This window comes from Cetorhinus maximus, chromosome 1, assembly GCF_964194155.1.
Source record: "Cetorhinus maximus chromosome 1, sCetMax3.hap1.1, whole genome shotgun sequence".
Lineage (NCBI taxonomy): Eukaryota > Metazoa > Chordata > Chondrichthyes > Lamniformes > Cetorhinidae > Cetorhinus > Cetorhinus maximus.
The window spans coordinates 245,066,988-245,211,166 of NC_135879.1; the positions used below are offsets into that span (position 1 = coordinate 245,066,988).

The window sequence follows — 144,179 nt, forward strand, 5'->3', positions numbered from 1 at the left end:
TTGCAGGGGCTGAGGCTCCTCGAACGCTACTCCCTAGGGTCCCCCATACCTGCCTCACCTGCAGTCACACCCTCCTGTCCCTGATCACAGACCAAAGTCGAATTATCTAATCTGAGGAGTGTGACCGCCTCCTGGGGCAAAGTGTCCAGGTAACTTTCCCCCTCCCTGATGTGGCACAATGTCTGCAGCTCAGACTCCACCTCCTTAACTCGGATCCAAAGTTCCTCGAGCTGCAAACACTTGGTACAGATGTGTCCGCCCCGGATCAACTTGGTGTCCAGCAGCTCCCACATGCAGCAGCAGCAACACATAACCCATCCTGCCATCACTCTCATATTTTATTTAAGTTATTAACTAATAACTCTAGTATTCCTGCTCTTTACACTTTATTGTAATTATTTTTTACACACCAGTATCGATCCTATACATAACAAGCTATTTTTAAGCAAATGAGGCAAAAAAGACTAGAGACCTTGGGCAGAATTTCCACAAGTGTGGACAGCTGATTGGGAGAGACCGCAAAGATCACCCACTGAGCCCTGGAAGGATCCAGAGGCATAGAAGTTGAGGGCAGCTGTGACCTTTAGAGCCACTGGCATGGGGTGTCCACCCACACAGTTAGTGGAGATCTCAGGGCCTATCATCTGACAGATATAGTTGACTGTTTCCCTTAAGAGACGGAGCCTCCTTCGGCACTGCACCTCAGACATATTGAGGTAGCTGCTTCACTGCCTGTTTACCCTGGCAGCAGGATAGTGACGTCTTCTACAGCCCCTTCCACCTTGGACAACCTCTTGGCCCTGCCTGCGTCTCTCCTCCCAAAGGTGGCTCCCCTGGAGGCTGAATGTGGACTCCAGGGGTAGAATTTTCTGTCTGTTGGGTGCACGGGCCCGACCCAATCTCTGGTGGGTGGGGAGCCAATCCCTGCCGGAGAAGCGGGCCCTGCCGCCATTTTAAGTGGGCGGGCCAATTAAGGCCCACCCAGCGTGATGTCCGGCAGGAAGCGCTATGCACTCCCTGTGCAGTTGGGGGGGATTCCCCAAAATCGAGAGTGCGCTCTTTCGCACATGCGCACGATAGAGCGCACATCCCCCTGAGGCTAAGTGCAGCCTCAGGGAGATCGCTGACACTTTGAAAAATATTAAAAATAGAGAAAAAAAAATTCCCCAACATGTCCCCCTCATGTGATGAGATGGGACATGTTCATAATTAGCAGAAAAACTTTATTAAAATTTTTAAAACCCTGCATGAAACCTCATCCCGCCCGTGGAGGAGGTTTATACAAATGTGTCCTACCCACCTGCCCGTTGTGCCCGTGCGCCAACCTGAAAAATCGCTGTCGATTGGTGCCTCAAGGGCCTTAAGCGGCCCGTTAATTAATGGCGGGCACGCATCGGAGATCATCCAGCTGCCCAATAAAATATCACGATAGCGCACGTCAATTTACACATCGGCGAGCAGGCCCCACCCCCCCACACGTCAATGGGAAAATTATGCCCTTAAACACACTAAAGACTAGAAATACTCACCAATCGGTCGCTTGCCCTGCACTCCTGTCTCGTTGTGGTTCGTGAGGTCACTCCACTGCTGATCTCACATGAAAATCTCCACTCCTTTTGAAATGAAGTCTCACCGCTCTTTTTAAAATGACATCTCCTCGCTCCCCCTGTCTTTTTAAATAAGTCTCCCCGCTCTCTCCGCAATCTTTTTAAAATGAAGTCTCCACACTCTCTCAGCTCTTTTTTAAATGAAGCCTCGTTGCTCTCCACACTTTTTAGATGATGTTTCCCCGCTCTCTTCCCTCTTTATAAAATGAAGACTCCCCGCTCTACATTATTTTTTCAGTGAAGCCTCTGCCTGCTGCTCTTTTTTGAAATGAACTCTCCCCACTCTCCTGCTGACTGACCCTCCGACAGTGCGGCACTCCCTCAGTACTGGCCCTCTGACAGTGCAGCGCTCCCTCAGTACTGACCCTCCGACAGTGCGGCACTCCCTCAGTACTGACCCACCGACAGTGCAGCGCTCCCTCAGTACTGGCCCTCTGACAGTGCAGCACTCCCTCAGTACTGAGCCACCGACAGCGCAGCGCTCCCTCAGTACTGACCCTCCGACAGTGCGGCACTCCCTCAGTACTGACCCTCCGACAGTGCGGCACTCCCTCAGTACTGGCCCTCTGACAGTGCAGCGCTCCCTCAGTACTGACCCTCCGACAGTGCGGCACTCCCTCAGTACTGACCCTCTGACAGTGCAGCGCTCCCTCAGTACTGACCCTCCGACAGTGCAGCACTCCCTCAGTACTGACCCACCGACAGTGCAGCACTCCCTCAGTACTGACCCTCCGACAGTGCAGCACTCCCTCAGTACTGACCCTCCGACAGTGGAGCAATCCCTCAGTACTGACCCTCCGACAGTGCAGCACTCCCTCAGTACTGACCCTCTGACAGTGGAGCAATCCCTCAGTACTGACCCTCCGACAGTGGAGCAATCCCTCAGTACTGACCCTCCGACAGTGCAGCACTCCCTCAGTACTGACCCCACAACAGTGCAGCACTCCCTCAGTACTGACCCCACAACAGTGCAGCACTCCCTCAGTACTGACCCTCCGACAGTGCAGCACTCCCTCAGTACTGACCCTCCAACAGTGCAGCACTCCCTCAGTACTGACCCTCCGACAGTGCAGCACTCCCTCAGTACTGACCCTCCGACAGTGCAGCACTCCCTCAGTACTGACCCTCCGACAGTGCAGCGCTCCCTCAGTACTGACCCTCTGACAGTGCAACAGTCCCTCAGTACTGACCCTCCGACAGTGCAGCACTCCCTCAGTACTGACCCTCCGATAGTGCAGCACTCCCTCAGTACTGACCCTCTGACAGTGCAGCACTCCCTCAGTACTGACCCTCTGACAGTGCAGCACTCCCTCAGTACTGACCCTCCGACAGTGCAGCACTCCCTCATTACTGACCCTCCGACAGTGCAGCACTCCCTCGGTGCTGACCCTCCGACAGTGCAGCATTCCCTCAGTACTGACTCTCTGACAGTGCAGCACTCCCTCAGTACTGACCCTCTGACAGTGCAGCACTCCCTCAGTACTGACCCTCTGACAGTGCAGCACTCCCTCAGTACTGACCCTCCGACAGTGCAGCACTCCCTCATTACTGACCCTCCGACAGTGCAGCACTCCCTCGGTGCTGACCCTCCGACAGTGCAGCATTCCCTCAGTACTGACTCTCTGACAGTGCAGCACTCCCTCAGTACTGACCCTCTGACAGTGCAGCACTCCCTCAGTACTGACCCTCCGACAGTGTGGCACTCCCTCAGCACTGACCCTCCGACAGAGCGGCACTCCCTCAGTACTGACCCTCCGACAGTGCGGCACTCCCTCAGTACTGACCCTCCGACAGTGCGGCACTCCCTCAGTACTGACCCTCCGACAGTGCAGCACTCCCTCAGTACTGACCCTCCGACTGTGCGGCACTCCCTCAGTACTCACCCTCCAATAGTGCAGCGCTCCCTCAGTACTGACCCTCCGATAGTGCAGCACTCCCTCAGTACTGACTCCCAGACAGTGCGGCACTCCCTCAGTACTGACCCTCCGATAGTGCAGCACTCCCTCAGTACTGACCCTCCGATAGTGCAGCACTCCCTCAGTACTGACCCTCCGATAGTGCAGCACTCCCTCAGCACTGACCCTCCGATAGTGCGGCACTCCCTCAGTGCTGACCCTCCGACAGTGCAGCACTCCCTCAGTACTGACCCTCCAACAGTGCGGCGCTCCCTCAGTACTGACCCTCCGACAGTGCGGCACTCCCTCAGTACTGATCCTCCGACAGTGCAGCACTCCCTCAGCACTGACCCTCCGATAGTGCAGCACTCCCTCAGTACTGACCAGTTCAGCACTCCCTCAGCACTGACCCTCCGACAGTGCGGCACTCCCTCAGTACTGACCCTCCGACAGTGCGGCACTCCCTCAGTACTGACCCTCCAACAGTGCAGCACTCCCTCAGTACTGACCAGTGCAGCACTCCCTCAGTACTGACCCTCCGACAGTGCGGCACTTCCTCAGCACTGACCCTCCGACAGTGCGGCACTCCCTCAGTACTGACCCTCCGACTGTGCGGCACTCCCTCAGTACTGACCCTCCGACAGTGCAGTACTCCCTCAGTACTGACCCTCTGATAGTGCAGCACTCCCTCAGCACTGACCCTCTGATAGTGCAGCACTCCCTCAGCACTGACCCTCCGATAGTGCGGTACTCCCTCAGTGCTGACCATCCGACAGTGCAGCACTCCCTCAGCACTGACCCTCCGACAGTGCGGCGCTCCCTCAGTACTGACCCTCCGACAGTGCGGCACTCCCTCAGTACTGACCCTCCGACAGTGCAGCACTCCCTCAGCACTGACCCTCCGATAGTGCACCACTCCCTCAGTACTGACCAGTGCAGCACTCCCTCAGTACTGACCCTCCGACAGTGCGGCACTCCCTCAGCACTGACCCTCCGACAGTGCAGCACTCCCTCAGTACTGACCAGTGCAGCACTCCCTCAGTACTGACCCTCCGACAGTGCGGCACTCCCTCAGTACTGACCCTCCGACAGTGCAGCACTCCCTCAGTACTGACCCTCCGACTGTGCGGCACTCCCTCAGTACTGACCCTCCGATAGTGCAGCGCTCCCTCAGTACTGACCCTCCGATAGTGCAGCACTCCCTCAGTACTGACCCTCCGATAGTGCAGCACTCCCTCAGCACTGACCCTCCGATAGTGCAGCACTCCCTCAGTGCTGACCCTCCAACAGTGCAGCACTCCCTCAGTACTGACCCTCCGACAGTGCGGCGCTCCCTCAGTACTGACCCTCCGACAGTGCGGCACTCCCTCAGTACTGACCCTCCTAGAGTGCAGCACTCCCTCAGCACTGACCCTCCGATAGTGCAGCACTCCCTCAGTACTGACCAGTGCAGCACTCCCTCAGTACTGACCCTCGGACAGTGCGGCACTCCCTCAGCACTGACCCTCCGACAGTGCGGCACTCCCTCAGCACTGACCCTCCGACAGTGCGGCACTCCCTCAGTACTGACCCTCCGACAGTGCAGCACTCCCTCAGTACTGACCCTCCAATAGTGCGGCACTCCCTCAGTACTGACCCTCCGATAGTGCAGCGCTCCCTCAGTACTGACCCTCCGATACTGCAGCACTCCCTCAGTACTGACCCTCTGACAGTGCCACACTCCCTCAGTACTGACCCTCCGACAGTGCCACACTCCCTCAGTACTTACCCTCTGACAGTGCCACACTCCCTCAGTACTGACCCTCCGACAGTGCCACACTCCCTCAGTACTGACCCTCCGTCGGTGCCACACTCCCTCAGTACTGACCCTCCGACAGTGCCACACTCCCTTAGTACTGACCGTCCGACAGTGCCACACTCCCTCAGTACTGACCCTCCGACAGTGCCACACTCCCTCAGTACTGACCCTCCGACAGTGCCACACTCCCTTAGTACTGACCCTCCGACAGTGCGGCGCTCCCTCAGTTCTGCAGAGAAAACGATCTCAGCGCTCCCATTGTGTGTTTGGATGCCGGATGTGTTCTATCACTGCTCTGTCCAGCTAATGAACGGCCTATTCTGGACAATGTCCAACAGTTTTCTACAAGATGAGGGCAATTAGGTCCGTGCAGTAAATGCTGGCTAGCCAGTGACACCCACATCCCTGGGAAGAAGAAATAAAATATAATTTGGACTTTGGCCATGAAGTGTTGAGCAGAGGTTAACAGGCGGCTCCCTGTACAGCGAGACATAATAAGAAAGCTTGGGTATTTCCCTCAGGATACGTTGTCAGGGAAATGAAAATATCGGACTTCCTGAGTCCAGAGGTGGGGTCACGAAATATTTCTCCCACGCAGCCGATTCCCCAGGCACAGCATGTCAACACACAGCACGTCAACACACAGCACGTCAACACACAGCACGTCAACACACAGCACGTCAACACACAGCACGTCAACACACAGCACGTCAACACACAGCACGTCAACACACATCACTGCCCCACACAGCACGTCAACACACAGCATGTCAACACACAGCACTGCCCCACACAGCACGTCAACACACAGCACGTCAACACACAGAACGTCAACACACAGCATGTCAACACACAGCACGTCAACACACAGCACGTCAACACACAGCACGTCAACACACAGCACGTCAACACACAGCATGTCAACACACAGCACGTCAACACACAGCACGTCAACACACAGCACGTCAACACACAGCACGTCAACACACAGCACGTCAACACACAGCACGTCAACACACATCACTGCCCCACACAGCACGTCAACACACAGCGCGTCAACACACAGCGCGTCAACACACAGCACGTCAACACACAGCACGTCAACACACAGCACGTCAACACACAGCACGTCAACACACAGCACGTCAACACACAGCACGTCAACACACAGCGCGTCAACACACAGCGCGTCAACACACAGCACGTCAACACACAGCACGTCAACACACAGCACGTCAACACACATCACTGCCCCACACAGCACGTCAACACACAGCGCGTCAACACACAGCGCGTCAACACACAGCACGTCAACACACAGCACGTCAACACACACTGCGTCAACACACAGCACGTCAACACACAGCACGTCAACACACAGCACGTCAACACACAGCACGTCAACACACAGCACGTCAACACACAGCACGTCAACACACAGCACTGCCCCACACAGCGCGTCAACACACAGCACGTCAACACACAGCACTGCCCCACACAGCACGTCAACACACAGCACGTCAACACACAGCACGTCAACACACAGCACTGCCCCACACAGCACGTCAACACACAGCACGTCAACACACAGCACGTCAACACACAGCACGACAACACACAGCACGTCAACACACAGCGCGTCAGCACACAGCACTGCCCCACACAGCACGTCAACACACAGCACGTCAACACACAGCACGTCAGCACACAGCACGTCAACACACAGCACTGCCCCACACAGCACGTCAACACACAGCACGTCAACACACAGCACGTCAACACACAGCACGTCAACATACACCACTGCCCCACACAGCACGTCAACACACAGCACGTCAACACACAGCGCGTCAACACACAGCACGTCAACACACAGCACGTCAACACACAGAACGTCAACACACAGCACGTCAACACACAGCACGTCAACACACATCACTGCCCCACACAGCACGTCAACACACAGCGCGTCAACACACAGCACATCAACACACATCACTGCCCCACAAAGCACGTCAACACACAGCACGTCAACACACAGCACGTCAACACACAGCACGTCAACACACAGCGCGTCAACACACATCACTGCCCCACACAGCACGTCAACACACAGCACGTCAACACACAGCACGTCAACACACAGCGCGTCAACACACAGCACGTCAACACACAGCACTGCCCCACACAGCACGTCAACACACAGCACGTCAACACACAGCACGTCAACACACAGCACTGCCCCACACAGCACGTCAACACACAGCACTGTCCCACACAGCACGTCAACACACAGCATGTCAACACACAGCACTGCCCCACACAGCACGTCAACACACAGCACGTCAACACACAGCACTGCCCCACACAGCACGTCAACACACAGCACGTCAACACACAGCACGTCAACACACAGCGCGTCAACACACAGCACGTCAACACACAGCACGTCAACACACAGCACGTCAACACACAGCACTGCCCCACACAGCACGTCAACACACAGCGCGTTAACACACAGCACGTCAACACACAGCACTGCCCCACACAGCACGTCAACACACAGCACTGCCCCACACAGCACGTCAACACACAGCACGTCAACACACAGCACTGCCCCACACAGCACGTCAACACACAGCACGTCAACACACAGCACGTCAACACACAGCACGTCAACACACAGCACTGCCCCACACAGCACGTCAACACACAGCGCGTCAACACACAGCACGTCAACACACAGCACTGCCCCACACAGCACGTCAACACACAGCACGTCAACACACAGCACGTCAACACACAGCACTGCCCCACACAGCACGTCAACACACAGCACGTCAACACACAGCACTGCCCCACACAGCATGTCAACACACATCACGTCAACACACAGCACGTCAACACACAGCACGTCAACACACATCACTGCCCCACACATCCCTCACTGAATCCATAACTGGAGCAGAGGCTGAACAACTCCATCAGGAATATATCCCTCACTTCCTTCCATAAACACATCCCACTCTCCCCCCTTCACTATATCCCTCACTCCCTTCCATAAACACATCCCTCTCTCCCCCCTTCCCTATATCCTCAAAACATTCTCACTGCCCACACAATACACCCCTCAATTCATCTCCCCGTATCCCCCAATACACCAAGCCTTACAGCTCAAACCTGCTGTCTCCCTTTCTCACTTCCACCCGCACACATTCTCACCATCTCCTCAACTGAGACAGTGTAGAGGGAGCTTTACTCTGTATCTAACCCTGTGCTATACCTGTCCTGGGAGTGTTTGATGGGAACAGTGTAGAGGGAGCTTTACTCTGTATCTAACCCCGTGCTATACCTGTCCTGGGAGTGTTTGATGGGGACAGTGTAGAGGGAGCTTTACTCTGTATCTAACCCCGTGCTATACCTGTCCTGGGAGTGTTTGATGGGGACAGTGTAGAGGGAGCTTTACTCTGTATCTAACCCCGTGCTATACCTGTCCTGGGAGTGTTTGATGGGGACAGTGTAGAGGGAGCTTTACTCTGTATCTAACCCCGTGCTGTATCTGTCCTGGGGGTTTTTTTTGGGGACAGTGTAGAGGGAGCTTTACCCTGTATCTAACCCCGTGCTGTACCTGTCCTGAGAGTGATGGGGACAGTGTAGAGGGAGCTTTACTCTGTATCTAACCCCGTGCTGTACCTGTCCTGGGAGTGTTTGATGGGACAGTGTAGAGGGAGTTTTACTCTGTATTTAACCCCGTGCTGTACCTGTCCTGGGAGTGTTTGGTGGGGACAGTGTAGAGGGAGCTTTACTCTGTATCTAACCCCGTGCTGTACCTGTCCTGGAAGTGTTTGATGGGGACAGTGTAGAGGGAGCTTTACTCTGTATCTAACCCTGTGCTGTACCTCTCCTGGGAGTGTTTGATGGGGACAGTGTAGAGGGAGCTTTACTCTGTATCTAACCCTGTGCTGTACCTGCCCTGGGAGTGTTTGATGGGGACAGTGTAGAGGGAGCTTTACTCTGTATCTAACCCCGTGCTGTACCTGTCCTGGGAGTGTTTGATGGGGACAGTATAGAGAGAGCTTTACTCTGTATCTAACCCCAGTGCACAGGGAGTTATTTCTCCTTCTGCTTCAGTAATACTGCCTGTCCCGATTCCCAGTGTTTTGCTGTCTCACAGATGTTTGATTGATTCCCTGACTTTTCCAGCTCGGGAGCAGCTCCGACGATTGAGGCAGAGTCGAACGTTCCAGATGGAGAGCGGAGTTGGCGATCTGTGGGCTGAAATGGAGACAGGTACTGACCAACCTCCCTCACCTTCCTCCTGTGCTGTGCTGTGATCACTACTAACGGCCTGCTCTCTGACGCTGTCCAACACTCAGAGAGTTGCTGCAGGATCCTGACCAACAGAGTTTGCTGTTTGCTGATTCACTGAGCCAGTGATGGACCCTCGCTGCCTGCAGACTTAGGGGACACCCACCCTACAGAGAGTGCGAGAGAGAGGTGGGCGTGGGATATAATACCATTAACGGGACACTCAGTGCTGGGCTTATACCCACTGGGGGGGTAACAAATGATAATGCAGTTTACCGTCTCTTATACCCCATCTCTCTCTCTCTCTCTCTCAACCTGTAGCGCACTGTCTCAATCTTTCTCTTTCTTTGTTCCTGTATCCCATACTCTCTCTCCTGTATCCTGTGTCTTGTATCCCGTTCTCTCTCTCTTTCTCTCTCTCATCCTGTATCCTGTTCACTCTCTCTCTCTAGTCTTGTATCTCTTTGCGTCTCTTTTGTCCTCTATCCCAGTCTCTCTCTCTTTCTCTCGCTCTCTCAGTATCACAGAATCGTTACAGTGCAGAAGGAGGCCATTCGGCCCATCATGTTTGTACTGGTTCTCCAAAGGAGCATTATGACCTGGTGCCATTGCCCTGCCTTTTCCCTGTACCCCTGCACATTGTTTCTATTTAAATAATCCTCTAATACCCTCTTGAATGCCTCGATTGAACCTGCCTCCACCACACTTCCAGGCAGCGCATTCCAGACCCAAACCACTCGCTGTGTGGAAAAGTTTTTTCTCACCTCACACTTGCTTCTTCTGCAAATCACCTTAAATCTGTGCCCCCTCGTTCTTGATCCTTTTACGAGTGGGAACAGCTTCTCCCTATCTACTCTGTCCAGCCCCCTCATGATCTTGAACATCTCTATCAAATCTCCTCTCATCCTGTATCCCGTTCTCTCTGTCTTTCTCTTGTCCTGTGTCGGTTCTCTCACGCTCTCTCTCATCCTGTACGCCATTGTCTCTCTCTCTCTCTTGTCCAGCACCCCATTCCCTTTCTCTCTCGCTGTACCTGACTAGCCTCTCTCGGTTTAATGGATTGGCTGATGTACATGAGTGTTGGCCTGACTTTCTCTCTCTCTCTCCCTTTCCAGGTGACTGTTACATCGTGGCTGACTGTGGTGGGGGCACTGTTGATCTCACGGTTCACCAGATTGAGCAGCCTCAGGGGACCCTGAAGGAACTCTACAAAGCCTCAGGTGAAGTCCCTGAAACTGGTGCGGTGACTAGGCTGAGTGCGAGGCAGAGAGACTCTTTCCCAGAGCAGCTCCTGGGCCAGCACCTTCCTCCCTGCTTCCTGGACAATTCACCTCCAATCCCTCTTTATCTATCAATGATTTTGATCATGAAATAACAGCTGGAAAGAAAGAACTTGCATTTCTATAGCGCCTTTCACAACCTCAGGATGTCCTGCTCACAGTCAATGAAGTAATTTTATAAAGTGTAGTCACTGTAATAATATAGGTGACAGAGGCATGTTGGAGCCAGGGGAATGGGGTACAGAGAGAGGTGTGGGACCGGGTGGGGGCTGGAATAACATGGCAGCAAATTTCTACATAGCAAGATCCCACAAACGGCAATGCAGTCATAGGCAGATCATCAGTGATGTAGGTTGAGGGATAAATATTGAGCAGGGCACCAGGGATAATTCCCTCGTTCTTCTTCCAATGGGATCTTTTACATCCGCCCGTGAGGGCAGACAGGGCCTTGGTTTAAGGACGGCGCCTCCTACAGTACAGCTCCCCCTGCACCGGGACTGTCAGCCTGGACTATAGACTCAAGTCTCCCGAGTGGAACTCAAGTCATGACTTTCTGACCGAGAGGGGGAGAGGGCCACCCACTGGGCAACCAGTTTAGCTGACACAGTTTAGGAGATTGCTCGATGGACATTTAAACTGACCGTTGGATACTCCTCCTCCTTCTGAAGTACGATGTTGAAGGTTCCTCTACATCCCACCTCATGGGAAAAGCTCAGTGGCTACAGCTCCTTTATTAGTCAACAGCACATTTACTGCCCATTCCTTCTTAACCTGAGCACAGACTGGGCCCTTTTGGATATATTGCAGCAACTGTGTAGCTTGTTAAGCCATATATCAAAAAGGGTCTGGAGACACATATAGGCCAGGCCAGTTGGAGATGTTTCTGAAGGGCATTAGCAAACCAGTTGAGTTTACACGTCAAACAGCAGCGCTGGCTGTTAAATCATCACCAGGCTTAGTGAATCCAAACACGACTGGCCGGAGAACCAGAGGTGAGACATCTCTTTGAAAGAGAAACAGAAAATGCTGTCAAGACTCAGCAAGTCTGGCAGCATCTGTGGAGAGAGAAACAGGAGTTAACGTTTCGAGTCCTGTATGACTCTTCTTCCGGTCGGAGAGAAGAGCAGTACATCTTCAAGGTGGGCGTTCCTGGAAGAGAATTGGCAGTGAATTAAACACTGAAGAAGATTGAATAAACATTGAAGAAGAGTCAATAAGGACTCGAAACTTTAACTCTATTGTTTTTCTCTCTCCACAGAGTCTGCCAGACCTGCTAAGTTTTTCCCAGCATTTTCCGTCTTTGTTTCAGATTTCCAGCATCTGCAGTATTTTTGCTTTTACCTCTTTGAAAAGGGCCAGCAGGGGCACAATGGGCCGAATGGCCTCCTTCTGCGCCAGATGACGCGATGAATGGCCATCGTGGGATTTGAACTCCTGACCTCGACGTCGCTAGGGCCGGTACCACATACCCTACCCTTCCTGATAGGATGTGAAAGACATTTGCATCAGAGAGAGAGAGAATTATCTTTAAAAACACAGGCAAAAAAAAAAAAAGACCTTGCAGGGTGTTTTTTTTTAATCTTAATGTTGCTGCGAGGCTGCAGGAATCTGGCACAGGCTCAATGACCGAAAACAAGGCCGAGCCTTCCTTCCTGTCGGGGCGTCGAGAGCAAGGAGCTTTGGCACCATCCAGTGGCTGTTTGATAACCTGACAGAGGCACTAAAATCCCGAGTTCACCGAATCACAGCACAGCCAGAAACCATAGAACCATAGAAAGGTTACAGCACAGAAGAAGGCCATTCGGCCCATCTTGTCCATGCTAGCCCCAGGACACCCAGGTGCCCTTTCTAATCCCACCTTCCTGCACCCGGCCCATAGCCCTGCAGCTTACAGCACCTTAGGTGCAGATCCAGGTACCTTTTTTAAAAAGAGTTTAAAGTTTCTGCCTCTACCACCAACTTGGGCATTTCAGACTGGGAGGCGTTTGCAGCCGTGTTTCCCAAGGGTCATTTTTGGGTCCATTACTCCTTTCAGTTCTTATCATTATTTTAATTCATTCACGGGATGTGGGCTTCGCTGGCTGGGCCCAGCGTTTATTGCCCATCCCTAATTGCCCCTTGAGAAGGTGGTGGTGAGCTGCCTTCTTGAGCCACTGCAGTCCATGTGGTGTAGGTACACCCACAGTGCTGTTAGGGAGGGTGTTCCAGGATTTTGACCCAGCAACAGTGAAGGAACGGCGATATATTTCCAAGTCAGGATGGTGAGTGGCTTGGAGGGGAACTTCCAGGTGGTGGTGTTCCCATCTATCTGCTGCCCTTGACCTTCTAGATGGTAATGGTCATGGGTTTGGAAGGTGCTGTTGAAGGAGCCTTGGTGAGTTCCTGCATTGATTCAGCAGAAAAAGGCAGATGAGACAAAGATTGGCAACAAGAAACTTGGAACATTCATCTGAAAAGTGGAGGAGGCTGATTCACAAATATGAGAGGGAGTTGGATAGGGACTTGAGGAAGAGAGAGGGATGTTCAAAGAACCAGCACAGACACGATGGGCTGAATGGCCTCCTTCTGTTTTGTAAGTTTCTATGATTCTATGATAGCCGTTCAAATTTCTCCTTTTCCATAATTTATCCAATTTCCTTTTTAAAGTTGCAGTTGAACCCAATCAGGTTTCTGTCCCCTGCCACAGGACTGAAACAGCTCTTATTAAAGTCACAGATGACATCCTATGTGATTGTGACAAAGGTAAACTTTCCCTCCTCATCCATCCCGACCTGTCTGCAGCCATTGACATGTTGACCACACCATCCTCTTCCAAACCCTCTCCACTGTCGTCCAGCTGCGTGGGACCTGCTCTCTCCTGGTCCCATTCTTACCTATCTACTCATAGTCAGAGAGTCACTTGTAATGTCCCCTCTCCCTGCTCCCGCACCATTACCTCTGGTGGACCTATCCTGCTATTTCTCATCTACATGCTGCCCCTTGGCAACATCTTCCCATTAATGAACCAGATGGGATTTTACAATAATCTGGAAAATTAGTCCAGGCGTTGAGATTACCAGTCCAGTAACTTTACCACGGGTCAGCTGAGATAATGTGCTCTGGAGTGGGATTTAACCCATAACATTCGGATTCCGAGGGAAGAGAGCGACCCACAACTGACATCTTATCTTCAATTACCTCCCCTCTCTATCTTCCTCAAATTTCACTGTCCCATCTCCCGCAGGAGGACCATACGGAGCAGTTGGAGTGGACCTTGCTTTCGAGAAGATGCTGTGCCAGATCTTTGGCACTGATTATGTTGAGCGGTTTAAGGTGAAGCGGCCGGCAGCCTGGGTGGATTTGATGATAGCCTTTGAGGCACGAAAAAGGACAGCTTCCCCCAAGAGAGTTAATCCCCTGAATATCTCCTTACCCTTCTCCTTCATCGACTATTACAGAAAGTATAAAGGACAGAGCGTGGAAACTGCACTGAAAAAGAACAGGTAACAAATATCACATATTATGTTGACCCCAAGCCAGTTTGCAAAGTATAAAACTAGACACAAACACTTCTCTTGACAATAGGGTTATTCACCGAATGCAGCATTGTCTATGTCTGCTTCCTACCCACTAACCCAGTGGCCCAGCATTCTCCCTCTATAAGTACTCGAGGTACTAATGCCTTTCATCTGTGTATCTTAACATAATTAACATGCCATTAAAGCACCCCCTTTCTTTAAACAAAAACTTTACTGCACACTTAAATCATCGCAGAACAAATCAGGGGAAAAAAAATGATTTCCCATATTTCTCATGACACAAGACATCCCTTTTCTAGGGCCCCCAATCATTTCTTGGAGCAAGCATTCCTTTCTGTAAAGCAATCGGACAATCGGCGACTCGTGTCTGCCCATTTTAACTCAGAGACCTCTGTTCTTTCTAACATTTGTTTTATATTCACAAGGTCGACCCTTAACCTTTTCTCAGTCACGCTCTTTGTTGAAGAGGTGGGCAGACAGGCCGTGGGCAGGCCACCTGCTGGGTTTGATGTGCCCCCAACCCCTGCCTTCAAATTCGGCAGTGCCGGGGGTGCCTAGCCAGCAAGCTGTCTTAATAATTTAACCCTTTTATCCCATCTATTGTTTTGAAGCTGGCTACACTACAGGAGGTTACTACATACTGCACCAGAACACCATGGGGCATTGGCCAACATCAGGGGGGCACTGGTGGAGAGCAGGGGGTGGTTGCACAATTATGGAAAGACTTGCATTTAGATAGCGCCTTTCGTGATCTCAGGATGCCCCCAAAGTGTTTTCCAGCCAATGATATCTTCCTTGAAGTGCACTGTAATGTTTGGAGTGGGACTTGAACCTATAACCTTCGGTCTCAGAAATGAGAGTGCTGCCCACTGAGCCATTGCTGACACAACATAGGGTTGAAGCAGCCATGGAAATGTTGATCATAGAATTATAGATAACTTACAGCACAGAAGGAGGCCATTCAGCCCATCATGTCCGGCCCAGTTGAAAGGAGTTATCCATCCTAATCCCAGTTTACAACCCTTGGCCCATAACTCTGTGGGTTGTGGAACTTCAGGTGCATATCGAAGTTCAGGTGTATATCCACATTCAGGTGCATATCCACGTTCAGGTGCATATCCACATTCAGGTGCATATCCACGTTCAGGTGCATATCCACATCCAGGTGCATATCCACGTTCAGGTGCATGTCCACGTTCAGGTGCATGTCCACGTCCAGGTGCATATCCACGTTCAGGTGCATATCCACATTCAGGTGCATGTCCACGTCCAGGTGCATATCCATGTTCAGGTGCATATCCACGTTCAGGTGCATATCCACATTCAGGTGCATATCCACATCCAGGTGCATATCCACGTTCAGGTGCATATCCACATTCAGGTGCATGTCCACGTCCAGGTGCATATCCACATTCAGGTGCATGTCCACGTCCAGGTGCATATCCACATTCAGGTGCATATCCACGTTCAGGTGCATATCCACGTTCAGGTGCATGTCCACGTCCAGGTGCATATCCACATTCAGGTGCATGTCCACGTCCAGGTGCATATCCATGTTCAGGTGCATATCCACGTCCAGGTGCATATCCACGTTCAGGTGCATATCCACATTCAGGTGCATGTCCACGTCCAGGTGCATATCCATGTTCAGGTGCATATCCACGTCCAGGTGCATATCCACGTCCAGGTGCATATCCACATCCAGGTGCATATCCACGTTCAGGTGCATATCCACGTTCAGGTGCATATCCAAGTGTGTTTTTCGATGACTGCTGCCACCTCTGGGTGAAAACAAATTCTCCACAACTCCCCACTAATTCTTCTACCAATAACTTTAAATCTATTTGCCTGGTTATTGACCTCTCTGCTAATGGAAATATATTCTTCTTATCCACCCTATCGAGGCCCCTCATAATTTTTATACAGCTCGATTAAATCTCCCCTCAGCCTCCTCTGTTCCAAAGAAAACAATCCCAGCCGACCCAGTCTTTCCTCAGAACTAAAATTCTCCATTCCCAGCTGGACTGGTTGATGGCTCCATGGACAATGTGGATGTTTTGTTCCCTTGGTAGATCCCTTGGAAGAATTATCTATGTCAGTCTAAATGCAGAATGAGGAGCAGATGGATTCCCTGGAGATGAGTGGCCATTTTCATATCCGTCCTTTTATCAGCGGCCTGTTTACAGAGGGCACTGCCAATCAGCAAGGCAGCTCAGGCAGTCAATCAGAGCACAGGAAAGAACCTTTACCTTAAGCATCAGCCGTTTGCTGACTTATTCCTCAGGGCAATGCCTTGACCAATCAGGATCAAGCTGCTCGGTTTAAAATTCCAACAATACTTGGCAGTTAACTGTCAGTCACCATTACTAGTGCATTCTCCATGGCAATGCCTCTACCACTCAGAGTCCACTTGCTAATCAATCAGCACTCTCTTCATATGCAGTATAAATTGTTGTCTGCCCCTTACATTGGTATTCTTGCGAAGAGTCCTGATGAGTGCAAGGTGAAACGCTTCAACATGTCTCTTTTTCCAGCAATAACCTTTACCTTGGCTCAGAGTCCCAATCGTAATGAGCTGTAAGCTGGACACTTCCTGCTGGGGCTTCTGGCTCCAGTCACAGCCTGGAGAAGCCATTGGCCTAAGGCCCACAGGCTTCTGGCACCCACCACTCTTCAGGACCCCTGAGCTCCCCACATGTTAGGCGCCGATGTGTTTGTGCAATGCTGTGACCCCTAATCTGAGAGGCTGTATCTCTCTTCATTTCCACAGCAATAAGCTGGTGAAGTGGTCCTCCCAGGGAATGCTGCGAATGACTCCAGAGGCCATCGCTGAGCTCTTCCAGCCAACCGTCAAACAGGTCGTGGTTCACATTGGTGAGTACACAGAATAACACCTCTCACTCCCACTCACATCAGTGTTTACACAGAATAACACCTCTCACTCCCACTCACATCAGTGTTTACACAGAGTCACACCCCTCACTCCCACTCTCATCAATGTTTACACAGAGTCACGCCTCTCACTCCCACTTACATCAATGTTTACACAGAGTCATGCCTCTCACTCCCACTCACATCAATGTTTACACAGAATCACGCCTCTCACTCCCACTTACATCGATGTTTACACAGAGTCACGCCTCTCACTCCCACTCACATCAATGTTTACACAGAGTCACACCTCTCACTCCCACTTACATCAATGTTTACACAGAATCACGCCTCTCACTCCCACTTACATCAATGTTTACACAGAGTCACGCCTCTCACTCCCACTCACATCAATGTTTACACAGAGTCACACCTCTCACTCCCACTTACATCAATGTTTACACAGAGTCACACCCCTCACTCCCACTCACATCAATGTTTACACAGAGTCACGCCCCTCACTCCCACTCACATCAATGTTTACACAAAGTCACGCCTCTCACTCCCACTCACATCAATGTTTACACAGAGTCACACCTCTCACTCCCACTCACATCAGTGTTTACACAGAGTCACACCCCTCACTCCCACTCACATCAATGTTTATATAGAGTAAGAACCTGTTTGGATATTGATTCATGGTTTAATTTATTGAGGAGCGAGAGACTGAAGCACTTGGAGAAATCCGATTGTCCTCTCTTTTGCAGAGAACTTGATGAACAAGCCGGAAGTGGCTGGAGTGAAGTTCCTCTTTTTGGTTGGTGGTTTTGCGGAGTCTCCCATTCTCCAGCAGGCCGTTCAGCAAGCCTTCAGCAACATCTGTCGGGTCATCATCCCCCAAGACGTGGGCCTCACCATCCTTAAAGGGGCCGTGCTGTTCGGCCTTGACCCTACCATCGTCCGGGTCAGGCGTTCCCCTTTGACTTATGGAGTGGGCGTCCTCAACAAGTTTGTGGAGGGGAAGCACCCGAGGGAGAAGCTCCTGGTCAAGGAGGGCACCCAGTGGTGCACTGACGTATTCGACAAGTTTGTCTCGGTTGACCAGTCGGTCGCCTTGGGCGAAGTGATACAGCGCAGCTACATGCCGGCCAGGCAAGGCCAGAGGAAGATCATCATCAACATCTACTGCAGCGGCCAAGAGAACGTCCTGTACATCAGTGACCCCGAGGTTCGCAAGTGTGGGACGGTCAGTCTGGAACTGTCCGACACAGACAAGCTCACCCCCAGGAAACCGCGGCGCGAGATCCGTGCCAGCATGGAGTTCGGAGACACCGAGATCCGGGTCACTGCCATGGACATGGCCACCTCCCAGTCCGTGAGAGCATCGATCGACTTCCTGTCCAATTAACCCAGGGGGGGTGGGGGGAGGGGGTTGGGGGGGGGTGGGGGGGTGGGGGTGGGGGGGTCCTTAGTGAGGGGGATGGTGGGGTGGGGGGGGTACGAGAAGCAGGAGATGGGCATTGGGCAAGGTGAAGGGAACAGTGATCATTTCGTGGGGTCTCCCATTGTGTCCAGTCAGGTTCAGTCACTGCGTACTCCGCGCACCCAGCCACCGAGTGACAACAGGCCCTGAGCGCCAACAACAACCTGCATTTATATGGCACCTCCATTGGAGTCAAACCTCCCAAACCGTCCTTCATCGGAGCGATTTCATACAAAGTATAAGACTGAGCTGCACAAGGAGCATCTTGCAGCAACAGAGAGAGCTAGAGAGATAGAGAGGTTTAGGGAGGGAATTCCAGAACTCCGGGCCCAGGCAGCTGAAGGCACGGCCGCCAATGGTGGAGCGATAGCAATTGGGGATTATCCTGGGTCAGAACTGGAGGAGCGCAGGGATCTCACAGGGCTGTTGGGCTTGGTAAAGGTGACAAGGATAAGGAGGGGAGAGGCCATGGAAGGACTGGAAAACAAGGATGAGAATTCAAAAGTCGGGGCCTTGCTTAACCGGGAGGTCAGTGAGCACGGGGCATCGGGAGATTGGTAGCAGAGCTTTGGATGAGTGGAGGTTTACGGGGATGGGTGGTGGGGGTGGGGGTGGGGGAGCAGTGGGCGGGTGGTTGGAGAGAGCTGTAATAGACTAGGCTCGAGAGGGAGTTAGTGCCAGGCAATGGGCCCTTTTCCATTTCAGGTTTGTGGTGAAGTTCAAGTGATTGAGCAATGGAGAATGGCCAGCTGGGTATGAGCAGGCAGTCTGTGCTACAAGTACAACACAAGTGTTTTGGCCTGGCTGCTGTTTAATCACCCTCTGCCTGTGCAAATCGCAGGTTGATCCCTAGCCTATCCCGACCCTAACTGGTTTGTGACTGACTGGGTGTAACGGTCAGTGAAGTCACATCCCATCAGCCCAACCAGGGTCCTTCACTGACTCCAGAAATCACAGTGGACATGGGTTTTATACACTGCAGTGAGGATCCAGAGAAAGAGGAGAATGCAACTGCACTATGGGTTCGATACAGAGTAAAGCTCCCTCTACACTGTCCCCATCAAACACTCCCAGGACAGGTACAGCACGGGGTTAGATACAGAGTAAAGCTCCCTCTACACTGTCCCCATCAAACACTCCCAGGACAGGCACAGCACGGGGTTAGATACAGAGTAAAGCTCCCTCTACACTGTCCTTATTGAATTGGTTTTGTGTTAGGCAGTGAGAGGAGGATAGGAATTGCCTGCAAGAGGACAGCCAATATGTTTCATTCTGTGATTCCGCCTGATGCACTGTCCAGTGTGAGACTGGACACTGCTGCTCAGGACAGGGGGAGTGTTAACCTGCGTTAATGGACAGGAACGAGCTGTGGTTGGTTGTGCAGCATTGAGTTGGAGAAGGGAGAATATTTTAAGGAGTGGAAATTGGCAAATGCGGTTTCCTTAAACAAACAGAATTTTGCCCTTGGTGGGCGTGTGGGCCCCACCGGCTCGGTGGCGGGCAGGCAGCTGATCGCCGCCGCCGATACAGGCCCCACCGCCATTTTAAGTGGGCGGGCCAATTAAGGCCCACCCAGCGTGACGCCCGACGGGAAGTGCCAAGCGCTTCCTGTGTGGGCGGGGCGGAGAATTCCCCAAATGCGAGAGTGCGCACATCCCCCTGAGGCTGAGTGCAGCCTCAGGGAGATCGCTGAAAGGCTGGCAAATATAGAAAATACAACGATAGAAAATTCTTTACCATGTCCCCCTCATGGGAAAATGTCACACGAGACGGGACGTGTTAATGAAATAAACAAAAACTTTATTAAACGTGTTTAAAACCGCTGTCAAACCTCCTCCCGCCACTGGGTGAGGTTTGTAAATAAATCACCTACCCGCCTGCCCATTGGGCCCATGCGCCGACCCGAATCTCGCACGGGCCCCTCAAAACCCTGGTCCGTTGAAGGGTTAAGGGCCTTAACAAGGCCTATAATTAATGGCGGGCGCGCGTCCCGCTGCAGAGCGTGCCCACCGACTAAAATATCGCGATGCCGCGCCCTGACATCGGGACACTCGGGCGACATTTTAAGCGTTGAGGTGCAGGTTCCACCACCCACACACCAGCCTGAAGATTCTGCTGTTGTTGTAACGTGTTCAATGGGAGGTTCAGAGGGTGGGTTAGCTGAGTGAGCCTCAATGAGAGGCTCAGAGGGTGGGTTAGCTGAGTGAGCCTCAATGAGAGGTTCAGAGGGTGGGTTAGCTGAGTGAGCCTCAATGGGAGGTTCAGAGGGTGGGTTAGCTGAGTGAGCCTCAATGAGAGGCACAGAGGGCAGGTTAGCTGAGTGAGCCTCAATGGGAGGTTCAGAGGGTGGGTTAGCTGAGTGAGCCTCAATGGGAGGTTCAGAGGGTGGGTTAGCTGAGTGAGTCTCAATGGGAGGCTCCGAGGGTGGGTTAGCTGAGTGAGCCTCAATGGGAGGTTCAGAGGGTGGGTTAGCTGAGTGAGTCTCAATGGGAGGCTCCGAGGGTGGGTTAGCTGAGTGAGCCTCAATGGGAGGTTCAGAGGGTGGGTTAGCTGAGTGAGTCTCAATGGGAGGCCCAGAGGGCAGGTTAGCTGAGTGAGTCTCAATGGGAGGTTCAGAGGGCGGGTTAGCTGAGTGAGTCTCAATGGGAGGTTCAGAGGGTGGGTTAGCTGAGTGAGTCTCAATGGGAGGCCCAGAGGGCAGGTTAGCTGAGTGAGTCTCAATGGGAGGTTCAGAGGGTGGGTTAGCTGAGTGAGCCTCAATGGGAGGTTCAGAGGGTGGGTTAGCTGAGTGAGTCTCAATGGGAGGTTCAGAGGGTGGGTTAGCTGAGTGAGCCTCAATGAGAGGTTCAGAGGGTGGGTTAGCTGAGTGAATCTCAATGAGAGGCTCAGAGGGTGGGTTAGCTGAGTGAGCCTCAATGGGAGGTTCAGAGGGCGGGTTAGCTGAGTGAGTCTCAATGGGAGGCTCCGAGGGTGGGTTAGCTGACTGAGTCTCAATGGGAGGTTCAGAGGGTGGGTTAGCTGAGTGAGTCTCAATGAGAGGTTCAGAGGGTGGGTTAGCTGAGTGAGTCTCAATGGGAGGTTCAGAGGGTGGGTTAGCTGAGTGAGCCTCAATGAGAGGTTCAGAGGGTGGGTTAGCTGAGTGAGTCTCAATGAGAGGTTCAGAGGGTGGGTTAGCTGAGTGAGTCTCAATGGGAGGTTCAGAGGGTGGGTTAGCTGAGTGAGTCTCAATGGGAGGTTCAGAGGGTGGGTTAGCTGAGTGAGCCTCAATGGGTGCAGTGACACACTCTCTGACCATTCCAGTAAATGCTGGGAACGAGAACTCGTTCACTCTCTCCCACTGAACTGGCTGCTCAGACTGAAAGAGGAAACATTCCTGGGGAATAAACTCTGCGTTTAAAGATATATTTTTCTAAAATGGTTTATTTTTATATATTTTAGCTAATTTGCGGACTACCCTGGGCACCGTCCAGACAGGTTCCGAACCCCGGGCACCGTCCAGACAGATACAAAACCCCAGGGACCGTCCAGACAGGTTCGGAACCCTTGGGACTGTCCAGAGTGAGGGAGGTGGTGGACAATGAGTGAGGGAATTGGTGAGGAGGGAATGAGGGAGTTGGTGAGGAGGGAATGAGGGAGATGGTAAGGAGGGAGTGAGGGAGGTGGTGAGGATAGTGGCCAGGGTTAGGCAGTAGTTGGGTGGGGTTGACTGTCGGGTATGGGGGGGTTGTGTTGGGTCCATCACTGTCCTTGTTTTCCCTCTGTCTTTCAGTTCATCGTCAGGATCTATATCTGAAACATTATTCTAACATCCTTTATGTTCATTGTGGATCTGTTGTAAGCTGCGATCTCACCAAACAATACAAATCACACCTGACTCGTGGCCAGTCAGGACTAGTAGATCCAGCCTGCCGTCCATGTGACCATAGAGGGCCTAACTCTGGGCCTGGTCCTCAGGCCACATTGGGCACTGAGTCTAACTGAAGATGGAAGATGGTCAAAGTGAACCCATCCCACAGTCAGACTGGATCGCTCACTCTCCCCAGCCACTCACTGGATTGAGGCAATTGTTCAATGGGGAGAGGTTGAGTAGACTAGGCCTTATATTCCCTGGAGTTTGGAAGAATGACAGTTGATATCATTGAAAAAATATAAAATTCTTAAAAGGCTTGAAGGATAGATGCTGAGAAAATGTTTCTCCTGTCACAAAGCTAAGTCGCCATCTCAGGATTAGGGGCCTGGCCATTGAGGACTGAGGTGAAGAGAAATTTCTCCTTTCAGTGGGTTGAGAATCTTGGTTACTCTATACCACAGAGAGAGCTGTGCGTCTTCAGCTGTTCAGTATATTCAAGACAGAGGTTGATGGATTTTTTTGGCACTGAGGCGAATCAGGGATATGGGGATAGTGCAGAAAGGTGGAGTTGTGTAGAGGATCAGCCATGATTTATTGCCTGGTACAGCAGGCTCGAGGGGCTGAATGGCCTGCTACTGCTCCCATTTCTTCGTTTCTATGTTCTAATATCCATTACACTCTCTCACCCTTACAAACCTAGCATAGGTCTCAGATGGGAGAATATCAGTGCAGCCCCATGTAAACTGTCCCCCCTCACAGACTCTACCCCCCCATTTAATCCCCTCTCACAGCCCCATGTAAACTCTCCCCCTCTCACAGACTCTACCCCCATTTAATCCCCGCTCACTACCCCATGTGAACTCTCCCCCCTCACAGACTCTACCCCCCATTTAATCCCCTCTCTCAGCCCCATGTAAACTCTCCCCCTCTCACAGACTCTACCCCCATTTAATCTCCTCTCACTGCCCCATGTAAACTCTCCCCCTCTCACAGACTCTACCCCCCATTTAATCCCCTCTCACAGCCCCATGTAAACTCTCCCCCCTCACAGACTCTACTCCCCATTTATTCCCCTCTCACAGCCCCATGTAAACTGTCCCCCCTCACAGACTCTACCCCCCATTTAACCCCCTCTCACTGCCCCATGTACACTCTCCCCTATCACAGACTCTACCCCCCATTTAATCCCCTCTATCAGCCCCATGTAAACTCTCCCCCTCTCACAGACTCTACCCCCCATTTAATCTCCTCTCACTGCCCCATGTAAACCCTCCCCCTCTCACAGACTCTACCCCCCATTTAATCCCCTCTCACTGCCCCATGTAAACTCTCCTCATCCATGGATTTTAGGCTGTTGATCATTGGCTGCTGACTGTTTAAATAAACAATGGGAGATACCAAGGAGTAGAACGAGAATTCCTCCCAGTGGATTGTAGGAATGTCTAACTCTCCAGCCCCAGGCTGTGTGCTTCTGTCTCTACATTTCTTCTGGGGCTCTGGGCAGCCCTGTCAAGGCCACATTTATTGCCCTTCCAAAGTTGTCTTGAGGGCATTTGTTGGCAACCACACGTGGTGAGACTGGAGTTACATAGAGGCCAGACTGATTCTTGGGACTGGAGTTACATAGAGGCCAGGCTGATTCTTGGGACTGGAGTTACATAGAGGCCAGACTGATTCTTGGGACTGGAGTTACATAGAGGCCAGGCTGATCCGTGGGACTGGAGTTACATAGAGGCCAGACTGATCCGTGGGACTGGAGTTACATAGAAGCCAGACTGATTCTTGGGACTGGAGTTACATAGAGGCCAGACTGATCCGTGGGACTGGAGTTACATAGAGGCCAGGCTGATTCTTGGGACTGGAGTTACATAGAGGCCAGACTGATCCGTGGGACTGGAGTTACATAGAAGCCAGACTGATTCTTGGGACTGGAGTTACATAGAAGCCAGACTGATTCTTGGGACTGGAGTTACATAGAGGCCAGACTGATCTGGAGAGTATGGATGCTTCCCAGGAAGGACTTCATTGAACCAGTTGTGTTTTTGCAACATTCCGGATAATGTCCATGGTCCCCGTCTATCGGGAATGAGTGGGTTTTGCTGAGCTCAGTTTCCCGGTTTCGTAAATGAGGCTCTGAGCGTTAGTCCAGTGCTCGGACCAGGGGCTGACCACAGCCCATTATCAGCTTGAGGCCTAGGAGGAACTTGTCTAACATGGAGGGTCCACCCCTCAGGACCAAGTTACAAACCTCCAGCAAGATTACAGCTGGGTAAGGATTCCGACCTTTAGGAATACAGGGAGCAGCAGGAGAATAGCCTGGAGGAGGAAGTTGGTTTGTGATCAGCTGTTGCCGTGATAAGGAGCTTGATCAACCACTTTGAGACTGGGATGAAGAGATTCCATTTCGGGAGCAGTTGGTTTCCTTGGTCATTACGGAAGAGAGAAGCCATATCAGCTGGAGAGGGAACCCGTGATTCAAGCAGTGAGGAGCGGACGATGGAAGGAGTGGGGTTGAGACAATGAAATGGCCTTTTACATAAAGTCATAAGAATTAGGAGCGGGTGGAGGCCATTCAGCCCCTCGAACCTGCTCCGCTGTTTGATAGGCTCATGGCTGATCTGTTTGCGGTCTCACCTCCATTTTCCTGTCTGTCCCCCATAACTGTTGACTCCCTTGTCGATCAAAAATCTGTCTAACTCCGCAAATGACCTTCTGAGAGAAGAAATTCCTCCTCACTCTGTTTTAAATGGGAGAGCCCTTATTTTGAAACTCCACCAACCCTCCCCCTCCAAGTTCTAGACTCCCCCATGACAGGAAACATCCTGTCAGAATCCACCCTGTCCAGTCCCCTCAGGATCCCAAACATTTCCCTCGCTGAAGGAACGATCCCTACGTGGGCGTGTGTTCAATGCGGGCACACTGATTGGTGCAACTGAATCCACCATTCTGCCAATCAACACAGCCGGGGCGGGGTGGGGGCGGGGCCTGGCCCAGCAGTGCCCCCTAGTGACCGGGCCTGGTGTCTACCTGCCCCATCCCAGCATGCAGCAGATGGTTGCAGAGGAAGGCTGGGGGAATGGTCTCATTATAACTAGTTGTTTGGTAATACAGAACGTGGGGGAATCGCTGACAAAGAGAGACTGGCTTTGTCGACGCCTTTTTTTGTTTTGAGTTCGTCAGGGCAAATTCGCAATATCAAATGTAGAGCGGACAATAATTTGGCACACGGAGGATTGTTTAACGGATGGCCGATCACAGAATCGCATCCGATTGTGTTGTGAGTTTAGCGAGCACGGGACGGGTTGCGAAAGCGGGAGGGAAGGGACATGCAGGAGCAACACCAAGTGGTATTCGCCACTAACAGGATGTTCTGCCTGTCACACCAACGAGCAACGTGGTGTATGAATTTCAGTGCCAGTGTGATGCCAGGTATGTAGGCCGTACCTCCCAGTGACTGGCGGGCCGTCCTACGCAACGGGCAAGGTACAGACCGGACCCAACCAGCCCGCGCTTGCTAAACTCAAAACACAATATCCAACATTAGATGTGATTCCGCGGTTAGACAGCATTTGCTACATAAACCCTCAGTGTGCTAAGAATTACGCTGACAGCCAATTTAAGATTGTCGGTCGAGCTGACAGTGTGGTGTATTTGTGTGTACTGGAAGCTACATATATTAATACACGGGGCCCTGTTCTTAACAGACAGAAAGAACACGCAAACACATTGCGCCTGTTTCAGCTTAACAAAATAAGTGACAGCCATTCACTGGTTCATTCCTCAGGGCAAGGACTTGAGCAATAAGGGTCAAACTGCCTGGTTTGAATTTCAAACAATTCTTGGCCGGTAACTGTCAGTCACCATCAATTGGTGCATTTGCATTCTTCATGTCAATGCCTCAAACAATCAGAGCCTACTTGCCAGCCAATCAGCACTGTCTTTCTCGTGCAGTATAAATTGTTGTTCCCTTTACGTTTGCGATTCTTGCCAATTGTCCTGATGAGTGCAAGACAAGAAGCTTTGACAAAAATGTCTCCATTTCAGCAATCTCATTGTACTTATTCTGACCCATCAATATTCATTATTTAAATTTTCTATGTAAGTTTGTATGAATAAAACTTTTTTTATTGAAATGCTATTTCCCTGGCACGAAGATTTTTTTTACATGTAAAATTTAACTTTGAGCTGCCTTCCTCTCGAGGCCCCTTCCTTCCTTCCTAAAGGTCACCATCCACCCAATTCAATTCATTCTGCATGATGTTCTGGTGCTGCGGAGACCCAGATAATATCTCAGCTGCCTCATGGGCTAGCCAAAGTCCTGTCAATCAGCCGAACTGTCCCAGTGCAGCTCTGACACTGGGATCTAACTAACAAATGTTTTGCCAGTTAATCAATCTATCAGATAAATCTAACCGTGGCGACTGCTGTCTACAAAGCCCCCACTCCGCCCATCAGTGAAGTGATGGGCTGAGTCAGCAAGTCACGCTCATAGCCATCAGCAATGCTCAACTCAGGTTCCAGGAAGAACACTCAGCTCCAGATCACATCGCAGCCTTGGTTCAGACATGAATGGAAGAGCGTAACTCCCGAGGTGAGGTGAGAGTGACTGCCCTTGACATCAAGGCTGCATTTGACCAAGTGCCCTAGCAAAACTGGGGTCAATGGGAATCAGGGGGAAAGCTCTCCATTGGTTGGAGTCATACCTAGCACAAAGGAAGAAGGTTGTGGTTGTTGGAGGTCAATCATCTCAGCTCCAGGACATCCTCAGGCTAGTATCCTAGGACCAACCGTCTTCAGCTGCTTCAATGACCTTCCTTCCATCATAAGGTGAGATGTGGGGATGTTCGCTGATGGTTGCACAATGTTCAGCACCATTTGTGACTCCTCAGATACTGAAGCAGTCCATGTCCAAATGCAGCAAGACCTGGACAACATTCAGTCTTGGGCTGATAATCATCAATGATATTCGCACTACACAAGTGCCAGGCAATGACCATCTCCAACAAGCCAGAATCCAGCCATCTCTCCTTGATATTCAATACTATCTACGAGATGCACTGCAGCAATTCACCAAGGCTCCTTCCAAACCCATGTCCACTACCACCTAGAAGGACAAGGGCAGCAGTTATATGGGAACACCACCACCTGGAAGTTCCCCTCCAAGTCACTCACCATCCTGCCTTGGAAATATATCACCGTTCCTTCACTGTCGCTGGGTCAAAATCCTGGGACTCACTCCCTAACAGCACTTTGGGTGTACCTACACCACAAGGACTGCAGCGGTTCAAGAAGGCAGCTCACCACCACCTTCTGAAGGGCAATTAGGGATGGGCAATAAATGCTGGCCCAGACAGAGATGCCCACGTCCCGTGAGCAAACATGAAATATTGCTCAGCATTCGCCTGTTGGGATTTGCATTGAGTGAACGCAAATACCGACCCCATCATCCCTCCCCAGCTCTGCAAAATGTCAGGAGTGTAGCATCACTGATACACTTTGGCAAGCCACACAGCATCACCTGGGAAAGGTTGTGAATGAGGAGGACACCAAGCTACCTTTCCATTCTGTGCAGAGTGGCTGATGCATTTGGATCTCCAGCTGCCTTTACCTTTTAACTGAGGGAGAGATGTTCAGGCTGAGGATGGACCCGGGAGTATTTTGAGTTCAGATCCTAATTGAGGTGTGGATGGTGCACGGGGTGGGAAGAAGATTTCTAGCACAGGCTTACCTAACTTTCAATGTTATTTGGTCAGTGGCCCTGAGACCTACCCTATTTACAGTAAACATTACATTCCCAGAAGGAGAGAGAGAGGAGGAGGGATTCAATGTTGGATAATAAACGGAAGCAGACTGGTCTAAAAAACCAACATTAAGCATTACAAATATTCACTGCCTCCACTACATTCGATTTGTATTAGAGATTATCAAACTGTTTAGTGACTACCTCATCAAATGAAATGGAGCATTAGATTTACTCTGGGTCTAAGCCCGTGCTGTACCTGTCCTGGGAGTGTTTGATGGGGACACTGCAGAGGGAGCTTTACTCTGTATCTAACCCCGTGCTGTACCTGTCCTGGGAGTGTTTGATGGGACAGTGTAGAGGGAGCTTTTCTCTGCATCTAACCCTGTGCTGTACCTACCCTGGGAGTGTTTGATGGGACAGTGTAAAGGGAGCTTTACTCTCTATCTAACCCTGTGCTGTACCTGTCCTGGGAGTGTTTGATGGGGACGGTGTAGAAAGAGCTTTACTCTGTATCTAATCCTGTGCTGTACCTCTCCTGGGAGTGTTTGTTGGGGACAGTGTAGATGGAGCTTTACTCTGTATCTAACCCCGTGCTGTACCTGCCCTGGGAATGTTTGATGGGACAATGTAGAGGGAGCTTTACTCTGTATCTAACCCTGTGCTCTACCTGCCCTGGGAGTGTTTGATGGGGACAGTGTAGAGGGAGCTTTACTCTGTATCTAACCCCATGCTGTACCTGTCCAGGGAGTGTTTGATGGGGACAGTGTAGAGGGAGCTTTACGCTGTATCTAACCCTGTGCTTTCCCTGTTCTGGGAGTGTTTGATGGGACAGTAGAGAGTGTAACGACCAGTCCCTGGATGAGGTCCCTCAAAATTGTTAACTACCCAAACGGACCCCAATTTGTTATGATCCCGGTTGAAGAGGAATGAACTGGCTCTCCTTCTTTATTAAATCCCCCCGGTTGGTCGTGATAAGGCTAGGTTAAAGGGGATCCCTTTCCTATGGACTGTTTTCCTAATTCTAATGTATTCATTTTATTTCAAATGAGCCAATTTTACCCAGCTTTCTTGGGTCAAAGAAAGAGTTAATTTATTAGTTCCAAAATCCCGAGGAAGATAATGAAAACACAACACACTTAAACACTGGTTGAAAATGAAAAGTTTATAGTCCAAATAAATTTTTTTTAAAAATATACAAATCTGTCTTTGGCTTATCTGTGAGACATAGATGGCAAAACGTTGTGTGATTCCTGTGGAACTGACTTTGACAGTTTTGTAGTTGGTTCTGTAGGGTAGCTGAAGAAGCTGTGCTATTTCCTTTCTGATTGTGGCTTCTGTTGACCCTTGCCTCCAGCAGCAGAGAGAGAGAGAGAGACTTGGCCTGCGTAGGGGGTGACTGGTTTTGTCTTCTTCTTGCTGTCACACACAGCACACTCACACTCTGCTGCAGCTACCTTTATAACCCATTTTTCTGTGTGTATTCCTGTAAAGAAAAAGAAACCCTTGCCTTGGGCCCAGAATCTGTTTTCTTTCATCGCCGACCATTTTACACATTCTGAGATATGAATCAACAGGAGGTGGATTTTTGATGTCTGCTGAGTCGTGGTCATCAAATCTGTGCGTTCGCAACCACAAGAGATTAAAGTTCAGTCTTTGGCATCTTCCCTATCTCCCTGTCGAGTGTCTCTGCTTGAAGAAGGTCATGGTACCTTCTCAGGTGGGACATCCCATTGTCTCTCAGGACAGAATAATCCACGTCGGACTTTTTTTCCAGAAAGTGGTCACTTTACATTTCCAGCCATCTGTGGCTCAGTGTCCTCGCTTGTATTTCTTTAAAAAACACACACGTCTTCCGTAAAAAGGTTGATTAACCCCGTTGCTAATCCTGACCCCAGGCTCCGAGTCTCAACACGTGGGTTCCTGGGTTCGGCAAAGAAAAAAGATACTTAAATGAATAATGCATTTTGTCCAGTTTGGTTAGCTCGGGACTGTCTGATTTCCTAAACAGCTGTGCCTGCGTTTCTTATCCACACGTCCCGACTTGCGGCTCTGCGCCGCTGAGTGAATTAAGCCAGAAGGCCAGCCGACTCTTGCAGGGTGGTGGACCCTTCTCCTTCAGGCAGACGCACACTGCCACCATTTTGGAAAGCCCGCCATAACTCAGCAAGGCAGAAAGACTCTTCGTTTGGCCGTGAACGGCGACACCATCTTGGGAGCCTATAATCTCTTAAAGTTGTACCCACACTTCTGAAAACCTTCAGAATCCCACCCCCCCCAGCTCCATCGGGATTCACCCCACGGCCCAGGCCACCCACAGGGTTGGAGTACCTGGAGGGAAATATTTTTTTGGGACACCATTGCTCCAGACTTCGGTAAAAATCCCGCAGGTCCGCAAGCGAGAGGCTATCTTACCCCCAGACAAGGCAACCCAGCCAGTTAAGACTGTCTGAGCTACATGGGCGACACTGGGACCACCCTAAGGGGAGACGACACAACCTGGGGGCAGAAACCAAGCCTCAGTCCACCATCTCGGGCCTCAGGAATGCAGGGACCACCCCGGTCCGGGTAAACAATTCCTGAACCGTCCGGCGGAGTGCCACCCCACAGCGGTGGGGAGCGCCGTGCCGGGAGCGAACCCTTCCCTGCAGGCGCAGCCCAATGTTCCCCCTGCAACAGGCGGGGACTCTTTGGTAAACTGTGCGAGTCAGAGCTCCGCACGGGGAGCCCAAAGGTCATCGACAAGGTGGAGTCCGGAGACCCCGATCGCTTCTTGGGTGGGATCGGAGAATGTGGTCCCTCGTTTTGGAACGCTGACGCCCTGGTAAATGGTCAGAGAATGAATTCTCGATTAGATTCAGGAGCCAGAGTGCCAGTCCTGTCAGGCAAGGAACCCTGGCTAAAAGATCCAAACTTCAAACAGCGGTCACTCTGCTACACACAGCAGGGGGACGCCGCACTCTGCAGCCCACACTGCAGCTCAAGAACAAAACCATCCAAGCAGCCCTCTTCGTGTCCACAGTCAGGGCGACTCTCTGTCAAGCAGAAAAGCCTGTATCGATACCGGCTAATTACAGGGGGTGGTGTATATCTGGGTAATTACAGGGGGTGGTGTATATCTGGGTAATTACAGGGGGTTGTGTATATCTGGGTAATTACAGGGGGTGGTGTATATCTGGGTAATTACAGGGGGTGGTGTATATCTGGGTAATTACAGGGGGTTGTGTATATCTGGGTAATTACAGGGGGTGGTGTATATCTGGGTATTTACAGGGGGCGGTGTATATCTGGGTAATTACAGGGGGTGGTGTATATCTGGGTAATTACAGGGGGTGGTGTATATCTGGGTAATTACAGGGGGTGGTGTATATCTGGGTAATTACAGGGGGTGGTGTATGTCTGGGTAATTACAGGGGGTTGTGTATATCTGGGTAATTACAGGGGGTGGTGTATATCTGGGTCATTACAGGGGGTGGTATATATCTGGGATATTACAGCGGGTGGTGTATATCTGGGTAATTACAGGAGGTGGTCTATATCTGGTTAATTACAGTGGGTGGTGTATATCTGTGTAATTAGATGGGGTGGTGTATATCTGGGTAATTACAGGGGGTTTGTATATCTGGGTGATTAATGGGGGTGGTGTATATCTGGGTAATTACAGGGGGTGGTGTATATCTGGGTAATTACAGGGGGTGGTGTATATCTGGGTAATTACAGGGGATGGTGTATATCTGGGAAATTACAGGGGGTGGTGTATATCTGGGTAATTACAGCGGGTGGTGTATATCTGGGTAAATACAGAGGGTGGTATATATCTGGGTAATTACAGTGGGTGGTGTATATCTGGGTAATTACAGAGGGGTGGTGTATATCTGGGTAATTACAGAGGGGTGGTGTATATCTGGGTAATTACAGAGGGGTGGTGTATATCTGGGTAATTACAGGAGGTGGTGTATATCTGGGTAATTACAGGGGGTGGTGTATATCTGGGTAATTACAGGGGGTGGTGTATATCTGGGTAATTACAGGGGTGGTGTATATCTATGTAATTACTGGGGGTGGTGTATATCTGGGTAATTACAGAGGGGTGGTGTATATCTGGGTAATTACAGGGGGTGGTATATATCTGGGTAATTACAGGGGGTGGTGTATATCTGGGTAATTACAGGAGGTGGTGTATATCTGGGTAATTACAGGGGGTGGTGTATATCTGGGTAATTACAGAGGGGTGGTGTATATCTGGGTAATTACAGGGGGTGGTGTATAACTGGGTAATTACAGGGGGTGGTGTATATCTGGGTAATTACAGGGGGTGGTGTATAACTGGGTAATTACAGGGGGTGGTGTATAACTGGGTAATTACAGGGGGTGGTGTATATCTGGGTAATTACAGGGGGTGGTATATATCTGGGTAATTACAGGGGGTTTGTATATCTGGGTGATTAATGGGGGTGGTGTATATCTGGGTAATTACAGGGGGTGGTGTATATCTGGGTAATTACAGGGGGTTGTGTATATCTGGGTAATTACAGGGGGTGGTGTATATCTGGGTAATTACAGGGGGTGGTGTATATCTGGGTCATTACAGGGGGTGGTATATATCTGGGATATTACAGCGGGTGGTGTATATCTGGGTAATTACAGGGGGTGGTCTATATCTGGTTAATTACAGTGGGTGGTGTATATCTGTGTAATTAGATGGGGTGGTGTATATCTGGGTAATTACAGGGGGTTTGTATATCTGGGTGATTAATGGGGGTGGTGTATATCTGGGTAATTACAGGGGGTGGTGTATATCTGGGTAATTACAGGGGATGGTGTATATCTGGGAAATTACAGGGGGTGGTGTATATCTGGGTAATTACAGCGGGTGGTGTATATCTGGGGAAATACAGAGGGTGGTATATATCTGGGTAATTACAGTGGGTGGTGTATATCTGGGTAATTACAGAGGGGTGGTGTATATCTGGGTAATTACAGAGGGGTGGTGTATATCTGGGTAATTACAGAGGGGTGGTGTATATCTGGGTAATTACAGGAGGTGGTGTATATCTGGGTAATTACAGGAGGTGGTGTATATCTGGGTAATTACAGGGGGTGGTGTATATCTGGGTAATTACAGGGGTGGTGTATATCTATGTAATTACAGGGGGTGGTGTATATCTGGGTAATTACAGGGGGTGGTGTATATCTGGGTAATTACAGGGGGTGGTATATATCTGGGTAATTACAGGGGGTGGTGTATATCTGGGTAATTACAGGGGGTGGTGTATATCTGGGTAATTACAGGGGGTGGTGTATATCTGGGTAATTACAGAGGGGTGGTGTATATCTGGGTAATTACAGGGGGTGGTGTATAACTGGGTAATTACAGGGGGTGGTGTATATCTGGGTAATTACAGGGGGTGGTGTATAACTGGGTAATTACAGGGGGTGGTGTATATCTGGGTAATTACAGGGGGTGGTATATATCTGGGTAATTACAGGGGGTTTGTATATCTGGGTGATTAATGGGGGTGGTGTATATCTGGGTAATTACAGGGGGTGGTGTATATCTGGGTAATTACAGGGGGTGGTGTATATCTGGGTAATTACAGGGGGTGGTGTATATCTGGGTAATTACAGGGGGTGGTGTATATCTGGGTAATTACAGGGGGTGGTGTATATCTGGGTAATTACAGGGGGTGGTGTATATCTGGGTAATTACAGGGGGTGGTGTATATCTGGGTAATTACAGGGGGTGGTGTATATCTGGGTAATTACAGGGGGTGGTGTATATCTGGGTAATTACAGGGGGTGGTGTATAACTGGGTAATTACAGGGGGTGGTGTATATCTGGGTAATTACAGGGGGTGGTGTATAACTGGGTAATTACAGGGGGTGGTGTATATCTGGGTAATTACAGGGGGTGGTGTATATCTGGGTAATTACAGGGGGTGGTGTATATCTGGGTAATTACAGGGGGTGGTGTATAACTGGGTAATTACAGGGGGTGGTGTATAACTGGGTAATTACAGGGGGTGGTGTATAACTGGGTAATTACAGGGGGTGGTGTATATCTGGGTAATTACAGGGGGTGGTGTATAACTGGGTAATTACAGGGGGTGGTGTATATCTGGGTAATTACAGGGGGTGGTGTATAACTGGGTAATTACAGGGGGTGGTGTATATCTGGGTAATTACAGGGGGTGGTGTATATCTGGGTAATTACAGGGGGTGGTGTATATCTGGGTAATTACAGGGGGTGGTGTATATCTGGGTAATTACAGGGGGTGGTGTATATCTGGGTAATTACAGGGGGTGGTGTATAACTGGGTAATTACAGGGGGTGGTGTATATCTGGGTAATTACAGGGGGTGGTGTATATCTGGGTAATTACAGGGGGTGGTGTATATCTGGGTAATTACAGGGGGTGGTGTATATCTGGGTAATTACAGGGGGTGGTGTATATCTGGGTAATTACAGGGGGTGGTGTATATCTGGGTAATTACAGGGGGTGGTGTATAACTGGGTAATTACAGGGGGTGGTGTATATCTGGGTAATTACAGGGTGTGGTGTATATCTGGGTAATTACAGGGTGGTGGTGTATATCTGGGTAATTACAGGGGCCGCTGCTCGCGTGGGGGTGGGGGGAGGGTGAACGGGGAAGTATAGGTGTGTGTGGGGGGGTGGGGAGTGAACACTGACAGCTCCCTCGATGCACAGATTTTAAAATGAAACACAAACATTTTACAAATAAGATAAACATTCCCCCACTCGTGTCTCAGTCACATGAAGTGGGACCTGTAAAAACTGATGTTAAAAATGAGTTATTGTTTTTTTAGTAACCGTGGGAAACCTCATCCCGCCCGAAGATGAGACTTTGTAAATAATGCACAGGCCGCCTGGTCTATTCGCCCACCCGCAAACCGACCGGTGGAGCTGCCAGCGAGAAACACAAATTTATTAATTGCTTAAGGGCCTTAATATTAGGTTAAAGGCTTCTTAACTGTTGGTGGGCACACTGTCACCTCTCACACGCACCCACTGGCCGGACGATGGCGAGAGTGCGCGGTGACACGGGGACGCTCTCCCGCTATCTCTGCGCTCTATTTCACTCCCGCTCGGATCAGGGGGTGTCGGTGTTTAAACTTCCCCCAGTAAACAGCAAGCAAAGCACTTGCGGCTCCAGACAGGCAGCAGTGTCGAAGGTCTCAGCTTTCACCCCTCAGACCCAGGCCGGCACTTCCCAAGGTGCCCGTCCCTCTGCACACGGGCACCTATCCTACCAGAGGAGCCAAGATTCCTCCCAGCCAAACGCTGACACATTTACTGAGGTTACGCAGTGTGAAAGATCCCTCGCAGGATGTAATCGGAGCTGAAAATGGAGGTGTGAATAGTCGAGGATTAGGTTGTAAAGATGGCAAAATGCCAAGTGATGAATCTAGCCCAGTGATCCTGACAACTCGTGTTCCAGAGGCTGAGAATTAGCTCAGCTGTGACAAGAGTGAAGGAATGAGAAAGTTGCTGTTCGGGGTCTGGCGCTGAGAACATTCTCATCATTGACGAGACCAGTCTGGGCAGACAGACATGGCGGGGCAGCACCTAGAGGAACCATTCCTATCTTCAACACACAACCTACACAATATTTAATAGGTTATCAGGCCCTCCATCACTTCCACCCCTCCTCCTCCTCCTCAACCTCCTTCTCCCCTCCCCCACCCCCTCCCTCTCCTCAACTCCTCTCCCTTTGCAACTCCCCCCCAATTCCCCCAACTCCCCCCCCTCAACTCCCTTCCCAACTCACACCCCCAGCTCCAGCTCGCCCCCCAATTACCCCAACTCCCCCCTCAAATACCCCCAACACTTCTCCCAACTGCCTCCTAACTAACCCCACAATTGTTCCCGAACTCCACCACTTTCACTCCACCATCACTCCACCAGTCACTCCACTATCACTCCACCATCACTCCACAGTGACTCCACAGTGACTCCACCTTTCACTCCACAGTGACTCCACCATCACTCCACCTTTCACTCCATAGTGACTCCACCTTTCACTCCACAATGACTCCACCATCACTCCACCTTTCACTCCACAGTCACTCCACTGTCACTCCACCTTTCACTCCACAGTGACTCCAACATTACTCCACCTTTCACTCCACAGTGACTCCACCGTCACTCCACCTTTCACTCCACGATGACTCCACCTTTCACTCCACGGTCACTCCACTGTCATCCACCTTTCACTCCACAGTAACTCCACCATCACTCCACCTTTCACTCCACAATGACACCACCATCACTCCATCATCACTCCACTGTTACTCCATAGTGACTCCACCATCACTCCACAGTCACTCCATTGTCACTCCACCTTTCACTGCACAGTGACTCCACCATCACTCCACAGTCACTCCACTGTCACTCCACCTTTCACTCCATCTTACACTCCTCGGTCACTCCACCGTCACTCAACTCTCATTTCACCATCACTCCACCATGACTCATCTTTCACTCACCTTTCCCCAACTATGTTGACTCTACCATCAGTCTTACTCCACACACTATTTGACCGAGTGTGACATCAAGGAGCCCTAGCAAAACTGGAGTCAATGGGAATCAGGGGGAAATTCTCCGCTGGTTGGAGTCATACCTAGCACAAAGGAAGATGGTTGTGGTTGTTGGAGGTCAGTCATCTCAGCTCCAGGACATCACTGCAGGAGTTCCTCAGGGTAGTGTCCTCGGCCCAACCATCTTCAGCTACCTTTTTTTTATTCATTTACGGGATGTGGGCTTCGCTGGCTGGGCCAGCATTTATTGCCCATTCCTAGTTGCTCTTGAGAAGGTGGTGGTGAGCTGCCTTCTTGAACCGCTGCAGTCCATGTGGTGTAGGTACACCCACAGTGCGGTTAGGGAGAGAGTTCCAGGATTTTGACCCAGTGACAGTGAAGGAACGGCGATATATTTCCAAGTCAGGATGGTGAGTGACTTGGAGGGGAACTTCCAGGTGGTGGTGTTCCCATTTATCTGCTGCCCTTGTCCTTCTAGATGGTAGTGGTCGTGGGTTTGGAAGGTGCTGTCGAAGGAGGTTTGATGAGCAGTTTGGGACTGATACAGGGATATGGGGACAGAGTGTGGCAGTGGGATTAGTTTGGGTTTGATACAGGGCTATTGGGAGAGAGTGGGGCAGTGGGATTATTTTGGGAATTGATACAGGGATATGGGGAGAGAGAGGGGCAGTGGGATTATTTTGGGAATTGATACAGGGATATGGGGAGAGAGTGGGGCAGTGGGATTATTTTGGGGATTGATACAGGGATATGGGGAGAGAGTGGGGCACTGGGATTAGTTTGGGATTAATACAGAGCTATGGGGAGGGAGTGGGGCAGTGGGATTAGTTTGGGATTGATACAGGGATATGGGGAGAGAGGGGGCAGTGGGGTTAGTTTGAGATTGATGCAGGGATATGGGGAGAGAGTGGGGCAGTGGGATTAGTTTGGGTTTGATACAGGGCTATTGGGAGAGAGTGGGGCAGTGGGATTATTTTGGGGATTGATACAGGGATATGTGGAGAGAGTGGGGCAGTGGGATTATTTTGGGGATTGATACAGGGATATGGGGAGAGAGTGGGGCACTGGGATTAGTTTGGGATTAATACAGTGCTATGGGGAGGGAGTGGGGCAGTGGGATTAGTTTGGGATTGATACAGGGCTATGGGGAGAGATTGGGGCAGTGAGTTTAGTTTGGTATCGACACAGGGATATGGGGAGAGAGTGGGGCAGTGGGATTAGTTTGAGATTGATACAGGGATATGGGGAGAGAGTGGGGCAGTGGGATTAGTTTGAGATTGATACAGGGATACGGGGAGAGAGCGGGGCAGTGGGATTAGTTTGGGACTGATACAGGGCTATGGGGAGAGAGCGGGGCAGTGGGATTAGTTTGGGGATTGATACAGGGCTATGGGGAGAGAGTGGGGCAGTGGGATTAGTTTGGGATTGATACAGGGCTATGGGGAGAGAGTGGGGCAGTGGGATTAGTTTGGGATTGATACAGGGCTATGGGGAGAGAGTGGGGCAGTGGGATTAATTTGGGATTGATACAGGGCTATGGGGAGAGAGTGGGGCAGTGGGATTAGTTTGGGATTGATACAGGGCTATGGGGAGAGAGTGGGGCAGTGGGATTAGTTTGGGATTGATACTGGGCTATGGGGAGAGAGTGGGGCAGTGGGATTAATTTGGGATTGATACAGGGATATGGGGAGAGAGGGGGCAGTGGGATTAGTTCGGGGATTGATACAGGGATATGGGGAGAGAGCGGGGTAGTGGGATTAGTTTGGGATTGATACAGGGCTATGGGGAGAGTGGGGCAGTGGGATTAGTTTGGGATTGATACAGGGATATGGGGAGAGAGTGGGGCAATGGGATTAATTTGGGATTGATACAGGGATATGGGGAGGGAGTGGGATACCGGGATTAGTTTGGGATTGATACAGGGCTATGGGGAGGGAGTGGGATTCCGGGATTAGTAAGTGATTGCTGTGGGAAAGAATCCTAAATGACGGGTCAATGGGCCGTAGCCAACTAATCCTGAGTCTCGGGGATTGTGTTTTCATTTCCAGTGTGATTGTCCTGCTGAAATCAGAGATATTTCAAATAGTCAACCAAATTTCAGGCGCTCTCTCTGTTAACCAAGACCAATGGCTGTGATACATTGGCAGTTTGAGGGTTAAATCTGTCGTGGCAGTTTGAGGGTTTAATCTGTTGTGGCAGTTTGAGGGTTAAATCTGTTGTGGCAGTTTGAGGGTTAAATCTGTTGTGGCAGTTTGAGGGTTAAATCTGTTGAGCCAGTCATTTCTGGGTTCGAAAAATAAATGTACAAAAAACCCAAAACAAAGCAGAGGGGCTCAGTGCAGAGGGTCAGGACTGGGAATCAGTGAGGTTATTTTCAATAGAAGCCGGGCTCGCACAGACTGTGAACAGTTCTGGTCTCCACGGGCAGAGTTTTGCCCTGGGCAGGTGGGCTGGATGAGGGTGGTTGGGGAAGCACCAAGTAAGGCCCCAGCCAGCGTGACACACGGGCAGAAGCGCTGAGAGAGCTGCCTGTGCGGTGCGGGGGGAGAGGAGCAGACCAAGCGCCAACATCACACAATGGGCACAAGTGAGCGCTGCACAATCTCCCTGAGGCAGGGAGGGCAAGAGATATAACAACAAAATAATACAGAAAATAACAACATAATGAAACATCTCCCCTCGTGCGATTAATTCAGTTCCAAACCCTTTATTTTATTCCTGTTTGCTTTTGGAAGCCTCATCCCACCTTTACGCTAGGCTGGACAGGCAGTGAAAAATTTACCTCAATTGGTTATTTAACGGCATCAACGGGCCCTTTAATTGTTGGCTGTTGGCGGGCGCAGCCGCACCTTGACACCCACACACTCAGCCGACGTCGACACGTGTCGATTCACGCTCGAACATGTCGGGTGAGCACCCTCCCAGCGGGCGAACGTTTCTGTCCCATGTTACAGCGAGGATACTGAGGCATTGGGGAAGGTGCGATAATGATTTACTGGAATGAACCCGGGGCAGAGAGGTTAGACCCATCAGGAGAGATTGAACTCGCTGGGGCTCCCTTCTCCAGGGGGGTGATCGGATAGGTGTCCTTAAAATTGTGAAAGGTTTTGATCAGGCCGACTGGAGAAGGTTATTCCCACCAGCAGCCGAGAGGGGAACTGGGGACCCTCAATGTGAGATAATCACTAACGGATTCAATCGGGAATCCCGGAGAAACCTCTTTACCCGGAGAGTGGGGAGAATGTGGGACTCGCTACCCCCGGGAGTGGTTGAGGCAAATCGTGTTGATACATTCCAGGGGGAAAGATAAACAGGCGAGGGAGAAAGGAATACCGGGTTATATTGATGGGGTGAGGTGAAGAGGGATGGGAGGGAGGGTCTTCATGTTGAGCCATAAACACCCACATGGACCATTTGGGTGAAGTTGCTGTTTCTCCGCTCTCAGTACTTTCCAGTTGGATGTAATCTTTGTGTAATCCCGTGATGTTCTGTGACATACCTGGGCTGATTTAGTAGTCAGGACTGGTCGAGCCCGTGTCCAGACCCTCTCCTGGATATCAGAGTGGTCTCGGCTGTGATAGACCTTCTCAGCCACGCTCATCGCCAGGAGACAGAGATGGAGGCCCAGGGAAGGCACTCTAGCCCTGAGAGGCTTCATGGTCCTTACAGCGGGGTGACAGTTGTCTGCACACCTCTCAGTTTCTCCCCAGGTCAATGGTCGTGGGTTTGGAAGGTGCTGCCTAAGGAGCCTTGGTGAGTTCCTGCAGTGCATCCTGGCTAGGAATCCTGCAGCGAGTAACTCACCTCCGGACTCCCCAAAGCCTGTCCACCATCTACAAGGCACAAGTCAGGAGTGTGATGGAATACTCTCCACTTGCCTGGATGAGTGCAGCTCCCACAACACTCAAGTGGCTTGACACCATCCAGGACAAAGCAGCCCGCTTGATTGGCATCACATCCACAAACATTCACTCCCTCCTCCACCGACGCACAGTAGCAGCAGTGTGTGTACCATCTACAAGATGCACTGCAGGAATTCACCAAGGCTCCTTAGACAGTACCTTCCAAATCCACGACTGCTACCATCTAGAAGGACAATGGCAGCAGATAGATGGGGACACCACCACCTGGAAATTCCCCTCCAAACCACTCACCATCCTGACTTGGGAATATATCACCGATCCTTCACTGTCACTGGGTCAAAATCCTGGAACTTCCTCCCTAACAGCACTGTGGGTGTACCTACACCTCATGGACTGCAGCGGCTCAAGAAGGCAGCTCACCACCACCTTCTCAAGGGTAATTAGGGATGGGCAATAAATGCTGGCCCAGCCAACGAAGCCCACATCCCGTGAATGAATATAAATAAAAACTAACACTAACACGCTCCTACTTAGCAGTTTATTAGGTGGAACCTTATCAAATCCTTTTACCAGCGTGCCTGTGGAGTCAAGTCCTGCCATTGCTTTAATCACCTCCACCGAGAATTTCAGCAGTTCAGTGAGGCGTAGCACAGTGTTCCAGAATCTTCCACTGTACTGTTTCAAGGGGCTTGCGATAGGGAAGCGGCCAAAAGCCTGTCGAGCCAGCTTGCCTGTGACCTCTCCCCTTCCAGGAACCGTCCGCATTATGAGAAGCGACTGGATGTTTCTTTTTGAATCTCAGCCCGTTGCTGGGAGGCGAGTGTCACAGGGGCAAGGCCAGCACTTACTGACATCCCTCACAGGGGGGAATCGAGGGACTGGCAGCTGCCTCCAAAAACCTAGAGCCGGGGCTTTCGGGAATGAAACGAGGGAACATCCCCGCACACGATGGGGGGGGAGAGGTTCGAAACTCTCTTCCGCACACGCGGAATTATTCGCTTTGACTCCGAGGTGGATAGGTTTTTTTGTTAATTGGATCGAGGGGTGTGGGGCAAAAGCGGGTGAGGTCAGCAGGCTTCCTTCCCTAAGGAACATCAGAAACGGGGAAATCTTGCAGCGCTGGAGGAGGCCATTCAGCCCATCGTGTCTGTGCCAGCTACCCAATCTAATCGCACGTTCAAGCCCTGGCCCATGGCCCTCTGTAGGTTACAGCCCTCACTGTGCATTTCCCAGTGTTTTTTTTTTCACAGTGTGGACATCCACCTCGACCACCCTTTCAGGCTGTGAGTTCCAGGCCCTCCACCGCCCTCTGGGTGTAAAAACATCACCTCAACTCCCCTCTAACCCTTCGACCAATTACTTTAAATCTTGAGTATTGCTGGAAAAAGAGACATGTCGAAGTTTTTTGTCTTGCACTCATCAGGACACTCACAAGAATACCGGCCTAAAGGGGAAACAACGATTTATATTGTATGTGAAGAGAGTGCTGATTGGTTGGCAAGTGGCATTGCCATGGAGAATGCACCACTGTCAGTACGCCATCAGTTGCTGACAACCATTTCACTGACCCGACAGCCTCCTGTACCAATGTGCTGAACAATCCAAACTCCTCACATCAACTCCGGAACAAGGGAATACAGAAAGCCTCAATGCAACTCAAAAGCGTACAGAATTCCTATGTCCCATATGGGTAATTATGCTGCCCTGGGAGTGTTTGACGGGGACAGTGTAGAGGGAGCTTTACTCTGTATCTAACCCCGTGCTGTACCTGTCCTGGGAGTGTTTGATGGGGACAGTGTAGAGGGAGCTTTACTCTGTATCTAACCCCGTGCTGTACCTGCCCTGGGAGTGTTTGATGGGGACAGTGTAGAGGGAGCTTTACTCTGTATCTAACCCCGTGCTGTACCTGCCCTGGGAGTGTTTGATGGGGACAGTGTAGAGGGATCTTTACTCTGTATCTAACCCCGTGCTGTACCTGCCCTGGGAGTGTTTGATGGGGACAGTGTAGAGGGAGCTTTACTCTGTATATAACCCCGTGCTGTACCTGCCCTGGGAGTGTTTGATGGGGACAGTGTAGAGGGAGCTTTACTCTGTATCTAACCCCGTGCTGTACCTGTCCTGGGAGTGTTTGATGGGGACAGCGTAGAGGGAGCTTTACTCTGTATCTAACCCCGTGCTGTACCTGTCCTGGGAGTGTTTGATGGGGACGGTGTAGAGGGAGCTTTACCCTGTATCTAACCCCGTGCTGTACCTGTCCTGGGAGTGTTTGATGTGGACGGTGTAGAGGGAGCTTTACTCTGTATCTAACTCCGTGCTGTACCTGTCCTGGAAGTGTTTGATGGGGACAGTGTAGAGGGAGCTTTGCTCTGTATCTAACCCCGTGCTGTTGTCATGACCCAGCAGCTGGTAAAGCTGAGTTATTTAAAAATCCCAGATGGAAACTTTAAAACAACTGTAATAACCTATATTTTTAAGTGGAATGTTTGAGATGAAGCTCTAAATTCAGGAATTAGGTCACCAGTTCTTAAGAGGTTTAATATCAAATTACATGAGACATTTATTAATTTACACAAGTTAAATATATATACATGGTTACAAATTACTACTATCATAACTTTTAATAAATTCCCAAACTAATCTCCACTAAGGCAACAGCAGCCCATAGCCTTTAAGCAGACACTAGCAGAGCATTTTCACCTTTCAAATTCAAAATGAGTTTCCTTTCACTTTGGTTCCTTTGTAGACACAGTGGTAGGCTACAGGCTTTGATCTTACGTTGCCTCTCCCTGCACACACAAAACTGCGATCGGTTATACCCAGCACATCTCATTGAATATAAGTTCTCATTCTATCACCAGCCCCTTTGAACTCCACTTCATCTAACAATAAAACCCCTTTCATAGTACCAATTTTATTAGTAATATAAACATTGCTTGGTCTCTGCTAGCTAGGTGCTAGATTTCACTCCCCTTCTTGAATGCTCTATTCAACAAAATGCAAATGCACTCTACCTCTCTTACATCTCAAAACCAGTACACGTCAAAGCACCCAGACTGGCTGGCTTTAATCCAATTAAGACACACACACAGGCTAACCCTCTATTTAAAAAAAAATTTCCAATAATATTATATACATTAATGGCTTCATGACATCCCCCTCCCTATCAAAAAATGAACCATCATAAGTCTAAAAGGCAGCTTCATTTTAATAACCCATCTCACACTATTTCCTATTCTTATTACACTATTACATTACCAAATGCATATATTAACATAAATATATATATATATATATACACACACAAGTCCTTGGTATCAATAAAAATCACTCCAGTTCAGTGTCTAGGTTTTTATTAAAAACTTTCCAATTTTCCTTTACGTTTCAAACTCTTGACAATGTATCTGCGAACAGATTTTCTCTTCCAGCATAATGTATAACCCATTGATTAAATGGTTGTAATAATAGATTCCATCTGAAAAGCCTTGCACTTTTGTCTTGAAATTTGTCCAAAAGCTTCAAAGGATTATGGTCTGTATAAAGAATTGTTTCTGATGAATTGTTTGCAACGTAAATTTCAAAATGCTTCAATGCTAACGCCAAAGTCAAAGTCTCTTTATCCTTCATTGAATATCTTCTCTGTTGTACATTCAGCTTCCGTGAAAAATATCCCATCGGTTTTATCAATTCCAGTGTCATCTTCTTGTAACAGTACAGACCCAATGCCTGTGTCACTTGCATCAACTTGAATTGCTTGGCATAATGTGGTACTGCCAACACTGGTGTCATAGTTAATACAGTTTTCAAACTATCGAATAACTTCTGACACTCCAGTGTCAATTGAAACTTCTTGTTTTTTAATAGTTCAGTCAGTGGAGCAACCACTTGGCTAAAATTTGGTACAAATTCCCAGTAAAACCCACTCATGCCCAGAAATCTCAAAACTTCTCGTTTTGTTGTAGGCACTGGGAAATCCACGATAGCCTTGGCTTTCACATCTCTCGGAGCCACCTTACCATGTCCAATGGTATGGCCTAGATACGTAACTTGTGCTTTTGCAAATTCACTTTTAGCCAAGCTCATCACCAAATCAGCTTCTTGTAGTCCAGTAAATAATTCTTCCAGGTGCTGTAAATGCACCTCCCATGCCTGACTGAAAACAATTCGATCATCAATAAACACCGCACAATTGCTCAGACCCACAATTACTTTGTTTGTCAGTCTTTGAAATGCCGCAGGTGCATTCTTCATGCCAAATGGCATGACTTTAACCTGATACAGTCCATTTGGCATCACAAAAACTGATATCTCCTTTGCTCTCTCCGACAACGGTACCTGCCAATATCCTTTTAGCAAGTCAATCTTTGTGATAAATTTCGATTGTCTCACTTTCTCAATGCAATCTTCAAACAGTGGAATGGATATGAATCCACTTTTCTCACCGCGTTCACCTTTCGATAGTCCACTCACAGTCTTTGTGTTCCATCCAGTTTCAGTACCAGTACAACAGGCAAACACCAGTTATTGCAACTAGACTCAATGAAATCATTTTGAAGCATGAAATCAATTTCTTTTTGTACTTGTGATAAATTTGCAGGACTTAATCCATAAGTGTGTTGCTTTATTGAAAATGATATTTCAATGCATGCATCATGTAAAGCTAAATGTGTCTTTCCCAACTTATTTCTACAAATAGGTTTGTGTGACGGCAATGGCTTTTCCAAATCAATTTGATACTTGCTTGGAAGGTAACCCAATATTTCATTTAAATTTTCAAGCACCCCCCTTGTTATCCAATTTGATTAGAGGCAAATCAATTTCAGAGTCCTGCACGTCTGCCTCTTTCTCATCAACCACCATCACTAACACCTCTTTTTGGTCCTCTTCCTTGTCAAAGTACTTTTTAAGCATTTTTACATGACATGATTCTTTCTTCCATCTGGAGTATTTATTAAATAATTTACTTCACTCAAGTTCTTTTCAACCCTGTAAGGCCCACTAAATCTTGCATTTAATGAATCCCCTAGAACTGGTAACAAAACTAGTACTTTCTCTCTAGAAACAAAACTACAAGTTTTAGCTTTCTTATCTCCTTTAACTTTCATCACTTGCTGTGATATCTTTAAATGTTCCCTAGACAACTCACATGCTCTGTTCAATCTTTCTCTGAGATTTGCTACGTAACCCAGGAGAACAGTTCCTGAATGTTGACCCACCAATTTCTCATGAATCAAGTTCAGTGGTCCCCTTACCTCATGACCATAAACTCGTTCAAAAGGGCTAAAACCAGTCAATGCACGAGGAGCGTCTCTAATAGCAAATAACAAAAATTGAATTCCTGTATCCCAATCCTGTGCATAATTCTGACAGTCTGTTCTTATCATAGTTCCTTAAAGTTTGGTGCCATCTTTCCAAAGCTCCCTGTGACTCTAGATGATAAGCTGTTGACTTAAATTGTTTTATCCCCACACTTCCTTAAAAAGCTGTGCCATGAAATTTGACCCCTGATCTGATTGAATTTCTTTAGGTAAACCATACCCTGTAAAAAATTGAACTAACTCCTCCACAATCTTCTTAGTTGTATTACTTCTTAAAGGTATCACTTTAGGAAACTTGGTAGACAAAACTATTATTGTCGGTAAATACTGATTTCCACTTTTAGTCTTAGGGAGGGGTCCTACACAATCAATCATGGCCCTGGTAAAGGGTTCTTCAAACGCTGGTATTGGGATTAAAGGCGTCGGCTTAATCGCTGCTTGTGATTTTCCTGTTATTTGACATGTTTAACAGGTTCTGCAGAATTTGACTGTAATGCAATCCTGGCCAAAAAAATAAACCTCTGTATCTTCCCCTGTGTTTTCCTAATTGTCCCCCCACATTGGAATTTCATGAGCAATCCTCAGAATCTCATTTCCATACCCGAATGGGATAATAACCTAATGCACCTCCCTCCAGCTTTCATTTGCTGAGACATAATCTGACTGCCACTTTCTCATTAAAATACCTCCTCGAAGATAATAACATACTGGAATAAGTTTTGCTTCTGTTTCTGAATAAGCTTCCTGATATAACTGTTTTCATTGCAAATCATTTTTCTGTAACTCCACTAACCTCTTGGAGTTAAACATGTCAGCTGAACTGTCCTGCATTCCTTCCTCCTGAACAATGTTATCAAACACAGTACCAGCTAATTGGATTTTGACACCTTCTTCTTGCCTTCGAACTGCCTACTTGTCTTGCTTTTCTTGTTGTTCCCTAAGAGCCTTTGACCTCATTACAACACAATCAGGAAACAATGCAGGATGTAACACCTCTGTTGAAAACACTTCAGCAGGCAGCTCAAGTACCACAGGCATTAACCACAATTGCGATCCAGCGATATCATTACCCAAGGTAAATTGAGCGCCTAATATGGGCAATTTTTCAGCCACTCCAACTATAACTTCACCCGTCTTCCATTAGCTCTTTAAATTTACCTTCCACAACAGAATAGATTTAGCATCTCCCATGAACTCCACTTATTAGTACCTGCTCCTGCAATACTCCCTTTGAACAACAAATATCACTATCCCGCAACATTAAGGATTGACTAGCCCCTGTGTCTCTTAAAATTTTAACGTCTTTACCTACTCCACCCTGTACACACGGAAAGACTTTCCCTTCACACACAAAATCTTTAAACATTTCGGCAACCTGCTCCTCAGAATTCTCTTGAGTAAACTGTGAACACATTCCCACTTCTTCACCTTTCACTGATTCTCCCTGTTCATCTGTACACAACCCACTGATTTCTCCTGTGCCTGAACCTCAGAACCCACAGTATTTTCACTTCCAGAGCTTTTCTGTACCCCAATAATTCCTACAGAATTTCCTTGCTATCCCTAACACACTGACTTCGTATGCCCCACTTTATTACAATGAAAACACTTCAATTTTCAAATGTCACTTCTACCTTCAACACCTTCCTTTTTATTCTGAGAAAAAAACTTCCTGGGAACTTTCAGCTGCTCCTTCTCTTCCCTGGCTACCCACCTTCCTTTCACCTTCCCACTTTTTATTCTTTTCCAATTTGAAAGGGTGACTGATTAAAGGTTTAGTCTATGAGCTAACTCATAATCATCAGTTACCTCTGCTGCTTGTCCTATAGAGTCAACCCTCTGTTCCTCCACATGAGTTCTCACTACCGAAGAGATTAACTCTTTAAATTCTTCCAAAAGAATTACTTCCCTAAGAGCTGCATAGGCGGTTTCTATTTTTAACGCCCGTATCCCCCGGTCAAAATTATTTTGTTTTACTCTTCCAAACTCAATATAAGTTTGCCCAGGCTGTTTTCTCATATTCCTAAATGTCTCCCTGTATGCTTCAGGAACCAACTCATATGCACTCAAAATAACCTTTTTCACCACATCATAATTCACTGACATTTCTCCTGGTAGCGAATCATATACCTCATGCGCCTTACCCAACCAATTAGACTGTAATAATAATGTCCAGTTCTCCTGTGGCCATTTCATCTGTTTAGCTAGTTTCTCAAATGAAATAAAGAATATCTTTTTCCTCAGATTTTGGAAGAGCTTATACAAATTTAAACATCTCCCCACTGGGTTCTGCTCGGGAGACGGGTCCTTCCTCACCTCCAGGCGTCTCTTTTTTAACTGCCAACATTTTCAGTTGGAATTCTCTCTCCCTCTCATTTTCTCTTTCCTCCTTCTCTATCTTCACAATTTCTAACTCCCTTTTAAAAGCCATTTCTCTGTCCTTTGCTAGTATTTCAAGTTTTTTAAGTTCTTTTGCTTGTTCAAATTCAAGCGTCTCCATTTCTAACTGAAGTCTCACTACCTCCAGCTGTGACTCACTAGTGTCAGGTACCATTTCGAACTGTAGAGGCTGTGCTGTACGCATAATTCTATCTGATTTCCTAGCACCATCAGGTAACCGCAATTTTAATTTATCTGCTTACTCTGTTAGCTTACTTTTGGTTATTTTCACCAACCCAATCAGAGTAATATCTTGTACTCTAATAGCTTCATGACACTATACCTCGCTTGGGAGCATTTGATTGGACAGTGTAGAGGGAGCTTTACTCTGTATCTAACCCGGAGCTGTATGTGCCCTGGGAATGTTTGATGGGGACAGTGTAGAGGGAGCTTTACTCTGTATCTAACCCCGTGCTGTACCTGTCCTGGGAGTGTCTGATGGGGACAGTGTAGAGGGAGCTTTACTCTGTATCTAACCCTGTGCTGTACCTGTCCTGGGAGTGTTTGATGGGGACAGTGTAGAGGGAGCTTTACTCTGTATCTAACCCCGTGCTGTACCTGTCCTGGGAGTGTCTGATGGGGACAGTGCAGAGGGAGCTTTACTCTGTATCTAACCCCGTGCTGTACCTGTCCTGGGAGTGTCTGATGGGGACAGTGTAGAGGGAGCTTTACTCTGTATCTAACTCCGTGCTGTACCTGCCCTGGGAGTGTTTGATGGGGACAGTGTAGGGGGAGCTTTACTCTGTATCTAACCCCGTGCTGTACCTGCCCTGGGAGTGTTTGATGGGGACAGTGTAGGGGGAGCTTTACTCTGTATCTAACCCCGTGCTGTACCTGCCCTGGGAGTGTTTGATGGGGACAGTGTAGAGGGAGCTTTACTCTGTATCTAACCCCGTGCTGTACCTGCCCTGGGAGTGTTTGATGGGGACAGTGTAGGGGGAGCTTTACTCTGTATCTAACCCCGTGCTGTTGCCGGTGAATTTCTCTAGCGCTCTGTGACTGATATCACTTACCTCATCCCGGACAAACAGTCCGTGAAAAAAAAGCTGAAGAAACTTCTAGAAGCCGAGGGAGTAAATGCCATTGAATTGTTTGTGTAGTCTCTGCTCTCCCTTTTCCTGCACAGTGTTTTGAGCAGGTTGTAATGCCACACCCAGCAGTGTTTGCTATGAATGTGTAACTCGGAGCAGTGTTTGCTATGAACAGTGTAACTCAGCGCTTACACCCCCGGGCAACTCAGGTTGATCAGCCATCTCTGATGTCATTTCCCTCGGTCGCAGTTGCTCACCGGTGTCGGGTTTGAGGCCCTTCACCGTGAGGTGCTTTCTGACTAAAGTACACAGGAGGATGGTACAGCAAGTGGAGAGCCAGTGCTGAGGGGACAGAGATAGACGGAGGCAGGAGAAAGACAGCGAGAAGGCAAGTGAGAATGAGAGAGAGAGGAGACAGTTCAGATTGATAAAGACCAAGAGAAGGTAAAAGGGACAGACAACACATCGGTATGGCACCCAGTGTGATTCAGTTAGAATAAGAGAGTAAAAGAGAGATACAGGCGGAGAGAAAGTATAGGGAGCGAGAGAGAGAGAGTGACCGGTGTAGATAGAAATAGATGTTGCAAGAGATGCAGGGAATGGGAGAGAGATAGAGACGGAATAGGAGAGAGGGAAAGTTCAGGGAGCAGGAGAGAGGGAGAGAGACAGCATACGGGAGATAGAGAGACTGGGAACTGGATATAGAGGCAGGGAGCGGGAGAGAGGGGGAGAGACAGGGTGCAGGAGATAGAGAGACGGGGAGTGGGGGAGGAGAGAGATAGGGAGCAGGAGATAGATAGACGGAGTGGGAGAGAGAGACAGGGAGTGGGAGAGAGGAGTAGAGTGAGACGGACGAATTCTCCTGTCAGTCTGCCTGCGGATACATCAGCTTGCAAAGAGGTGGGTCGATCTGTAAGACCACCAGCTGGACACTGCAGACTATAGATGGACGCCTGTTGTCAGTAAGTCTTTTCTCTGTAACTCTGTGACCCACAGCATCGCAGAATGTGTTTACCAAGCACTAAAGGAATTCAAGTCGTGTAATCGCATACAACAAGAGTAAACATTCAGGAAATAAAGTTGATGATATGCATGAGTATGTAATGGCAACTATCCAAGAGAGGCCAGTAGGGTAATCACAGGGCAGGAGGTAAGATTTAACACCATAAGAAAATTCCAAGTAACAAAATCCTACTTGAAGATTTCCATCTCTTGGCTTCCCACACCTGACAGCTCTTCCTCACTGGGAGACTCCGGACACAGTCCGACCTGGAACATCCATCAGGCAGTGCACAGGCACAGCCAATTGGATTTGTCCTACCCACCACCTCCCAACCTCCTGTCTCAGGCTTCTCTCCCTCCCTCCCTCATTCACTGCCCCTCTGGAAGTCAGAGCCAGGGGACAACGAGAGAGGGAGGAGAGGGTAAAGGGGAGGGAGGGTAGGAAGAGAGAGGGGGAGAATGAGGAAGCTTTGGGGATGGAGAGGGAAGGGATAGGGAAGAGGAGGGAAGGGGCTGAGGCAGAGAGGGTGGGTGGGGAGGAGGCAAGGGAATGAGGGAGAGAGGAGGGGTGTGGGTAGGAGGGATGGTGAGGGAGAGGGGAGGGGGTGGAGAGGAGAGAATGGTGAGGGAGAAGTGAGGGGGTGGAGAGGAGTGAATGGTGAGGGAGAGAGGAGGGGTTGAGAAGAGGGGATGGTGAGGGAGTGGGGAAGGGGTGGAGAGGAGGGGATGGTGAGGGAGAGGGCAAGGGGTTGAGAGGAGGGGATGGTGAGGGGGAGGGGAGGGAGTGGAGAGGAGGGAGCGAATGTTTATGGATGTGGTGCCAGTCAAGTGGGTTGCTTTGTCCTGGATGGTGTCAAACTCCTTGAGTGTGGGAGTTGCACTCATCCAGGCAACTGGGGAGTATTCCATCACACTCCTGACTTGTGCCTTGTAGATGGTGGACAGGCTTTGGGGAGTCAGGGGGTGAGTTACTCTCCACAGAATGCCTAGCCTCTGACCTGCTCTTGTAGCCATGGTATTTCTATGGCCAATTCAGTTTTTGTTTTATTTATGGGATGTGGGTCTCTCTGGCTGGGCCAGCATTTATTGCCCATCCCTAGTTGCCCTTGAGAAGGTGGTGGTGAGCTGCCGCCTCGAACCGCTGCAGTCCATGTGGTGTAGCTTCCGGGCATACCAGAGTCAGGGTCTGGAGTCACACGTAGGCCAGACCAGGTAAGAGCAGCAGATTTCCTTCTCTAAAGGAACATTTTTACAAAATAAGACAATGGTTTCAGTTATCGTTACACTTTTAATTCCAGATTTTTATATAATTGAATTCAAATTCATTCTGCCATGATGGGATTTGAACCCAGGCCCATTACTCTGGATTTCTGATTACTAGCCCAATGACAACATCACTACCCCACCACCTCCCCTCTGGGTAACAGTAACCCCCAGGATGTTGATAGTGGATGATTCAGCCATTGTATGTAAATGCATTGGAGGCAGTTCAGAGGAGGTTTATTAGATTGATACCTGGAATGAGTGGGTTGTCTTATGAGGAAAGGTTGGACAGACTGGGCTTGTTTCCACTCGAGTTTAGAAGAGTGAGGGGTGATTTGATTGAAGTTATACAAGATCCTGAACGGTCTTGAAAAGGTGAACGTGGAAAGGATGTTTCCTCTTGTGAGTGAGTCCAGAACTAGGGGGCACTGTTTTAAAATTAGGGGTCGCCCTTTTAGGACAGAGACGAGGAGAATTTTTTTCTCTCAGAGGGTTGTGCGACTTTGAAATTAGATTCTCTCTTGTTGGAGATGGTCATTGTCTGGCACCTGTGTGGCCTGAATATTGTCCAGGTCTTGCTGCATTTGGACATGGACTGCTTCAGTATCTGAGGAGTCGTGCTTGGTGCTGAACATTGTGCAATCATCAGCGAACATCCCCACTTCTGACCTTACGATGGAAGGAAGGTCATTGATGAAGCAGCTGAAGATGGTTGGGCCGAGGACACTACCCTGAGGAACTCCTGCAGTGATGTCCTGGAGCTGAGGTGACTGACCTCCAACAAACACAACCATCTTCCTTTGTGCTGGGTATGACTCTAACAGTGGAGACCTGTCCTCCTGATTCCCATTGACTCCAGTTTTGCTGGGGCTCCTTGATGCCACACTCGGTCAAGGGCAGTCACTCTCACCTCATTTTTGAACCTCTCCCCAGTGACCACATTCCCTTCAAATGCCATCATGCTGATTTTCCCTCCTACCCCATGCTGCTCACTCGCTCACCTCTCTGCTGTAGAACTCTGGAGTCATCTTCTTTGTGAAAGGCAAGATAACTATGAAGAAATATGAAAGGTGGGCCATCCCAGTGTTCATAGTGACAGTGAAAGTCCCTTATGAAAACTATTAGATCCAGTTCTCGTTCTTGTACTTGTTGTGTTTCCCTCTAACAGAAAGCAATCTATTTGATACTCATCTATCACCTTTCATGATCACGCTCAACTTACAAAGGTGGTGTAAAAACACCTCCCAGGCAGCAAGCTATGGATCCAGAATATCTTCAGTCTCACCAGTGACGGAGGTGTGAACTCACAGTGTTTACTCAACAACGGTAGACTAAAGGGACATGAGGCTAAATTCTGTTCCTCGTCTCCTTAAAATATCCAAAGCCCTGCCCACTTTGATTTTCCGGTATAATGGAACGATAGTGATGCAGATCTCAATACTAAATGGTGTCACGCTCACTTATGGATGTGTACAATAGCATCGTGGATATGCTGCTGGACTAGTTAATCCACTAGGCCTAGTCTTAATGATCCAGAGACACGAGATCAAATCGCACCATGACAGCCGGAGGATTTAATTTCAATTGATAAGTTCAGCGCAGGATTTTTAAGAAAATTTAATGTCAGTAACGGTGACCAACGCCACTCCCGGATTGCTGTTTTTTTTTTAAAAAAAAACAACATCTGATTCACCAATGCCCTTTAAGGAAGGAAATCGGCCATCCTTACCCGGTCTGGCCTTACATGCTACATGACGACCGACCCGCAGTGACATGGTCGATTCGTAACTGCTCTCCAAGATGGCCGAGCAAGTCATTCAGTTGTCAAGAGGGCGTCTCAATAAACGCCGGCCTGGACAGTGACGCCCACATCCCGTGAGTGAATTTTTTTTTTTTAAAAAACAACGCTTTTTGTCTTACCCTTCAAAAAAAAAGTTGGCAGGAACAGAATATTCTAGAGTCACAATATCTGTAGCTTAATTTTACATAATCACACGTTAAACAAACAGCAAATAAAGAGAGGATTCTGACCCACGGGCTAAATAGCTATGATCACTCCACTTGCTGGATCATACCTCATACAAAGGAAGATGGTTGGGTTCTAATCCCATGGAATTTAGAAGATTAAGGGGCGATTTGTTCGAAATTCAAGCTATTAAGGGGAACTGATAGGGGAGCGAGTAACTATATCCATTGTACCTGACTAGGGGACATTGTGTAAAGATTAAACTCAGGCAGGTCACAGGAGGAAACATTTCCACACCGAAGGAGTGAGAAAAGTTGGAACTCTCTCCCACAATCGGTGATTGATACTTGATAGATTATTTATTTTGAAGCTGAGATTTTTTTTGTTACTAAGTGGCTACGGTTATGGGTCAAAGGTGGGTGTACGCACAGATCAACCACCATCTCACTGAATGATGGCACAGGCTCGAGGGGTTGAATGGCCTCCTCCTGTTCCTGTGCATTCTATCCCAATTCCTTTCAAAATCCCAAAGGCCTCAATTAAATCACCCCTTAATAATCAATATTTCAGGGAATACAAACCTAGTTTATGCAACCTCTCCCCATTATCTAACATTTGGAGCCCTGGTAATATTCTGGAAATTAAGACTCCACTGGTTGGTGTCATGCCTAGCACAAAGGGGGTTAGGTACTTGTTTGACTGGCACAGACTCGATGGGACGAAGGGCCTTTTTCTGTGCTGTAGACCTCTATGACTCTGTGACTAAGGTGGGTGTGGTTGTTGGAGATCAGTCACCTCGGCTTCAGGACATCACTGCAGGAGTTCCTCAGGGTAGTGTCCTCAGCCCAACCATCTTCAGCTGCTTCATCAATGACCTTCCTTCCATCATAAGGTCAGAAGTGGGATGTTCGCTGATGGTTGCACAATGGTCAGCACCATTCACAACTCCTCAAATACTGAAGCAGTCCATGTCTAAATGCAGCAAGATCTGGACAATATCCAGGCTTGGGCTGACAAGTGGCAAGTAACATTCGTGCCACACAAGTGCCAGGCAATGACCATCTCCAACAAGAGAGAATCTAACCACCGCCCCTTGATATTCAATGGCATCACCATCACTGAATCCCCCACTAACAAAATCCTGGGGGTTACCATTGACCAGAAACTGAACTGGACTGGCCATATAAATATTGTGGCTACAAGAGCAGGTCAGAGGCTGGGAATCCTGCAGTGAGTAACTCACCTCCTGACTCCCCAAAGCCTGTCCACCATCTACAAGACACAAGTCAGGAGTGTGATGGAATACTCCCCACTTGCCTGGATGAGTGCAGCTCCCACAACACTCAAGAAACTTAACACCATCCAGGACAAAGCAGCCCACTTTATTGGCACCACTTCTACAAATATTCTCTCCCTCCACCACCAACACACAGTAGCAGCAGTGTGTACCATCTACAAGATGCACTGCAGGAATTCACCAAGGCTCCTTAGACAGCACCTTCCAAACCCATGACCACTACCATCTAGAAGGACAAGGGCAGCAGATAGATGGGAACACCACCACCTGGAAGTTCCCCTCCAAGTCATTCACCATCCTGACTTGGAAATATATCGCCGTTCCTTCACTGTCGCTGGGTCAAAATCCTGGAACTCCCTCCCCAATAGCACTGTGGGTGTACCTACACCACATGGACTGCAGCGGTTCAAGAAGGCAGCTCACCACCACCTTCTCAAGGGCAATTAGGGATGGAGCACACGCACATCCCATAAATTCAACAAAAAAAAATATTCTGGTGGATCTGCTCACTTTCCAAGGCCACTGCATTGTTCCTAGAGTCAGTGCCCAGAACTGTCCAAATATGGTCTATGCAGAGATTTGCATAGCTTTAGTGAACCATTGTCCTCTTTATATTCGAAACCTCTGGATATAAATACTGACATTCCTGAGGTGAGATACATAAAACTAAATGCAGCTAATCTAGGTGGGGTCTAACCGGGGGCTGTGTAACATAACATCCATCCCATTGAGATAAAGACCAACCTTTGACTGACCTCTCCGTGCACTCACCAGGGATCGTGTTGGAAGGGTGGGTGGTTGGGTAAGGCATTGACAGAGTCAGTCTGTACCCTAAACTTCAGGCTCCCACGCAGGAGAGGCTGAGTGAGACAATGAAGTCAACCCTATTTCAAACTGCAATATAACAGTTTAAGCATGTGTGTGAAACACGCACCCTGACAAAGGAGCGTTTTTCTTCAACTTCAAAACCGCAGTTTCTGAATAAGGGAAGATCTGACCCTACCCAACCACCCACCCACCCACCCAATCAGTATTTCAGTAAGAGTCTGTGTGTGAGTGTGATTGTGTGAGTGTGTGTGTGCGTGCACAGTGTGTGAGAGTGTGTGTGCGTGCACAGTGTGTGTGTGTGTGTGTGTGCGTGCACAGTGTGTGAGAGTGTGTGTGCGTGCACAGTGTGTGAGAGTGTGTGTGCGTGCACAGTGTGTGAAAGTGTGTGCGTGCACAGTGTGTGAAAGTGTGTGCGTGCACAGTGTGTGAAAGTGTGTGCATGCACAGTGTGTGAGAGTGTTTGCGTGCACAGTGTGTGAGTGTGTGTGCATGCACAGTGTGTGAGTGTGTGTGCATGCACAGTGTGTGAGTGTGTGTGCGTGCACAGTGTGTGAGTGTGTGTGCATGCACAGTGTGTGAGAGTGTTTGCGTGCACAGTGTGTGAGAGTGTTTGCGTGTGTGAGACTCTGAGTGTGAATGTGAGTGTGTTAGAAAGGGGAATAAGAAAAGTGATAGTCAGAGAAATCAAGGGCAAGAATCAAACAGGGCCTCAGTGAAAAATAGTGGGAACGGGACAAGTATTGTTAAAAAGACAAGCCTTAAGGCTTTGTGCCTTAACGCGAGGAACATTCACAATAAAGTGGATGAATTAACTGCACAAATAGATGTAAACAGGTATGATATAGTCGGGATTACGGAGACATGGCTGCAGGGTGACCAGGGATGGGAACTGAACATCCAGGGGTATTCAGTATTTAGGAAGGACAGACAAAAAGGAAAAGGCGGTGGAGTTGCATTGCTGGTTAAAGAGGAAATTAACGGATATTAGCTCTGACGATGTGGAATCTGTATCGGTAGAGCTGCTGAGAAACACTAAGGGGCAAAAAACGTTAGCAGGGGTTGTATATAGACCCCCAAACTGTAGTGGTGATGTTGGGAATGGCATTAAGCAGGAAATTAGAGATGCATGCAATAAAGGAACATCTGTAATTATGGGTGACTTTAATCTGCACATAGATTGGGCAAATCAAATTAATATCAATACCGTAGAGGAGAAATTCCTGGAGTGTATACGGGATGTTTTTCTGGACCAATACATTGAGGAACCAACTAAAGAACAGCCCATCCTAGACTGGGTATTGTGTAATGAGAAAGGAATAATTGGCAATCTAGTTGTGCGAGGCCCCTTGGGGATGAGTGACCATAGTATGATAGAATTCTTCATCAAGATGGAGAGTGATGTAGTTGATTCTGAGACTTGGGTCTTGAATCTTAATAAAGGAAACTACAATGGTTTGAGGCGAGAGTTGGCTATGATGGATTGGGAAACGTTACTTAAAGGGATGACAGTGGATAGGCAATGGCAAACATTCAAAGAGCACATGGGTGAACTGCGACAATTGTTTATTCCTGTCTGGTGCAAAAGTAAAACAGGAAAGGTGGCCAAACCATGGCTTACAAGGGAAGTTAGAGATAGTATTAGATGCAAGGAAGAGGCATACAAATTGGCCAGAAAAAACAACAGACCTGAGGATTGGGAACAGTTTAGAATTCAGCAAAGGAGGACCAAGGGATTGATTAAGAAGGGGAAAATAGAGTACAAGAGTAAGCTTGCAGGGAATATAAAAACTGATTGTAAAAGTTTCTATAGGTATGTGGAGAGAAAAAGACTGGTGAAGACAAATGTAGGTCCCTTACAGTCAGAAACAGGTGAATTTATAATGGGGAACAAAGAAATGGCTGACCTAAATACATACTTTGGTTCTGTCTTCACAAAGGAGGACACAAATAACATACCCGAAATGTTGAGGAACACAGGGTTTAGTGAGAGGGAGGAACTGAAAGAAATCAGTATTAGTAGGGAAATGGTGTTGGAGAAATTGATGGGATTGAAGGCCGATAAATCCCCGGAGCCTGTTAATCTACATCCCAGAGTATTTAAGGAAGTGGCCCTAGAAATAGTGGATGCATTGGTGGTCATCTTCCGAGATGCTATAGACTCTGGAACAGTTCCTACAGATTGGAGGGGAGCTAATGTAACCCCACTATTTAAAAAGGGAGGCAGAGAGAAAACAGGGAATTAAAGACCAGTCAGCCTGATGTCAGTAGTGGGGAAAATTCTAGAGTCCATTATAAAAGATTTAATAGCTGAGCACGTGGAAAACAGTGGCAGAATCGGACAGAGTCAGCATGGATTTATGAAAGTGAAATCATGTTTGACAAATCTGGAATTTTTCGAGAATGTAACAAGTAGAGTTGATGAGAGGGAGCCAGTGGATGTGGTTTATTTGGACTTTCAGAAGGCTTTCGACAAAGTCCCACATAAGAGATTGGCATGTAAAATTAAAGCACATGGGATTGGGGGTAGTGTATTGAGATGGATAGAAAACTGGTTGGCAGACAGGAAACAAAGAGTAGGAATAAACGGGTCTTTTTCCGAATGGCAGGCAGTGACTAGTGGGGTACCGCAGGGGTCGGTGCTGAGACCCCAGCTATTCACAATATATATTAATGATTTAGATGAGGGAGCTAAATGTAATATCTCCAAATTTGCAGATGACACAAAGCTGGGTGGGAGGGTGAGCTGTGAGAAGGATGCAGAGATGCTTCAGTGTGATTTGGACAAGCTGAGTGAGTGGGCAAATGCATGGCAGATGCAGTATAATGTGGATAAATGTGAGGTTATCCATTTTGGTAGCAAAAACAGGAAAGCAGATTATTATCTGAATGGCTATAAATTGAGAGAGGGGAATGTGCAACGAGACCTGGGTGTCCTTGTACACCAGTCGCTGAAGGTAAGCATGCAGGTGCAGCAGGCGGTAAAGAAGGCAAATGGTATGTTGGCCTTCATAGCCAGAGGATTCGAGTACAGGAATAGGGATGTCTTGCTGCAATTGTACAGGGCCTTGGTGAGACCACACCTGGAATATTGTGTGCAGTTTTGGTCTCCTTATCTGAGGAAGGATGTACTTGCTATAGAGGGAGAGCAGCGAAGGTTTACCCGACTGATTCCTGGGATGGCGGGACTGACATATGAGGAGAGATTGAGTCGATTAGGATTATATTTGCTGGAGTTCAGAAGAATGAGGGGGGAATCTCATAGAAACCTGTAAAATTCTACCAGGACTAGACAGGGTAGATGCAGGAAGGATGTTCCCGATGGTGGGGGAGTCCAGAACCAGGGGTCACAGTTTGAGGATATGGGGTAGACCATTTAGGACTGAGATGAGGGGAAATTTCTTCACCCAGAGAGTGGTGAGCCTGTGGAATTCATTACCACAGAAAGTAGTTGAGACCAAAACATTGTATGTTTTCAAGGAGGAGTTAGATATAGCTCTTGGGGCGAAAGGGATCAAAGGGTATGGGGAGAAAGCGGGAGCAGGCTATTGAGTTGGATGATCAGCCATGATCATAATGAATGGCGGAGCAGGCTCGAAGGGCTGAATGGCCTACTCCTACTCCTAGTTTCTATGTTTCTATGTGCATGGAGTGTGCGTCTGTGTGTGTATGTGTGGAGTGTCATGTTTGTGGGTGTGTGTGTGCAGTTTGCGTGGAGTGTATGTGTGTGTGTGTGTTTTTGTGTGGAATGAGTGTGTGTGGAGTGTCTGTGTGTGTGCATGGAGTGAGTGTGTGCATGTGTGTGTGGAGTATGTGTGTGTATGGAGAGTGTGTGCATGTGCGTGTGTGTGTATGTCTTTGTGGAGTGTGTATGTGAATGTGTGTTTTTTTTTATTCAGCCATGGAGTGTGGGCTTCGTTGGCTGGGCCAGCATTTATTGCCCACCCCTAATTGCCCTTGAGAAGGTGGTGGTGAGCAGCCTTCTTGAACCACTGCAATCCCTGTGGTGTAGGTACACCCACAGTGCTGTTAAGGAGGGAGTTCCAGGATTTTGACCCGGCGACAGTGAAGGAACGGCGATATATTTTCAAGTCAGGATGGTGAGTGACTTGGAGGGGAACTTCCAGGTGGTGGTGTTCCCATGCGTCTGCTACCCTTGTCCTTCTAGATGGTAGTGGTCGTGTGTTTGGAAGGTGCTGTCGAAGGAGCCTTGGTGAATTCCTGCAGTGCATCTTGTAGATGGTACACACTGCTGCCACTATACGTCGGTGGTGGAGGGAGTGAATGTTTGTGGATGGGGTGCCAATCAAGCGGGCTGCTTTGTCCTGGATGGTGTTGAGCTTCTTGAGTGTTGTGGGAGCTGCACTCATCCAGGCAAGTGGGGAGTATTCCATCACACTCCTGACTTGTGCCTTGTAGATGGTGAACAGGCTTTGGGGAGTCAGGAGGTGAGTTACTCGTCACAGGATTCCTAGCCTCTGACCTGCTCTTGTAGCCACAGTATTTATATGGCTAGTCCAGTTCAGTTTCTGGTCAATGGTAACCTTCAGGGTGTGTTAGTGGGGGATTCTGTGATGGTAATGCCATTGAATGTCATGGGGCGATGGTTGGATTCTATCTTGTTGGATATGGTCATTGCCTGACACTTGTGTGGCATGAATGTAGTGCGGTGTAGTCTGAGTGTGTGTGTGCGTGTGTCTGTACGTCACTGTGTGTCTGACTGTAGGGTGTAAATGTGTGACTGTGTGTTGTGTATTTCTTGCTTGTTGTGTGACTGAATATAATTATACTTCAAAAGGGTTAAATACGAGGACGGGTTCCACAGTTGAGGCTTGTCATCCCTTGAGTGTAGAAGAGTAAGGGATGATTTAATTGAAGTTTAAGATGACTAAGCGGTTTGATAGCGTTGGTAGAGAGAAACTGATTTCCTCTGGTAGGGGCGTCCAGAACCCCGAAGCAGAATCTTAACATTCAAGCCAGGCTGTTCAGGGATGATCTCAGGAAGCACTTCCTCACACAAATGGGACGTTTCTCCAAACCCACCAACCCAGGAGAAAGCTGATGAGGATGATGGTCAATTGAAGATTTGAAAGCTAAGATTGATTATTATTGAATAAGGGTATTAAGGCTTACGAAACTAAGGCTGGTCAAATGGAGTTAAGAATTAGATCAAACTCCAGATGCTAAATGATCTCATCCTATTGCCCTGCACCAGGCTTGAGAGGCTGAATGGCCTCTTCCTGTTCCTGTGTAACAGGCTCGAGGGGCTGAATGGCCTCCTGTTCCTGTGTAACAAGCTCGAGGGGCTGAATGGTCTCCTCCTGTTCCTGTGTAACAGGCTCGAGCGGCTGAATGGTCTCTGGCTGTTCCTGTGCTCTTTCTAATTCCCTGCACTTTGAGGTGTTTTGCTGCTATGGGATGGATTAATTGAACATTTTGCTGTGTTTTGTATGGTTCTGGGACATTGATAATCCACAGCAGGCAATGATAACCTCTCGCTGGTGTCACATGGTTTGGCTCCCACATCTTTAGGATTTTCCTCTCTCATATAGACCATCACCTCTCAGATGGGAGCTGAGTTGGAAACGTGACCGTGAGGACCCACTGTCATCGGCCAAGTATTTATCCCAGTGAAGTTACCCGTCCTGTCAACCTGGGGAGAAACCGAGAGCTGTGCAGACAACTGTCACCCAGCTGTAAGGACCATGAAGCCTCTCAGGGCTAGAGTGCCTTCCCTGGGCCTCCACCTCTGTCTCCTGGCGATGAGCGTGGCTGAGAAGGTCTATCACAGCCGAGACCACTCTGATATCCAGGAGAGGGTCTGGACACGGGCTCGACCAGTCCTGACTACTAAATCAGCCCAGGTATGTCACAGAACATCACGGGATTACACAAAGATTACATCCAACTGGAAAGTACTGAGAGCGGAGAAACAGCAACTTCACCCAAATGGTCCATGTGGGTGTCTATGGCTCAACATGAAGACCCTCCCTCCCATCCCTCTTCACCTCACCCCATCAATATAACCCGGTATTCCTTTCTCCCTCGCCTGTTTATCTTTCCCCCTGGAATGTATCAACACGATTTGCCTCAACCACTCCCGGGGGTAGCGAGTCCCACATTCTCCCCACTCTCCGGGTAAAGAGGTTTCTCCGGGATTCCCGATTGAATCCGTTAGTGATTATCTCACATTGAGGGTCCCCAGTTCCCCTCTCGGCTGCTGGTGGGAATAACCTTCTCCAGTCGGCCTGATCAAAACCTTTCACAATTTTAAGGACATCTATCCGGTCACCCCCCTGGAGAAGGGAGCCCCAGCGAGTTCAATCTCTCCTGATGGGTCTAACCTCTCAGCCCCGGGTTCATTCCAGTAAATCATTATCGCACCTTCCCCAATGCCTCAGTATCCTCGCTGTAACATGGAGGCCAGAACTGTTCACAATCTGCTTGAACCAAGCTTCTATTGAAAATAACTTCTCTGCTTCTCAGTCCTAACCCCCTGCACTGAGCCCCTGTGCTGTGTTTTGGGTTTTTGTACTTCTGTTTTTTGGGATGTGGGATGTGGGTGTCGCTAATTGCTTGTTCAAAGGGCATTAAAGAGTTAACCATGTTGCTGTGGTCGATACATTTAAGAATCATTGCTGTGGAGCCACATGTAGGCCCAGACCAGGTAAGGGTGGCAGATTTCCTTCCCTGAAGGGCATTAGTAACCCAGATGGGTTTTTACAACAATCGATGTCTCCGTGGGTTTCATCAGACTTTTAATTCCAGATTTTAATTGAATTCAAACTTCACCATCTGCTGTGGCGGGATTTGAACCCAGGTCCCCAGAGCATCACCCTGGGTCTCTGGATCACCAGTCCAGTAGATTGAACCCTCAAACTGCCACAACAGATTTAACCCTCAAACGGCCAATGTATCACAGCCATTGGTCTTGGTTAACAGAGAGAGCGCCTGAGATTTGGTTGACTATTTGAAATATCTCTGATTTCAGCAGGACAATCACACTGGAAATGAAAACACAACCCCCGAGACTCAGGATTAGTTGGCTACGGCCCATTGACCCGTCATTTAGGATTCTTTCCCACAGCAATCACATACTAATCCCGGAATCCCACTCCCTCCCCATAGCCCTGTATCAATCTCAAACTAATCCCGGTATCCCACTCCCTCCCCATAGCCCTGTATCAATCTCAAACTAATCCCGGTATCGCACTCCCTCCCCATATCCCTGTATCAATCCCAAACTAATCCCACTGCCTCACTCCCTCCCCATACCCTGTATCAATCCCAAACTAATCCCACTGCCCCACTCTCCCCATATCCCTGTATCAATCCCAAACTAATCCCACTGCCTCACTCCCTCCCCATACCCTGTATCAATCCCAAACTAATCCCACTGCCCCACTCTCTCCCCATAGCCCTGTATCAATCACCAAACTAATCCCACTGCCCCACTCTCTCCCCATTGCCCTTATCAATCCCAAACTAATCCCACTGCTCCACTCTCTCCCCATAGCCTTTATCAATCCCAAACTAATCCCACTGCCCCACTCTCTCCCCATAGCCCATATCAATCCCAAACTAATCCCACTGCCCCATTCTCTCCCCATAGCCCTGTATCAATCCCAAACTAATCCCACTGCCCCACTCTCCCCATAGCCCTGTATCAATCACCAAACTAATCCCACTGCCTCACTCTCTCCCCATATCCCTGTATCAATCCCAAACTAATCCCACTGCTCCACTCTCCCCATAGCCCTGTATCAATCCCAAACTAATCCCACTGCCCCACTCTCTCCCCATAGCCCTGTATCAATCACCAAACTAATCCCACTGCCCCACTCTCTCCCCATATCCCTGTATCAATCCCAAACTAATCCCACTGCTCCGTTCTCTCCCCATATCCCTGTATCAATCCCAAACTAATCCCACTGCCCCACTCTCTCCCCATAGCCCTGTATCAATCCCAAACTAATCCCACTGCCCCACTCTCTCCCCATAGCCCTGTATCAATCCCAAACTAATCCCACTGCCCCACTCCATCCCCATAGCCCTGTATCAATCCCAAACTAATCCCACTGCCCCACTCCATCCCCATAGCCTTTATCAATTCCAAACTCACCCCAGAGCCCCACCCTTTGGGATTAGTTTGGGTTTGATAGAGTGCTCTGGGGAGAGAGTGGGACAGCACAGCACAGCCAGAGATGATGTCTTTTGTATAGGACATGAACGTGAGGCCCTATCTGCCTCCTTCGGCTGATATAATAAGTCGCAGGCTCACGATTTTGGTTCTTCCCAGTTTCCCCGAGTCAATATTTATTCTTCATCCAACACCTCCAAAAAAAGCTGCTCATTATCACAATCCTGTTTACACAATCCGTCACAATCCTGTTTACACAATCCTTCCGCCACGGTTGCTACATCACAATAGTGATTCCGTTTACTTTAATCGAACTTCATTGCTGGAAAGAGTTTGAAAGGCACTATAGAAATGCAAGTGTTCTCTACATATCCACTTTGAATCTTAATTTAATTTACATTCTTTCATGGGATGTGGGTGTCACAGGCAAGACCAGCATTTATTGCCCATCCCTAATTGCCCTTGAACTGAGTGGCTTGCTGGACCATTTCAGAGGGCAGTTAAGAGTCAACCACATTGCTGTGGGTCTGGAGTCACATGTAGGTCAGACCAGGTAAGGATGGCAGATTTCCTTCCCTAAAGAACATGAGTGAACCAGATGGGTGTTTACCACAATTGATGATAGTTTCATGGTCACCATTTTACTGAGACTCGCTTTAGATTCCAGATTGAGTTTAACCTGCACCGGCTGCCATGGTGGGATTTGAACTCACATCCCCAGGGCATTAGCCTGGGCCCCGGGATTACTGACATTACCACTATCTTCCTCCAAATCTAGTCCACTCTCTACTCTTGTCCTGCCTTCACATGTTGACATGAAGTCCCACTCTGTCACAGCCAGTGTCTGACAATTCCACCGGAGGGTTTCCATCTACCCCACGTGCAGGCATTGTTAAATTCTTTATTCATGGGGTTGGGACAATACCAGAACAAGTTGGGTTTTTAACCACAACCTGGTTTTTGCTATGGTTTTATAGAATTCAACTTTACAACTTCCACGGTGAAATTTGTGTAGCAAAACATCCTACGGCTCTTCACAGGAATATTACCAGAAACAGTCTGACACCAAGCCAGATAAGCCAGCTGACCAAAAGCTTGGACAAAGGGGGAGGCAATGGTGTAGAGGTATTGTCGCTGGACGTAGTAATCCAGACACCCACAATAACACTCAGGAGACCCGGGTTCTATTCCCGCCATGGCAGATGGTGGAATTTGAATCCAATAAAAACCTGGATTTAAAAGTCTGATGATGACCATGAAGCCATTGCTAATTGTGGTAAAAACCTGTCTGGTTCACTAATGTCCTTTAGGGAAGGAAATCTGCTGTCCTTACCTGGTCTGACCTACATGTGACTCCAGACCCACAGCAATAGCGTTGACTCTGAACAAGCCACTCAGCTGTATCAAGTCACAAAAAAGGAATGAAACCAGATGGACCACCCGGCATTGATCTAGGCACCTGAAACAACAACGGCGATCTCAGCCCTGTCTACCCTGCAAAGTCCTGTTTACTAACACCTGGGGGCTTGTGCCAAAATTGGGAGAGCTGTCTCACAGACTAGTCAAGCAACAGCCTGACATAGTCATCCTCACAGAATCATACCTTACAGATAATGTCCCAGACACCACCATCACCATCCCTGGGTATGTCTTGTCCCACCGGCAGGACAGACCCAGCAGAGGTGGCGACACAGTGGTATACAGTCAGAAGGGAGTTGCCCTGGGAGTCCTCAACATTGACTCCGGACCCCAAGAAGTCTGATGGCATCAGGTCAAACATGCACAAGGAAATCTCCTGTTGATTACCACGTACCACCCTCCCTCAGCTGATGAATCAGTGCTCCTCCATGTTGAACACCATTTGGAGGAAGCACTGAGGGTGGCAAGGATGCAGAATGTACTCTGGGTGGGGGACTCCAATGTCCATCACCAAGAGTGGCTCGGTAGCACCACTACTGACCGAGCTGGCCGAGTCCTAAAGGACATAGCTGCTGGACTGGGTCTGCGGCAGGTGGTGAGTGAACCAACAAGAGGGAAAAACACACTTGACCTCATCCTCACCAACCTGCCTGCCGCAGGTGCATCTGTCCATGACAGTATCGGTAGGAGTGACCACTGCACAGTCATTGTGGAGATGAAGTCCCACCTTCACATTGAGGATACCCTGCATCGTGTTGTGTGGCACTACCACCGTGCTAAATGGGATAGATTTTAAACAGATCTAGCAACTCAAGACTGGACATCCATGAGGCGCTGTGGGCCATCAGCAGCAGCAGAATTGTACTCGAACACAATCTGTAACCTGATGGCCCAGCATATCCCCCACTCTACCATTACCATCAAGCCAGGGGATCAACCCTGGTTCAATGAAGAGTGCAGGGGGGTATGCCTGGAGCAGCACCAGGCATACCTAAAAATGAGGTGTCAACCTGGTGAAGCTATAACACAGGACTACTTGCGTGCCTAACAGCAAAAGCAGCAAGTGATAGACAGAGCTAAGCGATCCCACAACCAATGGATCAGATCTAAGCTCTGCAGTCCTGCCACATCCAGTCGTGAATGGTGGTGGACCATTAAACAACTCACTGGAGGAGGAGGCTCCACAAATATCCCCATCCTCAATGATGGGGGAGCCCAGCACATCAGTGCAAAAGATAAGGCTGAAGCATTTGCTACAATCTTTAGCCAGGAGTGCTGAGTGGATGATCCATCTCAGCCTCCTCCGGAGGTCCCCAGCATCATAGATGCCAGACTTCAGCCAATTCGATTCACTCCACGTGATATCAAGAAATGGCTGAAGGCACTGGATACTGCAAAGGCTATGGGCACTGACAATATTCCGGCAATAGTACCAAAGACTTGTGCTCCAGAACTTGCCTCGCCCCTAGCCAAGCTGTTCCAGTACAGCTACAACACTGGCATCTACCCGGCTGTGTGGAAAATTGCCCAGGTATGTCCTGTGCACAAAAAGCAGGACAAATCCAACCCAGCCAATTACTGCCCCATCAACCCACTCTTGATCATCAGTAAAGTAATGGAAGGGGTCATCAACAGTGCTATCAAGTGGCACTTGCTTAGCAATAACCTGCTCACTGATGCCCAGTTTGGGTTCTGCCAGCACCACTCAGCTTCTGACCTCATTACAGCCTTGGTTCAAACATGGACACAAGAGCTGAACTCCCGAGGTGAGGTGAGAATGACTGCCCTTAACATCAAGGCAGCATTTGACTGAGTGTGGCATCAAGGAGCCCAAGCAAAACTGGAGTCAGTGGGAATCAGGGGGAAATCTCTCCGCTGGTTGGAGTCATAAGTAGCACAAAAGAAGATGGTTGTGGTTGTTGGAGGTCAATCATCTCAGCTCCAGGACATCACTGCAGGAGTCCCTCAGGGTAGTGTCCTCGGCCCAACCATCTTCAGCTGCTTCATCAATGACCTTCCTTCCATCATAAGGTCAGTAGTGGGGATGTTCGCTGATGATTGCACAATGTTCAGCACCATTCGTGACTCCTCAGATACTGAAGCAGTCCATGTCCAAATGCAGCAAGAAACTGGACAATATCCAGGCTTGGGCTGACAAGTGGCAAGTAACATTCGCGCCACACAAGTGCCAGGCAATGATCTTCTCCAGCAAAAGAGAATCCAACCAATGCCTCTTGACGTTCCATGGTATTACCATCACTAAATCTCCCATTATCAACATTCTGGGGGTTACCATTGACCCGAAACTGAACTGGACTAGCCATATAAATACTGTGGTTACAAGGGCAGGTCAGAGGCTAGGAACCCTGCCACAAGTAACTCATCTCCAGAATCCCCAAAGCCTGTCCACCATCTACAAGGCACAAGTCAGGAGTGTGATGGAATACTCTCCACTTGCCTGGATGAGTGCAGCTCCCACAACACTCAAGAAGCTTGACACCATCCAGGACAAAGCAGCCCATTTGATTGGCACCCCATCCACAAACATTCACTCCCTCCACCACCGACACACAGTAGCAGCAGTGTGTACCATCTACAAGATGCACTGCAGGAATTCTGCTCCTTCAACAGCACCTTCCAAACCCACGACCACTGCCATCTAGAAGGACAAGGACAGCAGATAGATGGGAACACCACCACCTGGAAGTTCCCCTCCAAGTCACTCACTATCCTGACTTGGAAATATATCGCCGTTCCTTCACTGTCGCTGGGTCAAAATCCTGGAACTCCCTCCCTAACAGCACTGTGGGTGTACCTACACCATATGGACTGCAGCGGTTCAAGAAGGCAGCTCACCACCACCTTCTCAAGGGCAATTAGGGATGGGCAATAAATACTGGCCCAGCCAGCGACACCCGCATCCCGTGAATGAATTAGAAAAAGGGATCATTTTTAAGGAGCACCTTGTAGGAGAAAGTAGAGAGATGGAGGGAGGTGTAGGGTGGGAATTCCGGAGCTTAGGGCCCAGGTAAGTGAATGCAGGGCCAGCCATATTGGAGCAATGAAAATTGGGGATGCTCAAGATGCCAGAATTGGAGGAACTCAGCTATCTCGAAAGTATCTCTTCTATAATAATAATATAATAATGTCTGATTAAATTAACAGCACCAATTTCATTTTGCCTGTTGAGAGAAATGTTTCTGTGATTTTCCTGTAGGAATATCTCGACAAATATGGGTGGACGGAGCCGGTGAACTGGGAGGATTTAGCCTACCAAGGTGTCTCAGTCCCATTGGATGATGACCCCTCTCCATTGGACATCTCTGGGCTCCTATTGGAAGGACATTATAGCCGAAGGCACGTGAAAGGGCAGGAGGAGTCCCAACAGATGCTGACTAAGTACACCAGTGCCCTCCTGAGGTTTCAGAAAGCCAATGGTATTCCTGTCACCGGCATCCTGGACGATGCTACCAAAGAGGCCATGAACATGCCTCGATGCGGAGTCCCAGATCACAAGGCACATGGTAATGACTCAGACAGTCTGAATGGCACAGTGGGGCGCAGCGTTGCCCTGGGCTATACTGTGCCGACTGATCATTTCAGGCTGGGCGGTAACGTCACAGCAATCACGAGTGTGAACCGACCTAGCCAACCGGAGACTGCCCCCATCGGAGCTCAGCATCGCCGCTTGGGGACCTCCCGCCATGGCATCGAGCCCGAGGGCCTGCAGCCCACCCACCACAACGCCCAGCCCAATGCCACAGGGATCTCCAGCCAAGCACCCAACCAGACGACAGACTCCAGCCAAGGCCAGCCCAATACCACAGAGATCTCCAACCAAGCCCAAGTCAAGCAAGTGGCCATCTTCAACCACAGTCAACCCAATGGTGCTAGGAGCTCCAACCAAAGTCAGCCCAACAGCACAGAGGGCTCATGGGATGGTGCCATGTCCGGCCTTGGCCACAGAAGGCGTTACATACGGTGGCTGGTAGACAACCTGCGGAAGAAGCGAGACTCCTCAGACTCACTAGAAAACAGCTCCCAAATGGTCGCCTTCACAAAGACCAAACTAAAATGGCGCATTCTGGATGAAGGCTACAGCTCCCAGCTGACAATAGATGACCAGAAGATGATCCTGAAATTAGCCTTTCGGATGTGGAGTGAGGTCACGCCCCTGATATTTGAAGAGGATCTGACATCACCTGCCTCAGAGATAGACATCAAACTAGGATTTGGAACAAGTGAGGAATCTTCAAACGTTCTCGCTTTTGCACAACATATATCTCTGCATCGGAATTCAAAGCATTGGAATCCATTAGGGAACTATCTGTACCCTTGGGAGAGGTACAGCATGGGGTTAGATACAGAGTAAAGCTCCCTCTACACTGTCCCCATCAAACACGCCCAGGGCAGGTACAGCACGGGGTTAGATACAGAGTAAAGCTCCCTCTACACTGTCCCCATCAAACACTCCCAGGACAGTTACAGCACGGGGGTTAGATACAGAGTAAAGCTCCCTCTACACTGTCCCCATCAAACACTCCCAGGACAGGGACAGCACGGGGTTAAATACAGAGTAAAGCTCCCTCTACACTGTCCCCATCAAACACTCCCAGGACAGGTACAGCACGGGGTTAGATACAGAGTAAAGCTCCCTCTACACAGTCCCCATCAAACACTCCCAGGACAGGTACAGCACGGGGTTAGATACAGAGTAAAACTCCCTCTACACTGTCCCCATCAAACACTCCCAGGACAGGTACAGCACGGGGTTAGATACAGAGTAAAGCTCCCTCTACACTGTCCCCATCAAAGACTCCCAGGACAGGTACAGCACGGGGTTAGATACAGAGTAAAGCTCCCTATACACTCCCCATCAAACAGGTGCAGGTACAGCACGGGGTTAGATACAGAGTAAAGCTCCCTCTACACTGTCCCCATCAAACAGGTGCAGGTACAGCACGGGGTTAGATACAGAGTAAAGCTCCCTCTACACTGTCCCCATCAAACAGGTGCAGGTACAGCACGGGGTTAGATACAGAGTAAAGCTCCCTCTACATTGTCCCCATCAAACACTCCCAGGACAGGTACAGCACGGGGTTAGATACAGAGTAAAGCTCCCTCTACACTGTCCCCATCAAACACTCCCAGGACAGGTACAGCACGGGGTTAGATACAGAGTAAAGCTCCCTCTACGCTGTCCCCATCAAACACTCCCAGGACAGGTACAGCACGGGGTTAGATACAGAGTAAAGCTCCCCCTACACAGTCCCCATCAAACACTCCCAGGACAGGTACAGCACGGGGTTAGATACAGAGTAAAGCTCCCTCTGCACTGTCCCCATCAAACAGGTGCAGGTACAGCACGGGGTTAGATACAGAGTAAAGCTCCCTCTACACTGTCCCCATCAAACAGGTGCAGGTGGGATGGCCCTCAATGGGTGAGGTGCCTGTTAGGCATCAGATGAAGGTGGAACAGGAGTCTCAATGTGATGCCCACTGTGATGGAGCCTTCAGGCTGGGAGGTCTAACGCGTGGAGTCAATGATTATCACGGTAATACATTCCAGAGGGAGGTTTGCCGGGAGTGAGCCACGTGTCCAGCTAATGTCAGAGTGGGTATTGGTGAGGTGGACAGCATTTCAACTGATTGTTTCCTTTCTTCACAGAGAGGCACCTGGGCTGCTCCCAGGTCTTCGATGGGACAGGGCAGGAGTACGCACACGCCTGGCGTCTGGGAGATGTGCACTTTGACGATGATGAGCATTTTGTCACACCTTCAAGCAGTGAAGGCATCAGCTTACTGACGGTTACTGACCATCGCTAATCCATTAAAGATTCAGCTCCCCTCTTCACTTCCTGTCACTGGCTGCTTCTATCAGCTCTCTTCCTGCTATTAAGAGTTTCTTTCAGCTCTCTTCCTGCTATTAAGAGTTTCTATCTGCTCTCTTCCTGCTATTTATATGAGGTCACTTGTCATGAACCGTTTTTAACATAACTTCCTGATATCTGAAGTTTCTAGGTCACTTGCCTGTGAGTTACCGGTAAGGTGGCACTGACAGTAAGGATTACATTGGAACCAAAACAGGAAATGTTGGACAAACTCAGCAGGTCTAACAGCATCCTAGGAGAGAGAAACATAGTTAATGTTTTGAGTCCGTATGACTCTTCTTCAGAGCTAAAGAGAAGTAAAAATGCGATGGAATTTATGAAATTTATTTACTTCTCTTTAGCTCTGAAGAAGAGTCACACGGACTCAGAACGTTAACTCTGTTTCTCTCTCCACAGATGCTGAGTTATTCCAGCATTTTCTGTTTTTGTTTCAGATTTCCAGCATCCGCAGTATTTTGCTTTTATCTGAATGAACACATTGGACTGTGAATACAGGAAGGTAAGACATAAGTGTCAACCTGCCTAACAGCCCACGGTCATCGGCTCGAGATTAGGAGCAAATTACAATCGTGGTGTCTGCAGCACAGAAGGAGGCCATTCGGTCAGTTTTGCCTGTGCTGTCTCTGCGAAAGAGCTATACAGTTAGTCAACCCCCATAGCCCTGAATTGGTTATTCTGGAATAATGAAGATATGGAATAGAGCGGCAGACAGAGCAGTTAATGTTTGCCTGGTCAGTGTCTTTGAAAGGAAATTCATTCCCCTAAATTTAGGGTGTGGACTGAGGGTGAGAAAACGTGGAGATTCCCAATTGCGGTTTGGATCAGGAACTACAGGGAGCAGGAATAGTTACGGTGAGGAACTCAACCCATTGGCTGTTGGAAAGTCAGAGTGAGGTTAGTGGGTAATGCGGAGTTTGAGGTTTCTCACGGCGGGATGGAGAAAGTCAGAGTGACTCTTCCCTCCAGAGCTCAGTGTGTTGAGTGAAGTCCGCCATCTTACTGATCTCACAGCCCTCACCTTGGCTCTGTTGAATTGTGGTTTCATTTCCTCTTCCTGCAAAGGTGGCTGTCCATGAAATCGGGCACGTCCTGGGACTATCCCACATCCGACGCCCCGGCTCCATAATGCACCCAAACTACATCCCACAGGATTCAAAAGATCTGGAGCTGGACTGGCATGATCGGAAAGCCATTCAGCAGATTTACGGTATGTTCCCTGAACCTCCAATGTTGGCACTGATCGGTGAGTTCATGGACTTGCTTACTGATTGATTGTGTGTGAGTGAGTGAGTGAGTGAGTGTGTGAGTGAGTGAGTGAGTGCGTGCTTAGTTAGTCTGATAGTTTATTGACATTGAGGTTTTTTTGGTTTATTGAATGGTTAGTTGAATAGTTACTTGGTTACTGTTTGCTTAGCTAATCAACTGATTTGCTGGTTTTTACCTTGGCTTGAAGCCCCTCTCCAGAGATTTGAGGCTGACACGTCAGTGTGGTACTGAGGGAGTGCTGCACTGCCTTTGGTGCCATTGTTTGGTAAAGCATTTAACTAGGGTCCCATCTGGTTTCTCAGGCGGATGTAAAAGATGTTTTTTAAAAAACTGGGGAGTTCACCCCAGCATCCTGAGCTAAAACGTATCCTTCGACAAACAAGAGTGCTGTTTGTGGGATCTTGCTGTGTACAAATTGGCTGCCATGTTTTCTACATTGCAACAGTTGACCACACTTTAAAAGTACTTCACTGGTTCTAAAGCACTAAAGGTGCTATTTGTTGATTGACTGGCCAGTTAACCGATTACATCATTGGTTGGCCTAGTTTGCCAGTTGGCTGCCTGTCTCGCTAGTTAATTAATTAGCTAAATTGGTTGGTTTTTCAAAGGCTTCCGAGGGAGTTTGACATCAGCAAGTTTGGCATGTCCCAGTGTAACCTCGATCACGTTTCCCAAGGGAAGTCTATCCGTCTTAACAGATTCCTTATTGAGATCGATAGCCGCACAAAAATCTACAGCCTAATTCGCTGAGTAAAAATGTGATTGACGTGACCAGGAGCAAGTTACAGGCTAGGTTTAATCAGAGGGTTTCTTCAACAGTTCAGCCAATCAGATTCCACTTCTATAAGATGTTACAACTCATACTAGCTCGAGAATATGTCAGCTGTTTAATATCCAGATTTGCACTAAGGATCAATTCTATACTCCTCCAGAGACTGAGGTTGACGTACTGGGGATTTGGTTGATATTGCTCTAACATGACACAGAGTTGATTATATTCCTCACTCCCCTGATGTCCGGAACTCACACTGCCAAGTGAGAGCACCCTGCTGCCCACCCCTCAAAGGGCAGAGGGTGGTTCTCACTGATCAACTCTTTCTATTTGTTCACAGGATGTGGATGGCGCTGGTCTGGCCAGGCCAGGTCAGCATTTACTTCCCATCCTTAACAAGGGCAGCAGACACATCGCCGTGTGCAAGTTCCGCTCCAAGCCACTCTCTGTCCTGAGTCGGAAATATCAAGGAAGGGAAATAAATGCTGGCCTAGCCATGAAAGAGTGGGGGAAAAAAAGTCCATGTGGTGTAGGTACACCCACAGTGCTGTTAGGAAGGGAGTTCCAGGGTTTTGACCCAGCGACAGTGAAGGAACGGTGATATATTTCCTAGTCAGGATGGTGAGTGGCTTGGAGGGGAACTTCCAGTTGGTGATGTTCCCATCTATCTGCTGCCCCTGTCCTTCTAGATGGTAGGGGTTGTGGGTTTGGAAGGTGCTGTCTAAGGAGCTTTGGTGAATTCCTGCAGTGCATCTTGTAGATGGTACACACTGCTGCTACTGTGTGTCGGTGGTGGAGGGAGTGAATGTTTAAGGTGGTGGATGGGGTGCCAATCAAGTGGGCAGCTTTGCCCTGGATAATGTCGAGCTTCTTGCATTAGCGCTGGGGGGGTCAATGGAAGAACTTGACTGTGGGTGGGCTGGGAGTAAATTACCATTGATGGCTTCAGCGGATGGGTCCAAACCCAGTCCAAATGAAATCCAAGCGGTTAAAAAGTGACGAGTAATTCTGCAGAGGATATGAGAACTTGACAGCAACGAACTGAAATATCTACTTGTGTTTCCCTGCTTCAGGTGTTTGTGAAGGCAGTTTTAACACGGTGTTTGACTGGGTGCGGAGAGAGGAGAACGAGTTTGGCGAGGTAACCTATCGGTTCAACACTTACTTCTTACGACACAGTTGGTATTGGATGTACGAGAACCGCTTCAACAGGACGCGGTACGGAGATCCCATCCCACTGGTGGTTGGCTGGCGAGGTCTTCCTTCCACCAACATTGACGGCTTTGTTCACATCTGGACGTGGAATAAGGATGTAACTCTCTTCTTTAAAGGTGAGGCTTTGAAGGAAAACTGATATAAAACTTGACTGAATTCCTAATGTCAGGTGTTGCTTGTTAAGCTCATCCCAACAGAGCCATTGCATTAAACAATTTTGATTGAAAATATCTGTGCTATTTATAGTTCACCCCTAGCTGTACTGGGAGGGTGTTCATACAACTGAGATTCTCACTAGACCATTCATAGGCCAGTTAAGAGTCTCGCTGGTTTGAGACTGGAGTTGTAAGAGCAGTGGATTTCTGAATCAGAGGGGTTTTTATTAACAATCTGACATTGCACGACCACTTTTATGGAGCCTTTTATTTACAGATTATATTTTTTTAGTAACTGCCCTGTAGAGAGTCTCACTAAATGCAACCCTCAGTTTTAATCCCACTGTACAGGATCCCAATGAACCCAATCTCCTTCACTCCCATTCAACAGAATCCCAATGGACCCATTCACTCCCAAATCCCTTCCCCTTCACTCGCATTGAACAGAATCCCAATGAACCCAAACTCCTTCCCATTCACTCCCACTGTACACAATCCCAATGGAGCAACTAATTTCCTTGTATATCAGTGAGGGGTGGATCCCTTTCACTGCCGCATGGTGTAGATAGGCCTCTTCCTTTGGTAGTGGATCGGTGGTGTTGATGGCTATAACAGAAGCCATTAATAACCACCTCACACATCGGTTCCAATGTTGAAGCACCATCTTCTTTCCTCTATATCCTCTTCCTTCACTCTCCAGCTCTGCCAACACTCCTATTCCTCTTCACTCCAACTTCTTCCCACCTGTTGCTCCACAAGTACCCCCAGAAGCCCTTAGAAACCTTTCCCTCAACAGGTCCCTCTTCATGGAGGGTCACAGGGGACGTCACAGCTCTGCTCAGTCCTGGCCTTGCTGAGAGGTCATTATCAGGAGTGATGGACATCATGGTTAACAGCTTCTACCATCCATCACAGGCTCCATCAGGACCAGGAGCTCTTGCTGACTCTTCCTCCTGCACTCAATCTTGGACACAGAGGACATTCAGCCCATCATGCCTGTGCCAGCTCTTTGAAAGCTATCCCACTCTCCTCCTAATTTTGATGCATTTAAGGGAAACTCAGTAACTACATAATTTTTATTTATTCTTTCATGGAATGTGGGCAACACTGGCAAGGCCAGCATTTGTTGCTGAACTGAGTGTCTTGCTAGGCCATTTCAAGGGGCAGTTAAGAGTCAACCACATTGCTGTGGGTCTGGAGCCAGACCAGGTAAGGACGGCAGATTTCCTTCCCTAAAGGGCATTAGTGTACCAGATGTGTTTGCAACAACTGATAATTTGACAGTCACCATTACTGAGACTAGCTTTTATAATTTCAGAATTATTAACTGAATATAAATTCCACCAGCTGCTGTAGTGAGGTTTGAACCCATGTCCTCAGAGCATTAACCCAGTGACACTACCACTATGCCACCATCTCCCCAAGTACATAAGCGAGAAAGGGGTAGAAGGTTGTGCATGGTTTTGAGATTTGTAGATGACATGAATTTTGGAAGTGTAATAAGCAGTAAGGAGAATGGTGATGGGCCTCTAGGGAACATGGACAGCCTGGGGTGGAATGGGTGAACACATGGCAGATAAAACCCAGCTCCAAACTCTGTCAGGTGGTATATTTTGAAGAATGAGGGGAGACAGAATGAGCTAAATGGTGTAATGTGATGGGGCAGAGAGGAACAGAGAGAGCTGGGGTGTTTCTGTAAATCGTTGAAGATGGAAGGACAGGTTAACAAAGCAGAAGTCAGTAAGGCATATAGGACCCTGAGCTTTATAGACAGAGTACAAAAGCAAGGCAGTTATAGAAAACACTGGTTCAACTGGAATATTGCGTCCGGTTCTGGGCACCAGTCTTTAGGAAGAAGTGAAGGCTTTGGTGAAGGTGCAGAAAAGGTTTCTGAGATTAGTTCCAGGAATGAGGGATCTCAGAATTGCAGATAGACTGGAGAAGCTGGGGTTGTTCTCCTTGGAGAAGAGAAGGTTGAGATGAGATCTGATAGAGATGAGATCTGATAGAGCTGTTCAAAGTCATGAGTGGTAGAGTAAATAGAGAGAAACTACTTCTAATGGTTGAAGTGTGGATAACCAGAGAGAACTAACTTAAGGTGATCGGCAGAAGAATCAGGGACAACATGAGGAAAAGCGTTTTACATAAATGTTTAGGATTTGTAACGGAGTGCCTGCTTATCCATTGTGTCAGGAAGAATAGAAAAACAGTATACGATTTAAATAGAGACAGATTGTAGAACTCTGAGGTACAGAGGGATCTGGGTGTCCTGGTACATGAATCACAACACGTTAGTATGCAGGTTGAGTAAGTGATCAGGAAGGCAAATGGAGCGCTGTCGTTTATTGCATGGGGAATGGAATATAAAAGTAGGAAAGTTTTACTACAGTTGTACAGGGTCTTAGTAAGACCACATCTGGAGTACTGTGTACAGTATTGGTCTCCTTATTTGAAAAAGGCTTTAGAAGCGGTTCAGAGAATGTACACTGGACTCATTCCTGGGACGGGGAGCGTATCTCCTCATGAAGAAAGGTTGGACAGGTCTGGCCCCCATTGGAGTTTAGAAGAATGAGAGGTGATTTCATTGAAACAGATAAAATCCTGAGGGGATTCAATAGGGTGGATACCGGGAGGATGTTTCCATCTTCTAGAATGGAATTAGGGACATGGTTTAAGAATAAGAAGCCTCCCGTTTAAGATGGAGATGAGGAAGAATTTGTTCTCTCAGAGAGTTGTTAGTCTGTGGAATTCTCTTCCACAGAGAGCAGTGGAGTCTGGGTCATTGAATATATTCAAGGCGGAGTTAGACAGGCTTTTGATAGACAAGGGGGGGGGTCAAGGGTTATAGGGGATCGACAGGAAAGTGGAGCTGAGACCACAGCCTGATCAACCATGATTTTATCGAATAGCAGAGCAGGCTCGAAGGGCTGAATGGCCTTTTCCTGCTTCTAAATTCCCTGTGGTGCTATGTCTGCTGGGGCGGTGAATACAGGTTCAGCAGGGAATTCAACAGATACTGAAAGCAAAAAAAAATCCAGGGATCCAGGGAAACAGCGGCGAATGGGGTGAACTGAATTGCTCTTTCCAGGTCTTGATAAGTTGAAGGGTTGTAGCATTGAGTGAGCTGAAGAGGCTTGAGGGGATGTTCATGCCTAACGCAAATTGCAGCAATCAGGAGGGCCGAAAGGTCCATTTCTCTTCACTAGACACGACGTAACCCATTGTTATGACACAGTAGTTGGTAAAGGCCGAGTTATTTAAAATCCCAGAGGGAAACTTGAACAACTGTCACAACCTATATTTTCAGTTGGTAGGTTTGAGATGCAGCTCTGAATTCAGGAATAAGACCACCAAGCCTCCAGAGGTTTTTATATAAATTAAATTACACATTCATTAATTTAACTAGAAATTTAACACATACACATGTCTACAAATTACTACCATAATAACTTTTAAACAAATCCCCAAATTAAGGATAAATCTTCACCAAGGTAACAATAGCCCATAGACTTTGAACAGACACCGGGAAAAGCACGTTTGACCTGACAAATTCAAAATGAGGTCAATTTGCAATTTGGATCCTTTGCAGACACAGTTGTAGGGCTTTCAGACTGCTTCGATCTTACATGCCTCTGACCTGCACACACAAAATTATTTTCTGTTTATACCTGGCTTTTCCTTTGAATGCAAATTCTCATTGTATCACCAGGCCCTTTGAACTCCACCTTTAACAATAAAACCCCTGTCACAGCGCCATTTTTATCAGTAATATAAACACATTGCTTGGTGTCTCCTAACTAGGTGCAAGATTATACTCCTTTCTTTTGAATGGTTTATTCAACAAATGCAAAGGTTCTCTTTACCTTCTAGCCTTACCTTTATCTAATTAACATCTCAAACTATCACACATCAAAGTACCCAGACCACCTGGCTTTAATCCACACACAGGCACAGACCCTACCACAAGTCCAATTTAAATATCATTTCCAATAACATTATACACATTAATATCTCTTCATAGTACCATGTAATTCATTGATGCTGCCAATGTCCCCTTGATCCTAACTTCCTGAAGAGATACTGAAGTTAATTGTAATGTTGACTGTGTGGCAGATGTTGGTTGGTTCTGACTATGTCCCGCAGAGTTTATTTGAACTGTCCGTAAGGAGCTCAGAGTGCTCTCTCGTTCTGTTCATAGGGACCATGTACTGGCAATACGACAATGACAATGACAGAGTCTATACTGAGGACCCACAGGGTAATCGTTACCCTCGCCCCATCTCACACGGTTTTCCAGGGATTGATGGCCCTATTGACAGCATCTACTTTGAGAAAAGGGATCACTGCGTATACTTCTTCAAAGGCTTCAACGTGAGTATTAGTCTTCTCCAAAATCCTCCCAACACCAGTCATCTTCAACCCATTCAACAATGCTGCCCTCTCTGCTCATTCCAGTGGTTATAAATATTTACAAAGCTTTCTCACAATCCAGAACCACGAGCAAGACAGCAAAAGCGGCTCTGAGCATCTCAGGACAGGTACAGCACGGGGTTAGATACAGAGTAAAGCTCCCTCTACACCGTCCCCATCAAACGCTCCCAGGACAGGTACAGCACAGGGTTAGATACAGAGTAAAGCTCCCTCTACACCGTCCCCATCAAACACTCCCAGGACAGGTACAGCACAGGGTTAGATAGAGAGTAAAGCTCCCTCTACACCATCCCCATCAAACACTCCCAGGACAGGTACAGCATGGGGTTAGATACAGAGTAAAGCTCCCTCTACACCGTCCCCATCAAACGCTCCCAGGACAGGTACAGCACAGGGTTAGATACAGAGTAAAGCTCCCTCTACACTGTCCCCATCAAACACTCCCAGGGCAGCTACAGCACAGGGTTAGATACAGAGTAAAGCTCCCTCTACACAATCCCTATCAAACACTCCCAGGACAGGTACAGCACAGGGTTAGATAGAGAGTAAAGCTCCCTCTACACCATCCCCATCAAACACTCCCAGGACAGGTACAGCACGGGGTTAGATACAGAGTAAAGCTCCCTCTACACTGTCCCCATCAAACACTCCCAGGACAGGTACAGCACGGGGTTAGATACAGAGTAAAGCTCCCTCTACACTGTCCCCATCAAACACTCCCAGGACAGGTACAGCACGGGGTTAGATACAGAGTAAAGCTCCCTCTACACTGTTCCCATCAAACACTCCCAGGACAGGTACAGCACAGGGTTAGGTACAGAGTAAAGCTCCCTCTACACTGTCCCCATCAAACACTCCCAGGACGGGTAGAGCACAGGGTTAGATACAGAGTAAAGCTCCCTCTATACTGTCCCATCAAACACTCCCAGGACGGGTAGAGCACAGGGTTGGATACAGAGTAAAGCTCCCTCTACACTGTCCCCATCAAACACTCCCAGGACAGGTACAGCATAGGGTTAGATACAGAGTAAAGCTCCCTCTACACTGTCCCCATCAAACACTCCCAGGACGGGTAGAGCACAGGGTTAGATACAGAGTAAAGCTCCCTCTATAATGTCCCATCAAACACTCCCAGGACGGTTAGAGCACAGGGTTAGATGTAGAGTTAATAAAGGCTAAAAACCATCTGGTCTAGTCTGTATGTGCAATCCCCCCTTGCCAGCACTGACATATTGTATAATCCCCATGAGGGGAGGTGAATGAGTTTGTGATTGTGAGTTCAGTTTGCCTGCTGTGCTGCGTTAGGGTGAAGGGGTTTCTATGTTTGGGATTTGGGGGGTTAAGAGGGTATGACTGCAGGGCTGCAGCTAGTCTGTGGGGGAAGGTGTGACTGTTCCTGCAGCTCTGACCGCTCTGTTGTAACCCACAGGTGACCGCGTTCAGCGTTGACCTGAACAGCACAGTGCCTGGATACCCCAAGAGGATCGTGGACGTGTTCCCGCCCGTCGTCAAGGGCAACCACCCCCTGGGGAATCTGGATGCAGTTTATTACTCGTACACACACGCTGCCGTCTTTGTGTTCAAGGACACCGTGTATTGGAGGGTGGTCAACGAGCGGGACCACGAGGGAAATGCCTCGCTGCCCCTCAACGGCCTTCTCCCCCAGGGCCGCGTGGCTGAGCACTGGTATGACATCTGCGAAGTGGATGGCTCCAGAACACCAGGGCATCAGTAGGTTGGCGGAGCCGGTGGGGGGGAAGGAACACTGCTCCCAGAAGGAGCTCACCGGATTGACTCACTCCATTCTGCTCATGAGCGACAAAGCAGATTGACGTACACAATCACAGCTAAAGCCTCCGATAGCGGCGACCTCTGAACTTTCACATCGGCACGACAGAGTTCAAACTGTCGTCTTTTATTATTTTACAATGGCAGCTTTCTGCTCCTCAATGTGTCCAACATCAGGCAAAGCCCCCGCGAGAAACTTATCATTACTGCTCATCACAACCCTGTCAAAGTTCACCAAGCAGACCCGCCTACACTGAGTTAAGCAGCAGCAGGTCAAGGGTCATTCAACAATGGGAATTCTGTCAGTATTTTACTGTCCTCAATGTTCAATCAGAGACCTGGGTATAGTGAGCTTTACTCTGTATCTAACCCCGTGCTGTACCTGTCCTGGGAGTGTTTGATGGGGACAGTGTAGAGGGAGCTTTACTCTGTATCTAACCCCGTGCTGTACCTGTCCTGGGAGTGTTTGATGGGGACAGTGTAGAGTGAGCTTTACTCTGTATCTAACCCTGTGCTGTACCTGTCCTGGGAGTGTTTGATGGGGACAATGTAGAGGGAGCTTTACTCTGTATCTAACCCTGTGCTGTACCTGTCCTGGGAGTGTTTGATGGGGACAGTGTAGAGGGAGCTTTACTCTGTATCTAACCCCGTGCTGTACCTGTCCTGGGAGTGTTTGATGGGGACAGTGTAGAACGAGCTTTACTCTGTATCTAACCCCGTGCTGTACCTGTACTGGGAGTGTTTGATGGGACAGTGTAGAGGGAGCTTTACTCTGTATCTAACCCCGTGCTGTACCTGCCCTGGGAGTGTTTGATGGGGACAGTGTAGAATGAGCTTTACTCTGTATCTAACCCCGTGCTGTCCCTGTCCTGGGAGTGTTTGATGGGGACAGTGTAGAACGAGCTTTACTCTGTATCTAACCCCGTGCTGTACCTGTACTGGGAGTGTTTGATGGGACAGTGTAGAGGGAGCTTTACTCTGTATCTAACCCCGTGCTGTACCTGCCCTGGGATTGTTTGATGGGGACAGTGTAGAACGAGCTTTACTCTGTATCTAACCCCGTGCTGTCCCTGTCCTGGGAGTGTTTGATGGGGACAGTGTAGAGGGAGCTTTACTCTATATCTAACCCTGTGCTGTACCTGTCCTGGGAGTGTTTGATGGGACAGTGTAGAGGGAGCTTTACTCTGTATCTAACCCCGTGCTGTACCTGCCCTGGGAGTGTTTGATGGGGACAGTGTAGAGGGAGCTTTACTCTGTATCTAACCCCGTGCTGTACCTGTCCTGGGAGTGTTTGATGGGGACAGTGTAGAGGGAGCTTTACTCTGTATCTAACCCTGTGCTGTACGTGCCCTGGGAGTGTTTGATGGGGACAGTGTAGAGGGAGCTTTACTCTGTATCTAACCCCGTGCTGTACCTGTCCTGGGAGTGTTTGATGGGCACAGTGTAGAGGGAGCTTTACTCTGTATCTAACCCCGTGTTGTACCTGCCCTGGGAGTGTTTGTTGGGGACAGTGTAGAGGGAGCTTTACTCTGTATCTAACCCCGTGCTGTACCTGTACTGGGAGTGTTTGATGGGACAGTGTAGAGGGAGCTTTACTCTGTATCTAACCCTGTGCTGTACCTGTCCTGGGAGTGTTTGATGGGGACAGTGTAGAGGGAGCTTTACTCTGTATCTAACCCCATGCTGTACCTGTCCTGGGAGTGTTTGATGGGGACAGTGTAGAGGGAGCTTTACTCTGTATCTAACCCCGTGCTGTACCTGTCCTGGGAGTGTTTGATGGGGACAGTGTAGAGGGAGCTTTATTCTGTATCTAACCCCGTGCTGTACCTGCCCTGGGAGTGTTTGATGGGGACAGTGTAGAGGGAGCTTTACTCTGTATCTAACCCCGTGCTGTACCTGTCCTGGGAGTGTTTGATGGGGACAGCGTAGAAGGAGCTTTACTCTGTATCTAACCCTGTGCTGTACGTGCCCTGGGAGTGTTTGATGGGGACAGTGTAGAGGGAGCTTTACTCTGTATCTGACCAAAACCAATTTCAAAGCAAAGTGTGATGGTGAGGAATATAAATTCTGAGATCTGCTCAGATTGCGATCAGTAATTCTGTGTCAGGGAATGGGGAATGTGACTGATGAGTAGAGTTCCTGAGCTCGATCTGAGCTTCAGTGAGTGTTGATGAACTGGATACGATGAAGTGTTGCTGCTGATTCACAGCTGATACCTCCTGTGCCATGTGTCCAACGTACGTGTAAAATTCTGCTGCTCAAAGGCTGTTTCTATCTGACGGTGGTTAGGATCGGTGTTTCGGGAATTGTATATAATAAAACTGGGCAAACACTGAAGGGTGCATTCTTGGTGAGGAGTTGGCGGGTGTGAGGATGCATCTCATTGATGTAATGTTACGAGTCACAACTGATGCTCATCTGTCCCGTCACTGCGGCCTGTATTTCCAGAATGTTCCACAAAAACCTTTAGATCTGCCAGGGATTCTGGTGTTGAGGAGGGATCTTCCTTTTCAATCACTGACACCTCATGCACCAGCCCAACTCCAATCCTTTGCTTCCCGGGGAACGTTCCCCATCGACTGTCACTGGGCTACGAGTTCCATGGGCACCCACTGCTCATCACCCAAGTGACCATCCGTCACAAGTGAGCCTGGGGCAGTGAGTATTAGTCAGCTATTCAACTCTCAGTGGCTTCGTAGCCCAATCCAACATCTCCCCTTTCCCCATGGTCGTTCACTGGATGGGATCACACACTGACATGGACCTGCACCCCATGGACTGCAGTGGTTCAGACAGGTGGCTCACCACCACCTTCTCAAGGGCAAATAAATGACCTTCGCATCCCAAACTGAATGTCAAAAGTGGTGTAGGTACACCCACAGTGCTGTAGGGAGGTAGTTCCAGGATTTTGACCCAGCGACAGTGAAGGAACGGCGTTATATTTCCAAGTCAGGATGGTGAGTGACTTGGAGGGGAACTTCCAGGTGGTGGTGTTCCCATCTATCTGCTTCCCTTGTCCTTCCAGATGGTAGTGGTCGTGGGTTTGGAAGGTGCTGCCGAAGGAGCCTTGGTGAGTTCCTGCAGTGCATCTTGTAGATATTACACACACTGCTGCTGCTACTGTGCTTCTGAATTGTTCTGACCAAAGGAGCAATAGCTGGGTTGAAGCACTAACTGATCTATTCACCGTTCAACTGCTTGGGTTAAATTTAACACTTAACTCGGTGTTTCAATCCCTTCCGCTGGATTTGTCACTACAGCTGAAGCTTTTGTCAATGTCCGAATTTCCACGTTTCAAAACCAATAAAAGCCCAAACAGAACCGTGTGGAAGGCTGGACACCAGGAACAGGCGATCGCCGTGACACACCAGGTCATTGAGGATCTCTGGACTGACAGCTTCCCCATTTCCCTGGATCTAGCTGCCGATTCCAGCACGCTGTGTAACTGAGGGAGAGCCACACTGTCTGCGGCGCCATCTTCCAGATGAGGCGTGGGCCCTGTCTGTCCTCTCCGTGAAAGGTCCTACGCTTAATGTTTGAAAGGAGAGCGCAGGAGTCTCCCGGGTGTCCTGGACCAACATTCATCCCCTCGACCAACACCTTACAAAAAGACACAGGCAATCTGATCATTGTTCACACTGCTGCTTGTGGGATCCTGCTGTGCACAGTTTGACTGCCGCGTCTCCTGCATTACAACAGCAGCCTACACTTGAAAAAGTACCTCATTGGATGGTAAGGTGGTCTGGGGGGGTGGTGGGGGGAGCATCCTGAGGTCATAAAATATAAACGCAGGCCCTTTTCTCGCTTTCCAATCCCTGGGCTGTTGCTGTCTTGTTCCAGTAAGGTTTACAGCCAGCAGGTGGTGCTGGTGCCCTGCTCCCTGACATTCTGGGTTATTGACACCGGACTCTTGCTGTGCGACTCAAACAGCCCAAATTCTCCCCGGTGCCAGCATACTGACTGGGGCCTGTGGACGGGAACCATGCCCCCCCACGACATTCCTATTCTGTTCCCAAAATAAACAACCCCTCCAATAATTGCAACCCTGTCTCCAGAACTCGAGTCTCACATTCCTGACACTGTGTTATGAATCCTCACTGAACCCCCTCCCCACTCCCCTGTTCCCGCTTGGACCCGAGTGGAAAAGCCCTGCACCCACCAACCCCCCCACCACCTCCCCCCGAGCTCAACAAGTTAAATAAGCTCAACTCTCTGCCCCTCCTCCCGACCGGTTTGGTGGGAACGCGATTAGCTGAGCTGTGCTGCCTTTACCAGAGTCCGGCTGGTGATACCCCCCCACACACATACTGGCTCAAATAAAACAGCTGCTTATGGATTCAGACCCGCGGGAAGGTGGGGAAGGGGGGGGTGTGCGCGCACTGGGGGCTGTTAGACATGGAAATATCGCAATGCTGTCCATGCCTCCCTGCCTCTGAATCTCCTCCAGCCCTACAACCCTCCGAGATCTCTGCGCTCCTCCAATTACGGCCTCTCGAGCGTCCCCCCACCCCCACCGATTTTAATCGCTCCACCATCAAGGTGACCTTGCCTTCAGCTGCCTGGGACCCCAAGCTCTGGAATTCCCTTCCCTAAACCTCTCCCCCCACCCCACCTCTCCCCCTCGCTCTCCTCCTTTAAGATACTCCTTAAAACCTGCCTCTTTGACCAGGCTTTTGACCACCAGTCCTAATAAACCCCTCCGGTGGTGTCTTAGGCCGGGGTTTTCCAGGAATCATCGCAGGCCAAAGGCCTGTTGACTCCCGCCCTGTGGGAGGCAGGACCGGGACATCCTGGCCTTAAAGTTTGGCCCAGCCTGCCCTCCGGTTTCACACCTCAGGATGGTATTCCGATGTTAAAGATGCGGCTTGTTGATGTTGTTACAAGCCAAGGGTGAAATCTTTGAACGCAGAGTCAAATGCCTGCTCTTTATGAAAGGTTAAGAGTAGCATTTACTGACAGGTAACTCGGAGATTGGGAAGGAACCTGTGCCGTGCTGCGGAGATACACACACACGTTACTGCTGAAACCCTCCGGCTCTCTCCTTCCTCCATCTCCTCACCTCATATTTACAAAGGAGTCACTTTCCAGCTGAGCTGAAAGGTTATTATGTCGTCTCCCTCATGACCTCCAGTCTTGCTTTCACACTGGGTATCAGCGCCGCCTACGAAAGTTTCACAAAAACACCAGAACGCGTGGTTTACAGGAAATAACACCAACTGCCTATTCTCTTCACTTGAACAGCAAAGAATAAAGACATGGGCGTATTCAGAAGCAGATCTGAGAGATTAGAACCACCCAAGACTGTTTGATATGGTGACAGTTACTGCCTGGCAGATGCGTTGACATTTTCCCTCCCTAACCGCGCCGTGGGTGTTACCTACACCACAGGGACTGCAGCGGTTCAAGAAGGCAGCTCACCACCACCTTCTCAAGCGGCAACTAGGGATGGGCAATAAATGCTGGGCCCAGCCAGCGACGCCCACATCCCGTGAATGAATTTTTAAAAAACGTACAGATGTAGTTAGCGGTCACAAGTGCAGGTTTGTCAACTTAAGATTTTAACTACAGAACTAAAAAATGAAAGCGATATTTCGTGACTCTGTTGTATAAGGAGGATTTCTGAAATATTTGGAACCATTGAGTGAATCAGGACAGAAGGCCATTCAGCCCATCGTGCTGGCTCCTTGGATGAAGCTATCCAGTTAATCCCATTCCCTTGCTCTTTAACCATTGTCCTGTCAATGTGCTTCCTGTAGGTATTTGTACAATTCCACGTAGAAAGTTACAGCTTAATTCGCTCCTGTCAGATTGTCAGGCAGGACGTTCCAGATCACAATAACTCACTGTGTAAAAAAAAACAAAACAACTCTCATCTCTTCCACCCCCACCCCACCCAACCCCTCCAGTCAATCAATTTACATCTGTGGCTGGAATTTCCTGCCCCTCCCCCCACCTTCTTTCGAACGGCTTGCTGTGTCTTACAGCCCCCACCCCCACCGTGACAGGCCGGTAAACCTCTGCCTTGTGTCCTGTGGTCGCTGACTCTCCTGCCTTTTTTTTAATTCAACCACAGAATCTGGGTGTGACTGGCTGGGCCCAGCATTTATTGCCATTCTCTAATTGCCCTCCAGAAGGGGGTGGTGAGCTGCGTCCTCGAGTACAACTGAGCATCTCACTAGGTCATCTCAGAGGGCAGCTCAGACTCAACCACGTTGCTGTGGGTCTGGAGTCACATGTAGGCCAGACTGGTTTAGCACTGCAGATTTCCTTCCCTAAAGGGCATTAGTGAACCAGATGGGTTTTTACAACAATCGACAATGGTTTCATGGTCACCATTACTGAGACTAGCCTTATATTCCAGATTTATTAATTCATTGGATTGGAATTCCCACATTTTAATGTGGTGGGATTTGAACCCATGATTCCAGGTCTCTGAATTACTGGTTCACTGGTAACATAACTACTACTCACCGTCCCCTCAAGACCTCAAGCAAGCCCTCCCCCCTTAATCTAGTCTGCTCCAAGGAGAGCAATCCCAGCCTCTGCAGTCTCTCCACATTAACTGGAGTCCCCCTATCCCCGGAATCATTCCAAGAAACCTACACTGGCCTCGACAGCCTTCCAGAAGTGTGCCTCCCAGAACCCGGGGACAATGCTCCGGCTAGGCTCTATTAAACAACATTTAACAAAGGTTTAGCACAACCTGCTTTGCGCTCTATGGGTCTATTTGTAAAACCGAGGACCCTCGATTACCTTATCAGCCACCTCCTCAACTTGACCTGCCATTGTCAGAGACTGCTCAGGCATGGCCTGTGGCAGAGGTCAGGGCGACAGGCTAGTTTAACTACATGCACATTGTTCAGAGGCTGGGCTAAAGTGACCCCCACCCCCCACCCCCCTGCCCTTATCCCCTCGTTGTCCGATTGCACTTTAGAGATTCCCAACCATTTATAACCCAGCTGTCTGCAGCACATCTGGCCAGTGTAACAAGGAAAGACTTGCCTTTCCACACTGCCTTCCACAGCATCAGGGCGTCCTGAAGCGCTTTATGAAATGCTTCTGAAGCGCAGTCACTGATGTCGGAAACGTGTGCACAGCAAGCTCCCAAAAAAAAACAGCAATGTGGTCATGGCCAAATAATCCGCTTTTTTGAGCTGTTGACTGAGGGATGAATATTGGCCAGGACACCAGGAGGGGAACTCCCCTGTCCCTCATTGAAATAGTGCCCTGGGATTTTTTTTTTAACATTTACCTGAGGGTAGGCAGGGCCTCAGTTTAACAATGCAGCCCCTCTCCCTCAGTACCGCAGTGGGAGTGTCAGCCTGGATGATGTGCTCTGGAATGGGACTTGAAGCCACAAGCTTCAGGCTCAGAGAGCAGAGCGCTACTCGCTGACTGACAGCTGGAAAGGCTGAGCTGTTTGGGTTTTTCTTTTCCCCTGGTCTTTGTATTGTGTTGGGAGCTGCAGTCTGCCCAGATCCTGGGGTCTAAACGACAAGGGATCGATTGCAATGGGACGTTTCAGCCTGCAGTAACCGTTACTCACAACCTGCTGACACAGCGGGTCCCACTCCTGCCACAGTGAAGACAGGAGGAGGAGGGAACCCTCGCCCTCCCTCTCTCAAGGGCAGGACGCCCCGATGACGCTCTGCACCAGCGTCCCCATGGCAACGCAGGGCCCCTGAAAACAATCCCCAAAAAAATCAGCACAAAACGCCAGGTACTGAAACCCCGGCGCCTGTTGTAACGCCCGGGCGAGACAGCCCTACGGAATCAGGAAACTCGCTCACAAACTGGCCGGGGGGGTTGGGGGGGAACATCGCTCAGAGGATGTTTACCCCTCGCGGGGGAATGGGGCATAGCCGGGGGTCGCTCATTTAAGACGGAGATGAGGAGGAATTTCTTCTCGAGAGTCAATTTGGAATCCTCTCCCTGGGTCATATTCAAGGCTGAGTTAATGGGACAGATTTTTGATCTGTGGGAGTCGGGGGGTAAGGGACGCAAGCGGGAAAGGGGAGTTGACGGCGGGGGGGTGCAATCAGATCAGCCAGGATCTTATCGAATGGCAGAGCAGGCTCAATGGGCCGGCTCCTCTCTCTAATGACTGAGAGGCCTGAAGTCCAGGGCCTGTCTCGAGTACGCACCAGCCCGGACAGACAGGAAACGCTGACAGCTCACATATTGGTGAAAGGATAAGGAGGGGCAGGGGGGTGGAGGGTGAGAGGTGCGTTGAGATCAGAGCAGCCCAGGGACTATAGGCTGAGCCAGGATAACAGCAGCTGACATTTCATGCACACTATATTGCACATTGAAGGGATAAAATGGGCTACACACCATGGGCAGGATTTTATGGCACTGGGATTTTACATTCCCGCTGCAGTCAATGGGGTTTAGAATGTCTCGCCGCATTTTATGGCCCCATCCCCACCGAAACGGGGCTGTAAAATCCCCCCCCCACGCCCGGTGTTAATATAGGTTAAAAGCTGAAACAGAACCAGGAGGCTTAATAAACCCGACACAGAGTGTGTGGAACAAATGCAGAGCAACAATCAAACCAATTCTATCCGATGTTGAATCACACAGACATCTTCAGTGCGTCACAAGATCAAACTGCACAATGCTCTGCTCAGACTGCCCCTTGAACCCTGTGTCCAGTTCTCACATGTAACTCACCTCCTGACTCCCCAGAGACTGAGCACAATCAGTGAGAGGCACCCGATCAGTGAGGGGAGAACTTCAGCCTAACTCCCTAGATTCAGCTTGTAGGACCTCATCCTGTTTTTTTAACCTATGTGGTTGGTACCAATGTGTACCACCACTACTGTTCACCCTCCCCCTCCAGAGTGCCCTGCAGCCTCTCTGAGACACCTTTGACCCTGGCACCAGACAGGCAACATACCATCCTGGAATCACACCTACAGCCACAGAAATGCCTGTCTGTTCCCCTTACTATTGAATTCCCTATCACTATAGCCCTGCCACTCTTCTTCCTCCCCTCTTGTACAGCAGAGCTACCCCTGGTGCCATGGACTTGGTTCCTGCTGCTTTCCCCTGAGAAGTTGTCTCTCCCAACAGTATCCAAAACGGTATATCTGTTAGAGAGGGGGACAGCCACAGGGGACTCCTGTACTACTTGCCTCCCTCTACTCTGCCTGGTGCTCACCCATCCCCTTTCTGCCTGTTCAGTCTTAACCTGCGATGTGACCACCTCACTGAATGTGCTGTAAACGATGATCACAGCATCGCGGATGCTCCACAGTGAATCCACCCACAGGTCCAGCTCCAAAATGTGGTTAGCCAGTAGCTGCAGCTGGACACACTTCCTGCACACATGGTCACCAGGGACACTGGAAGTGTCCATGACTTCCCACATAGCGCAGGAGGAGCATATCATGGGTACGAGCTCTGCTGCCATGACTTCCCTTTAGATCAAACTCGTTAGTTACTCCCTTTAAAGAATACTAACTACACTGGGAGCCTTATTCCACTCCAAACACTCCCACTACAGTCCAAAGTCCTCACCTTATTTTGTTTAAGCTAATGGACTGCAGCAGTTTAATTAGTAGAAAAAGTAGAAGTAGAAGTACTCACCTGACCCTACTTACCAATCAGCTGCCTCCCCTGCATCGCATCACTTTTTGAACCATGATGCCACTTCGAACTCCACCGCCTGAAGGTCCTGAGGGTAACGCCTCTCCTCTCCGGTCTCGGCCTCTCTTTTTCATGCCCCTTTATACCACTTTCACTGGCCTCTCCTCTCCGGTCTAAAACTCACCTTCTTCCAACCCTAACAGCAGCTTTTAGCTAATTGCTGAATTAAAGAAAGACTAGACTTTAGATAGAATTGAACCCTTAATTTAACCCTTAAACTCCCTCAGTCACCAATCTCCACCTGAAGCTCTCTACTGCAGCCAATCACAGCACTCCAGTGAGAATGGTAAAGGCAAGAAGTCACTTGTGAGGGTTGTGTACACATCCCCTAACAGTAACCACAGGGTAGGGTTGAGCATAAGGGAAGAAATTATTGGAGCTTCTCAGAAAGGCACATAGAAACATAGAAACTAGGAGCAGGAGTAGGCCATTCGGCCCTTCGAGCCTGCTCCGCCATTCATTATGATCATGGCTGATCATCCAACTCAATAGCCTGCTCCCGCTTTTTCCCAATATCCTTTGATCCCTTTCACCCCAAGAGCTCTATCTAACTCCTTCTTGAAAACATACAATGTTTTGGTCTCAACTACTTTCTGTGGTAATGAATTCCACAGGCTCACCACTCTCTGGGTGAAGAAATTTCTCCTCATCTCAGTCCTAAATGGTCTACCCCATATCCTCAGACTGTGACCCCTGGTTCTGGACTCCCCCACCATCAGGAACATCCTTCCTGTATCTAACCTGTCCAGTCCTGGTAGAATTTTATAGGTTTCTATGAGATCCCCCCTCATTCTTCTGAACTCCAGCGAATATAATCCTAACCGACTCAATCTCTCCTCATATGTCAGTCCCGCCATCCCAGGAATCAGTCGGGTAAACCTTCGCTGCACTCCCTCTATAGCAAGTACATCCTTCCTCAGATAAGGAGACCAAAACTGCACACAATATTCCAGGTGTGGTCTCACCAAGGCCCTGTACAATTGCAGCAAAACATCCCTGTTCCTGTACTCGAATCCTCTGGCTATGAAGGCCAACATACCATTTGCCTTCTTTACCGCCTGCTGCACCTGCATGCTTACCTTCAGCGACTGGTGTACAAGGACACCCAGGTCTCGTTGCACATTCCCCTCTCTCAATTTATAGCCACTCAGATAATAATCTGCTTTCCTGTTTTTGCTACCAAAGTGGATAACCTCACATTTATCCACATTATACAGCATCTGCCATGCATTTGCCCACTCACTCAGCTTGTCCAAATCACACTGAAGCATCTCTGCATCCTCCTCACAGCTCACCCTCCCACCCAGCTTTGTGTCATCTGCAAATTTGGAGATATTACATTTAGCTCCCTCATCTAAATCATTAATATATATTGTGAATAGCTGGGGTCCCAGCACCGATCCCTGCGGTACCTCACTAGTCACTGCCTGCCATTCGGAAAAAGACCCGTTTATTCCTACTCTTTGTTTCCTGTCTGCCAACCAGTTTTCTATCCATCTCAATACACTACCCCCAATCCCACGCGCTTTAATTTTACACGCTAATCTCTTATATGGGACTTTGTCGAAAGCCTTCTGAAAGTCCAAATAAACCACATCCACTGGCTCCCCCTCATCAACTCTACTAGTTACATCCTCAAAAAATTCCAGTAGATTTGTCAAGCATGATTTCACTTTCATAAATCCATGCTGACTCTGTCCGATTCTGCCACTGTTTTCTAAGTGATAATCATTGCACAGGAGGAGCATATCACGGCTGTGAGCTCTGCTGCCATGACTTTCCTTTAGATTAAGCTCGTTAGTTACCCCCTTTAAAGAATACTAACCACACTAGGAGCCTTATTCCACTCCAAAGCACGGCAATAATCATGGGAGATTTGAATTTACATATTGACTAGAAAAGTCAGACGGGCAAAGATAGCGTAGATAGCCTAGTTAGGGGGAGGGGATGGCATGGTGGTATTGCCACTGGACTGGTAATCCAGAGACCCAGGGGAATGCTCTGGAGACCTGGGTTCAAATCCCACCATGGCAAATAGTGGAATTTGAATTAAATAAAAATCTGGAATTAAAAGTCTGATGATGACTATGAAACCATTGTGAATGTCATAAAAACCCATCTGGTTCACTAATGCCCTTTAGGGAAGGAAATCTGCCCTTCTTACCTGGTCTGGCCTACATGTGACTCCAGACCCATAGCAACGTGGTTGACTCTTAAAATGCCCTCTAAACAAGGGCAATTAGGAATGGGCAATAATTGCTGACCTAACCAGTGACACCTGCATCCCATGAACAAATAATTTTTAAAAAATGAGAAGTGCATTGAATGTTTTTGGGATAGTTTCTTAGGACAGCATGTTCTGGATCCAGCCAGAGAGCAGGCTATACTAGACCTGGTGTTGTGCAATGAGGTGGGAATAATTAATGATCTCATAGTGAAGATGGCCTCTTAGGTAGCAGTGATTATAATATGATCGAATTTTACACTCAGCTTGAGGGAGAGAAGAGTGGGTCTGAGATTTCGTTTTTAAACTTAAATAAGGGTAATTATGAGGGCATGAAAGCTGAGCTGGCTAAAGTGAATTGGCAAATCAAGTTAAGGGATAGGTCAATAAAGGTGCAGTGGCTAATATTTAAGGGGGTATTTCAGAATGCACAGAAAAGATACATTCCAACGAGTAAGAAAAAGTCCAAGGGACAGACGCACCATCCGTGGTTAACTAGAAAGGTTAAAGGTGGTATCAAACTTAAAGCAAAAGCATATAATTGTGCAAAGATAGGTGGAAGGCCAGAAGATTGGACAGAATATAAGGAACAGCAAAGAATGACTAAAAGACTAATAAGGAGGGAAAAATTAGAGTATGAGAGAAAGTTAGCCGGAAACATAAAAACAGATAGTAAGAGTTCCTATAAGTATCTTAAAAAGAAGAGTTTAAAAAGTGAGCATTGATCCTATAGAAAGTTTCTATTTATTCATTCAGGGGATTTGGGCTTCGCTGGCTGGGCCAGCATTTATTGCCCATCCCTAGTTGCCCTTGAGAAGGTGGTAGTGAGCTGCCTTCTTGAACCGCTGCAGTCCATATGGTGTAGGTACACCCACAGTGCTGTTAGGAAGAGAGTTCCAGGATTTTGACCCAGCGACAGTGAAGGAACGGTAATATATTTCCAAGTCAGGATGGTGAGTGACTTGGAGAGGAATGATAGATGTGTTCCCATCTATCTGCCGCCCTTGTCCTTCTAGATGGTAGTGGTCACGGGTTTGGTGCTGTCGAAGGAGCCTTGGTGAAGTGAGTCTGGAGAATTGGTAATGGAAAAGAAGGAGATGGTAGATGAATTGAACAGGTATTTTGCATCAGTTTTCACTATAGAGGATAAAGGTAACATCCCAGAAGTGCCTATAAACCAGGAAATGGAAGTGGGGAAGGAAGTCAGGAAATTTACAGTCACCAGAGAAATGGTACTGAGTAAATTGTTGGAGATGCGGCTGACAAGAGCCCAGGTCCTGATGGACTTCATCCTAGAGTCTTAAAAGAAGTGTCTAGTGAGGTAGATGGTGCATTGGCTTTAATTTTCCAAAATTCCCTAGATTCGGGGAAGGTCCCATTAGATTGGAAAATAGCAAATGTAACTCCTTCATTCAAAGTGGGAGGGAGACAGAAAGCAGCAAACTACAGGCCAGTTAGTCTAACATCTGTCATAGGGAATGTGTTAGAAGCTGTTATTAAAGAAGTTATAGCAGGGCACTAAGATAGGCTCAAGGTCATCAGGCAAAGTCAACAATGTTTAGTGAAAGGGAAATCATGTTTAACCAACTTGTTGGAGCTCTTTGAGGAAGTAACATGTGCTGTGGATAAAGGGGAACCGGTGAATGTACTGTACTTAGATTTCCAGAAGGCATTTGATAAAGTGCCACATCAAAGGTTATTGCAGACAATAAAAGCTCAAGGTATAGGGGGTAACATATTGGCATGGATAGAAGATTGGCTCGCTAACAGGAAGCAGAGAGTTGGCATAAATGGGTCTTTTTCTGTTGGCAGGATGTAACAAGTGGTGTGTCACAGGGATCAGTGCTGGGACCTCAACTATTTACAATTTATATAAATGATTTGAGTGAAGGGATTGAAGGGATGGTTGCTAAATTTGCTGATGACCCAAAGGTAGATAGGAAAGTAAATTATGAAGAGGGCTTAAGGAGGCTACAAACAGATATAGATAGGTTAAATGAGTGGGTAAGATCTGGCAGATGGAGTATAATGTGGGAAAATGTGAAATTTTAAATTTTGGCAGGAAGAATAAAAAAGAAGCATATTATCTAAATGGTGAGAGATTGAAGAGCTCTGAGGTTCAGAGGGATCTGGGTGTCCTAGTGCATGAATCACAAAAGGTTAGTATGCAGGTACAGCAGGTAATTAGGAAAGCTAATAGAATGTTATCATTTATTGTGAGGGGAATTGATTACAAAAGTAGGGAGGTTATGCTTCAGTTGTACAGGGCACTACTTAGACCACATCTGGAGTACTGTGTACAGTATTGGCCACCTTATTTAAGGAAGGATGTAAATGCGTTGGAAGCAGTTCAGAGAAGGTTTACCAGACTAATCCCTGGAATGGGCAGGTTGTCTTATGAGGAAAGGTCGGACAGACTAGGCTTGTATCCACTGGAGTTTAGAAGAGTAAGAGGCGACTTAATTGAAACCTTTAAGATCCTGAGGGGTCTTGACAGGGTGGATGTGGAGAGGATGTTTCCTCTTGTGGGAGAATCTAGAACTAGGGGTCACTGTTTAAAAATAAGGGGTCACTCATTTAAAACAAAGATAGGGTGAATTTTTTTCACTGAAGGTCGTGAGTCTTTGTAACTCTCTTCCTGGAAAGGTGGTGGAAGCAGAGTCTGAATATTTTTAAGGCAGAGGTGGATAGATTCTTGGTAAGCAAGGGGGTGATATGATGTTGGGGATAGGTGGGATGCAGATTCCAGATTACTATCAGATCAGCCATGATCTTATTAAATGGCGGAGCAGGCTCGAGGGGCTGAATGGCCTGCTCCTGCTCCTGGTTCATATGTTTGTAAGGTACAAGTCAGGAGTGTGATGGAATACCCCCCACTTTCCTGGATGAGTGCAGCTCCCACAACACTGAAGAAGCTGGGCACCATCCAGGACAAAGCAGCCCGCTTGATTGGCACCACATCCAGAAACATTCACTCCCTCCACCAGCGACAGACAGTAGCAGCAGTGTGTACCATCTACAAGATGCACTGCAGGAATTCACCAAGGCTCCTTCGACAGCATCTTCCAAACCCACGACCACTACCATACAGAAGGACAAGGACAGCAGATAGATGGGAACACCACCACCTGGAAATTCCCCTCCAAGTCACTCACCATCCTGACTTGGAAATATATCACCGTTCCTTCACTGTCACTGGGTCAAAATCCTGGAACTCCCTCCCTAACAGCACTGTGGGTGTACCTACACCACATGGACTGCAGCGGTTCAAGAAGACAGCTCACAACCACCTTCTCAAGGGCAACTAGGGATGGGCAATAAATGCATTTGCATCCCATGAAAGAATATAAACAAAGCAGTTCTGGTCCAGGAAGAGCCAGAAAATGTTATATAAATATGTAAAGGCCAAGGGGATAACTAAGGACAGAGTAGAGTCAATTAGAGGTCAGAAAGTTAATGTACGATTGGAAGCAGAGATATGGGCATGGTTCTTAAGATCATAACAAATAGCAGTAGGCCATTCGGCCCCTCGAGCCTCCTCTACCATTTGACAAGAACATGGCTGATCTGATTGTGGCCTTAACTCCACTTTCCTGCCTGTGCCCCCACAAAAGTCCTTGACCCCCCCCAAAAATCTGTTTAATTCAGGCTCGAATATATTCAATGACCCAGCCTCCACTGCTCTCTGTGAAAGAGAATTCCAGAGACGAATGAGGAAAGAAATTCCTTCTTAGCTCCGTCTTAAATGGAGACCCCCTTATATTGAAATTGTGCTTATTTATGTATTCATATGGCTAGCCCAGTTCAGTTTCTGGTCAATGTTAACACCAAGGATGTTGATAATGGGGGATTCAGTGATGGTGATGCCGTTGAGTGTCAAGAGAAGATGGTTAGATTCTCTCTTGTTAGAGATGGTCATTGTCTGGCACTTGTGTGGCGCGAATGTTACTTTCCACTTGTCAGCCCAAGCCTGGATATTGTCCAGGTCTTGCTGCATTTGGACATTGGGACTGCTTCAGTATCTGAGGAGTCACGAATGGTGCTGAACATTGTGTCAGTGAACATCCCCACTTCTGACCTTATGATGGAGGGAAGGTCATTGATGAAGCAGCTGAAGATGGTTGGGCCGAGGACACTACCCTGAGGAACTCCTGCAGTGATGTCCTGGAGCTGAGATGATTGACCTCCAACAACCACAACCATCTTCCTTTGTGCTAGGTATGACTGCAACCATGGGAGAGTTTTCCCCCTGATTCCCATTGACACCAGTTTTGCTAGGGCTCCTTGATGCCACACTCGGTCAAATGCAGCCTTGGTGACAAGGGCAGTCACTCTCACCTCACGTCGGGAGGTCAGCTCTCTTGTCCATGGGAACACTCTTTCCAATGCGTCATGTTTAGTTTGCTTGGAAACCAGGCCTGAATATCAACATGCACTCACCCAGCTCTGGGTCCGCGAGAAGGATCAAGATTCAGGAGCACAAACACAGGGAGTCCTCACGCTCACATGTCATTGGTCATAATAATATGAGAAATAAGAGCAGGAGTAGACCAAACGGCCTGTCGAGCATGTGCCACCAATCAATACGATCATGGCTGACCTTGGGCTGCAACTCCATTTCCAGAGTAAAATTTACAGAGTAAAATTTACAGAGCAAAACTCCCTCTACACTGTCCCCATCAAACACTCCCAGGGCAGGTACAGCACGGGGTTAGATACAGAGTAAAGCTCCCTCTACACTGTCCCCATCAAACACTCCCAGGACAGGTACAGCACAGGGTTAGATACAGAGTAAAGCTCCCTCTACACTGTCCCCATCAAACACTCCCAGGACAGGTACAGCACGGGGTTAGATACAGAGTAAAGCTCCCTCTACACTGTCCCCATCAAACACTCCCAGGACAGGTACAGCACGGGGTTAGATACAGAGTAAAGCTCCCTCTACACTGTCCCCATCAAACACTCCCAGGGCAGGTACAGCACGGGGTTAGATACAGAGTAAAGCTCCCTCTATACTGCCCCATCAAACACTCCCAGGACAGGTATAGCACGGGGTTAGATACAGAGTAAAACTCCTTCTACACTGTCCCCATCGAACACTCCCAGGACAGGTACAGCACGGGGTTAGATACAGAGTAAAGCACCCTCCACACTGTCCCCATCAAACGCTCCCAGGGCAGATACAGCACGGGGTTAGATACAGAGTAAAGCTCCCTCTACACTGTCCCCATCAAACACTCCCAGGACAGGTACAGCACGGGGTTAGATACAGAGTAAAGCACCCTCTACACTGTCCCCATCAAACACTCCCAGGACAGGTACAGCACAGGGTTAGATGCAGAGTAAAGCTCCCTCTACACTGACCCCATCAAACACTCCCAGGACCGGTACAGCACGGGGTTAGATACAGAGTAAAGCTCCCTCTACACCGTACCCATCAAACACTCCCAGGACCGGTACAGCATGGGGTTAGATACAGAGTAAAGCTCCCTCTGCACTGTCCCCATCAAACACTCCCAGGACAGGTACAGCATGGGGTTAGATACAGAGTAAAGCTCCCTCTGCACTGTCCCCATCAAACACTCCCAGGGCAGGTACAGCATGGGGTTAGATACAGAGTAAAGCTCCCTCTACACTGTCCCCATCAAACACTCCCAGGACAGGTACAGCACGGGGTTAGATACAGAGTAAAGCTCCCTCTACACTGTCCCCATCAAACGCTCCCAGGGCAGATACAGCACGGGGTTAGATACAGAGTAAAGCTCCCTCTACACTGTCCCCATCAAACACTCCCAGGACAGGTACAGCACGGGGTTAGATACAGAGTAAAGCTGCTCCAGGTTCTGATGCGTTGGTTATACTCGGTGTCCGTTGATTTCCCCCTCTCTCCCCGCAGTGTCTGTTTAATTCTCTCTCTCTCTCCTCTCTCCTCAGTTCCGATCAGCAGAATAAGGACAGAAAACGAAGTCTGTTTTTTGTAAGAATTTTATTGATTGAGTTTTATCCATTCAGTTTAAGTGAATAATGTGACAGATCTGACAGCACAGCTCAGGTGATGCAAATTGAAGTTAATCCATTAATTTATTTGTCTAACCTCCAAAGCTCAGCGTATGGAGCAGTGGGGAGATCCCACACACACAGGCCCACTGGTGTTGTTAACAAGTGGACAATCAGTCTCCAGTAACACTGCAACCCAATGTCCAGCCCCTCACTCCCCTCACACACAATCTTTTGCCTTCTTGGTTTTTACCGTGTGATTTTCTCGTTAAACTCCTATCATCGTAAAGTCAGCAATTTCCCAAAGTATCAACTTGGTCTTTGTCTTCCTTAGATTGTACTCTCATCTTAGGAGGGATTGAGGAATATGATGAGGAGGTCGGAAGGGGCTTGGTGAGGAGAGACGGAGGAATATGGTGTGGAGGGACTGAGGGGTATGATGAGAGGGACTGAGGGACATGGTGCGGAGTGAGACGTTTAGTGAGGAGGGAGTGAGGAACAAGGTGTGGAGGGATTGAGGGGTATGAGTGCGAAGGAGTAAGGAACACAGTGCGGAGGGAGTGAGGGGTATGAGTGGGAGGGAGTGAGGGACAAGTTGCGGAGGGAGTGAGCGGCGTGAGTGTGAGGGAGTAAGGAACACGGTGCGGAGGGAGTGAGGGGCATGAGTGCGAGGGAGTAAGGAACACGATGCGGAGGGAGAGGGGTGTGAGTGGGAGGGAGCGAGTGACAAGTTGCGGAGGGAGTGAGGGGCGTGAGTGCGAGGGAGTAAGGAACACGGTACGGAGGGAGTGAGGGGTATGAGTGGGAGGGAGTGAGGGACAGGTTATGGAGGGAGTGAGGGGTGTGAGTGGGAGGGAGTGAGGGACAGGTTATGGAGGGAGTGAGGGGCGTGAGTGGGAGGGAGTGTGTCGTTCTGCGCCTGCTATTGATTGGACGAAAGGCCCCATGGTTTATGAAAGATCCGGATCTAATTTCCCAGTAGATCCCAGTTCTTTTTAGGGAATGACTGAGGGAGAGAAGAGGTGGTACAGGGGGGGTGGGCGGGGGGGTGGTAGAAGGGGGTGGGCAGGGGGGGTGGTACAAGGAGGGGTGGGTGGAGTGGGTGATACAGGGGGGGCGGGGGGGGTGATACGGGGGGGGTGGGTGGAGTGGGTGGGCGGGGGGGTGGTAGAGGGGGGTGGTACAGAGAGGGGTGGGCGGGGGGGTGGTACGGGGGGGTGGGTGGAGTGGGTGGTAGAGGGGGGTGGGCGGGGGGGTGGTACAGGGGGTGCGGGGGGGGTGGTAGGGGGGTGGGCGGTGGGGTGGTGGGGGGGGGTGGGCGGTGGGGTGGTAGAGGGAGGGGTGGGGGTGTGGTAGGGGGGGTGGGCAGTGGGGTGGTAGAGGGAGGGGTGGGGGTGTGGTAGAGGGGGGTGGGTGGGGGGGTGTGGTAGAGGGGGGGTGGGTGGGGGGGTTGGTAGAGGGGGGTGGGCGGGGGGGTGGTAGAGGGGGGTGGGCGGGGGGGTGGTAGAGGGGGGTGGGCGGGGGGGGTGGTAGAGGGGGGTGGGCGGGGGGGGGGTGGTAGAGGGGGGTGGGCGGGGGGGTGGTAGAGGGGGGTGGGTGGGGGAGGTGGTAGAGGGGGGTGGGTGGGGGGGTTTGTAGAGGGGGGTGGGTGGGGGGGGCTGGTAGAGGGGGGGTGGGTGGGGGGGTGTGGTAGAGGGGGGTGGGTGGGGGGTGTGGTAGAGGAAGGTGGGTGGGGGAGGTGGTAGAGCGGGGGTGGGCGGGGGGGTGGTAGAGGGGGGTGGGTGGAGGTGTTGGTAGAGGGGGGTGGGTGGGGGGTGTGGTAGAGGGGGGTGGGTGGGGGAGGTGGTAGAGGGGGGGTGGGCGGGAGGGGTGGTACGGGGGGTGGGTGGTGGGTGGTGGGCGGGAGGGTCTCTGATGGAGGTTTCAGATCCTCTGCGTTGGGTGTTTGTCTAAATCCAGGAGAACAGGATTGGCTCTGAATCCACAGGGGCAGTGCCACGGTGATAGTCACCATTGACTGGGCGGGCGCTACTGGCTGATAGCGCTCAGACAGCACAGCTTGCTGCAGTGTGTGGCTCTGAGTGTCCTGAAGGCAGCTATTCACCTGGGGGAGGCTGCACATGCCTATCCATGCTGCAGCACGTGGGAGAGCCCGATACTGTGGGCAAGATTTATAATTAAACATTGGGCCCACCCGAAATCTCACCCGAACAATTTGAAATGCGAGAGGATTGTTTCACCAGTCACAGGTCACCAGGCTCTTAGGTCACAGGTCACTGATCCTTGTCTGCTCTCAGACTGTGTTAACCTCAAACTCTGTTTCCCAAATCTCTCACACACACACTACATGAATGACTTCTGTCTGTGTTTGAGTCTCTTGTCTGTACTTATCTCAACCTCAGACAGTCTGTCCTGGGTGTAACAGTCTGTCTCTGTGTCTGTCTCAGCCTTTATGTATGTCTCTCAGTCTGGTGCCTCTCTATCTCTGTCGGTCTCTCCCTTTCTGTGTCTCCATCTGTCACTCTGTATCCATCTGTCTCCCTACATCTCTCTGTCTCTGTGTCTGTCTGTCTCTCTCTCTCTCTCTGCACTGTTTCTCACAGTGCTCATGTCTGTCTGTCCACCTGTCTCTTTCAATCTCTGTGTGTCACTCTCGCTTTCTCTGTGTATCATCTTTCTCTTTCTGTTCTCTCATAGTCTGTGTCTCTGTCTGTCACTCTGTGTGCCTCTGCCACTGTCTCCTTATCTGTGTCCGTGCACTGTATCTGTACCTCTATCTGTCACTATCTGTGTCTCTCCCTGTCCCTGCCACACTCTGTGTCTCTCTCCCTGTCTATTTGTTACTCTCTGTCTCTGTCACTCTGCATCTATCTGTATCTGTAACTGTACCTCTTTATCTGTCATTCTCTTTGTCTCTCTCCGTCTATTTGTTACTCTCTGTATCTCTCTGTCTCTGTCACTCTATGTCTTTCTCCATGCCTCTGTCACTCTGCATCTATGTGTATCTGTGTATTCTAACTGTACCTCTCTATCTGTCAATCTGTCTCCGTCACTCCATGTCTCTCTATGTGTGCCTGTGCACTGTAACTGTACCTCTCTATCTGTCACTCTCTATGTCTCTCTCCCTGTCTATTTGTTACTCTCTGTGTCTCTCTGTCACACTGTGCCTCTCTCTAGCTCTGTTGGCCACTCTATCTTTCTGTTTGTCCCTGTCACTCTGTGTTTTTATCTCTGTCCCTCTCTGTGTCTCTCTATCTGTCTCCCTCTCTGTAGAGACAGTGGGAGATAATGGGAGATGAGTGTCATCTCATCAAGAAATCCTGTGAGCAATGTCCAGACAGATTTGTGAATTCGCTTCCCGCTTGGAATATACAGAGAAGGAGCTAAAAGTGAGCTGGAAAGCAACCCCGGTGTCTGGATGTTGGTGGACGTTCTGAGAGAGCAAATGCTGGATGTTTGACTCAGAAGTAACAGCCACACACACTACCCCTGCAAATCACCATTTTGCAGCTATCCCGATCCCTCTCTCTCGCTCTACCGGAGTCAACACCACTGGAACCTCGAATCTGACTATTTGTCTACCGGAGTCAACTCTACTGGAACCTCGAATCTGACTATTCGTCTACCGGAGTCAACTCTACTGGAACCTCGAATCTGACTATTCGTCTACCGGAGTCAACTCTACTGGAACCTCGAATCTGACTATTCGTCTACCGGAGTCAACTCTACTGGAACCTCGAATCTGACTATTCGTCTACCGGAGTCAACTCTACTGGAACCTCGAATCTGACTATTCGTCTACCGGAGTCAACTCTACTGGAACCTCGAATCTGACTATTCGTCTACCGGAGTCAACTCTACTGGAACCTCGAATCTGACTATTCGTCTACCGGAGTCAACTCTACTGGAACCTCGAATCTGACTATTCGTCTACCGGAGTCAACTCTACTGGAACCTCGAATCTGACTATTCGTCTACCGGAGTCAACTCTACTGGAACCTCGAATCTGACTATTCGTCTACCGGAGTCAACTCTACTGGAACCTCGAATCTGACTATTCGTCTACCGGAGTCAACTCTACTGGAACCTCGAATCTGACTATTCGTCTACCGGAGTCAACTCTACTGGAACCTCGAATCTGACTATTCGTCTACCGGAGTCAACTCTACTGGAACCTTGAATCTGACTATTCGTCTACCGGAGTCAACTCTACTGGAACCTCGAATCTGACTATTCGTCTACCGGAGTCAACACCACTGGAACCTCGAATCTGACTATTTGTCTACCGGAGTCAACACCACTGGAACCTCGAATCTGACTATTCATCTACCGGAGTCAACACCACTGGAACCTCGAATCTGACTATTCATCTACCGGAGTCAACACCACTGGAACCTCGAATCTGACTATTCGTCTACCGGAGTCAATTCTACTGGAACCTCGAATCTGACTATTCATCTACCGGAGTCAATTCTACTGGAACCTCGAATCTGACTATTCGTCTACCGGAGTCAACTCTACTGGAACCTCGAATCTGACTATTCGTCTACCGGAGTCAACACCACTGGAACCTCGAATCTGACTATTTGTCTACCGGAGTCAACACCACTGGAACCTCGAATCTGACTATTTGTCTACCGGAGTCAACACCACTGGAACCTCGAATCTGACTATTCGTCTACCGGAGTCAACACCACTGGAACCTCGAATCTGACTATTCATCTACCGGAGTCAACACCACTGGAACCTCGAATCTGACTATTCGTCTACCGGAGTCAACACCACTGGAACCTCGAATCTGACTATTCGTCTACCGGAGTCAACACCACTGGAACCTCGAATCTGACTATTCATCTACCGGAGTCAATTCTACTGGAACCTCGAATCTGACTATTCGTCTACCGGAGTCAACTCTACTGGAACCTCGAATCTGACTATTCGTCTACCGGAGTCAACACCACTGGAACCTCGAATCTGACTATTTGTCTACCGGAGTCAACACCACTGGAACCTCGAATCTGACTATTTGTCTACCGGAGTCAACACCACTGGAACCTCGAATCTGACTATTCGTCTACCGGAGTCAACACCACTGGAACCTCGAATCTGACTATTCATCTACCGGAGTCAACACCACTGGAACCTCGAATCTGACTATTCGTCTACCGGAGTCAACACCACTGGAACCTCGAATCTGACTATTCGTCTACCGGAGTCAATTCTACTGGAACCTCGAATCTGACTATTCATCTACCGGAGTCAATTCTACTGGAACCTCGAATTTGACTATTCGTCTACCGGAGTCAACACCACTGGAACCTCGAATCTGACTATTCGTCTACCGGAGTCAATTCTACTGGAACCTCGAATCTGACTATTCGTCTACCGGAGTCAATTCTACTGGAACCTCGAATCTGACTATTCATCTACCGGAGTCAATTCTACTGGAACCTCGAATCTGACTATTCGTCTACCGGAGTCAACTCTACTGGAACCTCGAATCTGACTATTCATCTACCGGAGTCAACACCACTGGAACCTCGAATCTGACTATTTGTCTACCGGAGTCAACACCACTGGAACCTCGAATCTGACTATTCATCTACCGGAGTCAACACCACTGGAACCTCGAATCTGACTATTCATCTACCGGAGTCAACACCACTGGAACCTCGAATCTGACTATTCGTCTACCGGAGTCAACACCACTGGAACCTCGAATCTGACTATTCGTCTACCGGAGTCAATTCTACTGGAACCTCGAATCTGACTATTCATCTACCGGAGTCAATTCTACTGGAACTTCGAATCTGACTATTAATCTACCGGAGTCAACTCTACTGGAACCTCAAATCACAACAGCTGCAACACTCAGTCACCTACTCCCCATGAGCCAAGGACTGTTCTGTATATATTCACTTACTTCAAACTAAATTCTTACTTTTGACCTGTATGACCCTATATGCATGTGTTTTATCCTTTCTTGCCTTTAGTAGTTAATAAACTTAGTCTTACCTTTAACTTAAGAAACTCTAATCCAATTGGCTCCTTCAAAACCAGAACGATTGGGTCTGGGAAATAGGGATCCACAAAAGGGATCCTGTTAGATTCGATCTTGTTGTGACCAACAGAGGGTGGGCGGCTGAATAAAGACAGGGAGCAAGTTCATCCCTCCTCACCCGGGCCGTATCTATTTGGGGGGTGTCCCAGCCAGATTGTGACAAATTGGGGGGTCTCACCTGGGTCAACAACTTTGAGGAACGTCACCTGGGGGTGAGTCTTAACACTCTCTCTCTCTAACTATCTATCTCTGTCTTTATCATTCTCTGCCTCTTTTGGTTACCCTGTCTCTCTCTGTCTGTGTCTATGTTGTGTGACTCTCTCTCTCTATCTCTGTCTTTATCACTCTGAGTCTCTATCTCTGTCACTCTCTATACCTCTCCGCCTCTGTCACACTCTGTTTCTCACTCTCTATCTCTGTTTGTCACTCCCTGTGTCTCTGTCACTCTTGGTGTGCCACTCAATGTCTCTCTTTGTCACTCTCTATCTCTGTTACTCTCTATCTCTTTGTTTCTGTCACTCTCCATATCTCTATTTAGCCCTCTTTGTTTCTCTTTCATTCTCTGTGTATCTATATCTCTCTCTTATCTCTGTCACTCTATGTATTTCTATCTCTGTTATTCACTGCATTACTCTCTGTCTCTCTCTCTTCATCACTCTCTGTCTCTCAATCTCTGTCACTCTCTGTGTCTCTCTGTCTCAGTTACTCTCTCTCTCTGTCAATCTCAGACTCTCTCTCTCTCGATCTCTGTCACTTTTTGTGTCTCTCTCTGTCTCTGTTACTCTCTCCCTCTGTCTCTTGTGCCACTCTGTGTCTCTCTCTGGTGTTTTCACAGTCTCAGACTGAGACTTCGGCACACACTGGTTCACAGTCTCAGACTGAGACCTCAGCACACACTGGTTCACAGTCTCAGACTGAGACCTCAGCACACGCTGGTTCACAGTCTCAGACTGAGACCTCGGCACACACTGGTTCACAGTCTCAGACTGAGACCTCAGCACACACTGATTCTGTAATCGTTCCTTTCTGCTATAGTCCCAGCTCCTCACTGCAGAATCCCAGTCTCTGACCCCAAGGCTCACTTGTGCTCCCTCTCCACACACCCTGCTTCAGCTCCGCCTAAGGAGTTTCAGCCCCAGAACAGACTCACAACCCCCGAGTGGTGACCTCAAACATCTGTGTAAGTCTCAGAGAGAAAGGATCTGGACAATAACTCATTTCTTCAAGAAGTCGTTTGTGAAGGGGCTTTAGAGAGGACTATTTGAAGGGATAGAGTCACAGGAAACTTCAACAACACAACAGGTGTGAGGGGGCATAGGGTTAGGGAGTAAGCAGGCATGGGGTCAGGGCGTGAGAGGGGGTGGGGTCAGGGTGCGAAGGGCATGGGTCAGGGTGTGAGAGGGCATGGGGTCAGGGAAAAAGCAGGTACAGGGTCAGGGTGTTAGAGGGCATGGGGTCAGGGTGCGAAGGGCATGGATCAGGGTGTGAGAGGGCATGGGGTCAGGGAAAAAGCAGGTACAGGGTCAGGGTGTGAGAGGGCATGGGGTCAGGGAAAAAGCAGGTACAGGGTCAGGGTGCGAGAGGGCATGGGGTCAGGGAATAAGCAGGTACAGGGTCAGGGTGTGAGAGGGCATGGGGTCAGGGTGCAAAGGGCATGGGGTCAGAGAGTGAGGGGGAATGAGGACAGGGTGCGTGGGGGCATGGGTTCAGGGAGTAAGGGGTATTATTAGGACACAGGGCAAGAAGGTTTTCTTCTGAGTTGGAACGGTGGGTAACAGGAAGTTGGTGGGGGGGGTGGTGGTGAGACCATCACCTGAACCAAAATTAGCATCTTATTACGTTTCAAACTCTCATCCAATTGAAATTTGCTGGTATTCTCCATGTCTGTGTTTGTGTCTGTACATGTGTACACAGAGATGTGTCTTGATATATGTGTACATATTCTACTTTTGTTTATAGTAGGGGTGCAGATCGTTTTAGACAGATATATCTCTGTGTACACTTGTGTTTAAATGCCCGTACACACATTAACATCGCTGTGCCTGAGTGTCAGGCCTAAATGTGTTTGATTGTGTGAGGGTCAGAGTGTTGTTGACAGTGAGGCAGTGGTCAGGTGACTGACTATCAGTATTTCTCAGTGACTGTAGCTGTGAGTGGTCACTCTGGAGATGGAGGTGGTGCAAAGCGTTGGAGGGCAACTAACAGGCAACGGAATAATAGCGAAAGACTACAGTATGTTGCTAGCTATGGAACCTTCAGTAGAGGAATGCTTTTAACTGTAAGGCTGCAGTGAGGAGAAGCTCAGTCTGAATTCTTCACCCTCCAGGAGTTTCCTAAAAGAGAGACATAAAGAAATATAGCGGAAAAGTTAAATCAGACACAAACAATATCAATTCTCTTTTCCCTCCCCTCTCACACACTCCTTTGCTCTCCCTCTCATACTCCCTCTGTCCCTCTCAGGCCCTCTTTTCACACTCCCTCCCTCGCTCCCATTCTCCCTCTTCTCTCACTCTGTCTCTTCCTCACGGACACTCCCTCTCTCCCGCTCTACCTCTCACTCTCTCCCTCCCTCTCTTTTGCATTCTGTCTCCCTTGCTTGCATTTTCCCTCTCCCTCTCACAACACTCTCTCGTTCTCCCTCTCTCGCACTCTCTCCTCTCCCTTTCTCACACTCTCTCCCTCTCCTCTCTTCCTCTCATAACCTCCTTCTCGCTCTCTCACACTTTCCCTGGCCCCCCCTCTCTCTCCCTCCCTCGCACTACCTGTCCAGCTCGTACTTCTCCTCTCCCCCGCTTTACAACTCTCATGTTCTCTGTCTCCCCCCCTCAGCACTTTCTCTTGTAACCTCTTCTTTCTGTTCCCCCTCCCTCTTTCTGTCCCTCTCTCCTTCAATACCCTCGGAAATTGGGATTTGTTTTAAACCTGTGTAAAATGTTATGTTGTTGTTAATTATCTTGCAAAAAGATGAGAACGCGGGGTTAACAGAACCAGCAGGTGAATTATCGACAGAGCTAAGGGGGGTGTTCAGGGCCCCAGGTGGAGTAACGTTCTCTCTAGAGTCAGGTAGTCTCCTGGCTGCATAAATATTTTATGGAATTACAAAGTACTTGCCTCACTGAAACAGGACATTCAGCCCAACTGGTCTCTACTGGTGTCTGTGCTCCACACAAACCTCCTCCCAGCCCCATTCCGGGCGGGATTCTCCCACCCAGGACTAAGTCCTGTGGCAGGGGTGGGAATAGGGAGTGTTCCCCCACAGCGGAGGCCCTTGGGGATTCGCTCGTCAATCATGCAGCTGGGGGCGGGGGGCGGTTTCCTGACGTGTCACACGGCGTGGAGGCCTGGGTGACTCACCTCCCCCCTCCCACACCCCCCCGCCATCATATCCCAGGCCCCATCTTTAAAAGGAGCCAGGATGTAACTAACCCACCGCTGGAGAGGGAGGGTGCACCCGGAGGAACACGCGGAAGCTGTGAAGACCCACCCTGAGGGAATGCTTCCCCCCACCACACAAAAAACCCCCCTGCTGCGCGTTCCAGGGTCCTGCCCTGTCCGGAGGCCTCCACCCCCAGGCCTTCCTCAGGTAGGTGCCGAGATGTACAGGCCCCGCGTCGGTCCGGGTGTGTTCTGGCCGACATCATTTCCTGCTGGCAGCGCAGACGATCGAGCGGCTGGGTGGGGGTGGGGGTGGGGGTGGGGGCGGGGGAAGGGCCTTCGCCCGCACCCCACTAGCCGGATGCAAATCGGTTCCGCGCCCCAGCCTCTGGCGGGAGTTGTGACCCAGCCACGGTGAGCAGGAGCGGAAGATCCCACCATCGTTTTACACCGACGTGAAACCGATTTTCGGAGCTCCCGCCACATTGTTCCCCCACCCCCAACCTCCCCCCCCCCCAACCCCTCCCCCACCCCCCACCTCCCCGGGCCCGGCCGCCCAATAAGCTCACCGCTGGGACCACGGAGAATTCCGCCCTTCATCTCACCCTATCCACATATCCTTCTACCCCTTTCTCTCTCCTGTGTTTGCTCCTAAATATATCTCTGCGATTCACCTCAACCGCTCCCTGTGACAGTGAGTTCCGCGTTCTCACCGCTCCCTGGGTAAAGGCGCTTCTCCTGAATTCCCGATTGGACCTATTAATGACTATCTTATATCGATGGCCCTTAATTCCCCTTCTATATCTATCCTATCAAACCTTTTCATCATCTTTATTTCTTTCATGGGATGTGGGTGTTTCACACACACACACATGGTCAGCGCTTGTTGCCCATCCCTAATTGCCCTCAAACTGTGTAACTTGCTTGGCTATTTCAGGGGGCATGTATCGCTGTGAGTCTGGAGTCACATGTAGGCCCAGACCAGGTAAGGACGGCAGATTTCCTTCCCTAAAGGGCATTGGTGAACCAGATGGGTTTTTACAACAATCGATGATGGTTTCATGAACTCTATTACTGAGGCTAGATTTCCAGGTTTTTATTAATTGACTTTAATTTCCACCAGCTGCCGTGTTGGGATTTGAACCCGTGTTCCCAGAGGATTAGCGTGTCACGATTACTTGTCCAGCGAGATGACCGCTACGCCATCATCGCCCCTCCTCACAAGCCCCAGCGTGTTCAATCTCTCCTGATGGGTCTAACCTCTCAGTCCCGGGTTCATTCCCGTAAATCATTATCGCACCTTCCCCAGTGCCTCAGTCTCCTCGCTGTAACATGGAGACCAGGGCTGTTCACCGTACTCTGTGGGGAAAGATTGTTCCCACATTGGGAGGGCACAGCGAGTGGGGCCAGGAGCAGCAATGGCCCACGTGAGGTGGACCTCCCTGAAGGACCAGAGCCGCCTCGGGGAGCTGAAGATTTAGGACGTCAAAAATAAAGGTTTAAAAATGAAGGTAAACACGTCCCCTCATGTGACTCCGTCACCACGAGCGGGGACACGTTGGAATTGAGATTTAAAAACTTTTGTTTTATTTTTAATTAACATCGGAAGCCTCATCCCGCCCATGGATGAGGTTTCCTCCAAAATCCAAAGGCCGCTGGGCCTATTCGCAGTTCGATTCATTAACTAATGGGCTTAACAGCTCTCTGAACCGTCTACAGGCTCACTGCCAACTCCCGCGCGTGCCCGCTGACCGGAATATCACCCGAGTGTGCGATGGTGGTGGGTCGCTCGCCCAGCTGTTTCACACTCCTGTCTGTGGGGCACGACCCCCACACACCAAGGTGAAAATTCAGCCCCACACGTGATCTAACCAAGGCTCGATACTAGCTTAACATAACTTCTTTCCATATCCATTCAATAGGTATAGAAATACAGAGAGACAGATAGAGACCGAGAGCTCTAATCAGAGATTAATAGAGAAACAGATAGAGAGAGACATATACAGATAGAGAAGTATTAATGGAGATACAGCTATAGAGATAGAGATATAGAGATAGAATGAGCGAGCAAGTGAGGGAAATAGATAGATGGATGCACAAAGAGACAAACAGAGACAGAGACAGACATAGCAGGATAAAGAGGAGATAGAGTAGACACAAAGAAAGATAGGGAAGCAGAGAGGGATAGAGGGGGAGACAGAGAGGCAGAGAGAGAAAGAGATAGACAGAGAAAGAGACTGAGACCGAGACAGAGAGAGGAAGCGATAGAGTGAGACAGAGACAGAGAGAGACTAAGAGAGAGAGAAACCGGGAGCGAGGGACAGAGAGGGAGAGACAGAGAGAGAGATAGAGAGAGAGGGAGATAGAGAGAGAGGGAGATAGAGAGAGAGGGAGATAGAGAGAGAGGAAAAGACAGACAGAGCATTTGCACACCAGCTGAAGACAGGACAGTGTCCGGTTCTGACACTAGTCAGATGCAGTGCCACGTGGAGAGGAGAGGAGAGGAGATGCACCCACCTGTAAGCCGCAATCTCAATATCCAGAGCCATCTTGACGTTTAGGAGATCCTGATATTCCCTCAGGTAGCGAGCCATCTCCTGCTTGGCATCATTGATGTCTTTCTCCAGCTCACCGATTCTTTCCTACACCGAGAGAGAGAGGGAGAGAGAGAGAGGCCTGAGATCCAAACCAGCAATTAGATCAAGTGAAGATAATCCAGGCGAATAGAGAGAGTCCCACCTCTCAGCATTCACTTTCCTATCACTTTCCTATCACCTTCTATCTCTCCGTGTCTCCCACTCATATGTTCAATTCCCTCCCCCTTCCCACTCCCACCTTTTGTTCTCCACCTCCTCTCTCGCTCATTTTCTTTATACCTCCTCTTTTCACCTCTCCCTGACTGTGTCTCTCTTTCTCTGTCTCTATCTCTCCCTTTGTCCCTCTCTTTCCATCCCTCTGTCTGTGTCTTTGGCTCTCCATTTATTTCCTCTGAATGCATCTCTTTCTCTCCCTGTCCCTGTCCCTCTCTCTCCCTGTCCCTCTCTCTCCCTGTCCCTGTCCCTCTCTCTCCCTGTCCCTCTCTCTCCCTGTCCCTGTCCCTCTCTCTCCCTGTCCCTGTCCCTGTCCCTCTCTCTCCCTGTCCCTGTCCCTGTCCCTCTCTCTCCCTGTCCCTGTCCCTGTCCCTCTCTCTCCCTGTCCCTGTCCCTGTCCCTCTCTCTCCCTGTCCCTGTCCCTCTCTCTCCCTGTCCCTGTCCCTCTCTCTCCCTGTCCCTGTCCCTGTCCCTCTCTCTCCCTGTCCCTGTCCCTGTCCCTCTCTCTCCCTGTCCCTGTCCCTGTCCCTCTCTCTCCCTGTCCCTGTCCCTGTCCCTCTCTCTCCCTGTCCCTGTCCCTGTCCCTCTCTCTCCCTGTCCCTGTCCCTGTCCCTCTCTCTCCCTCTCCCTGTCCCTGTCCCTCTCTCTCCCTCTCCCTGTCCCTGTCCCTCTCTCTCCCTCTCCCTGTCCCTGTCCCTCTCTCTCCCTGTCCCTGTCCCTGTCCCTCTCTCTCCCTGTCCCTGTCCCTCTCTCTCCCTGTCCCTGTCCCTCTCTCTCCCTGTCCCTGTCCCTGTCCCTGTCCCTCCCTGTCCCTGTCCCTCCCTGTCCCTGTCCCTGTCCCTGTCCCTGTCCCTCTCTCTCCCTGTCCCTCTCTCTCCCTGTCCCTCTCTCTCCCTGTCCCTGTCCCTCTCTCTCCCTGTCCCTCTCTCTCCCTGTCCCTCTCTCAGTTCCTGTGATATATTTGTAACTTGGACACTCAGATCCTAAAAGATATAAATGCAGGGTTATTTTGTAAAGAAGGTGTATTAACCCTTACTAATCTATCGATAGAATTATTTAAATTGACTCTGCGTTCGATCTGAATTTAAATGGGCTGCTGCCCTTTCCCTTCTCTTCCTATCCCCCTCCCCCTCCTGTCCCCTCCCCTCTCCCAGCCCTCCCCCTCCCCCTCCCCCTCCTGTCCCCTCCCCTCTCCCCCGCACTTTCCCCTCCCCCTCCCTCTGCATGACCATCCTTTGAAAAATTTGCTGCAATGCGTTAGTTATCACCAAGGAAGTAAATACTCATCAATAATCCTCTCCTATATTTTACCTTCTCCCTTCCAACTCCGCCTCTTTATTTTGGTTGTCTCTCTGTCTCATCTCTCACTATCTCAGTCTCTCCTTTCTTGTCTCGCACTCTTCCTTCCCTTCTGCCTCTCTCTCATGTCTTTATTCCTCTCTGTCCTTTATCTCTCACTCTCTCTCTGCTTCTCCGTCCCTCTCTCTGTTTCTGTGCCTGTCTCTCTCTCTCTCTCGCTCTCTCTATCTCCCTCTGTGTTTCTCTGTCTCTCTTCCTCTCTCTGTCGCTCTGTCTCTCTCCTCTCGCTCCATCTCTCTCGCTATCTCTGTCCCTTTGTCAGTCTCTCTCATACACTCTGTCGTTGAGTCTGTGTCTCAGACCCTCTGTCCTTCTTTCTCTCTCTGTCTGTCTGTCTCCCTCTTTCCCTCTCTCTCTCTCTCTCTCTCTCTCCCTCCCTCTTTCACCACTGCACCAAACAAATACCACATCAGTTACAATGTGGAAGAAGCAGCGTTGGGAGGCAGCAGGTTAATGTCCCAATATCTGAGACGAATTTAAGAACAGGCCTCTTGTAATTATTTATTTGGAGCCCTGTCAATTGTCAGTGAAAGTATGAAGGGGTAGAAAGGAGTAAAATTAAAAATATTGGTTAAAAAGCAATCAAAATCTAGCTTTCTCTCCAGCCCCTCCTCCGTCCAGTTGCTTATTTTGCCTGTGCCTGTGAAATCAAACCAAGGAACATTATTTTTTGACAATAACCGTGAGCTTTCGACCAGAAGCTGACACTTTGACTGTGTCCCAGGCACAGACTGACTGTCCTGCGCACAATCGCAGGATAGCGCAGACCCGAAGCAGGCCACTCTGCCCATTGGGCCTGTGCCAGCTCTTTGGTGCAGTGATCTAATTTGCCCCCCTGTTCTTTTGCCTGCAGCCCTGCAAACATTCTGTTATTTCCAGCATTTCCCTTTCCCTTTATCGCTGGATCTGCTTCCACCCTTCCAGGCAGCACATTCCATAGAACCATAGAACACGACAGGACAGAAAACAGGCCATTCGGCCCTTCTAGTCTGTGCCGAAATATGATTCCGCTAGTCCCATTGACCTGCACCCAGTCCATAACCCTCCAGACCTCTCCCATCCATGTATCTATCCAATTTATTCTTAATACTTAACGCATTGTAACGACTCACTGTTTAAAATAAGTTCTCCTCAGCTTGTCTCTGGTCCTTCTGCCAATTACCCGAAATCCTCTGGTTACCGACCTTCCTCGTTTATTCTCTCAAAGCCCTTCACGATTTTGAACTCTTATTAAATCCCTCAACCTTCTCTGCTCTAAGGAGATCCATGCGGGCGGGTGTGCCCAGTCTCTCCCTGGCATCCTTCCGGAAGGGATTGTGGCCCAGGATTGGCCACAATCCTCTCTGAGGCCTAACTAGCCAGGCTTCTTTCCTCTATTCCCCCACCCCTTCCGCACCCCCCCCCTCCACCCCCCGGTCCCCCAGCTCACCTGGTACTTGCGAACCTCCTTGGACTGCCTGTCCTCCAGGTTCTCCAGCTGTTTCTGCAGGGAGTCAATGATGCTCTTCAGGCCTTCGATCTCGGAGCCGCGGGATTGGAGGAGGCGGTGGTACTCGGCCGTCTCTTCGCGGATGGACCTGACCGCCTGGTTGTTCTTGTTGGCCATCTCGCTGACGGTGGCGAACTTGGTGCGGTACCAGTCCTCGGCTGCCTGCATGTTCTTGTTGGCCAGCTTCTCGTACTGGCACCGGATCTCCTTCAGGGCCACCGAGAGGTCGGGCTTGGCCACCTCCACCTCCACCGTCAGGTGGGCGGCCTGGATCTGAGAGGCCAGCTCCGCGTTCTCCTCCCCGTACACCTTCTTCAGGAAGGAGATCTCCTCCACCAGGGAGCTGATGTTGCCCTCGATGTCGCTGTTGGCCAGCACCGCTTTGTCAGCGCCCTCCCTCACCTTCTGAAGGTTGTCCTCGGCCTCCATGCGCAGGCGCACCTCCTCCTCGTACTTGTCCTTCACCTGGGAGTAAACCTCCCTCAGGTGGTCCCGGTCGGCCTCCATCCTCATCTTCTCGTTGGTCTCCGAGTCGAGCAGAGCCCGCAGGCCCCGGATCTCCTGCTCGTAGATGAGGTGGAGTCGGGAGGGGTCGGACTGCTTCTGCCTCAGGGCCTCCAGCTCCACCAGCAGCACCTTGTTCTGCTGCTCCAGGTAGTGGACCTTCTCGATGTAGGTGGCAAAGCGGTCGTTTAGGTCCATCAGCTGCTCCCTCTCCTGGGCCCTCAGGGTCAGCAGCTCGGCATTGAGCGTGCTGACCTGGGAGAGGTCCAACCGCTCCGCATAGTCGGGCAGGGAGGAGACCGAGCTGGTCCTGAGGGACCGCTTCGGAGCTGAGGTGCGGTGGACCGAGTAGAGGGTGGAGGAGATGCTGGATTTGGTGGGACGGACACATCGGTAATCATCCCAAGGCTTCCGCAAAGGGTTGAAAGGGTCGTAAGAACTCATCTCAAAGGCTGCTCCCCTCCCTCACTCTCACTCTCGAGCCGGTCTCCTGGTCCACCAGTTACTGCAGCAAATCTCCCTCCGCAGTCCAGGAACTCCAGCTGGGCTCCTATTTATATAAGGAGCGCAGGCTCAGCCCCTTCCTTTCCAGAGGGTGGAGAGAGTCCTTATTGATCCAGCCGCAAACCAATGGGACAAAAAACCGCATTCTGAGTGAGCACTTTATTTGATCTTTAGGTTTCCCGATTCCATCCCTTGGAGATAATGAACAAAGGAGGGTGTTTGAAAAAAACTGAAAATCATGTCTCACACTGATTCCTCTGTCAGCACCTTCTGTAACAGGCTCGAGGGGCTGAATAGCCCTCCCCTGCTCCCCTGTAACAGGCTCAAGGGGCTGAATGGTTCCCCTCATGTTCCTGTGTAAGAGGCTCAAGGGGCTGAATGGCCTCCCCCTGTTCCCATGTAACAGGCTCGTGGTTGAATGGCCTCCTGTTCCTGTGTAAGAGGCTCAAGGAGCTGAATGGCCTCCCCCTGTTCCCATGTAACAGGCCCGTGGTTGAATGGCCTCCTGTTCCTGTGTAAGAAGCTCAAGGGGCTGAATGGCCTCCCCCTGTTCCCATGTAACAGGCTCGTGGTTGAATGGCCTCCTGTTCCTGTGTAAGAGGCTCAAGGGGCTGAATGGCCTCCCCCTGTTCCCATGTAACAGGCCCGTGGTTGAATGGCCTCCTGTTCCTGTGTAACAGGCTCAAGGGGCTGAATGGTCCCCTCATGTTCCTGTGTAACAGGCTCAAGGGGCCGAATGTAACAAACAGGGTGGATAAAGGGGAGCCAGTAGATGTAGTGTATTTGGATCTCCAAAAGGCATTCAGTAAGGTGCTACATAAAAGGTTGCTGTACAAGATAAGAGGTCATGGGGTTGGAGGTTATATATTAGCATGATAGAGGATTGGCTAATTAACGGGACAAAGAGAGCCAGGGTAATTGGGTCATTTTCAGGCTGACAGACTAACTCATGGAGTGCCACAGGGATCAGTGCTGGGGCCACACCTACATACCATCTATATTAATGACCTAGATGAAGGGACCAACTGTATTGAAGCTGAATTTGCTGATGATACAAAGATAGGCAGAAAAGCAAGCTGTGAGGTGGATACAAAGAATCTACAAAGAAATATAGTTTGGTTAAGTGGCTGGGCAAAAGTTTAGCCGTTGGGGTTCAATGTGCAAAATGTGAGGTTGTCCACTGTGGGAGGAAGGATAGAAAGGCAGACTATGATTTAAATGGAGAGAGACTATGGAATGCTGCAGTCCAGAGGGATCTGGGTGTCCTTGTACATGAATCACAAAAGGTTATCCTGCAGGATCAGTGAGTAATTAGGAAGGTAAACAGAATGTTGGCCTTTATTGGAAGGGAGATGGAATGTAAAAGTAGGGAAGTCTTGTCACAACTGTACAGGGTATTGAGACTACACCTAGAGTGCCCAGTATAGTTTTGGTCTCCTTATTTAAGGAGGGATATACTTACATTGGAAAAGCAGTTCAGTGAGGGTTCATTGGGCTGATTCCTAGGATGAAGGGGTTGAATATGAGAAAAGGTTGGACAGATTGGGCCTACACCCATTAGAGTTTAGAAGAATGAGAGTTGATCTTATTGAAACATATAAGATTCTGAGGGGGTTTGACAAGGTAAATGCCGTGAGGATAGTTCGCCCAGATGGGAGAGTCTAGAATTAGGGGGCACAGTTGTAAAATAAGTGGTCTCCCATTTAAGATGGAGATGAAGAGGAATTTCTTCTCTCAAAAGGTCATTAGTCTTTGGAATTCTCTTCTACAGAGAGCAGTGGAGGCTGGGTCATTGAAGATATTCGAGGCTGAGTTAGACAGATTTTTGACTGATAAGGGAGAGTACAGGGATATAAGAAGTAGGAGCAGGACTAGGCCATTCAGCCCATCGAGCCATTCAATAAGATCATGGCTGATCTTTTACATCAACTTCACTTTCCCGCGATTCCCTTAGTGGCCTAAAATCTATTTATCTCAGTCTTGAATAAACTTGAACATCCACAACCCTCCGGGAGAAGAGAATCCCAGGGATTCACAACCCTTTGCGTGAGGAAATTTCTCATCTCTCTCCAAAATGGCCAAGGCCTTATGCTGAGGTTATGGCTCCAGGTTGTAGAGTCTCTAGCCAGGAGGCATCCACACTGCTAAGAATGTAGTATGTTTCAGTGAGATCACCTCTCATTCTTACACTGACCTTGAGTTGCAGGTCTAACTAACTGTTGGTAAGTTGGTTAGTTTTTAGTGGTAGCGCCTGAGGTGAAGGTATTCTTTAGGCGTTGCCAGTTTCTCAGGGTGTAGCTGCTGATGAAGCCAAATGCAACACCGTATATGCTTGTACTGAAATAAAAACCATCTGTGGGTTGTTGTGGTGATGGTATATGCGTAGGGAGCTCAAAAACACGTGGATAAGGTTCACTGTCCCTCTGTGGTTCTAGTACAGGTGGAAAAGACAGGGACTACACCAAACATCAGTCCTGTGGTCTAACGACAGAAGGAATCTACAAACTGCGAGGTTTTCGCTGAGGGTGACCCAGGCCCAAGCAGTCTCAGGCCCGAAACCTCTTTGAAAAGTAGTAATGGCAGGAGGGCCAGCAAGTTGCCCGCTGGGACCCAAGAACACTGATCAAGTCTCAAGTTCACTTTCACTGGAAGTCAATACCTCCTTCCTAAACAGAGTTATTCTGTATCATGTGTGTGGACAGATTGTAAGTTTACATTTAACACTTGTCTTCAAGGCAAAGTGCTGTCAGTGTTGCAAATTCTGGTAGTCTTAACCTGGTAGCATCTTAGAATTATTTATAAATAAACATCGTAGTAAAGAAAAGCTATAACATGGCCAGCAAGACCATATGACAGATGCGCTATTATTCAAAGCCTCGATTGGCGACCTCAAGAGTAATTTTAAATTGAGCACCGATGAACTTCAAGGAGAGAAGATCCATTCCAGCAACAGAGTTTATTATTTACCATCCAAGTGTCAGGATGGCTGAGTTAGGATCACTCTTTCCTTCAGATTAGAAGGTGTTTATTCAAGCTCCACTTTGGACGCCATCACACAATCTTGGTTGACGCTTTCAGTGCATGACTGTATGCATGAATGCTAAAAAATCCCACGGCTCCATTCAAAGAAGGTCAGGGAACTCTGCTAGTGTCCTCATGCGCATTCTTCCCTCAGCCACCAAGATCATTCACCTCACCGTCGTCTGTGGGACCTGACTGCAAACAAAATGGCTGCCACATTCACAGCGAGCACCCAAATTCAGTCTACATGAAGCACTTTGGGTTGTATGAGGGACGTATAAGATGCTGTATAAACACAAGCTATCTAGCGTTTGGCTCATTCCTGGGGAAGGCAGGCTGGGCCTGTATCCATTGGACTTTTAGAAGAATGAGAGGTGATCTTACTGAAATATATAAAGATCCTGAGGGGACTTGACAGGGCGGATGGTAAAAGGAAGTTTCCCCTAGTGGGAAAGACTAGAATTAGGGGACCCAGCTTAAAAATGAGGGGTGTCCCATTTAAGATGGAGATGAGGAGAATTTTTTTTCTCTCTCAGAGGGTCGTGAGTCTGTGGAGCTCTCTTCACCAGAGAGCAGTGGAGGCTGGGTCATTGAATATTTTTAAGGCTGTGTTAGATAAATCCTCGACTGACAAGGGAGCCAAAGGTTGTCAGAGTTAGACAGGAAGATAGAGCTGAGACCACAATCAGATCAGCCATGATCTTATTGAATGGCGGGGCAGGCTCGAGGGGCTGAGTGGCCTCCTCCTGCTTCCAACTTGGACGTGTGTATGTATGTTGGTAACAATGATTCTGCAATTTTAGCAAACAGAATTCAGTCACATATATTTCGACATGTCAGTGCCTAGACTTGTTATGTCATGGATTATGAAGGACAGATAGGAAAGCGGAGTTGAGGCCGGCCACAGGCAGATCAGCCATGATTTTATTGAGTGGTGGAGCAGACTCAATGGGCTGAATGGCCTAGTCCTGCTCCTAACTCTTATGGTCTTAAAGGTTAATGGAACCAGTCCAGGGGTTATCGAGGGTCTGCTTGTTCTTTGCCCCACTGGTGCCTGGCTTGAATATGTCAGAGCTCTGTGGACTCAGGGGAACATTGAGGAGGAAGCTGGATAATCACAGGAACAGGAGGATATGTGGACGGGGTGAGATGAAGAGGTGGCGACAGGAGGCTCGAGTGGAGTAGGAACACAGGCACGGAGGTGTTGGCCCAGCGTGTTTCAGCATTGTAAATGCTCTGTGTTGCTGTGCAAGCCTGTGTGATGCCTCTGTCTGACTCCGCATGGCTGCAGTTCCAAGTGGAGCGGGAGGGAGCTGTGAAGCAAATTATCTCCACCCCGCACTCCTCTCCAATGCTGCATTGAGCCCCACCCCACCTTCTCCCCCACTTCCCCATCTCAACAAAAAAAAAATGCTGATTCTCCCTCTTCACACTGACCCTGCTAATCAATCCTTGTTTGCACCTTCTGTGCTATTCATTAATAAAATGCAACAAAGCTCGGTCTCCAGCATCCTGTGCTATTTACTGCTCTCACTGTCTGTGTTTCTCTCCACATCCCTCAGTATTGCTGCTCACCTTTCTCTCTCCCTCTCTGTCACTCTCCATCCAGCAGAATATCCACTTTACCTTCACCTCTCCATCCATCCATCCTGTCTCCTATTTCTCTTTTTAGTTTTATTTATCCACCCAGCTCTGTGGATTTCCCTTGTCTTTCTTTCTATTTGTCTCTCTCTCTCTCCACATTCTATCCATCCCTGCACATCTTTGTCTCTGTCTCTCTCATTCCTCTTTCTCTCTATATCTATTTCTGTGTCCCTATGATTTCTCTCTCTCTCTCTCTCTCTCTCTCCAGTTCATTGCCTTCATTCCCTGTGAATTGTCCCCTCAATGTCACATTGAGGTGAACCAAATTGGGAGGGTGAACAAAGAGATCGGTGTGAATACTGCACGTACGGCAGTCAAAGAGGAGCAATTTCCTCCTGATCTGATTTTAATGATTCATTGAGGGTCAGTGGGAATCCAGACTGATGTGCAGTCGGGGTGTTTGTACCTTCCATAGTGTGTGTCCTCCACACATTCACATATTCCTCTATTTATAACACAGATCCTTCAGGGAGCACACACTGACTGTTAAACCCCCCACACACCGTACACTGCAGAGGCTGCTTCGAATCTCACAGATAGAAGGTTCCAGAATTCTGCCCTGTCAGAAAATGATCTCAGCTGCAAGGTTATGCTGATGAGGTTAACAAAAGAGAGGGGGAGGGGGGTACATGATGCTCGTGTGGAGCAGAAACAGCGAAACAGACAAGGAAACCAGTGATTTCTGGACTGCAAAATCCTGGGATTAGAGGAACAGGAACCAGCAAAGAAAATTCCCCCTCTCACACGAACAAGGGAGATCTAGATAAAGAAAATTACCTGGGAGTGTTTGATGGGGACAGTGTAGAGGGAGCTTTACTCTGTATCTAACCCCGTGCTGTACCTGTCCTGGGAGTGTTTGATGGGGTCAGTGTAGAGGGAGCTTTACTCTGTATCTAACCCCGTGCTGTACCTGCCCTGGGAGTGTTTGATGGGGACAGTGTAGAGGGAGCTTTACTCTGTATCTAACCCCGTGCTGTACCTGTCCTGGGAGTGTTTGATGGGGTCAGTGTAGAGGGAGCTTTACTCTGTATCTAACCCCGTGCTGTACCTGTACTGGGAGTGTTTGATGGGGACAGTGTAGAGGGAGCTTTACTCTGTATCTAACCCCGTGCTGTACCTGTCCTGGGTGTGTTTGATGGGGACAGTGTAGAGGGAGATTTACTCTGTATCTAACTCCGTGCTGTACCTGCCCTGGGAGTGTTTGATGGGGACAGTGTAGAGGGAGATTTACTCTGTATCTAACCCCGTGCTGTACCTGCCCTGGGAGTGTTTGATGGGGACAGTGTAGAGGGAGATTTACTCTGTATCTAACCCCATGCTGTACCTGTCCTGGGAGTGTTTGATGGGGACAGTGTAGAGGGAGCTTTACTCTGTATTTAACCCCGTGCTGTACCTGTCCTGGGAGTGTTTGATGGGGACAGTGTAGAGGGAGCTTTACTCTGTATCTAACCCCGTGCTGTACCTGTCCTGGGAGTGTTTGATGGGGTCAGTGTAGAGGGAGCTTTACTCTGTATCTAACCCCGTGCTGTACCTGTACTGGGAGTGTTTGATGGGGACAGTGTAGAGGGAGATTTACTCTGTATCTAACCCCGTGCTGTACCTGTCCTGGGTGTGTTTGATGGGGACAGTGTAGAGGGAGATTTACTCTGTATCTAACTCCGTGCTGTACCTGCCCTGGGAGTGTTTGATGGGGACAGTGTAGAGGGAGATTTACTCTGTATCTAACCCCGTGCTGTACCTGCCCTGGGAGTGTTTGATGGGGACAGTGTAGAGGGAGATTTACTCTGTATCTAACCCCATGCTGTACCTGTCCTGGGAGTGTTTGATGGGGACAGTGTAGAGGGAGATTTACTCTGTATCTAACCCCGTGCTGTACCTGTCCTGAGAGTGTTTGATGGGGACATTGTAGAGGGAGATTAACTCTGTATCTAACCCTGTGCTGTACCTGTCCTGGGAGTGTTTGATGGGGACAGTGTAGAGGGAGATTTACTCTGTGTTTAACCCCGTGCTGTACCTGTCCTGGGAGTGTTTGATGGGGACAGTGTAGAGGGAGATTTACTCTGTGTTTAACCCCGTGCTGTACCTGTCCTGGGAGTGTTTGATGGGGACAGTGTAGAGGGAGATTTACTCTGTATCTAACCCCGTGCTGTACCTGTCCTGGGTGTGTTTGATGGGGACAGTGTAGAGGGAGATTTACTCTGTATCTAACTCCGTGCTGTACCTGCCCTGGGAGTGTTTGATGGGGACAGTGTAGAGGGAGATTTACTCTGTATCTAACCCCGTGCTGTACCTGCCCTGGGAGTGTTTGATGGGGACAGTGTAGAGGGAGATTTACTCTGTATCTAACCCCGCGCTGTACCTGCCCTGGGAGTGTTTGATGGGGACAGTGTAGAGGGAGATTTACTCTGTATCTAACCCCGTGCTGTACCTGTCCTGGGAGTGTTTGATGGGGACAGTGTAGAGGGAGCTTTACTCTGTATTTAACCCCGTGCTGTACCTGTCCTGGGAGTGTTTGATGGGGACAGTGTAGAGGGAGCTTTACTCTGTATCTAACCCCGTGCTGTACCTGTCCTGGGAGTGTTTGATGGGGTCAGTGTAGAGGGAGCTTTACTCTGTATCTAACCCCGTGCTGTACCTGTACTGGGAGTGTTTGATGGGGACAGTGTAGAGGGAGATTTACTCTGTATCTAACCCCGTGCTGTACCTGTCCTGGGTGTGTTTGATGGGGACAGTGTAGAGGGAGATTTACTCTGTATCTAACTCCGTGCTGTACCTGCCCTGGGAGTGTTTGATGGGGACAGTGTAGAGGGAGATTTACTCTGTATCTAACCCCGTGCTGTACCTGCCCTGGGAGTGTTTGATGGGGACAGTGTAGAGGGAGATTTACTCTGTATCTAACCCCGTGCTGTACCTGTCCTGGGAGTGTTTGATGGGGACAGTGTAGAGGGAGATTTACTCTGTATCTAACCCCGTGCTGTACCTGTCCTGAGAGTGTTTGATGGGGACATTGTAGAGGGAGATTAACTCTGTATCTAACCCTGTGCTGTACCTGTCCTGGGAGTGTTTGATGGGGACAGTGTAGAGGGAGATTTACTCTGTGTTTAACCCCGTGCTGTACCTGTCCTGGGAGTGTTTGATGGGGACAGTGTAGAGGGAGATTTACTCTGTATCTAACCCCGTGCTGTACCTGCCCTGGGAGTGTTTGATGGGGACAGTGTAGAGGGAGATTTACTCTGTATCTAACACAGTGCTGTACCTGTCCTGAGAGTGTTTGATGGGGACAGTGTAGAGGGAGATTTACTCTGTATCTAACCTCGTGCTGTACCTGTCCTGGGAGTGTTTGATGGGGACAGTGTAGAGGGAGATTTACTCTGTATCTAACCCCGTGCTGTACCTGTCCTGGGAGTGTTTGATGGGGACAGTGTAGAGGGAGCTTTACTTTGTATCTAACCCCGTGCTGTACCTGTCCTGGGAGTGTTTGATGGGGACAGTGTAGAGGGAGCTTTACTCTGTATTTAACCCCGTGCTGTACCTGTCCTGGGAGTGTTTGATGGGGACAGTGTAGAGGGAGCTTTACTCTGTATCTAACCCCGTGCTGTACCTGTCCTGGGAGTGTCTGATGGGGACAGTGCAGAGGGAGCTTTACTCTGTATCTAACCCCGTGCTGTACCTGTCCTGGGAGTGTTTGATGGGGACAGTGTAGAGGGAGCTTTACTCTGTATTTAACCCCGTGCTGTACCTGTCCTGGGAGTGTTTGATGGGGACAGTGTAGAGGGAGCTTTACTCTGTATTTAACCCCATGCTGTACCTGTCCTGGGAGTGTTTGATGGGGACAGTGTAGAGGGAGATTTACTCTGTATCTAACCCCGTGCTGTACCTGTCCTGGGAGTGTTTGATGGGGACAGTGTAGAGGGAGATTTACTCTGTATCTAACCCCGTGCTGTACCTGCCCTGGGAGTGTTTGATGGGGACAGTGTAGAGGGAGCTTTACTCTGTATCTAACCCCGTGCTGTACCTGTCCTGGGAGTGTTTGATGGGGACGGTGTAGAGAGAGCTTTACTCTGTATCTAACCCCGTGCTGTACCTGTCCTGGGAGTGTTTGATGGGGACAGTGTAGAGGGAGATTTACTCTGTATTTAACCCCGTGCTGTACCTGTCCTGGGAGTGTTTGATGGGGACGGTGTAGAGGGAGCTTTACTCTGTATCTAACCCCGTGCTGTACCTGTACTGGGAGTGTTCGATGGGGACAGTATAGAGGGAGATTTACTCTGTATTTAACCCCGTGCTGTACCTGTCCTGGGAGTGTTTGATGGGGACGGTGTAGAAGGAGATTTACTCTGTGTTTAACCCCGTGCTGTACCTGTCCTGGGAGTGTTTGATGGGGACGGTGTAGAGGGAGATTTACCCTGTGTTTAACCCCGTGCTGTACCTTCAGGGTCATAGAGACTCGAAACGTTAACTCTGTTTCTCTCTGTACGTTAGACTTGCTGAGTTTTTCCAGCATTTTCTGTTTTTGTTGTAGATGCTACCCCATTGCCACTGTGTATATTTGGTGGTGGAGGGGCTGAATGTTTAAGATAGTGAATTGGGTGCCAAGCAAGTGGGCTGCTTTGTCCTGGATAGTGTCAAGCTCCTTGGCTAATACTAGAGCCTGCACTCATCCAGGCAAGTGCAGAGTATTCCATCACACTCCTGACTTCACAGAATCACAGAATCACAGTGCAGAAGAGGCCCTTCGGCCCATCGAGTCTGCACCGACACGTGAGAAACACCTGACCTACCTAATCCCATTTACCAGCTCTTGGCCCATAGCCTTGAATGTTATGATGTGCCAAGTGCTCATCCAGGTACTTTTTAAAGGATGTGAGGCAACCCACCTCCACCACCCTCCCAGCCAGCGCATTCCAGACTGTCACCACCCTCTGGGTAAAAAAGTTTTCCTCACATCCCCCCTAAACCTCCTGCCCCTCACCTTGAACTTGTGTCCCCTCGTGACTGACCCTTCAACTAAGGGGAACAGCTGCTCCTTATCCACCCTGTCCAAGCCCCTCACAATCTTGTACACCTCGATCAGGTCACCCCTCAGTCTTCTCTGCTCCAACAAAAACAACCCAAGTCTATCCAACCTCTCTTCATAACTTAAATGTTTCATCCCAGGCAACATCCTCTGCACCTCCTCCAGTGTAATCACATGTGGTGACCAGAACTGCACACAGTACTCTAGCTATGGCCTCACCAAGGTTCTATACAACTCCAACATGAACTCCCTACTTTTGTAATTTATGCCTCGATTGATAAAGGCAAGTGTCCCATATGCCTTTTTCACCACCCCACTAACATGCCCTTCCGCCTTCAGAGATCTATGGACACACACGCCAAGGTCCCTTTGTTCCTCAGAACTTCCTAGTGTCATGCCATTCATTGAATATTTCCTTGTCAAATTACTCCTTCCAAAGTGTATCACCTCACACTTCTCAGGGTTAAATTCCATCTTCCACTTATCTGCCCATTTGACCATCCCGCCTATATCTTCCTGTAGCCCAAGACACTCAACCTCACTATTAACCACCCGGCCAATCTTTGTGTCGTCCGCAAACCTACTAATCCTACCCCCCACATAGTCATCTATGTCGTTTATATAAATGATGAATAATAAGGGACCCAGTACAGATCCCTGTGGTACGCCACTGGACACTGGCTTCCAGTCACTAAAGCATCCTTCTGTCATCACCCTCTGCCTTCTACAACTAAGCCAATTTTGAATCCACCTTATCAAATTACCCTGTATCCCATGTGCATTTGCCTTCTTTATAAGCCTTCCATCTGGGACCTTGTCAAAGGCTTTGCTGAAATCCATATAAACTACATCAACTACACTACCCTCATCTACACACATGGTCACCTCCTCAAAAAATTCAATCAAATTTGTTAGGCATGACCTCCCTCTGACAAAGCCATGCTGACTATCTCTGATCAAACCTTGCCTCTCCAAGTGGAGATAGATTCTCTCCTTCAGAACTTTCTCCAATAGTTTCCCTACCACTGATGTGAGACTCACTGGCCTGTAGTTCCCTGGCTTATCTCTACAACCCTTCTTAAATAGCGGAACCACATTAGCTGTTCTCCAGTCCTCTGGCACCTCCCCTGTGGCCAGAGATGAATTAAAAATTTGGGTCAGAGCCCCTGCGATCTCCTCCCTTGCCTCCCTCAGCAGTCTGGGACACAAATCATCTGGACCTGGAGATTTGTCCACTTTTAAGCCTGCCAACACCTCCAATACCTTGTCACTCCCTATATCAATTTACTCGAGAACCTCGCAGTCTCTCTCCCCAAGTTCCATACCTTCATCCTCATTCTCTTGGGTGAAGACGGATGTGAAGTATTCATTCAACACTCTACCGATGTCCTCTGGCTCCACCCATAGATTGCCCCCTTGGTCCCTAATGGGCCCTACTCTTTCCCTGGTTATCCTCTTCCCATTGATGTACTTATAGAATATCTTGGGATTTTCCCTACTTTTACAAGCCAGAGCTTTCTCATATCTCCTCTTTGCTCTCCTAATTGCTTTCTTAAGCTCCACCCTGCACTTTCTGTACTCCACTAATGCCTCCGCTGATTTGCTCCCTTTGTACCTGCTAAAAGCCTCTCTTTTCCTTCTCATCGTATCCTGAATATCTCTGGTCATCCATGGTTCTCTGGGCTTGTTACTCCTTCCTATCACCCTAGAGGGAACATGTTGAGCCTGTACCCTCCCCATTTCCTTTTTGAACAACCCCCACTGCTCCTCTGTAGATTTCCCCACAAGTAACTGTTCCCAGGCTACCTTGGCCAGATCCTGCCTTATTTTACTAAACTCCACTCTCCCCCAATCCAAAACATTTTTTTGCAACTTGTCTATTTCTTTGTCCATAACAAGCTTGAGGGGTTGGGGGAGCATAACTTGTGCCTTGTAGATGGTGGACAGGCTTTGGGGAGTCAGGAGATGAGTTACTCACTGCAGGATTCCTAGCTTCTGACCTGCTCTTATAGCCACAGTATTTATATGGCTGGTCCAGTTCAGTTTCTGGTCAATGGTAACCCCCAGGATGTTGACAGTGGGGGATTCAGCGATGGTAATGCCATTGAATGTCAAGGGGCTTTGGTTGGACTCTGTCTTGCTGGAGATGATCATTGCTTGGCTCTTGTGTGGGACCGAGTTGGGGTCGAGAGTGGTGAGGGCCCTGGGCACTGGGTTTGGGTGGGAGAGACAGATGGGGGTTAGCTGTAGTGAGGATGCAGGGTGCTGGGAGGGGTTGGGGGAGCAAAGAAGGGTTAATAGGGTTGGGTAGTGTCTGTGGACCAAAGGTCCAGTGTCAGCAATTTAGGAGGGGAGAGGGGTCATTCTCTGACCCCTAGGGAATATCTCAAGCCCTTCCTCTGTAACTCAGAACTTATCTGCCAACCACTGAGCAGTGTCTTTGACCCTTGAAGATGTCCCTGTGTTGTGTTTGACTCCAAAGATCTCAGTCCCTCACCCTGTGGCACACAAGAACATAAGGAATAGGTGTTAGATCAGCGATAACCAGAGTGTGACAGGAAGGGACAGAGCATACAAACATATCTATAAAAGGGCAGATAAAGTCAGAGTAGGGAAAAATGGCTTTAAACCAGTAAAGGAAGAGGGTTCAGGTGAATGGAGATTTCGAAATCCAAAGGTAAAAGTTGAGGCAATAGAAAAATATATCAATGTGGTAAAGACAAGTTGAGTGGGACAGGAAGGGACAGAGTATTTAATGGTAATTGTGCATCAGAGTGTAATGTCCATGCGGGGAAATAGTAATAAAAAAGTACAATTAAAGTCATTTTATCTGAGTGTGTGTGAAGCATCTGCAATAAAGTAGAAGAACGAGTGGCAAACGAATGGTTTATTAACTTATTGCCAAAACAGAGACATGGTTCCAAGGTGACCAAGATTGGAAAATGAATATTCCAAGGTACACAGAAGTTCAAAAAGGCAGAATGGAAAAGGAAGAGGGGTAACCCTGATAATAAAGGATGACATAAGGACATTATTGAGGAAGAATCTTGTCTCAAAAAAATCAGGAAATAGGGTCAGTTTGGGTGGAGATTGGGAGTAGCAAGGGTCAAAAAATGCTGGTGGGAGTAGTTTAACAGTAGTTATACTGTCGGACATAGCATTAAACAAGAAATGATTGGAGCTTGGGACAAGGGCAATGTCATAATTGTGGGGTACTTTAACTTTCATATAAACTGGATCAAACAAATTGGCAAAAGTGGTCCGGAAGATGAGCTTGTAAAATGTTTTTGTGATAAAATTCCTGGAGTAATCTGTTGTGGAACCAAATGGGGTAAAGCTATATTAGATCTAGTATTGTGTAATGAAGCAGGCTTAATTAGTAAAAGATCCACTGGGAAATAGTGATCATAATACGATTGAATTCCACATTAAGTTTGTAAACAACACACTCCCAATAACAAGCAAGATTGTTAAAATTAAACAAAGGCAATTACATAGGTATGAGGAAGAACTAGCTCAGGTTGATTGGGTCAATAGACTAAAAGTATGGTCATAAATAAACAGTGGGAAACATTTAAAGAAACAATTAAAAATGTTCAACAAAAACATATTCCACTGAAGAAAGAAAGCTCAGTGAGAAAGATCTATCCATAGTTTACTCAGGAAGTTAAGGGTAGTATTAGATGTTATGATATGGCGGGTGGTATTTGCCAGGCTGACCAATCCCCAAAGGGAAACGTGGCCAGGCTACCACAATGATTTTGCAATTTGTATTTATTATGAGAAGGTTTGTGCAGTGAAGTAAGGAGCAATGAATCCATTACCACCTTTAGAGATGTTAAAGGTTAAATAAAACATTTATTAACAGAAGAAAAGAAAACTTAAACACACAAGACTACAGTTACACAGTTACATTTAGTTTTATAACAGTTCTCACAAAATTTCTACTTAATAGACTCTCAACTACACACCCCTTTCAGGCGACAGTCCAGATAGATTCTTGATCTATAAAACATCCAGCAATATTACGTCAAGCACCCGCTGTTGCTCTAAGGGAGGCATTTCACATCTTCTTTCTCCCTCTGACTCAACAATGGAACTCCAAAGGCTTTTAACAAAACCTTGGTTACTGGAACAGCAACCTTCTCCAGGGTGGCTAGGGGCTTTTCCACAGGTCTGTTTCACACAGTGCACCTTCCAAGATCTCACCTGGCCACCCACACACAGCTTTCCATCTTTCTTTAAATATATGTTCTCCCTTTTTGACCTGTAAATCCCATTGTTTCAACCTGTCTTTGGAAGTTTCTTTTCGCAGAATATATAAATCTTTCATGTTGTCCTTATGGCCAGCACTTTCGGGAAAAATAAACTTAATAACTTTATCTTATTTATTTATTTATCTTGCCAGTTGCAAACATCATAAGAACATAATAACAGCAGAAATAAGAGCAGGAGTAGGCCATTCGGCCCCTCAAGTCTGCCCCTCCATTCAATAAGATCATGGCTGATCTGCCCCAGGCCTCAACTCCTCTTTCGTGCCAGCTCCTCATTGCCCTCAACTCCCCGATATTTCAAAAATCTGTCTACCTCCTCTTTACATACTTTCAGTGATCTAGCCTCCACAACTCTCCGAGGTAGAGAATTCCAGACATTCACTATCCTCGGAGAGAAGAAATCCCTTCGCATCTCAGTTTTAAATGAGTGTCCCCTTATTCTGTAACTATGTCTCCTAGTTTGAGATTCCCCCACCAGTGGAAACATCTTCTCAACATCTACCCTGTCAAGCCCCCTAAGAATCTTGTACGTTTCAATAAGATCACCCCTCATTCTAACAGGCCTAACCTGTTTAGCCGTTCTTGATAAGTCAACCCCTTCATCCCAGGAATCAGCCCAGTGAATCTCTTTTGAACTGCCTCCAATGCCAGAATATCCTTTCTTAAATATGGGGACCAAAACTGTGCACAGTACTACAGGTGTGGCCTCACCAACACCCTGTACAGTTGTAACAAGACTTCTCTATTTTAAACTTCAGCCCCCTAGCAATACAGGCCAAAATTCAATTTGCTGCCTTAATTACTAGCTGCACTACATGCTAACTTTTTGTGTTTCATGCACAAGAACACCCAGATCCCTCTGTGCTGCACTTTTTTAGGGTCTCTCTCCATTTAAATAATAGTCTGCCTTTTGATTCTTCCTACCAACATGCATGAGCTCACACTTTCCTACAGTTAACTCCATCTGCAAGTTTTTTGCCCACTCACTCAACCTGTCTATATCCCCTTTCAGATTCCTTATGTCCTCATCACAACATGCTCTCCCACCTATTTTTGTATCGTCAGCAAATTTGGATACATTACACTCTGCCCCCACCCCACCCCCCACCCCCAAGTCATTAATATAGATAGTAAATAATTGAGGCCCTAGGACTGATCCTCGTGGCACTCCACTATCCAACCTGAAAAAGACCCACTAATCCCAACTCTCTGTCTTCTGTGTGTTACCCAATCCTCAATCCATGCTAATACATTACCCCCAATACCGTGAGCTCTTATCTTGTGCAATAACCTTTTATGTGGCACCTTATCGAATGCCTTCTGGAAATCCAAATACACTACATCTACCGGTTCCTCTTTATCAATTCTGCTTGTAACACCTTATCATGTCCCTTTGAAAATCAAACAACCTCTCAACTTATCTAAAAATGCAAATTCCATTCACACTGTATCTGCTGAGAATTCAGCCTAGTTTACCCATTTCCATTTCAAATGTTTGTTTACAGCTAATCCCTTTTATGGTTTACACCTTGCAGTCTGACTGTCTGCAGTTTAATTAAACCACACACATGCACATGCACGCACACACACACACGCACACACACAAACACACACACACACCAACCCCACCCCACCACCACCACCGCCACCCCAACCCCCAAGTCTGCTTTAGAGTATCCCACAGTAATGTTATGAAAAATTGATTATAAGAGTTAAACAGGGATTTCTATGTTTTTAGTAAAGCCAAAGGTGAACAGAATTCCCCAGATGAACCTCATACACCATAAGGTCGGATATCAGCATCACTCTCCAGAAACACCTTGGGGATCATAAGGGATTAACTAGTTAGGAGACAGAAGGGGGCGATGAGGATAAACAGATAAGAGCAAAGACAGACAGTACCAGGGACGAAGCCAGGCTAGGATGAGATGAAGAGGCCCTGTTTGGGTGAGTAAAGATATGTACCTGGGGCTGGAGACATCTGCTTATCATGTGATTATGTACTGACAAGATAAGAATTTGAATAATGCAATGCGTGGGTGACTAGTTGTGTATAAAAAGATAGTTTTCCTGTCATCGATAGAGTTCTGTTTTAGCCAACTTAAGGTAGACTCTCCGTGCTTTCGCTTGAATAAATGACCGTGAACCTGTATCTGAGTCTCCTGTGGTCGATCCTTAGAAGGCACCATAATGTCTGGCACTGAAAGCCGGGTACTCATCTCCAGCCATCGGAGTGGTGCTGCAAAACAGGTGAGTATAGTTTATTTACCACCCATAGTTAGTGCAGTAAGCCGACCTGAGGAGAGTCCAGTCGAGTATCAAAGGATCTAAAGGAGAACTCAGGACAGGAAGCACTGAGAGATGGGAGGCCGCTACCACAGGGCCAAATCCACACCGGTGGCATCCGCACAGAGTATAAGTAAATAAATAAGCTGCATTCAGGAAAGAAGAAGGAGAAAGGGAGCACTATAGATCTTGATTGGGGGTTTGGAGGGCTCCATCACAAGGTTTATAGCGGAACAACAGTCAAAAATGATTAAGAAGATGCAGGCGGACAGGTGGAACCTACAGGGAACCCCCCGGGGAACAAAAAGCTGGTGGGTAAGAAGGATAATGAACAAAAGGGAATAATGATCATCACCAGTCAATACTTGCAATTGTGTAGGCGAGTTAATGACAATATCCGATGAAGTAATAGAGAAAGAAACCACAAGTCAGTGGCTGCGACTGGCGTTGATACCGATGAAAATGAGGGGCAGGTTAATTGGGGGAACTTAGAGGAGGAAGCAGCTGAGTATGGGGAGAGGGCTGGTCCACCCCCATACAATGACTCACAACTGCCCATCGCACCACAGTGTGAGAAGGCACTAATTAACCCCGTGGCTCCCATGACTGTAACTTCCAGAAAATCCAAAGCTAAGGAGTTGAGGGTCGGACAGAGGAGGAAGCTGAGGTAGCAGGGGAAGACGTAGAAGAGGTGACAAGAACCCAGAAGATTACACGTGTGTCCTTTAGCCCTGGGGACGAACAAATGTTGCTCAAGGACCTGCCTAGGCTTAAACCCTGGAATAACAATTTGGAATTCTGGACTAAGCTACGGGAAACGCACCCTAAAGACACTCGCGTTTCAGTGAAGGCAAAACGTCCAGGGGGTGTTTGGGAGCGACTGCCTTGGATGATAAAGAGTGGGGACTGGGCCGGTCTCAGGGTATCCTCAATCGGGATGGGGGTGCAAGACTTACACACGTGATTTGAGACGGATGTTAGAGTCACCCCACGTTCGCTTGAATAGACGATCGTTAACCCGTATCTGGGTCCCGCTAGGGTTGGTTCTTAGAAGGCACCACAACAATGATCGTTCCTTTACATAGATTTTTTAAAAAGGCTTATAATGTGGCAAAGAATATTAGCAAGTCTGAAGATTGGGAGTGCTTTAGAAACCAGCAAAGGGCCACCAAAAAGTTGATAAGTAGAAAAAAATAGAATATGAGAGTAGCCAGAAATATAAAAACAGGTTGTAAGAACTTTTACAAGTACATGAAAAGGAAGAGAGTAGCTAAAGTAAACATTGGTCCCTTAAAAGCAAAAAAGGAGAAATTATTATGGAAAATGAGGAAATGGCAAAGACATTGAATAAATATTTTGTGTCTGTCCAGACAGTAGAAGACACGGGTTGTGCACATCAGACATAAAGGGTAACATAGGTGCTAATAAGAATGGGGAAAGTGAGGAAATTAAATTCAGCAGAGAAAATAAAACTGGACAAAGGTAAGGGACTGAAATCTGACAAATTCTCAGGCCTGGCCTACATCCTAGGGTACTAAAAGAGGTAGCTGCTGTTACCATCCCAGCTGATGTTAATACTGGGCAAGTCAGACCCCAGAGTGAAACCTAACTTGATAGATCCTAAACTTTGTTTTTAAACGTGGAGATAAGTTACTGAGCAAATTCACAGGAGTCTGCCAGTGTACTATTAACACAAAGAATAAAATATTTATTAAATAATTAAAAATTAACTACATTACACCAGATAAAAATGTTGGAAAGATCTCAATCTAACGACAAGAAACTGATTTAAATATTCAGTATTCCTTCACCCCAGCTATATCTTTACAGACACATACAAATTTGGAAAGATAAAAAAATTACCATATCTATCTTATACTCTAGGTACATGTGAATTAACAGGAAAACTATGGTCAGACACACCACACTCCATAGTAAATGACAGGTGCGACCAAAGGGGATTCTATGGATTTCTCAACAACCCACCCAGACGCTTGTCACATTATGAGCCAACCGGTCTCACTGAAACTCTGTCTTTCTCATGAGGCTTTCCAATCTCCACATTTGAAGCTCTCACCTTGGAATCCTCTTCAAACGTCGCTCCCACTCGGATGCCTTCAACAAGGATACACCTCCAGGGGATCTTGCCTTCCAAGATTCCTTCCCCCCGGATCTCCAAGCACACTCAAGCTTCACCTTGCCAGCACAATTTCAGATATTCAGCCATGCCAAGCAAAACACCACTGCTCCTAAATTCCTTCAGTAAGGAGTCACCAACTGTCAGCTGCCTCCTCAGATCTTCAGGGCTTCTTTCAAGCCCACTCTGCTTCAAGTCTGCTCCCTGCAGCTCTTTCTTTAACTTGGAGTCTTTTTCTCTGCTCCTGTCATTTAGTTTAACTCAATAGGATGTATCACTGGATCCTTCTTTGACCCCGCCTGGGATTTTCTTCCGGGGCCTCCTTCTGTCCCGCTCCCATGTTTGGGACCTTCTCCTTGTCTCCCCTCCCCCGTGTCCTGCTCCTTGAAACACCTTCTCTGCAATAGCGCTCCTCTTCGGGTCACCTGACCAGCAGTTTTGCGCTGTTTTACTTTTCCCCTTCTGTTTCTTCTGGGCGTGTGCGCAGGGCCGGTTCCTGGCCTGAGGACAAAAAAACTGTGCGTGTGTGGCCCCTTTCCCGGCTGGCACATCCATGAAATCGATGAAATGCGCATGGTGTGGCCATTCTCCGGCAGGAATCCTGAGGCCCGCTGGGAACTGTAGTTCCCAAACTCTGAACTCACGATTTAAGTAAGTATTTTTGGGTTTCCAAACATTGCAGAGACAGTGGGTGTGCTAGTAATGATTTTCCAAAATTCCTTAGACTCTGGAAAGGTCCCACTAGATTGGAAGTTGGCAGAAGTTACACCACTTTTCAAGGAAGAAGAGTAAAACAGTCAACTACAGACCAGTTAGCCTAACATCAGTCATTGGGAAAATGCTGGAATCTATTATTAAGCAAGTCTTCACAATGGACTTGGAAAAGCATAGTATGATTCGAAAAAATCAATGCGATTTTACAAAAGGGAAATCCTGTACGGCAAATTTACTAGAACTTTTTGAGGATGTAACTAGTAGAGTAGATAAAGGGGAACCAATAGATGTAGTATACCTGGATTACCAAAAGGCATTTTGCCGCACAAGAGGTTAATAGGCAAGATAAGAAGCTGGGGTGATATATTAGCATGGATTGATTAATGGACAGGAAGCAGGGAGCAAGAATATATCCCATGACCCAGCCTTCACTGCTCTCTGTGGAAGACAATTCCAAAGATTAATGACCATCTGAAGGAAGGAATTCCTCCTCAACTCCATCTTTAATGGCAGACCCCTTATTTTCAAACTGAGCCTCTTAGCTCTAGACTCTCCCAAGAAAGGAAACATCCTTGCAGCATCTACCCTGTCATGTTCCCTCAGAATTGCAGATATTTCAATAAGATCACCTCTCATTCTTCTAAACTCCAATGAGGATAGGCCCAACCTACTCAACCTTTCCTCATAAGATAACACCTTCATCCCAGGAATCTGTCGCGTGAACCTGGACTGATCTGCTTCCAATGTAAGCATATTCTTCCTTAAGTAGGATATCAGGACTGTAAGAAATTGGGGTATTTAATTAACTGGTATTTTCTACATAGTATAGAACTCTTATGAGATCAGCATTGATTCTCCATTTCGAAAGGCAATTTCGAAACAGGCAACAATTCTAAACAGTCTCTGGAAACATCAGGGTCACATAGTTCAGGCTTCCATGCTGACAGTCCTAACTAGGTAGGATGGTGTCTTGTGTACCCCCTTATCTATACACGTGTTTAGAAAGGGGCAGGAAATGACCCTCAGCATGAGGTAAAGCAATAGCTGACCTCAGGCAGGGTGAGGGACAGGGGAGGAGGTTATCACCCTGACGTTTTGGGTATCTGTCCTGCATCCATTGGTCAGAAGGGTCTGAATACGTGATTGACACTGGGTGAGCTATCAGCCCCCAGTAAAAGGATATATTAACAAGTGCTCTGGAACAGGGGGCAGTCTGCAAGGTGGCAGTGCTCATCAGGTAGCCAGATGAAGGGGGGAAGAGACTGAGGGAAGAGCCCCCTACCATTTCGGCTAGAGAGCAGAATGCTGCTATCACAAGTGGCTCTGTCAACTGTCCATCTGCCCTCTGGGATCAGTAAACAGCTCTCAACTGTCACCGGTCGCATATTTTTTCTGTTGTCATAAATACTTTAGGCACAGAAAATGGTTCATCTTCAAGGGCTAAGAACGTTCTGGAAGAATTTGTATTTTTTAAAAGGCACAGTCCTTTAAAGGGTTAATGCCAAGGTCTCTGGTTGCTGCTGTTCCTAGAAAAGGCAGCATTTTACAAGGAAAGGTCATGAAGCGGTTTTAAATAGCTGGAAACCTCCTTTACCCCAGTGGACTGTGAGGGTCACTTTTTTTTTCATTCATTCATGGGACGTGGACATCACTGGCCAGTGTTCAATGCCCATCCTGAGTTGCCCTTGTTCAGAGGGCACTTAAGAGTCAACCACATCACTGTGGGCCTGGTTCAGGTAAGGACAGCAGATTTCCTTCCCTAAAGAGCATTAGTGAACCCGATGAGGTTTTACAACAATTGATTCATGATCATCATTTAGAGTTTTAATTCCAGATTTTTATTCACAAATTCCACCATCTGCCGTGGTGGGATTCGAACCCCGGTCCCCAGAGTATTACCCTGGGGGGTCTCTGGATTACTAGTCCAGCGAGGATACCACTACGCCATTGACTCCCTCACATACAAACATACATACAAATTAGGAGCATGAGTAGGCCACTCGGCCCCTCGAGCCTTACAATGCCTTGAAAGCTGTGCCAAAAAGCTGGACGGCTGTTTTGCTTTTGAGGAAACAAGAAGGATCAACTGTTCGGGTAAAGAAGGCATCAGCTCCTGAAGCTCCAGACCCAGGTCCAAAGCAAAAAGTGACTGGAAGTTGCTCCAAAGTCGCTCTACGTTCTGAAATTGACTGACTGCAAGTTTTCCACCAAGTCTGCCTGAAAAGTAGTGCAAGAGTTAGCGACTGTTTCTCAGACCTGTGCTGAGAGACCAAACGTATAACCTGGACCATTTCAAGGACTCCAACATCTATCCTTTTCCCTGGGACCACTGGCTTTTAACAATTTGGCAGAAATCCTCTTTTCTTTTGGTGTGTGAGTGTGAGTTAGGGTATGTAGAAGAATAATGATTGTACCTTCATATTTCACACTGTATGTTAATAAGCTTTGCCCTTATACTTGACAAGTCTAGTTTATAATAAACTAATAACTTTGTTGTTTATTGAAGAAACCTGGGTCATTCTGAGAGTAATAGATAAAGCACATATTTGGTCATATAGCTAGCTGCAAAAATCATTTAAATATATGTTATGACTGTGGAATAATGGAACTAGAGACAGATGGTGCACTCACCCCATCCGAGTCTTAACACTGTCCAATTAAGTAATGCATCATATCTAAACTGTTGCTTCTTAGTAAACTATCTTAAAATTACCTACGAATGGTCGGCTGCCTATCTTAGGCATTTGTGGCCCCCAAATCCAAAACTCTTACAAAACTGTACACAGTACTCCAGGTGCAGTCTCACCGATGTCTTGTACAGTGTCGCAAGGCTTCCCTACTTTTATATTCTATCTCCCTTGCAATAAAGGCCAATGTTCCATTTACCCCCTTCCTAATTCCTTAATGTTCCTGCATGATTACCGTTTTGTGACTCATGGGGCACCATCGTCAGGCCACGGGGAGCGTCCAGGGAAAGGACAGCAGCCCGCGAGCAGCCCCCCGACTGGGATTGTTACGCTGGATGGCCGATTAACGGCCAGGCAGAGTGAAGCACGTGCTGAAATGCTCAGCGCTGCCCGGGGGGGGTGGGGGGGTGCAGGAGGAGGGCGAGCGCTGAGGTCAGCGTGGGCGCGGGGGGAGCGCGGAATGAAAGCTGCCTGAAGGCAGAGAGCTGCCTCAGGGAGCTGGAGACTTCAAAAGTGTTAAATAAAGATTTTTAAAATCAGAACAAAAATGTCCAAGCAGTCACCGTCACCTGAATGTATACATGATAAAAATTCTGTCCCTGGGTTTTTATTTTTTTGTTTAATAACGGAAACCTCACCCCGCCCGTGGATGAGGTTTCCTGAAAAATGCAAAGGCCGCCTGGCCGAATCGTCCGTCCACCAACCGTGGCATTGGGCGGGCATCGGAAAATCTCCGTTAATTGCACCTTTAATGGGTTTAATTACTGGCCACCACATTATAGGAAGGATGTGATTGCGCTGGAGGGGGTGCAGAGGAGATTCACCAGGATGTTGCCTGGGATGAAACATTTAAGTTATGAAGAGAGGTTGGATAGACTTGGGTTGTTTTCGATGGAGCAGAGAAGACTGAGGGGAGACCTGATGGAGGTGTACAAGATTATGAGGGGCATGGACAGGGTGGATAGGGAGCAGCTGTTCCCCTTAGTTGAAGGGTCAGTCACAAGGGGACATAAGTTCAAGGTGAGGGGCAGGAGGTTTAGGGGGGGATGTGAGGAAAAACGCTTTTACCCAGAGGGTGGTGAGGGTCTGGAATGCGCTGCCTGGGAGGGTGGTGGAGGCGGGTTGCCTCACATCCTTTAAAAATTACCTGGATGAGCACTTGGCACCTCATAAACATTCAAGGCTATGGGCCAAGTGCTGGTAAATGGGATTAGGTAGGTAAGTCAGGTGTTTCTCACGTGTCGGTGCAGACTCGATGGGCCGAAGGGCCTCTTCTGCGCTGTGTGATTCTGTGAATTGCCCTCTTAATTGTTGGAGGACACGTTTCCATGGTTACTGCATGCCTGCCGACTGAAATATCGCGCAAGTGCACAATGACATCGGGACGCTCGCCAGGCATCTTCATGTGGTATTTTATGCTGGAGTGGGTTCAGCGCGCACCCACACTCCGAGCTAAAAACTCTGCCCATGTACAAGGACACCCAGATCCCTCTGTACTGAAGCATTCTGCAGTCTCCCTCCATTTAAATAATATTCTGCTTCTCTATCCTTCCTGCTAAAGTGAACAACTTCAACATTTTCCCACCTTATACTCCATTGAACAAATTTTTGCCCATTGCCTTGACCTATCCATGTCCCTTTGTATATTCCTTGTATCCTCCTCACAACTTGCTTTCCTACCCATCTTCATATCAACAGCAAATTTGGCTTCAATACAGTTGGTCCCTTCATCCAAGTCATTAATATAGATGGTAATATTTGAGGCCTCAGCACTGATGCCTATGGAATTCCAGTAGCTAATTTGTCAAATGCAAAATAACCCCTTTACCCTGACTCTCTGATTCCATTAGTTCACGAGGTGTTAACCTGGTGAAGCTATAACACAGGACTACTTGCGTGCCAAACAGCATAAGCAACAAGCAATAGACAGAGCTAAGCGATCCCACAACCAACTAAGCTCTGCAGTCCTGTCACATCTGATCATGAATGGGGAGGTGAACAATTAAACAATTCACTGGAGGAGGAGGCTCCACAAATATCCTCATCCTCAATGATGGGGGAGCCCAGCACATCAGTGCAAAAGATAAGGCTGAAGCATTTGCTACAATCTTCAGCCTGAAGTGCCGAGTGGATGATCCATCTCAGCCTCCTCCGGAGGTCCCCAGCATCACAGATGCCAGTCTTCAGCCAATTCAATTCACTCCACATGATATCAAGAAACGGCTGAAGGCACCGGATACTGCAAAGGCTATGGGCACTGACAATATTCCAGCTATAGTACTGAAGACTTGTGCTCCAGAACTTGCCGCGCTCCTAGCCAAGCTGTTCCAGTACAGCTACAACACTGGCATCTACCCGGCTTTGTGGAAAATTACCCAGGTATGTCCTGTATACAAAAAGCAGGACAAATCCAACCCGGCCAATTACCGCCCCATCAGTCTATTCTCGATCATCAGTAAAGTAATGGAAGATGTCACCAACTGTGCTATCAAGTAGAACTTGCTTAGATATAATCAGCTCACTAATGCCCAGTTTGGGTTCTACCAGGGCTACTCAGCTTCTCACCTCATTACAGTCCTGGTTCCAACATGGGCAAAAGAGCTGAACTCCAGAGGTGAGGTGAGAATGACAGCCCTTGACATCAAGGCAGCATTTGACCGAGTGTGGCATCAAGGAGCCCTAACAAAACTGGAGTCAATGGGAATCAAGGGGGAAACTCTCCGCTGGTTGGAGTCATACCTAGCACAAAGGAAGATGTTTGTGGTTGTTGGAGGTCAGTCATCTCAGCTCCAGGACATCACTGCAGCAGTTCCTCAGGATAGTGTCCTCAGCCCAACCATCTTCAGCTGCTTTATCAGTGACCTTCCCTCCATCATAAGGTCAGAAGTGGGGATGTTCGCTGATGATTGCACAATGTTCAGCACCATTTGCGACTCCTCAGATACTGAAGCAGTCCATGTCCAAATGCAGCAAGACCTGGACAAAATCCAGGCTTGGGCTGACAAGTGGTAAGGAACATTTGCATCACACAAGTGCCAGACAATGACCATTTCCAACAAGACAGAATCTTTGACATTCAATGACATTACCATCACTGAATCTCCCACTATCAACATCCTGGGGGTTACCATTAACCAGAAACTGAACTGGACTAGCCATATAAATACTGTGGCTACAAGAGCAGGTCAGAGGCTAGGAATCCTGTGGCAAGTAACTCATCTCCTGATCCCCCAAAGCCTGTCCACCATCTTCAAGGCACAAGTCAGGAGTGTGATGGAATACTCTCCACTTGCCTGGATGAGTGCAGCTCCCAAAAAACTCAAGAAGCTTGACACCATCCAGGACAAAGCAGCCCACTTGATTGGCACCACATCCACAAACATTCACTCCCTCCACCACCGACGCACAGTAGCAGCAGTGTGTACCATCTACAAGATGCGCTGCAGGAATTCACCAAGGCTCCTTAAGCAGCACCTTCCAAACTCACGACCACAATCCCAGCCAATGTATTCACTATCTCTATGGCCATTTCCTTTAGGACCCTGGGATGTGGGCCAGCAGGGTGCGGGGACATGTCAGCCTTCAGTCCCATTAGTTTTCCAGGTACTTTCTCTCTAGCGATCCTTGTTTTAAGTTCTTCCCTCCCTTTTGCCCCCTGCTTTTCTACTCTTCTTGGGATTTTTTAGTGTCTCCTACCGTGAAGTCAGATACAAAATACTTTTACAAAGTCTCTGCCATTTCCTTGTTTCCCATTATTAATTCCACAGTCTCACCCTCTAGAGGACCAATGCTCAGTTAAGTTACTCTTTTCCTTTTTTTATACTTGTAGAAGCTTTTACTGCCTGTGTTTAGAAAATAAAGAGGGAGGAATTAGATTATGAGAGAAAGCTAACAAGAAATATAAACACAGATAGTCAGGCTCTTCTAGTTTCTAAAGCTTACCCAATCTTCTGTCCTGACACTAATCTGAGCAGCATTGTACGTCTTTGCTTCCAATTTTATAACATCCTTAACTTCCTCAGTTAGACACAGATGGGGTACATCCTCCTCAAAGTCCTTCTTCCTCAGTGGAATATATCTTTGTTAAGAATTATGAAATATCTCCTAAAAATATCTGCCAGTATTTCTCTACTGTCTTATCTTTTAACCTATTTCCCCAGTCCACATCAGGCATAAATTCTCTTCATTCCCTGGCAATTGTCTTTATTTAAGTTTAAGACACTAGGTTTGGACCGAAATTTCTCACCCTCAAACTGAATATGAAATTCTATCATTTATGATCACTCTAGCCTAGCGGGTCCTTTACTATGGGGTCTTCAATTAATCATGCCTCATCCCACATTACCAGGTCTAAAATATTATTCGTAGTCAGTCCATCGGGGTCGAGGGTGACTTGCTTCCACACTAAAAATGAGTTCTCAGGTGACTGGAGAGTCCAACGCGCGACCTACAGTCTCTGTCACAGGTGGGGCAGACAGTGGTAGGGGGAACGGGCGGGTGGAGTACACAGGCTGTCATGCTCTCCTTTCGCTGTCGACACTTGGTTTCAGCCAGCCCTGAGCAATGAGACTCGAGGTGTTCAGCTCCTTCCCGGATGCTTTTTCTCCACTTTGGGTGGTCTTGGGCCAGGGATTCCCAGGTGTCGGTGGGGACGTTACACTTTTTCAAGGAGGCCTCGAGGGTATCTTTGAAGCGTTTCCATCGCCCTCTGGGGCTCGCTCGCCATGTCGATGCTCCGAGAAGAGCACTTGTTTCGGGAGTCTCGTGTCAGGCATGTGGACGATGTGGTCCACCCAGCGGAGCTGGTTCAGTCTGGTCAATGCTTCGATGCTGGGGATGTTGGCCTGAGTGAGAATACTGACGCTGTTGCACCTATCCTGCCAGTGGATTTGCAGGATCTTGCAGAGGCAGCGCTGGTGGTACTTCCCCAGGGTTTTGAGGTGCCTGCTGTACATAGTCCACATCTCTGAACCATATAGGAGGGTATCACTACTGCGCTGTAGACCATGAGTTATAGAGTCATCGATATCTACAGCACAGGAAAAGGCCCTTCAGCCCTTCGAGTCTGCGCTAGTCAAACAAGTACCTAACTATTCTAATCCCATTTTCTAGCACTAGGCCCATAGCCTTGTATGCCATGGCATCGCAAGTGCACATCCAAATACTTCTTAAATGTTATGAGGGTTTCTGCCTCTATCACCCTTTCAGGCAGTGAGTTCCAGATTCCCACCATCCTCTGGGTGAAAAAATTCTTCCTCACATCCCCTCTAAACCTCCTGCCCTTTACCTTAAATCTATGCCCCCTGGTTATTGATCCCTCCACCAACGGGAAAAGTTCCTTCCTGTCTACCCTATCTATGCCCCTCATAATCTTATACACCTCAATCATGTCCCCCCTCAATCTCCTCTGCTCCAGGAAAAATAACCCCAGTCTATCCAATCTCTCCTCATAACTAAAACTCTCCAGCCCAGGCAACATCCTGGTAAATCTCCTCTGCACTCTCTCTAGGGCAATCACATCCTTCCTATAATGCGGATTCCAGAACTGCACGCAATACTCTAGCTGTAGCCTAACCAGCGTTTTATACAGTTCCAGCATAACCTCCCTGCTCTTATATTCTATGCCTCTGCTAATAAAGGCAAGTATCCCATATGCCTTCTTAACCACCTTATCTACCTGTCCCACTACCTTAAGGGACCGGTGGACATGCACACCAAGATCCCTCTGATCCTCGGTACTTCCCAGGGTCCTACCATTCATCGTGTATTCCTGTGCCTTGTTTGTCCTGCCCAAGTGCATCACCTCACACTTATCCAGATTAAATTCCATTTGCCACTGATCAGCCCATTTGATCAGCCCGTCTATATCCTCCTGTAATCTAAGGCTATCCTCCTCACTATTCACCACCCCACCAATTTTCGTGTCATCTGTGAACTTACTGATCAATCCTCCTACATTCAAGTCTAAATCGTTTATATATACCACAAACAGCAAGGGACCCAACACCGATCCCTGTGGAACCCCACTGGACACAGGCATCCAGTTACAAAAACACTCCTCGACCATCACCCTCTGCTTCCTGCCACTCAGCCAATTCTGGATCCAATTTGTCAAATTGCCTTGAACCCCATGGGCTCTTACCTTCATTGTCAGTCTCCCATGCGGGACCTTATCAAAAGCCTTGCTGAAGTAGACTATGTCAAATGCATTGCCCTCCATCTACACACCTGGTCACCTCTTTGAAAAATTGGTCAGACATGACCTCCCCTTAATAAAACCATGCTGACTGTCCTTGATTAATCTCTGCCTCTCCAAGTGTAGATTGATCCTGTCCCTCAGAATTGCTTCCAATAGTTTCCCCACCACTGAAGTTAGACTGACTGGCCTGCAGTTCCCTGGTTTATCCCTTCCTCCCTTCTTGAATAACGGTAATAATGAATAATGTCCTCCAGTCCTCTGGCACCTCTCCTGTGGCCAGAGAGGTATTGAAAATTATTGCCAGTGTCCCTGCTATCTCCTCCTTTGCCTCTCTCAACAGCCTGGGATACATTTCATCTGGGCCCTGGAGATTTATCTACTTTTAAGCCTGCCAGACCACTTAGAACCTCCTCCCTTTCTATGCTAATTTCTTTAATTATATCACAGTCCTTCTGCTTGATTTCCATACTTCCATGAGCTTGGTGCCGGGTTTTGAGGCCTTGGTCTTCAAACACTCTCTTCCTCAGGTGGCTGAAGGCTGCGCTGACACACTGAAGGTGGTGTTGAACCTCATCGTCGATGTCTGCCCTTGTTGACAGTAGCTCCCAAGGTTTGGAAAGTGGCCCACGTTGTCCAAGGCCTCGTCGTGGGGATTTTGATAACCGGGCGGCAGTGCCATGTGTAAGGGGGCAGGTGGGTAGAGGACCTTTGCTTTACAGACGTTTAGTGTAAGGCTCATGCTCTTGTACGCTCCGGTTGTGTTGACCATGACTTGGAGCTCAGCCTCTGAGTGTGCGCAGGCGTATCTAAAAAGTAGTGTGTTCCTTGGTTGGTTCCAGAGTCTATTGTTTGAAGAAACTGTCCCAAATACACACCCCACTCCCCCCCCACACCCCAGGCTACATTTGCCAATTTGACTTGTGCTACCCAGAATAAAATCCTGGCAGTACAGAACTCGAATATCGCTGGAAAGAGAGAGAGACGTGTTGTCGAAACTTTTCACCTCGCGCTCATCAGGACAGATACGAGAATGAGCGGCGGAGCAGGCTCGAGGGGCCGAGTGGCCCCCACTGCTGCTCCCGATTCGTGTGCTGAACGTAGGAACATACGAGCGAGGAGCAGGAGTAGGGCCACTCGGCCCCTCGAGCCTGTTCCCGCCTTTCGACACGATCGTGGCTGATCTGGTTGTGTAACCTCAAACCCCACATTCCCGCTGACCCCCCCAAAACCTTTCACCCC

The 144,179-nt window shown here is 48.6% G+C and overlaps 3 protein-coding genes across 6 annotated transcripts in view; 2 read left to right on the top strand and 1 right to left on the bottom strand.

The window, feature by feature from the left end:
• LOC144688516 (heat shock 70 kDa protein 12B-like) overlaps positions 1 to 18,687 on the top strand; it is a 73,687-nt gene extending 55,000 nt beyond the window's left edge. For both annotated transcript variants that reach the window (XM_078555187.1, XM_078555196.1), the window contains exons 9-13: positions 9,504 to 9,590; positions 10,724 to 10,828; positions 14,112 to 14,370; positions 17,177 to 17,280; positions 18,045 to 18,687. In XM_078555187.1, the coding sequence (XP_078411313.1) occupies positions 9,504 to 9,590; positions 10,724 to 10,828; positions 14,112 to 14,370; positions 17,177 to 17,280; positions 18,045 to 18,685 (1,196 nt within the window). In that variant the 3' untranslated portion in view covers positions 18,686 to 18,687. The remainder of the gene's footprint in view (positions 1 to 9,503; positions 9,591 to 10,723; positions 10,829 to 14,111; positions 14,371 to 17,176; positions 17,281 to 18,044) is intronic.
• Positions 18,688 to 50,334: 31,647 nt separating this feature from the next.
• Positions 50,335 to 102,246, top strand: LOC144688481 (matrix metalloproteinase-21-like). 3 transcript variants are annotated; one of them, XM_078555108.1, is made up of 8 exons: positions 50,335 to 50,519; positions 61,463 to 61,774; positions 68,687 to 69,710; positions 71,138 to 71,277; positions 72,423 to 72,567; positions 74,472 to 74,729; positions 78,967 to 79,139; positions 102,133 to 102,246. In XM_078555108.1, exons 2-8 carry the CDS (start codon positions 61,616 to 61,618, stop codon positions 102,244 to 102,246), a joined length of 2,013 nt encoding a protein of 670 aa, XP_078411234.1. In that variant the 5' UTR covers positions 50,335 to 50,519; positions 61,463 to 61,615. The 3 variants fall into 3 exon arrangements, with proteins under 3 accessions (XP_078411234.1, XP_078411213.1, XP_078411223.1); XM_078555087.1 differs by lacking the exon at positions 102,133 to 102,246 and adding an exon at positions 80,629 to 81,934; XM_078555097.1 differs by lacking the exon at positions 102,133 to 102,246 and adding an exon at positions 80,629 to 81,934 and having other exon boundaries at positions 61,478 to 61,774.
• Positions 102,247 to 102,388: 142 nt separating this feature from the next.
• Positions 102,389 to 114,988, bottom strand: neff2 (neuronal intermediate filament family member 2). Its single transcript, XM_078555121.1, has 3 exons — positions 113,894 to 114,988; positions 110,813 to 110,937; positions 102,389 to 107,253 (listed from the first exon to the last, which is right to left on the bottom strand). Exons 1-3 carry the CDS (start codon positions 114,899 to 114,901, stop codon positions 107,193 to 107,195), a joined length of 1,194 nt encoding a protein of 397 aa, XP_078411247.1. The 5' UTR covers positions 114,902 to 114,988; the 3' UTR covers positions 102,389 to 107,192.
• Positions 114,989 to 144,179: the final 29,191 nt, after the last annotated feature.

Bases quoted from the DNA above. Each gene is read 5' to 3' on its own strand.
- LOC144688481 (XM_078555087.1), top strand. From the start codon at position 61,616: ATGAAGCCTCTCAGGGCTAGAGTGCCTTCCCTGGGCCTCCACCTCTGT. The intron at 71,278-72,422 runs GTTACTGACCAT...CTTCCTGCAAAG, and splicing joins AAGGCATCAGCTTACTGACG to GTGGCTGTCCATGAAATCGG. The intron at 72,568-74,471 runs GTATGTTCCCTG...TCCCTGCTTCAG, and splicing joins AGCCATTCAGCAGATTTACG to GTGTTTGTGAAGGCAGTTTT.
- neff2 (XM_078555121.1), bottom strand. From the start codon at position 114,901: ATGAGTTCTTACGACCCTTTCAACCCTTTGCGGAAGCCTTGGGATGAT. The intron at 110,938-113,893 runs GTGAGCTGGGGG...CTCTCGGTGTAG, and splicing joins AGGAGGTTCGCAAGTACCAG to GAAAGAATCGGTGAGCTGGA. The intron at 107,254-110,812 runs GTGGGTGCATCT...TCTCTCTTTTAG, and splicing joins ATTGAGATTGCGGCTTACAG to GAAACTCCTGGAGGGTGAAG.